The following is a 115,749-nucleotide window of genomic DNA, read 5'->3' as shown; positions in this document are numbered from 1 at the left end:
ATTGGATCCTGCAACATTATCCTGGGACACATATATTTGCCTTCATTTTTGACATAATTTGTCCAATTATTGTCAGGCTAAGGTTGAAGCTCCACTCATTTAAAGTCCTTTAAATACAGATCATAACTCTTGTCTTTTTTGGAATGGTGGAAATCATGTAACCAAAGAAATGGATGCTTAAAATTCACAAACGTCTTTTCCTTCAGAAAGCTGCACAGGGCCACAATCTTAAGGCTTATAAGGAACAAGTAAAATTGGTCTGGCTTCTAGGGTTTGTTTTGTTTTATTTGGAATGCAGACACATTTGGTTTTGCGGCCTTTCCCCTTTTTGGGCTGAAATGGTCAAATTTAATCAAGTAAAAATGTATTGTGTACTGTAGTATATCAAATAAATCAACTTTATATGTATTTATAGGTTCCATGGAAAAGGGTATTTCTCGGTTCCATGGAAAAGGATATTTCTTTGGAAATCTTCCTGAAACTCTCCCCCACGTACTAGATTGTTCAAGTATCAAGCTGTGCGTAAATTGCATTATAATTTACAACTTTTATGATTTCAAAAATTAAAATGCATTTTTGTTAAGAAATGATGGCAACCAGTCAACACACATGCTTACAAAAAAGGACCTTATTATACAACGACTTACGAACTATACTGCACACGGATATTTGTCTGAAGTGGTGCAACCATTTATCTAAAGTGGTGTAGAATTTCCTGCCTAAGAAGGGGTATGGACTAGAAGACCTCCTGGCTCCCTTCCAACCGTTATTCTGTTATTCTGAAGACTTATTACTTACCACTTTTAAAACTTATCACTTTTAAGCCTCATTCAGTTCTATTCCAAAATTTTGTTCTTTTTCCAATTTAATTTTCTATTAAATTCAGTTTTAACTTTAAACTTCGTCCTTACTATCTTACTCATCTTTCTTTACTTCAGTTTTCTGACCACTCATTTATTCACCTGTTAACCTTCTTTTATGGGAACCAAAATTCAAAGCATCTGGAATGTGTTTAGTTCACTTCTATTATTTTATCGTGTCAAACTCACGATGACAGGTGTCACAACTTTTTTCCTGTTTGATAAACCGGGGCTGGGGGTGGCCAGCGCCCGATGCATCCAGCCCACAGGCCATGATTTGACACCCCTGCTTTACTATTTCTTCTCTCCTCCACCCACTTTCCCCACAAAGTTATTTATTTTGCTTCTTCCTTCAAGGGAAGGAAGGTTGATTGAGGTTGGATGCTCTCAATGAAAACAGCGATCACTCATCTTCTATTGAAAGGGTCGGGTGCCATTCCTTTCTCTCAATTCTCACCTTTCTCCCAACAACCTATGTGGGAATTCTCCTTGGGTGATGTGAGAGTTCTTTTCCAGCCTCTTTTTCCTCCCTTCCTTTACAGGTTCCACTCATTTATTTTGTGGCACTTCCTTTCTCTGGCTTGAGCAGCTGCCACAACCCTTAATTCTGATGAACTAAGAGCTGGGCAGTAATGCAAGAGTGTCCTCACAGCCATCTTTTTTCCCCCTCCCAAGTCAACTTTGCCTGGAATTGCCGAGGCTACTCTCATCTTTGCCTTCAATCACACTCACACCTTCAATAGTGAACCCCTTCCAAAGTTCATCATTTGATTCTCTATCACCTTGGAATATCGTCTGGATCTAAAACTGATTATTTTCTATGGGTTTTGTGACTGTTGGTCTTCTCCTTTTTTCCCTTTTCTTCTCCAACCATGTGCCAAGAAGCATGAACAGCTGCTTCTTCTCCAACCAACAATTCTCTATTAATTCTCAACTTCCCTTAATGTTCCACCTTCCATAAATCTTCTTTTACATGCCCCTGAGCACACATCCCTGTGAGAAATGCTAACAAGTGGTTACTAGCCTTGAGGCAAGCAAGGCAAGCAGAAAACTGCCTTCTCACATACAGTTCCTTCCTTTTTATTATTTTTCTTTTGGGCTGGAAAGAAGGAGACTTATGAGACCAGTTTTCAGATCCCTGATTCAGTACAGCCAAACAGCCTAGAGCTGCCCAACCAGACCTCACCCTGAATGTTCCCCCTAATCATAATCCTTTTCTGAGGAGCCTCTGAGTAAAAAGAGGCTACAGCAAGAAGAAAGTATGGATTTGTACATTGTGGTACCCCAGAATGAGATTTGCTTTGGTTTCTATTTGTTTTAGTCAATAGACAAACCGAACATGACTTAGCACAAAGTACAATCTAAGTCACACTCGGCGTCATACTTGGTATGAAACAATTTCCTCTGCTTCATGCAGAACAATCATGGTGATTTGAGATTGCTCTACATTGGCTCAACATGCTAAATCCAGGTCAACAAAACAACTACTGTATGCCCATAGCTTGCTACATCATAGGATGACTTAACATGATAACCCGAGTCATGGTACATTAAAACAATGGCTGGTATCCACAGCGCACTGAACCACAAATTACTCAACTGTGTTTTAGCTGAGTCTACTGTATTGTGCAAACCTGATTTTATACAAAGTCAGGAGGTACCTGGTTTTGATTTTGTCCCTGGGATTAGGAAAATTTCTTGGTCAACTGCTGCTAAAGGGATAGAAACAAGCTGAACCATCTTCCTCCTTTCAGATGACGTCCACATCAGCAGTGCAGCTACTCTTCATTACTGTAGTCAGATCCAAAGATTTGTACTATACGCTAAACCAGAGGTATCTAAACCTGGTAACTATGCTGGCTGAAGAATTCTGGGTGTTGAAGTCCACAAGTCTTAAAGTTGTCAAGTTTGAGGACCTCGGTACTAAACACTTCACAGGCTTAATAAAGTATATTTGCTATCTTAACCTAAGGCTTAATTGATGGCTTGATGAATCACATATGTTAAACCTATGGCTGGAATCCCTACAACATGCTGAATCACAAACTTGTCTGGTCTAGTGTATTTGATATTTCCTCCGAAACAATAGGCTGCCCCAGATTCCACATTCTTCAATCAAACTCTAAAACATGGATAATGTTTTCCCTGAGGAGAGAACTAGTAGAGGTTTAATACAGCCAATTTTAACAAAAAACAAAAATAGAAAAAGTTTATCCCATAATGCAGGTTTTGCACAATCTTGGGAATCATGCAGTCTATATACTAAATGCACTGACTTTAAAGAAACTCAGCTGGCAAATATTCATTGACATTTTCTTTAAAATGATGTTTGCTTAAGGGAAAATTCTGTAACCTTTCACATTTAGGCTACCTTCTTCTCTTTGCATCATTCCTAGCTCTGCGAGCAGGGATGGCATATGGCATTAAAAGCACTGTCAGGCAAAAAGCAATCATAAGAAATCTGCTTCGTGATAACCTCCGGAGTTCTATGGAAATCCCCCAGAAAGAGTAAAAAAGAGGAAGGAACTCATCTAGACTAAACCAGGATGAGGGAGCCCGGATGTTTCATGAGGGATGGGTTCCACTTTCTTCATGTCCATGATGTGATACAATTGTCTTGCTTAAATTAGTTCCATTACCATTGCTTGTTGCACACACTTGCATCACAATGGAAAAAAAGAAAGCATTACTAGAGGTTTGCAGAACAGAGCAAAAGTTGACTGAATTGGGCATCCTGGTTCTTGCAGTGATCAACCAGTTATTCGGCAGAATTAAGACAAGAGCACAGCCTTCTGCTGGCACCCAACATTCAGAAACAGCAATCTTGTCCTCTGAAGATTGCATAGGGCAAACTTTTCTCCATGAATTTTAAAGCCATTTGGATCAGTAGCAAAGTCATCTTAGAAAAGCAAATTCTACAAATTGGTGCAGGTAGTCCTTGACTCACAATCATTCATTTGGTGAAGTTACAGCGGGACTGGACTGGATGGACTGGAGTAGAGTAGGAATAGGAATAGGAATAGGAATAGGAATAGGATAGGAATAGGAGTAGAGTAGAGTAGAGTAGAGTAGAGTAGAGTAGAGTAGAGTAGAATACTTCATTGGCCAAGTGTGATTGGACACACAAGGAATTTGTCTTGGTGCAAATGCTCTCAGTGTACATAAAAGAAAAGATACATTTGTCAAGAGTCAAGAATCACCAGGTACAACACTTAATAATAGTCATAGGGTACAATAAGCAATCAAATCATACTAGGAAACAGTCAATAAAAATCATAAGGATACAAGCAACAAAGTTACAGTCATAAAGACATAAGTGGGAGGAGATGGATGAAAGGAAGGATGGGAGGATTAATAGTAATAGTAATGCAGACTTAGTAAATAGTTTGACAGTGTTGAGGGAATTATTTGTTGAGCAGAGTGATGGCATTCGGGGAAAAACTGTTCTTGTGTCTAGTTGTTCTGGTGTGCAGTGCTCTATAGCATCATTTCGAGGGTAAGAATTGAAACAGTGAAACATGTCCAGGACATGAGGGGTCTGTAAATATTTTCACAGCCCTCTTTTTGACTCGTGCAATATACAGGTCCTTGATGGAAGGCAGGTTGGTAATAATTGTTTTTTCTGCAGTCCTAATTATCCTCTGAAGTCTATGTCTGTCCTGTTGGGTTGCAGAAGCAAACCAGATAGTTATAGAGATGCAGATGACAGACTCAATAATTCCTCTGTAGAACTGTATCAGCAGCTCCTTGGGCAGTTTGAGCTTTCTGAGTTGGTGCAGAAAGGACATTCTTTGCTGTGCTTTTTTTGATATTATGTGTCCATTTTAGGTCTTGAGATATGATAGAACATAGAAATTTGAAGGTCTCTATTGTTGATACTGTGTTGTCTAGTATTGTAAGAGGTGGTAGTATGGGAGGGTTTCTCCAAAAGTCTACTACCATTTCTATGGTTTTGTGTGTGTTCAATTTCAGATTGTTCCGGTTGCACCACAAGGCAAGTTGTACAACCTTCCGTATGTATGTGGATTCATCATTGTCTCGAATGAGACCAATCACTGTTGTATCATCTGAAAACTTCAATATTTTAACAGATGGATTGTTTGAGATGCAGTCATTGGTATATAGGGAAAAGAGAAGTGGAGAAAACACACAGCCTTGGGGTTTCACTTACAACCACAGAACTGGTTGTAAGTCACTAAAATATTAACCTACAACCAGTGGTGAGATTCAAAAACTTTTACTACCAGTTCTGTGGGCGTGGCTTGGTGGGCATGACCATGTGACTGGGTGGGTGTGGCTTTTTTGCAGCCCCCACCCATTTTTAGGAGCTTCCTAGCCACAGAGGAGCCTCTGGGGGGCATTTTTGCTCCCCTAAGGCTCCTCTGGGGCTCTGGAAGGCAAAAAATGGAGTGGGGGCTGAGCTCCTCCCTCCCTTTTTTCCCTTCCTGGGACTCTGCAAGGGGAATCCCGACACAGCTGATCTTATCTACAGCTGATTGTCGGGAGGGAAAAGAAAGAAAGAAATACCTTTGGCGAATGTCAGGTGGGAGGGCGACCAAGTGGGGGGGGGGGCGTGGCCAGCGAGAACTTACTACCGGTTCGGTGACCCACTCCAAATACTTGCTACCGGTTCACCTGATCTGATGCGAACCGGCTGAATACCACCACTGTTTACAGTCAATTCTGGCACTTACAACTGTCACATATTTACCATGTTTGCAGCATCCCAGGATCATGTATTCATCATTTCCAAACTCCCCAGCAAAAGTCTATGAGGGGAGCTGGATTTGCTTAATGGTCAAATGATTCACTTGACAATTGCAGTGATTCGTTTAAGAACCATGGCAAAAAAGAATATTAAAATCAGGCACAGTTCACTTAACAACAAGCTTCCTTAGCAAAAGAAAGTCTGGAGCCAATTGTGGTCATAAGACGAGGATTATCTGTATGAAGGCAGAAGAAGACAAATAGTTTTCTGCCTGCTTTCTCCAAACCATGCACAGCTACAGAAACAAATCTTGTTCTTTCCCTTATCTGAAAATGCAACAGCTGCATTCATACAATTTTAACTAGGTTGCTTATAAACCTAGCAGCTATTTTTACAAAACATGCTAAACTGTTTAAATTTAACCTTGGTTAACCCTGATGTGAGTTAATGGTACCTAGGTTACATTTTGAAGTATTGCACATGCCTCAAACTTGGACTGATTCAGTAACTGGGTTAAGCATATTGTATAAACACAAACTAAATCAGTACAATATATAAAAATGCAAGTAGGCTTGTACGTCAACAATAATATAATTGAATTTTTGCACCAAAGCAGGAAGTTTTTGTCAGATTTTCAGTCTGACAAAAGAGCAGTGTTCCAAATTCTGGCACCCAAATAGTTAATTTTAACTTTCAAAGTTGGAAATTCCAGACAAAAGTTTACCAATGACAGTTATTTCCAGACAATCTTGAGTTCTGAGGGTTGGAAACCAAGATTACAAAATCTCAGAATAATGAGATTCCTGGCATTTACTGCACTCCACCCAGCTGCATTCACTAATCCCATTTTTGGATTACTTTATATAAATTCATCTTCAAGGGATTCTTTTGGATGCATCAGTGCACCACAAGCCTTTTGGAATGCAACAGCAGGTCTGATGACTCACTGGAAGGCTTCCCCCTTTCACCTGTTTCCTCACAATCACCTCCAGTCAACCTCAACATCTGGAAGTGAGTCATTATCACCTAAGGTGTTCAGCTGACTGTTGTTTTCACACACCATGTTTAACTTGGTTATTCAGTGACCTCATTTTCTGCACTTACTTTCTTTGATACACTGAGCTCTAAAGGAAACGAACAGCCCTGGTGCATACATCATGTTGTTTAAAAAAGCTTAGCAGGTTATACAAATACGTAGTTTAAAACTTTCCTTGATTTGATTAAATTTGCTGTGAGAATGTAGCCAGTAACTAAGCAACCTGGATTTTCCTTTGTTTTTGAAGATGCGGTTTTCATTCCACTGGCATATTGTGTGAAAATAGCCTTTCTTTTGTTCTGGAGGTTGGGTTCATACAACACACTCACAAATTACAGTTCCTATACTCATAAGGGGTGCTATATCTCTCTAGTGGACTTGGTGATTCACACAGCACATTATGACAATACTGTAGCTGAATTCCTGCAATAACCTACCCAACTACAATCTCACTTTACTTGAGCATTCTGCATGAATCTAGCCAATATTAGATCTTCTGGAGAGAAGCAACAACAACAATAACAACAAAGGGTGGGCACAATCTCTGGTTGTTACTAGCAGGTTTCCAGGAGCTGAGTGATGTGTCTTTTGTTTTGCATTTTCTGGTTGTGTGTCTGGGTTCTGAGTAATAGATCTATAGCAAGCAAAACTCGGGCAGGTAGATACCTCGAAGAATAGCTTTATTGAAAATATCATATTGGCACAGATCTGGTGAAAACCGATTCTGAAGGTTCCTGCTGTTTTCACCTAATTAAAAGTAAAAGTTTGTCACTTTCTCAAAACAATCAGTCACATGGTCCAATCACAGCTCCATCTCGTTGCCTGGTGACATCACTACTCCTTCCTCTGACCAGGTGTGAGAAGGTCCTTGATTCCCAAGAGAAAATATTTTACTTTGACTAAAAGTCCCAGCTATCTCAAATTCCCCCTCCCTATCCCTCAGCTCCAGTGTGGCACCGTTGAAGCTCCAAGGTGGCTTTGGTCAGGTCAGCTTCAAGGTTGACCTTGTGCTTCTTCCTCCCCTGTCGGACACAGCACAGTCACCATTAGCACTCTTTTGCCATCAAAGAAGTAATGTATCCACTCATCCACCCTAATAAAGCACAGGGTCACATTGGCCAGTCAAGGCAGAGGGAAACTATAACATCTGGAGCAGCATGCAGCTGTAAATGGATGCCATGGCTATCTTGGACTAAGCTAAGTTAAGATGGGCATTAGGGTTTGGTGTGCTGTGGGATACCAGCCACTGTTTCCATGTATATCTACAGGCCAACATGTCTGCCTATAAATCTGATTGTTTGTAATATGTAGGACACCTAATATGAACACAAGCTCTTTTAATGTGAGCTCAATATATCCAGTAAACTCAGCTCCTGAATCAGACTGCCTTCCTTCCCTGGAAGTTTGCACTTTAGTTGAGGAAGATGATGAATGGATGTTAAATGGTGCAATCCAAGAAACGTTACCTGCGAAATTTACAGAAGGCAAAGGATTCATAAGGAATCAGATGGTGTTGGAATCCCACCAAGATACAACTTTCAAGGTCTCAGACAGATATCCAGATATTCGTATCTTTTGACTGAACTCCTGTACCTAGCCGAAATAGTTCTGCTGGCTTCCTATTACGCATGTGTGTTTTTTTTTTTTGTTATATTCGCACTCTCCAAGTTGCTCTCATATTGCCACTCTTAAATATCCTATCTTCCGATCCTGTTGAGAGATGGTAAATTGCGTTTTTCTCCCTCCCTGCCTCCGTTGCGGGGGTTCCCTTCCCAGTTCCTGAACAAAAGGAGAGAGGACGGGAAGGCTCAAGGCTTGCATTCATTTTCTGCACGGAAATAAAGACATCATTAATACTGCGCCTGATTATGAACGGGCGACATTTACGCAGCGTGCTTCATCCGCGAAGCAAGTTGCTAATTCGTAATGAACGGGCCCACAAAACAGACGCCCTTTGGGGAAAGGGCGAGGGGATCGCTGAGAAACGCTCCAGACTGGAAACAGCAACAGACCGGGGTGGTGGTGGAAGGGACCAGATAGAAAAGAAAAATCACCGTCTTCTTTTTTTTTTTTGAACAGAAGGTGTAATCGAGGAACAGGCAAACATTTTGGTCCCTACGATGTAAAAAAAAAGATGTTGAGACTCTACTATAGAAAGTGTGCAAAGAAGAGCAACCAAGATGATTAGGGGACTGGAGGCTAAAACACATGAAGAAAAGGTTGCAAGAACTGGGTATGTCTAGTCTGATGAAAAGAAAGACTAGGGGGTGACATAATGGCAGTATTCCGATATCTCAGGGGCTACCACAAAGAAGCCAAGCTACTCTCCAAAGCCCCTGAAGGACAAGAAGCCATGGATAAAAACGAATCAAGGAGAGAAGCAACCTAGAACCAAGGGAGAAATTTCGTGACAGAAGAATTAATCAGTGAGACAACTTGCCTCCAACACCGGAAGTTTTTAAAAAGACAACCATTTGTCTGAAGTGGTAGAAGATTTCCTGGACTAGAAGACCTCCAAGGTCCCTTCCAACTCTGCCCTTAAAGTCCCAGAAACAGCGCAAAATCCAGGGTTTTCTTTCTTTTTTTTTTCTCTGCTAGCAGCTAAGCCTTTCCCCGTTGGGGATTACAGACCACCAAGGTTCTCCAGTTTCTTTTCTTCCGCACTTCCCCAGCTCGCTTCCTTGGCCGCCTCTAGCCCGTGCCTTGCTGACTCACCCACGCTAATCGGCAGCGCTTCATGAGCAAGCAGAAAAGCGCCCGTGCCTGTGACGAGGGGTGACTCAGAGACCCGGCTTTCTGACCGCCCCGCCGTCCCAAGGGACGCGGAGCCCCATAATGAGGAATGGCATTCCTTCTACAACCCTTCTCTAGAAGTAGGGTCATGGTTAATTCCGGGAAATTAGAGGTCGCTTCTTCCTGGCACACCCACCAGCCTTCCTCCCAGTCTGCTCTCCTCCGCACACCCCCATAATTCTGTAGGCGAACGCTGGCGGGAATCCTGACAACTGTGATACCAGTACTCCAAACTGTAGGGCGTTAGTCAGAGTCTAGGAGGCCAACCTTAATGATGGCGGATCTATGTTTTAAAAGTTCTGTTGAACCTGTGTAATAAAATATAGAAGCATATTACATGATGTATAGAATGTGCTGGGCTCCCTGCTGGTTTGGGAGAAATTGTGGGGAAAAAAGAGGTTGGCTTCAACAGCTTTCCAGAATAACAGAGTTGGAAGGGAATTTGGAGGTCTTCTAGTCCAGAGGTCTCCTACCTTGGAAACTTTAAGCCTGGAGGACTTCAGCTCCCAGAATTTCCCAGGTCTCCAGCCTTTGCAACTTTACGCCTGGAGGACTTCAGCTCCCAGAATTCCCCAGGTCTCCAGCCTTTGCAACTTTACGCCTGGAGGACTTCAACTCCCAGAATTCCCCAGGTCTCCAACCTTGGCAACTTTAAGCCTGGAGGACTTCAGCTCCCAGAATTCCCCAGGTCTCCAACCTTGGCAACTTTAAGCCTGGAGGACTTCAGCTCCCAGAATTCCCCAGGTCTCCAACCTTGGCAACTTTATGCCTGGAGGACTTCAACTCCCAGAATTCCCCAGGATTCCAACCTTGGCAACTTTAAGCCTGGAGGACTTCAGCTCCCAGAATTCCCCAGGTCTCCAACCTTGGCAACTTTACGCCTGGAGGACTTCAACTCCCAGAATTCCCCAGGACTCCAACCGTGGCAACTTTACACCTGGAGGACTTCAACTCCCAGAATTCCCCAGCCAGCTGGGGAATTCTGGGAGTTGAAGTCCTCCAGGCTTAAAGTTGCCAAGGTTGGAGACCCCTGTTCTAGTTCAACCTCCTGCTCAGGCAGGAAACTCGACCATTTCAGACAAAACTTGATCATCAATTTGGTTTCGTTTTGTGTACCCCATGCCACCCCTGAGCATATACAGGTAGTCCTTGGTTTAGGACCACAGCTGAGCCCCAGATTATTGTTGCTAAGCAAGAGAGTTGTGAAGTGAGCTTTGCCCCATATTACGATATCACTTGCCACTATTGTTAAGAAATCACTGCAGTTATTAAATTAGTAACGCTGTTGTTAAGTGAAGCTGGCTTCCCCCTTTGACTTTGCTTGTTAGAAAATTGCAAAAAGGGATTACAATGATCCCAGGACACTGCCACTGTCATAAATATGAATCAGTTGCCAAGCGTTTGAATTTTGATCATATGACCCTGAGGATGCTGCAATGCAACGGTCGTATGTGTGAAAAATGGTCATAAGTCACCTTTTTCAGTGCTGTTGCGACTTTGAACAGTCACTAAACGTATGGTTGTACGTTGAGGACTACATGGAGTACATTTATATAAATACAGTTACTGAATCCAACTCATTTTCTGATTTGGTACAGTATGTAAATCATAACCTAACAAAATCCCAAATAGATTAGGTTCTGTTAGTAAATGAACTGTATCATTAACCAAACTTAATACTGGTATGTTGTGCCAGCAGTTAAGCATGGGGTGTAAATTACAGCTGAAAGAAACAAACAGTGGCAGCTGGCTGTGTCCCCCACACTCCCCAACCAGGAATTTTGGTCATATGTTCAAATCAGTTGCTACCAACGTTGGGTCAGGACAAGAGATGAACACCTGCTTGTCACCTTCCAGATTTTCAAAAGTATAGCACTAGGAGGAAATGTTTTTAAAAATCTTAGTTTGGCTCTATGTCTTCCTGATCTTTTAAAATAAGCACTTGGTGGGGGATCATTTTTGTTTCAGGATTTTCTGCTCTTAAGCAATTGTTCTCAACTTTTGTATTGTTGGATTGTCCAGTACCAAATTCAGGTATTCAGTTTCCTTTTCTTTCACACTTATTTTTAGAAGCATAGCAAGCCTAAAGGAGTTCAAATGTATTTCTGCTTCACTGGCAAAAATAATACCCAGATACAAATAGGTAAAATGATAGGGGTCTGTGTTTTCTCCCTTGCTGAAGGGATGGGAAATTCCCAAGGCAGCCACTAGAGATTTATTTGGTGGGCAGCCAGAATAAGTTTCAAGTACTAATCAATCAAAAACCATGTGTAAACAGTTTGTCTTTTCCTCTTTAATGCATAGAGTTAGATCAACAAAAACCAGGGTAAATCTAATCACTGTACAATTCCACAAAAGAATCAAGACTGTTTTGCAATAAAAGACTCATCTGGAATATGTTTTAAAAATCGTTCCAACGAGTGGAATTATACTAATGTAAACTGGGCAATGTGTAATCAGATATTAAACTTTTTCTACTCCTATGACATGCCAGACTTTTGTCTTTCTTCATATGGATGATTGCTAGACCCTTGATTGGAAATAGATCTAGGTCACCAAAACAATGAAGGGATTGTGATGCCCATAAGGTGATCTTCCTCTTGCTTCAACCTGATTCCACCACTATGTCTGTGACCTGCCCCCCAGACCTAAAGAGAAGACATCTAAGTTTAAACTCCATTTCCATCTACCTAAATTGAGAAATGCTGCAAGGAAATATTAATCCTGGCAATGAGAGGCCATAACTGGTTCAGCCTGAAAGTAGCCCTTGGAGGATGTTGCTGGAATAATAATCCAAATAACAGATAACAAATAATCAGCGTTGGAAGGGAGCTTGTAGGTCATCTAGTCCAACCCCCCACCCAAGCGGGAGACCCTACACCATTTTTGACAAATGGCAGTCTAATCTCTTCTTGAAGGTCTCAAGTGATGGCGCTCCCACAACTTCCGAGGACAAGCTGTTCCATGGGTTGATTGTTCTCACTGTCAGAAAGTTTCTCCTTATTTCCAGGTTAAATCTCTCCTTGTTCAATTTCCATCCATTATTCCTTGTCTGGCCTACAGAAGCTTTAGAAAACAGCTTGACCCCTTCCTCTCTGTGTCAGCCCCTCAAATATTGGAAGACCGCTATCATGTCTACCCTGGTCCTTCTCTTCACTAGACTAGCCAAGCCCAGTTCCTGTAATCGTTCTTCATATGTTTTAATCTCCAGTCCCCTAATCATCCTGGTTGCTCTTCTCTGTACTTTTTCTAGAGCCTCAACATCTTTTTTATAATGTGGTGAACAGAACCGGATGCAGTACTCTAGGTGTGGTCTTAGAGTGGTATTAGTACCTCCCTTGATCTTGATTGTATCAAATGGCAACATCATCATCAATGCAATAAAATTAGTAGGAACTACACACATACAAAAGCTTTTCTCATCAGAAAGAGCAAAAAAACCTATAGTGCATCCATTTAGGATATAACCTGCACAAATCTCTTCCCTATTTCTAATGAGCCAAGCTATCCCTTTCCTTACAGACAGGTCTTCATAGATGGAAGATGGTTCAACCAGCAAATACAAGGAGAAGATTGCCTCCACAAGCAAATGCTTCTGCCCTGACAATGGAGCAGCCAGCCTTGTTCCCCCACCCCATCCCCAAGTTATAAAGTCAGTATAAAAAGGGTCACATGGAATCTATTCTTGTGCAAAACAGTAGAAAACTTGTAATGGGACACATTCCTTCCCCATCCTTTTCTTTTCCAGACCACTCTTCCAATCTTTTGACAGACAGTTGGACTCATATTTAAGAACAGATTTGTCAGTCTTCCTCTAAATGTGTATGCCAGGGTGTATTTGTAGTCCACATGATGTCTTAACAGTGCTTTCTGAACTACAGGACAGGCATTGCATAGGTAGATGCCTTTATGGAAACGACTGTCTCTTCTCTTTTGAAATTCAAGTCAGAGCAGTGTCCACTGACTGGAGGGGAGGACCCATGCCATGGCAGCATATGGCCAATAGTTGGATAGATGCTAGCCTTGACCTTCCCCTCCCCCCACCCCCCATCCCCACAAGTCTCCCATTTAATTGTGAGAAACAGGCTACTAAAGCTACTTGGATATCCAGGCTGTATTCTGTGCAACCACTAGATAGCAGCAAACAAGAGGGAAAAAAAAATATGTCAAGAGTTTTTATGGTCCAGATCTAGTAATGCTAATTAAAAAAAGGCCAAGAATTCTCCACATGTGTACGACATATAGGGGAGACAATAGAAGGAGCTAGGTGTGTGTATAAGGAAAAATATAAATAAAACATGTCAGGGCAGAAAAAAATAAATAAAGTTGTGTATTCAAAAGAAAGGATGCTTTAGACCGGATGTAAAGGAAGAGGTCACTAAACATTTTGCCTGGGAATACAAGGACAACTTTTGCTGGACAGAACACAGATTAGCCACCAACATTTAGAATGGAATGTGAAACAACTATTGGGTTCAAAAATGGGAAAGGAGGGTGCCGATGCATATTGTCATCAATCTATTTAAATTATATATAGAATATATCACCAGATATGGTAGGGAGACAGAAGAAACAATTTCGGTAGATAGAAATGAGGAAGAAGTAAGATATTTCTTTCAGAAGAAAAGATAGATGTGGCAAAAGCCAACCTGTTGCTCAAAATCAAACATCCTAAAAATGTATTGGTTGCTAGTGCCACCATAATGCAAATAGAGCAAATAGCAGATTTGATAATATAGGGTCTATTTTCCTGGGTTCCAAAGTCCACAAGGATGCAGATATATCACACTACCATCAAGGCCATGGTCTTCCCTGTTACAACCTATGGCTGTGAAAGCTAAGCCATCAGAAAGACTGAGCAAAGAAAAAAATCAATCTCTTTACACTGGAGGAAATTGTTGACAATATCTTGGACAGCAAGAACAACGAAGTTTCATACAAGATGAATAAAAACAGATTCTCATTGGAATAACATGGAGAATGTGTTGTCTCTGGGGTGGGGTTTATTTTATTATTTTATATTTTATATTTTATAGTATATATTATATATTATATATTATATGGGTGGGGGCATTCAGCTTTGTTAGGGTATTTTCCCATGTCATTGTAGTTGTGCTTTTAAAGTTGTAGCAACGTTTCGGCAGATTCTCAACTGCCATCATCAGAAACCTGATGATGGCAGATGAGATTCTGCTGAAACGTTGCTACAACTTTAAAAGCACAACTACAATGACATGGGAAAATACCTGAACAAAGCTGAATGCCATCCATATATATATGTATATGTATATGTGTGTGTTTGTATGTATGTATATATATATATATATATATATATATATATATATATATATGTAATATTATTGTAAGCCACCTTGAATAGGCAAATAAGGCGGAAATATAAATTTCCAAATAAAATAAAATAAAAATAAAATAATAAAGTTAGATATTTTGGACACATAATGCATAATCTCTTATGACAGGCATGCTTTAACTGGATATCTTAACTAAGTGACATTGTACGAAGAGAGCCATATCAGTCCAAGATAGTCAAAAAATCAGCAAGACATTGGTAACACCTTTGAAAATTAAAACTGAAAGTGAGCTGTAGTTCACCAAAACTTAAAAAATGTGATACTTAAGAGGTGCTATATAGACTATTTCTGGTTCTAGGTAATTTGGAACTTGACTTGCTGACTTAAAGAATCTTTTGAATTGTATGACTGTATGAAGGCATGAGCTTCCGTTTTCCAAATGAGGTTGCAACATCTTGAGATAATTTTTCTGTAGAGTTCTGAAAAAGAATAGATTAGTCTCTTAGTAAAAAAAATAGGGGAAATTACTGCTTAGAGTAGCAAACCATAAGCATACACTGTAAGGACCGAAGTAGCATGCATTATCCAAAATTAACCAATTAAAGTGAAAATTTAGAAAAATATGGACCAGGAAACAAAGAAGCAGCCAATGCCAGATTGTTTATTAGCATTCTTACTGCCATGTTCTGTCTTAATTAACTATGCTGAATCTTCTTTATTAAAACAGATGCTGCACCTTTAACCAGAGAGCAACTAGATCTTGTGTAAAGGAAACAAGACACCAGCCATGTTGAAGTGCTGCCAATCTTTCCTTGAACTCACATCAAATTCCCATATTGCCACATCATTTGATTTACTCCAAGAAAGTTTAAGCATCTTACCTACCTTGAGGCAATGCTTAAACAATCACCCATTAACAAGGGGGAGTACCAGAATGACTGACTTAAACCTGCTATGTTCAGACCTCGGATCATGTGGCATATAGCGGAAAACAGGATATTCTGTTAAACATAGGGGTTTGGAATTATTTTATTGTTTGTTTGTTTGTCTGAGCACAGCAGGTTGTATCAGCACAATAACTGCATTTTGCTAATCAGCATTTAAGTCCGTGATGTGTGAACCAAAGAGACAAAGAGAAGCCAAAGAGCCAACGAGAAGCAGAGATTTGAAATTAGTAGAGTGGAGTAGGGTTGGGTAGGGTAGAATACAGAATAGAACAGAATAGAATATAGAATAGAATATAGAAGAGAATATAGAAGAGAATATAAAATAGAATATAAAAAAATAGAACAGAATATAGAAGAGAATAGAACAGAACAGAATATAGAATCGAATAGAATAGAATATAGAATCGAATAGAATATAGAATAGAATATAAAATAGAATAGAATAAAATATAGAACAGAATAAAATATAGAATAGAATAAAACATGAAATAGAACAGAATATAGAATAAAATAGAACAGAACAGAACAGAATATAGAATAGAATAGAATATAAAATAGAATAGAATATAGAATAGAATAGAACAGAATATAGAACAGAATAGAATATAGAATAGAATAAAACATGGAATAGAATAGAATATAGAATAGAATAGAGCAGCGGTAGTCAACCTTTTTATACCTACCACTCACTTTTGTATCTCTGTTAATAGTAAAATTTTCTCTAACCGCTCACGGGTTCCACAGTAATGGTGATTTATAAAGTAGGGGACAAAAACCCTACTGCCCACCATGAAAGCTGGAACACCCACTAGTGGGCAGTAGGGACCAGGTTGACTACCACTGGAATAGAATATAGAATAGAATAAAACATGGAATAGAATAGAATAGAATAGAATCTGGAAGGGACCTTGGAGGTCTTCTAGTCCAGCCTCTTGCTCAAGCAGGAAAGACCCAGAACCATTTCAGTGCGCGATCTCATCTGTTTGATAGCACACTTTTTCCATCCAAATTCGCCACTTTCCCCCCAGTCCCATCCCCCAAAAATCCCCTCCGAGAACGTGCACGGGATTGCTGAGCCTGGAATGCAAAACGAAGAGAAGCCGCGGCCTCCTTGGGGCGAAGGGGAGAGCGACGCTTTTCCAGGATTGCACAAGACTTGGCTCTCCGGCACGGCACGGAACCCCGCCCCTTTTGCTGAATGCGGTGGGGTTTTCGAAGTGAGCTCATTCTTGGAATTCCCGGCCCGCCGCTCTTCCCTCCTCCCTCTTCGAAACCACCATATATATATAAGCGGAGAGGGCCATGGAGACCGTCAGACGCTTTCCAGGATCTCTCACCGAGCCAACCTCGCCTCTCCTCGCCTCAACCCTCGCCAACTATGCGCGCTTCCGCTCAGACTGCCGGCGCTCTCGCGCTGCTGGCGCTGCTGGTTCTGATGCTGAGTTCTTCGATTCTAGGTCAGTCCGGGCAAGTCCGGGGGTGGGGGAAAGGGAGGGAGGAAGAAGGGGATGAGGGCGGGGAGTGGTTGTCCCCAAACCACTTTTCCTTCTCTTTAAAAATCACGGTTTCTCTCTGCCTCTAAGAAAAGGGAAGGTTGTTGGAGAACTTCTTGGTCGAAATAGGCCCGTTGTTTCCCTCCCACGAGGTGTAATGACCAAACGGCGCTTCATTGCAACCCTTTGGAACCGATTGGTCAAAGGCAGGAGCAGTTCAGGAAAACCCTTAGGGCAGGGGGTCTTCAAACTGGGCCACTTTAAGACATGCTGGCTGGGGAATTCTGGGAGTTGAAGTCCCCAAGTTTTAAAATGGCCAAGTTTGGAGATCCCTGCCTTAGGGTAACCTTGTCCTCAAGTAACTACTATTCATTCAATGACTGTTGGAAGTTACCATGGTGTTGAAGAAAAGGGTTTCTTCTAACCAGACCTCGAAGTTAAATAAGACTTTCTGATAAGCGTTTTTATGTAAAGAAAAGGAACAAAATCTTTCGGAAGCATTGGTGCAGAGTGTCTCTTCCGACATTGCTGCATAATTAGCCCTCTTCTTCCGGTTATTCTGGAGTCCCAGGACTCCAGAGAAAAACAAACAAATGAATTTTTGACAACCACAAAGTCTTATTGTCTTTTATTGCAGAAATCAACAATTGTTCTTCCACTCACTTGCGTTTTTCATTTCCTCCCATAGCATATGATTCCCCAACCTCCTGCTGCTTCAGCTACACAAAAAAGAAGATTCCACGTAATCTTGTGACTGATTTCTATGAAACAAACGGCAGATGCTCTCAGCCAGCTGTTGTGTAAGTGTCAATTCCACAGCAATTTCAGCAGTCGCGCATAGAGCAAGTATAGTGAGTCCGGACTTAAAGCATCCTCATAGATCTAACGCCACTACTTCTTCGTATATGTACCTGCTAGAGCAAGGATAGTTAACATAATCCGTGTGCTGCAGATGACTTCCAAATTCTCCTGAAATTTGATTACTGACATTTAGAGCCAAAGAGCTGATACATTGCTCACTAATATTTTATAATATGAAAAAGGAGAAAGAAAGGGAATAGCTTTATTATGGCCTTGCAACAAAAATAATGAAATATTATTTAATTATTATATGCATGTACTGCCATAATCAACCCCCATTTTTCTGCCCACAAGCCAGTAAAAGAGTTAAACATCTAAAACAAATTTAAAACAATTAAAAGCAATAATGAAACAAAGTGTTATTCACAGAAGCCAAAAATTTGGCTCAAGGGGAATGTTCTTGAACTTTTTTTCTGAAAGTGAAAAGAAAGTAAATTCCACAACTTAGGAACAATATTGAGAAATTAATTTTCACATAAGCTTTTCTAAATAACCATACATTTTACTGGATGTATGGAATATAGTTCCTACTATTTTGGTAAGGGCAGGAATAAAAAGATATGACATCATTGCCAATAAAAAAGCAAATATAACAAAACATTTCTTTCATTCATCTATATTAATATATTAACAGGGTTTGCACATCAGGGAAATCCATACAGTGTATGACATACAAATCCATACAGTGTTAGTTTATTTTGAAAAACCAATTAACTGGTTTATTTTAAACGTGGCTAAAATACATCTAGTTTAGTGCTTTATGTAAATTAAATGGTATGATAACAAACCTTGGTCTTTTTTTAATTGTGAGAAATGTTACGACGTTTTCTAATGCATCTTCAATAATGTGCTCTCCAGAAGTATGTACTTCAGCAATCTGAATGGCTAGAGTAACTACAGTATTATGGTGAAGCCTGGGGATTCTGGGAGGTCAAATCAGTCTAGCTGAGGATCCCAATTTGGGATGGTCATCCTAATGAAATTATGTAATTTCCGTATTTCAGGGAGGAGGCCAGTTTTCCAGATTAAAGTTTGATGATTAGGTCCTTGAAACCATATATGCTACCTTTCATGCTTAGCATAATTGCTATGTGGAATAATATAAAGGAAAACAGGAAGTGTTGGAAATTAGAGTTCAGGTGAAGCAGAATGTGTGATTTTTTTAAAAAAAACCAATAAAAGCAGTGCGATTGGTGCGAAAATAAAATTGGAAAGTAATTTTTGTTATTCTTATTATTCCCTCCAGGTTCATCACACGGAGAAAACTACTGTTGTGTTCCAATCCTGCTGAGAAGTGGGTCCAAGATTATATGAATTACTTGAAAGTGAACAGAACAGTGTCTACAACTCAGGCGTATTAGCAGAGATGAAAACCCAAGGATACAACACGATTGCATATATACTTGCTTAATCAAGCAATTCTCCCTGTGTAACTGCACTTTAATCTCAGGAATTTATTTTAAAATATTTAAAGTATTTTATTTGGGGAATGAATGTTCATTCCTGGTAATTATTTTATTTATGAAACAAGTACAAGATAAATAACTTTTTATAAGTTTGTGTATTTGCGTGTTATAATATATATCAAACTGAAAAAATACTTGTGTTAATAAATATTTTTCTACTAATATTGATCGCTAAAGACTTATTTCCTTCCACCACCCTCCACAAATTGTGGGAAAACTCTGCCTGAATATTTTCCAAATCTATAAGCCACCACACTCTTTATATGTTCACATTCTATTTTAAGTTAATAGCTATACTTAATAGCTATATTAGTTAATTAACTGGGTACTATTCTGTGTGTTCCTACCATACAACAGCAATAGCAATAGGTCTTAGACTTATATACTGCTTCATAGTGGTTTACAGCCCTCTCTAAGTGGTTTACAATGTTAGCATATTACCCACAACAGTCTGGGTCCTCATTTTACCGACCTCAGAAGGATGGAAGGCTGAGTCAACCTTGAACAGGTCAGGATCAAACTCCAGACAGTGGACAGAGTCAGCTTGCAATACTGCATTCTAACTGTGCCACCATGCTGGTTTTCTGAAGATATGTATTTTATTCAAATCAGTTAACTTTCCATATAGCCAAGGTAATTAAAGTTTGAAAATTACATGTAAAAACCTGCAAAATGTTTATATAGGTAGCCTGCAACTTAAAATCATTCACTTAGCGACTATTCAGAGTCACAGCATTGAAAAAAGTGACTTACAAACCAGGTTTTTCATTTGTAATCACCAGAGCATCCCCACAATCACATGATCAAAATTCAGATGCTCGGTAAATGTATTTTCGATGGTTATGATGTCCCAGAGTCATGTGTTGCCATTTGCAATCTTTCCAGCCAGCTTCTGACAAAGTCAATAGGGGATACCCAATTTGCTTAATTATATAATTCACTGAACAACTGCAGTGATTTGCTTAGCCTTTCTCTGTTCACTATGACAGGTTGTCAGATTGGCCGTGACTCACTTAACAACAATTTCTGCCTAGCAACAGAAATTCTGATCCTAACTGTAGTCACAAGACAAGGATTACCTGTATCGAAGTACTAAAACAAGAGCACTAGTATTTAACCAACCAGATGTTCTCAAGACCAATTCTCTTGTACAACAGATGATAACTGAATATGAGGGCTACTCCTTGCAATTTCTCCAACCCAGTGGGTATTTGTGGACTTTTTATGTCTAGAATCTCTAGCCAATTCTCTGACTTCACCACCAGAAAAAATATTACAAATGTTGACCTCACTAACTCATTTGTAATTATTTTAAATTACATTCCCTATTACAAGACTTTATCTCTCAGAACACTTCTCCAAAGAATTTTGATGCTTTCTCTTATAAAAGGGGAATCTTCAATCAATATTAAAGGCTGCTTTTTTCCCCATAGCTTCTTTTGATGTGAAGTTCTGCCTTTTGAGGTGAAGGACAAATAAACAGATTAACTGATTAACAGATAGTCAGAATTGGAAGGGACCTTATAGGTAATCTAGTCCAACCCCCCACCCAAGCCGGAGACCCTACACCATTTCTGACAAATGGCAGTCCAATCTCTTCTTGAAAGTCTCAAGTGATGGTGCTCCCACAACTTCTGAGGGCAAGCTGTTCCATTGGTTGATTGTTCTCACTGTCACAAAGTTTCTCCTTATTTCCAGGTTAAATATCTCCTTGTTCAGTTTCCATCCATTGTTCTTTGTCTGGCCTACAGGTGCTATAGAAAATAGTTTGACCCCTTCCTCCCTGTGGCAGCCCCTCAAATATTGGAAGACTGCTATCATGTCTCCCCTGGTCCTTCTCTTTACTAGACTAGCCAAGCCCAGTTCCTGCAACCGTTCCTTGTATGTTTTAGCCTCCAGTCCCCTAATCATCCTGGTTGCTTTTCTCTGTACTTTTTCTAGAGTCTCAACATCTTTTTTATAATGTGGTGAACAGAACTGGATGCAGTACTCTAAGTGTGGTCTTACTAAGGCTTTATGGAGTGGAAGAAGAAGAAGAAGAAGAAGAAGAAGGAGAAGGAGAAGGAGAAGGAGAAGGAGAAGAAGAAGAAGAAGAAGAAGAAGAAGAAGAAGAAGAAGAAGAAGAAGAAGAAGAAGAAGAAGAAGAAGAAGAAGAAGAAGAAGAAGAAGAAGTTGTTTATTGTCATTGTACAAGTACAACGAAACTATGGATGCACCCCAGCAACTGTTCGCAATACAATAAAACCAAAGCACTTAAAAATGAAGATAAGAAAAATAGAGTACCCACGTCTCCATTTGCAATTTGAGAGTACAATATCTATGAATATACACAAAATACACATCCAACACTGACTGTAATGCTTAGCCGAGTATAATACACAAGGGATGGATTGTAGTGTAATATGTTATTATACATCTGAATGGGGTATTGAGATTTCACATCTTTTCACATTTTAATAGGGTAGTGATTTTGTGTTTATTTGCGATTCGGATGGCCCAGGGAAAGAAACTGTTTGTTAGTCTAGTGGTGTGGGATTTTATTGACCTAAAACGCCATCCAGATGGCAGCAGGTCAAAAAGATAATTGCTAGGGTGTGAGGGGTCTTCTATGACAGCCTTGATTCTGCTTTGGCAGCGGGACCTGGCTAAGTCTTCCAGGGAGGGCAGAGGGCAACCAATGATGTTTTGAGCTGTGTTTATCACCCTCTATAGAGTGTACTTCCCTTGATCTGGATTGTATCCCTCTGTTAATACAATTTAGGATTGCATTAGCTTTTTTGATGCACACTGCTGGCTCATATTTAGTTGGTTGTCCACTAAGACTCCAAGATCCCTCTCATGGTTACTGCTATTGAGCCTAGTTTCACCCAGTCTATAAGTGTACTTTTGGTTTTTCTTGCCTAAGTGTAGGACTGTACTTTTCTCAACATTGAATTTCATTTTGTTAGATATGGCCCAGTGTTCTAGTCTGTCAAGATCCATCTGGATGTTAGCTATTCTTGGATGTTAGCTATTCCTGCCAGTTTAGTATCATCTGCAAATTTGGTAAATTCCCCTTCTATTCCCTCATCTAAGTAGTTAATGAAGATATTGAAGAGTACTGGGCCTAAGATGGAATCTTGTGGCACCCCACTGCTTACTTCCCTCCATGTAGACTTAGACCCATTAAGGACTACTCGTTGAGTACAGTTTGCCAGCTGGTTGCAAGTCTATCTAGTGGTTGGGCTATCTATTCCACTTTTTTCTAGCTTACTAAGAAGTAGGTTGTGGTCTACTTTGTCGAATGCCTTATTGAAATCTAAATATATTATGTCCACAGTATTTTGCTGGTCTACTAATTTAGTCACTGTGTTGAAGAATGAAATAAGATTGGTTTGGCATGATCTGTTCTTAACAAACCCCTGCTGACTGCTAGTTATTACTTTACTTGTTTCTAGATGTTGGCAGATCTGTTTTTTAATTATCTTTTCCAGTATCTTCCCGGGTATTGATGTTAGGCTGTTTGGTCCATAGTTTCCTGGGTCTGTTTTTTTTTCCTTTTTTGAAGATGGGAACCACATCAGCTCTTTTCCAGTCCTCTGGTAGTTCCCCGGTGCTCCAGGATTTTTGAAACATATGGTGCAGTGGTTCTGAGATGACCTCTGCCAGCTCCCTTAAAACTCTGGGATGTAATCCATCAGGCCTGGTGATTTGTTTTCATCAAGATCAGACAGGTATTCTCTTACTACAGAACTTAATATTATTCACTGCAGGGCAAATTCTTAAACTTGCTGACAGATTAAAAGCAAACCAGGTCCCAGTGATCTGTAAGAATAGTCTCAAAATGGCTTATTGGCTAACATCTTTGTTATATTAAATCATTTCAAATAACAAAAGTCATTGAAGAAACTTTCAGATTCTCCAGAGCACAACAGATTTAGGTATGTTAACTATTTCTATCAATTAATAAAAACATAATAACAAAATAAAAGAGTTGAAAGGAACCTTGGAGGTCTTTTAATCTAATCCTCTGCTCAAGCTGGAGTCTCTATACCACTTCAGATAAATGTCTGTCTAAGTCTTAAAAACCTCCAGTGATGGAGTACTCACAGTTTCTGAAGGAAGCCATTCCGCTGGTTAATTGTTCTCTCTGTCAGGAAATTTCTTCTTAGTTCTAGGTTGCTTCTCTCCTTGAGTAGTTTTCAATAATGCCACAAATAAGGGTAACTCTTACAAGAACAATGAAATTTTGAGTAGCCTACTACCAATAGGTTCAGAAGCAAAGCACACATATACACAGTTTTTGGTAAAGTGGCTAAAGATCTAAGGGGAAAGCTTATTACAGAATTGGTACAGCAACAGGGAGGTGTAGTTTCTGGGGCCTGCTGACACCCTGCTCCTAAACTGAGGCAATCTGGAACATCATCTCTTAGCAGTACAGACAAGTTAGCCAGAGTTGAAGGAGTTAGTCCCATAAAAACCTGTAGGTCTTCTAAGGAACAGTAGATTATTGACTTTAGAAGGCCATGACTTGCTGCTGGGATGGCATGCCTTTCTCTGGTATAAGGGAACTAAAACACAGGGGTATTTTAGAAGACATTATATTCGTGAGGCATTGTTTTGAGCTGGGAGAAGATTAAAAGACAATATTACTTAAAAATTCCAACACGGATATCAACTATTGAAGCTTTTTCTTATCCAATAATATATAAAAAGGAACAAACAGATATGGGAGTTATTGAATCAAAAGGGTGAACTTAAATCTATGCAAACGTTGCAAGAACAAGGTATAAAAATGAATTGGTTTTCTTATTTGCAAATACAATCTAGGTTTGATAAAGACTCCAAGGCAGAAGGTATTTATGATAAGTTGACTAACTTAGATAAAATTTTGATGGGTACTGATGAAAAGGTAATTAAAAAACTTTAGGGACATCTATTAGAATTTAAATTGGAGGAGGAGCAAGTTAAAGAAACAATGATTGCTTGGGGAAAATTTTTTGGATATGGGATTGATTTGGAAAAATGGCAAGAATTGTGGTCTCAAAATTATAAAATGACAATGTCAACTGCATATAAAGAAAATTTGTATAAGATGTTTTACAGGTGGCACCTACCCCTGATGAGACTTGCGAGAATGTTTAAGAATAAATCGGATAAATGCTGGAAATGCCATCAGATACCTGGTTCATATTACAATATGTGGTGGACATGTTTAGATGCAAAGAAATATTGGACTAAAATCCACACATGGTTGGAAAAAATGATAAAACAACATATAGACTTTAAACCAGAGATCTTTTTATTGGGAGTCATACCGGACATATACAATAAAGAATTGAAATATTTGATTGTAAATGCTTTAACAGCAGCTAGAATTGTATTTGCGAAGAACTGGAAAAATGACAAAATACCTACGCAGGAGGAAATTATCAAAAAATTATGGACTGTGCTGAAATGAGTAAACTGACATTTGAAATTAGAGAACAAGAAGATAAGCAATTTTATATGATATGGGATTTGTTTTATCAATGGTTGGATAAAAAGGCATGGTAATATAATAGATAATTTTGTGATAGAAATTTAATAGATTAATATAAAACATAATATAGATATACACTGCTCAAAAAAATAAAGGGAACACTTAAACAATACAATGTAACTCCAAGTCAATCACACTTCTGTGAAATTAAACTGTCCACTTAGGTATCAACACTGATTGACAATCAATTTCACATGCTGTTGTGCAAATGGAATAGACAACAGGTAGAAAGCATAGGCAGTTAGCAAGACATCCCCAATAAAGGAGTGGTTCTGCAGGTGGTGACCACAGACCACTTCTCAGTTCCTATGATCTCTGGCTGATGGTTTGGTCACTTTTGAATGCTAGCGGTGCTTTCACTCTAGTAGTAGCATGAGACGAAGTCTACAACCCATACGAGTGGCTCAGGTAGTGCAGCTCATCCAGGATGGCACATCAACGTGAGCTGTGGCAAGAAGGTTTGCTGTGTCTGTTAGCCTAGTGTCCAGAGCAGGTAGGCGCTACCAGGAGACAGGCCAGTACATCAGGAGATGTGGAGGAGGACATAGGAGGGCAACAATCCAGCATCAGGACTGCTACCTCCACCTTTGTGCAAGGAGGGACAGGAGGAGCACTGCTAGAGCCCTGAAAAATGACCTCCAGCGGGCCACAAATGTGCATGTGGCTGCTCAAATGGTCAGAAACAGATTCCATGAGGGTGGTATGAGGGCCCAACATCCACAGGTAGGGGTTGTGCTTACAGCCCAACACCGTGCAGGATGTTTGGCATTTGCCAGAGAACACCAAGACTGGCAAATTCACCACTGGTGCCCTGTGCTCTTCAAAGATGAAAGCAGGTTCACACTGAGCACATGTGACAGATGTAACAGGGTCTGGAGACGCCGTGGAGAATGTTCTGCTACCTGCAACATCATCCAGCATGACCGGTTTGGCAGTGGGTCAGTAATGGTGTGGGGTGGCATTTCTTTAGGGGGCCGCACAGTCCTCCATGTGCTCGCCAGAGGTAGCCTGACTGCCATTAGGTACTGAGATGAGATCCTCAGACCCCTTGTAAGACCATATGCTGGTGAGGTTGGCCCTGGGTTCCTCCTAATGCAAGACAATGCCAGACCTCATGTGGCTGGAGTGTGTCAGCAATTCCTGCAAGACGAAGGCATTGATGCTATGGACTGGCCTGCCCGTTCCCCAGACCTGAATCCAATTGAGCACATCTGGGACATCATGTCTCGCTCCATCCACCAATGCCACGTTGCACCACAGACTGTCCAGGAGTTGGGGGATGCTTTAGTCCAGGTGTGGGAAGAGATCCCTCAGGAGACCATCCGCCACCTCATCAGGAGCATGCCCAGGCATTGTAGGGAGGTCATGCAAGCATGTGGAGGCCACACACACTACTGAGCCTCATTTTGACTTGTTTTAAGGACATTACATCAAAGTTGGATCAGCCTGTAGTGTTTTTTTCCACTTTAATTTTGAGTGTAACTCCAAATCCAGACCTCCATGCGTTGCTAAATTTGATTTCCATTGATAATTTTTGTGTGATTTTGTTGTCAGCACATTCAACTATGTAATGAACAAAATATTTAATAAGAATATTTCATTCATTCAGATCTAGGATGTCTTATTTTTGTGTTCCCTTTATTTTTTTGAGCAGCGTATATAACCACTGGTTGAAAGTATAACATAAATTTTAAGATAAAATGTGAAACATCTCGTATAAAACGATGGAATAGTTTAGTCATGGATAATTAATAAATGATAAATATATAAACATATGTTAGTTTGACAATGTGAAGACTGATATAAATTGTGAGTAAACAACTACAAAAGTATAGCACAAAGATACGTAACCAACTGACACACTGTATGTATATAAAATGGAAGAGGATTTTATGTTTTTTTGTTTTTGTTTGTGTATGTTTGTATTTAAAAATAAAAAAAACTTTATTTAGAAAAAAGGTGTAGGTCTTTATATTGAACTACTTCAAATTGTATTTGGAAACTTACTGGAAGCCAATGCATCGTTCACAGAAAGTATGTTGTATTGTTGACTTGTATGTTGTATTGTTGACAATGTAAACCTTTTATATTTTGTACCAACTCCACTTTCTGGGCAGTATTCAAGAGCAGCCCAACAGAGAATGACTTGCAATAATGCAATTTTAAAGCAATGATGCACAAAAATGGACACAGCTGAGCATTAGCGCACCCCTGGGGGTAGCTTCCAACTGCTGATTTAAGTGGAGCTGCAGCTGCTCATTTAGGAGCAAACAAGTTGTAGATTGGCTCTTTGGAGAAAGTGGGTAACCCTCTCCAGAACCACCCACCTGTCAAGATTTCATCTTCTTGTCGACTCATAAAATATTTCTATTGTCTTTTTAGAGTTGCCAACAGAAAGGGAGGGGGGAACAGTGCGGCAGCTTGCAAACTGAAAGTGCATTCCATAAATAGTTTTCAAAGATAGTAAAAGATAGTAACTAGGTGACTGAAGTTTCTGCCATGCAAAATTCTAACTGGAGAGCATGATTGATGACTCTTGGCTATGGATGTGTCCCATTGGAGAATATGAATTACGATACATCCAGGCAGTGCTGGATATTTTAACTCCCAATAAATCCTTTTGAAATTTTGGAAGTTTGGCTCAACACCCATGATTTAAATGGGGGGAAATTGCCAGAATCCTGACACTTTTTATCTTTTAGCTTCACCTTCTTTGTCCCATCCCGATCTTTGCAGTTTCTAATTGATAAGGGCTTTTGCTGGATCTCCTGTTTGATTCTAGAAGGAAAATGATTCAAAGTTCTGAAATTTTCTTGGTTCATAGCATTCTTCCTGGTATCTCAGTTGTGTGCTGGGGTGCCCTGGGGCAGCACAGGAAACTCACAAACAGCTGAGATCTAGTTATTAAGTAGTAAAATAACCCATAGCATCCCTATGGCTTTGCCTGGGGCATTGCAGCACACAATTTGAAAACTATACATGCAACCTATCAGCACGTTGATGACACTTCACTCTGAACCAAGGATGAACTTCCTTAGGAGGTTCATATAGATGTTAAATAGGCGTGACGTATAATGAGAAAAGGAACAAGTATGTCACTGCTCAACTTCCACCACCGAAATTTGCATATCAAGGAAAGATGAGTTAAAGATGCTCAAGCAAAGTCTTAATTACTATAAAGCGGACATCATCTTTGATACTATATTTATTTATCTGAAAACAACTTGTAGCAAGTTGTAAAGAATTATTTCCAGAAATATTGGGGTTGCAATTCCTTAAATTCCAAGCTACTGTAGAATAGCTTTGAGTGAGTTTTTGGAAAGTCCAAGATACATGGAAGGCTAATAGGTTAAGAAGTATAGTTTAGATCGCTTAATGATGACACTAGTTACATCTAAGATTGATGTGACACAGAACATTTAATCTGGCAATTGAATTAATTCATTTTATTGGCTGAATAAAACATTGAACATAAATAAACAATTGAGATTTGCTGGTGAGTCTAAGATACACATATATACACACATTAAGAAGTTTAAAGCTAAGCTTTGCATTTTGTATACATCAGGATTTTTCAAACTTGATAACTTTAAGATCTGTGGAGCAAGGGAATTCTGGGAAGTGACATTCACACATCTTAAATGTGTGCCACATTTGGGGGAACAATGCATCTGCTTTATGATTCTAAACATGTCCAATAACTAATTACCCATTATATGGAAATCTAAAAGCTATGTGTGTTTCCAATAAAATAAGTAAAATACAAAGGTTCCTTATTAAACAGAAAACACAAATGGGATCCCACTTACTGGGATGAAGCAGGACTTCAAATGGGATACATTAAATAGGAAGTTTTTGGTAGGAGCTTTTTATTAGAAGTTTAATTGCCAATCTAGATGAACAAGATGGATTGGGAATGGAGATTCTCCGTCATCCAGGTCATGTTGGTCCCATGACAAGCATAAAAAAAGCCAAAGGTGCTTTTTCAAAAGGCAACTGGATTTTGTTTTTCCTTGAAGACGTTTCACTTCTCATCTAAGAAGCTTCTTCAGTTCTTAGATTTATATATTGTTTCATATTGCTAAAGAAGTTCTTGGATGAGAAACAAAAAGTCTTCAAGGAAAAACAAAGTCCAATTGCCTTTTGAAAAAGCACCTTTGGGATGAAAAGGTTAATTTTTTATCACAGTGAAAAGTGATGTGTGTGTGTGTGTGTTGGTGGTGATAGTGGTGGTGGAAAATTGTTTGCCTGGAACTGCAAAATAAAAATACTACCTAGTTTAGTTCCATGTTTTTTCTAAGACTTGCCAAAAATAAGGCAAAGAAGGCATGTTGATCCTTAGGAAATCATACATCTAACAAATTACAAGAGCGCCCCCTTGTGGCTATGTTTGCTGAGAAATCTTCAGGCTGGTTAGCCTAGTGTAAGTAACATTTGCCTTTAGCCAAGCAGAATTTATTACCAGAACATTTCCTATATCCTCATAATCGTCTTTAATCTTTTCATGTTTCAGAAATGGAATCATCTTTCCCAATGTCCTCACCATCAAATTTCCTTTTTCTCTCCATGAGAATTTAATTAACTTGAACAAAGCTAATAAATAGCCAAACAGATGTGAATTTATTATCAAATATATATGTCTGGATCTCCTTCATTAGCTAAATTATCTCCCCCAAAACCTGACCATGCATTAGAAATTCTTCCTTGCTTGACAGTTTAAAATACGTTAAGTATTAAGGACAAAATTCTAGGTTCATAAGATCAACACAGCTCAGTCTATTAATCTTCATCAAGCTAGGGAAACTAAAAACACAACTGATTCATGATTTGGTCGTGGATGAAAAAGCTTGTAAGTTCAAGTAGTCCTTGAGTTATGACCATAATTCAGCCTGGAATTACAGTCATAAATTGTGCCAGTTGTTAAATAGACCACTATATGATCACAACAAATTTTATGACCTTCCTTGCAGCAGTTGTTAAGCAAATGCTATTCTCCAAAGCACCTGAGAGCAGGACAAGAAGCAATGGTTGCAAACTAATCAGAGAGAAGCCACCTAGAACTAAGGAGACATTTCCTACCAGTTAGGACAATTAGCCAGTGGAACGGCTTGTCTCCAGAGATTGTGGATGCTCCAACACTGGAGGTTTTTAAGAAGAGATTGGACAACCATTTGTCTGAAATAGTGTAGTCTTTCCTGCCTCAGCAGAGGGTTGGACTAGAAGACCTCCAAGGTCCCTTCCAAATCGGTTATTCTATTTTGTTAATGCAGTGGTTGTTAAGTAAACACTGTGGTTAATAAATGGAAGTCACAGTCATTCAGTGAACCCATTGCACCTATTGGGTGTTTTTAACTGAAAGTAAATGCCAGTTTCCAGGGGGGAAATTTTGTAAATCTCCATCATGTGACCATGGGATGCTACCAATGGCCATGAATGAAGACCAGCTGCCAAGCACCCCATTGTGATAATGTGATGGGTGGGTGGGGGACAACCAGTAGATCTTTGAAGCCAGGTCCTAAGTAGTTCTAGGGGGGTCTGTTAGAACTTCAAACAGTTGCTGACTAGAATAGAATAGAATAGAATAGAATAGAATAGAATAGAATAGAATAGAATAGAATAGAATAGAACACTTTATTGGCCAAGTGTGATTGGACACACAAGGAATTTGTCTTGGTGCAAATGCTCTCAGTATACATAAAAGATACATTCATCAAGAGTCGAGAATTGTAAGATACTAGGAAACAGTCAATATAAATCGTAAGGATACAAGCGACAAAGTTACAGTCATACAGTCACAAGTGGGAGGGGAGGGTGATAAGGAGTGATGAGAAGATTAGTAGTAACAGTAGTGCAGAACTTTGTAATAGTCGGACAGTGTTGAGGGAATTATTTGTTGAGCAGAGTGATGGTTTTCGGGGGGAAACTGTTCTTGTGTGTAGTTGTTCTGGTGTGCAGTACTCTATAGCATCATTTTGAGGGAAGGGGTCAAAACAGTTTTATGTCCGAATGTGAGGGGGTCTGTAAATATTTTCACAGCCCTCTTTTTGACTTGTGCAGTATACAGGTCCTCGATGGAAGGCAGGTTGGTAGTAATTGTTTTTTCTGCAGTCCTAATTATCTTCTGAAGTCTGTGTCTGTCCTGTTGGGTTGCAGAACCAAACCAGACAGTTATAGAGGTGCAGATGATAGACTCAATAATTCCTCTGTAGAACTGGATCAGCAGCTCCTTGGGCAGTTTGAGCTTTCTGAGTTGGCGCAGAAAGAACATTTTTGATGACATTTTTGATGTTAGGTATCCATTTTAGGTTCATGACTACCTGTAATTACTATGTGCTTACCTGGTTTTTTAGTCTGAGCTGGGGAGGGCATCATTCTTGACCACTGGAGCAGCATCTTGTTCTCCAGAAACCGCTTCACACTGGGACAGTTTATAAGGCTCTATGCCTGGTGCTGGATCAATGAAACAGCCTGGGGATGCATGGTACTGTCTATTTTGTAATAGGTTTGTCCAACAACCTTCCTCACCAAATTGGCAGATGTGGTCTAAAGAGCTCTGTCCCCAAAGAGAGCCCAACATTCATCCCGAAGCTGCTTCAGCAGAGCTAGTTATTATGCTTTCTATGACAAATTATGGATCTGTCTCAAACTTTTACTGGAGCAATTGTTAGGACACCTCCTGAAAGAGGGGGTAGCTTTGGCACCAGGCAGTCTTGTCAGTGACATTTGGTTCATGATGTCACACTCTTGAAAAAGACCAGGCACATGATTATGTGTGTGTGTATGTGTGTGTGTGTTCCTATAGTAATAATTGTCATTGGAGACTCAAGTAACCATTCCATGGCTAGGAATATCTATTGGTCCCCAACTTTTTTTGTGCCACGGCCTGGTGCCGGCATCACAAAATGATCCGCGGCCCGGTACCGGCATCAGCACACATGACAAGGCAAGGCGAGCCGAGTGACCAGCCAGCCAGCCGTCCCCTGCTTCTCCCCGCCACCTTCAACTCCTTCTTTGTACCTTTGTCGATGGGCTTCACTTCAGGACAGCTTCAGGACGGTCGCTCGGCTCGCCTTGCCTTGGGTGCTGAAAGAATCCTCGCGCCTTAGTTTCGTTTGAAGCACGCCCCCCCTTCAATGAAACTAAGGTGCAAAGATTCCTTCAGGACCCAAATGCTGCTTTCCAACCGGAAAAGCTCACCCGGAAGCACTTTCTTGTCAAACAAGATGGCGGCCCCCAGCAAACCGGCAGCCCGGTAGGAAATGTTCCACGAACCGGGACCGATCCGTGGCCCGGTGGTTGGGGACCCCTGATCTATGATATGCCTATTCAGCTGGTATACCAACTCTGTCCTTTTCTAGATAGGGATAGCCTAACTAAAATTGTTCATATATTGGTAACTTCACATCTGGAGTACTAATACACTCCACCTAGGAGTAGAATATCCTTGTGTTTGGTTTGGAAATTGCCACTGGAGTAGAATGAGTTAGCAGCTTGCTACCTGTGGCACTTGACCAATGCTTTTGTTGAAACAACTACACTGTTTGCCAATTATTCAATTTGTGGTTGATGTAATGGGAAATGTGCATAACTGTCAAATTCAAAACACGCTTTTACTGTTGCAACCGTTATCGCTTCTCTGCTTGCCAATGAACCAGCAGGGAGGAAAGGGTGAGATGGAATATAGGCTCCAGACATCAAGATGTGAGAACCAGGGCACTTCAGCAGGTGTTTGCCAAAACCAAATACTTTTTCTCATAACAATACAATGACACTCAACTGGATAATGTAACCTGCACTAACAGGGGGAGGGAGAATCCTATACTTTAATTATGTGGGTTTGTACGGGAATTAGCTAGATCTGGTTTGCCCTCAAACCAGTTTCCCTTGTCGAAATGATATACTCAATAAAGTATTCAGAGATTGGATCATCTCAACTGTGCTCACTTTGGTTGGGTTTGTCAGTCAGAACGTTGACAATAACTTTGAGGATGAAGAGGGAGAGCCATAGCCAAGCCAATAGTCTGATCAGAGAAATCTGAGCCCAAAGGAAGAATGGAATTTGAAAAAGCATCTCAAACTTGACCATCCCTATTTCCCTTTAGGATAAAGGCAAGAAAGGAGTAGGCAGATTACCCAACTCTATTAATGTAATCCTCTAATAAAAGTAGCTTTAGTATTTGCTACTTTGGTATTTAAATCTGGTCTGTCTCACAGGGTTGACAATATGACATTCTATAAAAAGTCTTAAGCAACATGGGACCAGAATATTTGTCATCATCCATTATTATACACTTAGGAAGTTATTAAGAACATTGGAAAGGACTATGACATGTACCAAAAACCATCTGGTGGCTCTCCATGGATGGTCTGCCCTTCAGCTTTGTGGTGATTTGCCATTTCAGAATTTTATCTTCCTCCTTTTAATGCATAGATTTATTGAACATGTTTTTAATATATTCTTTTATTATGTATTTTTATTTTACTGTCAACTGATTCAAGAAGCTTCTACTGTAGTAGAAGCTTCTACTGTAGTTACTCAAGTTGCAAACAGCAGGAAATAATGATGTGCTAGTCTCAAGACTTGGGCAATGATTTTTGAAGCACACTCATTAGTCCATGTCCCTAGGAGAAGCACCCTTATTAGTCCATGTCCCTCTCCTCAACTTTACTCACATATCCTTAACCAAGTCCTTGTGAATCATCCAGAAAGGGAAGTTTGTTGCAAAGAATTAGCCCTCTTGATATCACATCCTGATGCCCTCTGCTGCTACTAAGTCATTTCAGGAGTAAACTTTTGCACAACTGATTAGTTGTTTTGTTGCATTCCATCACCATAACAACAGAAGAACATCAGAATAGCTCTGAGGGAGGAGTCCAAGGCCCATCTTAGTCAGCATTTTGTTTCTCCAAGTGACCAAATTTCTCCAAAGTACTTCTGAGCAAAAGGTGGAGACAAATGGCACTCCCACTAATATTCCACTGCAAGTTGGCATTTTGAGGTCTACTACCCTTCCAACAATTCACAATATGTCCAGTCTCACAATCTGCTAACTCTGAAGAGCAGGCCAAAGAGAAATTGTGTTTAACCAAAATCAGGCATTGCCTAGGAGGAAATTAAATTTCACATGATCAGTCTGCTGTAGTAATTGACTTGTTGTAGCTGAATCAAAGACCAATTACCAGGTAATTATTCCGTTTTATATACCTAGTCCTATAAGCTGGAGGAATGGAATGTCTGAAAAAGCAAGTTTTCCTGGAAGGTGTAGATTCTATTCACACCTAGGTTATTTTTAAAAATTTCATTCATTGCATTTCCATGCTCTCAGAAGCACCAGTAAGTAGATTTGAATCTATTAAGAAGCAGACTGAATTATGTTATAAGAAGTGAGCCAGAGTATGTCCATTTAACACTATTCTACCAGCAGGTAAAATAACATTTTGATCTCCATGTCCATTTCATTCTGTGACAGAGAGAATCCTTCCTAGAGAAGCATTTAAATGTAAGGCATACAGATCAATTTTCAGAGAAGTTAACAATGCAAGAGCAACTTGAGGGCATGAGATATAATCTTTTTTGTCCCAACCTGTCCCAGGCTGGAACCTTCTTTACAGAATTCATGTCAATTGACAATCATAATATCTCATTTCACTTTAAACTAACCTTCCGTGACCTGATGTCCATTTGCTTAGGCAAATAATTCTAGGCATTAGGTTCTCAATTCCTGTGGAAGAACCCAAGTTGAAAAGATCGCTCCAAGACCCAGAGTGCTATATCGTCAGAGTGTGACATCACATCAGATGTGAGAAAACATCCACCAAAGGGTTGGTTGGGAAAGCATCTTGTCGTATATCCTGGAGAGCTGCTGCGAGTCAGCGAGTAAACTCAAATCAAGTTTTCCTGGCATATAGACATGGCTCACTACCTATCCAGACATTGTTGGTAATATAAATTATATTCTCATTGCCACAGTGATTGTTGGGTGATGACTGTTGGATAGTCTAGTACAGTGTTGGTGAACCTTTTTGGCACTGAGTGCCGAAACGGGAGTGTGCTTGGGTGAGTGGGGAGCACCAGAAACCAGAAGAGTAGCTCCCTGGTGTGCATGCGCACGACAGGAATCTGAGCTTTTGGTTTCCAGCGGACACATGCACGCTGGCTACCTGGTCTTCCGGTTTCTGGTGTGTATGCATGCACTGGAACCCCGAAGATCAATAGGTGACAGCTGGCATACCTGGAGAGATGGCTCTGCATGCCATTTCTGGCACACGTGCCATAGGTTCGCCATCATGGGTCTAGTAGATGCTATAATCCAGGGGTGTCAAACTTGTGTCATCATGGCAGCGTCACGTGATGTATTGGGACTTCCCCCCCCCTTTGCTAAATCAGGCGGGGTGGGGCCAGCACATGACGCATTCGGCCCGCGCGCCCTGCTATAAGCTGTTCAAGGAAAAGATTTTATTTCTTGTCTTTCTCTATATCAAAAATATGCACAGAGAGACCTGTGTAAGTTGGTACCACAACTTTAAATCCCTGAAGCAGAATACAGGCATTGGCCAATAAAAGCAAGATCTCTTTCTTATAGTTGCTGCAAATATCTAGAGCTGGAGGTTTAGCTCAGTACTCAAATTCTCCAAGCATTATCACATTACCAGTGCTGGGCTGCATAGTCAACTAAGGGCATTTCCACTTCACTAATTTCTACACCCCAATCTGTCAAAAATGGTTTGAAGCTGACTTGCAACCTTCTTCACTGTCACTGACCTGGAAAAACCGAGGACAGAATGAATCAATCAATTTTTGCTTATAGCTGCTCCCAAATAGGAGAACGCAAAGAACAGCATTCAGTCTGTGTATACTCCCCTTCTATATTTTAAATTCATATTTAATCTACCAAGGCACTCTCATTTTGTTGTGTATGCCAACCAAACCTCTGTGGGGAAGGGAGAGAGGGAGAGGATTTGGGCTGATCCAAAGAGCTGTAGATGGGAGGATACGATACTCTAATGGCTTTATAAGCTCTGGAAATAGAAAGAATGTAGACATTTTTGTGGTTCTAAATTCAATGTATCTGAATTACAAATGAATAAATTGGCTTTGCTTGTGATAACTAAAACCCAGAAGGCAGAATTAAAATCAAAAATACACCATCATATGTGCATTACTTAGAAGTCAATTCACCAATAAATAGCAGCTGTGAAAACAAACATTCCACTATTAAAATTCAAAATGCTATTGATAGGCACAGAAAAAGGTAGAAGATAATAGTATGACCTATGACAGTGCAAAGTTCTCCATTTTAGGAAATGAAAAGTCAAATGTGTAGGATGCTAGATACCTCAGTTGATAATAGTACTTTTTAAAAAAGAATATAAAATAACAGTTGATTGCAACTGCATACAAGTCAGCAGTGTGATGAGACTGCAGCAAAGACAATTTTAGTTTGCATCGATCGAAGTATAATTTCCAAATCATAAAAAAGCTCTTGTTCTACTTTATTTTGCTTTTGTAGTCTCCATTTTGAATAATGTTTTCAGTTCTAGGCACCACATATTTTAAATAAAGATTCAGAAAAATTGGAACAATTTTGAAAAAGGCAATAAAGGTGATCTATGAACTAGAAACTAAGGGCCTGGCTATGTTTAGCACTGAGAAAAGACAATTGATAGAGGATGCAATAGCGCTCCTAAAATATGTGAAAAGATGTGACAGTCCGGACCTGTTCTTTGTTGTTCTAAAAGTGCAGGACACACACATATGCACATACAAATTTAAGAGACATGATAGCACAGTGGTTAGAATGCAGTACTACAAGTTAACTCACTGCTCACTCCAGGAGTTCGATTCTGAGCGGTTCAAGGTTGATTCAGCCTTCCATCCTTCCAAGATCAGTAAAATGAGGACCCAGGTTGTTAGGGTCAATATGCTGACTCTGTAAAACCACTTAGAGAGGGCCATAAAGCATTGTGAAGCAGTATATAAGTCTAAGTGCTATTGCTATTAAATTACTGGGAGGTGGGGGTTTGTCAGGAAATCCAGTTGAATGTCAGAAAAAAAGTCTTAAACGTAAGGACAGTTTGATACTGATACCACTTATCCAGGGAGTGCTGGGTTCCCCTTCTGTGAGATGTATTTACAGAGGAGAAAACCATCTGCTGGGGACGCTTTAATCTATATTCCTGGCCCAACAGGGGATTGACTTGACTTCATTCCACATCATTAAAGCCATTCAAATCTGTATACACCACTAAATGGCCCAGTTAGAACTAAACACACGGTATTCCAGTTGATCCTTATCAGTAACAATAAAATGGATATGTTCCTGAAAATGTAGACAGATCTACTGCTTACATTTTTTCTCCCGATATGATCCTGTTGATTTAAGTTTAGCTTGTGGTTAACTGCAATCCCAAGCAAGATGCTTTTCGTGTTTACCATTGAAAGATCAGATAATTGTTCTCATACCTATGTATTTCTTTTATCTCCAGTGCAAAACTTTGTATTGACCTCTCTTGCATTTCATTTTGATTATTTCATCCTTGATTTTCATTCTACTAAGACCATTTTGAATTATATTTTTTCCTCTGAAGCATATCTCCCCTGTATGAGATGTCAGAATAATATCTAGCATCTTTTTTTCTAGGTATAATTCTGTACCTCAGGACTGGACACTACATTAATTGCCAGTAGGAAATTGTAGAGTTTACTACAATGTTATATATGCTGTGAAGACTGAATTAGTGGGAAGAAACTTAGAATATACATTCAGAATTCAACTCTATATTGTATATTTGAGTACCACTGGAGACAATGAACCCCCTTTTAAGGGACTTATAATAAATGTAAAATACTATTATTTTCTTCTGGCATTATACAAACCTAATATAGGTGTTTGTGGCATTAAATCAATCTTTATAACACTCATACTTATCCTTCATGGTGCCAGGAAAGAATATACCAATTAATGTCCAAAATAAGTTTCTTCTCTGTGTAACTAGAGAGGCCATTTTACAGTAGTTAAATAATATTTATGCTGAGCAGGGAATCTCCATGAATTATTCACATGCACTAGCTTAAATAGTCATTTTCTGCACAACCTTTTGAAAAACCCTTGTGAAGGTCAGATGCCCTCATTAGATGGCAGTAGAAACTGCTGTTATATCTGGGTGCCACTCCTTCTGATCACCCATTTTGCTATTCATTTTCCCTCCTTCTAGAATGAGATAGTTTGTATTTTCAGAGAATGTGGAAACCTTTATGTTTCATATTTCTCCTGAAGTTGCCAAAGCAGCAATTTCTAAATTACAGAGCAACTAAATTGTTCTTTTGTCCTACAAATCACCTAAGGAATTGCCATTTATAAATTGCACATGTTGTTATGTGATGTTTTATTCATTATTCTATTTTAAATCACTCTGACTCTTGTTTTAATGAGGAGCAGGTTGCAAATAATTATTTTTCTCCGGTTCTGACACTAAATTGCTCTATATTTTATGTATCTTAAGACCACGTTCTAATGAGAAAACATATTTCAAGCTGTGAACAATTAAAATGAAAACAAAACCTTCCACTGCATTCAGAGGACTTTAAAATAATGAAACCGAAACCAATTTAAAACATTTTCATATTAAACCTGAATTAAAAAGCTATGGTGGAGGGAGAAAAAAACACATTTCAACAAAGGGGAATAATCATTATATGTTTCCTAAATATTAAGAGAGAAACCATTTCAAAACAGAGATGCCACTTGCAGGCAAGAATGAAGGTGAAACAAAGACCTCATAGACTTTGAGAGTCTGAAATGATAAAAAGGCAGAGCTGTTCTGGCTAAAAGGGGTATGGCAGCACAAGCCCCTGCTTTTGGGAAACTAAGATAGGATGTCATTAAGAGGCTCAGGCAGCTTCCTAGCCCTGTTTTCCATCATTTCTCTGGTACTTTCTATGATCTGAATTATTCAGCATCTACTTTTGTGCTATGCTAGAACATAGCATCTGTTGATACTATGGAACGAGAGCCAGTTTGGTGCAATGATTAAGGCACCAGGCTAGAAAATGGGAGACCGAGAGTTCTAGTCCTACCTTAGGCACAAACTGGGTATCTTTGGACCAGATGCTCCCTCTCAACCCTAGAAATCAGGCAATGGCAAACCACTTCTGAAACAATGGAAAATTTAGAAAATGTGTTGTTACCCATTTCAGACAAATGGTTGTCCACTCTCTTTTTAAAAATGTCCTGTGTTGGAGCATTCACAAGCTCTGGAGGCAAGTTGTTCCACTGATTAATTGTTCTGTCAGGAAATTTCTCCTTAGTTCTAGGTTGCTTCTCTCCTTGATTAGTTTCCATCCATGGCTTCTTGCCAAAGATTTGGCCAGGCGGTATCAGGAATCATCGCTGACTTGAAGGCACTAAAAAAACCCCTCTCTTCCCCACAACCTAAGGAATCTTTTTACTACAGCACCTCTATATTCCCCTAAACCAGTTCTCCTCAGTTTCAGCATGTTTAAGATGTTCAGTTGTGTGCACTTCAGCTCCAGTCTTAAACTTGCTGAGGTTGAGAAATGCTTCTCTCAATCAACAGGACTCTATTATTGTTCTAGTTATAGATACCGATACCCTGTGTCATAACAACAGCATATATACTGCCTCCCTTCACACCAAAGAAAAGATAACAGTCTGGTTTCAGTTATCTGCCCCTTTTTCCTCCAAGGTCACCTCACATGGCCAACTTGTTTCTACTCATCCTAATGCCACATACAAAATCACAGTACATGTTATTAAACCTCCACACATCAAAGAAGACTGACATAGCGATGTTTTTTTCTTTTTAAAAGTAGCTGCCTGTTCCGAATGTTGATTATGCAGAAAGATTCCAAAGAGTACTGCACAGAAATATATCAAATAGCCCAATAAAATCTAAACTCAAGTCAAAAATATATTTATTAGTCCTAGAGAATATAAATGAAAAGCAACAGGTAGTCCTTGACTTATTACCACACATGGCCAAAATTTGTGTTGAGACAATTGTTAAGTGAATTTTGCCCCATTTTACAACCTTTCTTGCCTCAAGTTGCTAAGTGAATCATTGCAGTTGATAAATTAGTAACCCGGTTGTTAAGCAAATATGGCTTCCACATTGACTTTGCTTATCAGAAGGTCGCAAAACCTGATCTTGAGACACAGCTACGGTCATAAATATGAACCAGTTGCCAAGCATCTGAATTTTGATCGTATGATCATGGAGATGCTAGAAAGTCATAAGTGTGGAAAATGTTTGTAAGGCTTTTTTTTCCAGTGCCATTGTAACTTTGAATGGTCACTAAATGAACTATTGTAAGCAGAGGATTAAGATATATGCTAACAGCAGCACCAATCGGTCTGGCACAATATTGGAAAAGAGAAACCTTGCTGTCAATACCAGATTGGGAGACTAAAATTAGATATTATGTGGCAGTGGAAAAATTTATTGGTTGAAGATGCTATCTTTCATACTTGGGGCTAGCCCTACCATAAAACACAGTGAAGTAGTTGCTTCAGATGCAAATTCCAGAAAGAAACAGAAGTGTGCTGGAGAAGAAAACCTATCTTGCTTGCTTATTTATTTATATCCTGCCCTTATTTTATTTTACAAATAACTCAAGGCAGCAAACATATTCAACACACATTCCTCCGATTTTCTCCACAACAGCCTTGTGAGGTAACTTGCGCTGAGAGACCACTATGGCCCAATGTCACCCAGCTAGTTTTCATGGCTAAAGCAGAACTTGAACTCCCAGTTTCCTACTTTCTAACTACATAGATGAAACTGGATCTCCAAGTCTGCTGCCTCCAGTTGCAGTGGGAAAACTGCAGCAGCACTATTATCCCAAAAATGCTTTTCAAGAGGAAACTGGTCTTTCTTGGGGTTTTTTCCCCCTGAAAATATTTCATTCTCATCCAAGAAGCTTCTTCAGAACAGTTCTTAAGAAACTTCTTAGAGGAGAAGTGAAACATTTTCAAGGAAAAACAAAACCAAGAAAGTGCAGTTGCCTTTTGAAAAGCACCTTTGGGACAACCATGACCTGGATGATTAAGAATCTTCACAGCAGCACCATTAATTACTTCAGGAAATCAAATCAAGATGATTTTCCTAAGAGGGAGCCTTTTCAGCCTCCCACCCCCTGTGCAGAGTATAATTTAATTAGTTGTTTAGCAATAGCATCGTTAGGAACTTTTAAAAAGATACTGCAATCTGATTTGCATGATCTGCAAAAAAAAGCCTGGGCTTTTACTTTTTTCTTCTCTTGCTTCTTAAGCATCACAGCTAATCCATTTTATTGGGGCTCATTGTTGTCCTCTTCCTCCTTTCCCATCTACTCTGGAGAAAAAGATCAAGACTTTTCCATATAATATAATTATATATAATAGTAATAGGTAGCATTGCTTCATGTTGTGGATATCTTCCCTTTTCTCAAAAGTGAAAACTGTCCCCAACTGAGATTTAATTCTGAAGACTCAGATTGTAATGATAGGCTATCATATTCAAAGCATACATCCATTATATTCTAACCCCATAAGAAAGAAAAGAGTTTTGTAATGGTGAAGATTGAGATACAGCCACCTCCACCTATTTATTATGCAACCGGCTTGCAAAATATGCCTTGGGGATAGTAATTTTTATAGATCTACTTTTCTAGCTGACAGTTTGAATGAGGGCCAACACCTAATCTTTAAGAAACAGCTCACAACAAAGGTCCTTTCCTGACATATTGAAGTACAAACAATTTAGTGTACATGTTATAGATCCAGTCTGCGTTGTTAGTCTGATTCTATTGTACTATATGTGCTGTATAAATTGGTCAGATTAACTATATTTACAGTAAGCATGTTGTGCAAATAAGACTTTGTGTGAATAAGGGCTGCAATGCTTCAGATGTAGATAAACTCCAGGTACCATCACTCCCAGACCAAAATTCAGAGAAAATAGTAATAAATTAGACAACCATGGTTTGTTGGGTCATTGTTTCAGAGATATTTCCTTACCTAAACTGATAAACAGAACGACCACAGGCAAGTAAAAATACAATGGGAGCAGGAGCAACTTTTAACTTCCTTTGGACTTCCTCCTTGCCTTTGCTGGTCAATGGGGGCAGGGGGTAAGGGAGTGTTGGAAATCACAATCAAGTAATACTGCAACAGCTACAAGTTTGTGGATAACAGTAATCTGAAGATCCTTGAAATTTCAATCCATGGGGTTTGCCTGACTGAAGGTTACATTGGTCGCCTCTCCCTTCTTTGGAAGAGCTTTATGGCTTCCACTGCCTTAAGAAGGTTCAAAACATTCTCAAAGATCCATCTAATCCTGGGAACCCCTTTTTTGAACTATTACCATATGGCAGATGGTACAGAATAATAAAAACAAGCACAAATAGGCTGAAAAACAGCTTCTATCTCAAGGCAGTAGCTCTGTTGAATTCCATTGTATAGTGCAGTGTTGGTGAGGTATTGGGGCTTTTCGGTTCAATGTGTGGAGTGTAAAGGATATGTGTTTGTGTTTATTTTCATGGTCATGGTCATGATGTGCACGGAAGATGGTGTTTGGTTTTGTTGTACGAGGTACAATGACAATAAACTAAATTAAACTAAACAGACAGGAAAGTGTTGGAAGAAATGTCCATCTGGGTTCAGTTCCAAGTGGGAAGAAAGACACTGGAAACATGGCAACTGCTTGGAAATATGGTTTTAATGGTGGACAGGATCACATGCCTTGGAGCTCCTGGGTGAAAAGGGAAGACATGCCGAGAGTCCCTTGTTTTTATGCCCTTCTCTGGGCTTTGAACTTGCTTCCTGTTCCTGTGGCAAGATAATGTATCCTGCTTAGTTATCAGACTCCCATGGGGCCATGCAGGGGTAGCTTGGTTGAATCTTGGTGGGTGATGCAATCTTCCCAGATGCCATATGGTGAGATGGGTAGAGGGCTAATCCTATCATGCCCTGATCCTATCACCCTGGTGCTGAAGGGGGAGGGGAGGGAGCTGCAGGGAGCTTTTGACTTTAAAGACATGTTTCTCCTTTTCTCATCTAGGGAAATGCAATACTCTGCCTTTTTAATATTTCCTAGAACAGGGGTTCCCAAACTTGGCAACTTTAAGACTTGTGGACTTCAACTCCTGGGAGATGAAGTCCACAAGTCTTAAAGTTGCCTAGTTTGGAGACCTCTGTCCTAGAATGTTTCATTTTTCTAGGAGAGGAGTGAGTGCTAACTTTCAACAAAAGTTTTAGCGGTATATGGATAACTCACCCAAAATAATCTGATCCCCATTTCCATCTCTGACTTACAGGTCTCCAAAACCATAAGACAATGATATCACAGTTCTCTTGTCTCTTAGAACGGTTGCAGGAACTGGGCTTGGCTAGTCTAGTGAAGAGAAGGACCAGTGGAGACATGATAGCAGTCTTCCAATATTTGAGGGGCTGCCATAGAGAGGTAGGGGTCAATCTATTTTCTAAAGCTCCTGTAGGAGAGACAAGGAACAATGGATGGAAACTGAACAAGGAGAGATTTAACCTGGAAATAAGGAGAAACTTTGTGACAGTGAGAACAATCAACCAATGGAACAGCTTGCTGTCAGAAGTTGTGGGAGTGCCATCACTTGAGACCTTCAAGAAGAGATTGGACTGCCATCTGTCAGAAATGGTGTAGGGTCTCCCGCTTGGGGGGTGGGTTGGACTAGATGACCTACAAGGTCCCTTCCAACTGATTATCTGTTAACTTCGGCATTTTTGAAACTACCTTGCATTACATCCTTTAACTTGGGAGATCATTTTAAATATGGAATTAAAAGAGGAAAGCAATTCGTTAGTAAAGTTACTCAGTCACAGATGTTTGATAGTATAGCTGCTATCTCCAATTCTTTAAAAAGACATCTATGCTTATGTGAGAACTCCAACTTTTTTGAATATGGAGATTCTCAATCATCCAGCTCATAGTTGTCCCAAAGTTGCTTTTCTGAAAGACACTTCTTTGAAAACATTTCGTTTCTCATCCAAGAAGCTGAAGAACAACAAACACTAGCTGTATTCTCAACATATTTAATCAGAGTTCTGAATCCAGTTTTGAATAAAAGTATTGAATACACTGAATCATCATTTGTCTGCCCACCGCATATTTCATAAATTAACCCTATATGGAATGAGGTTACACAAACACTAGATAAGTTTAGGTAGGCAAACGCAGCAGCTCCTAGAACTCAAAGAGCCACGATTAAAGATAAGTGGAAACAACACACCCACCGCGCAACATTTAAAGCGCTCCCTCAATGGGCGAAGTTGGCGAACGTGCAAAAACCAGGCAGATTCTGCAGGAATAGCCAATCCCATCCGAGCAGACGCTCCTCTACCATTGCCTTTCTCGCGACAGCATTCCTCCTTGGAGAGGAGGCATAGCGGGAAAGGGGGGGGGGGAATACAGGAGCGGGAAAACCTGGGGGGAGAAAAGAAGGCGTGTCCAGAAAGTTCGCCTCTTTGGACTTGAAGCTCAATTAGCGGCGTGGCCAAATGAATGGCAGCCTTTGAAAGCCAACCGGAGGAGCGGCATAGGCAGTCCTGTCAGAGCGCAAAGCGGGCCTTCTTACACGCCGACATGGAGCGCTCGAGTAGTTCCATCAGGCACGGCTCCAACCCTCTCGGCAAGAGTTTGCGGGGCCGCCGTCGGCTCTCGGCGCCGGCTTCGGCAACAGCCTTGAGCGGCGGGGGTGGCGCGGCCGCGCGGCCTGCTGCCGGAGGGGCCCTGGTGGATGTTGCCGAACGCGACGCCTTCGAGAGAGGGCAGGTACCCGGCTGCGGGAAAACAGTTGCCGGGTGGGGGGAAGCGGCGTGGAAGAGGAGGGAAAGTTGCCGGGAAAAGCGGATTGGGGTGTGTGTGTGTAGGTGGCACAAGGATCGGGGTGTGGTTGGAACTTTTTACCAACTTTTCAGCTACTTTTGCACACTTTCGGGTTTAATTGGCGCCTAACAAACTTACACGGATTTTTAAGTGGAAAGGGACTTAATTTGTCATAGGAATAAAGAAAAAGTTCCAGCTTGGATGGAAATAATTCAGTATCAACAACTTCGCTTTCAGTCCTTCCCTGCCTCTGAGGTGTTTTGCCAGTGTCATTTTGGAGTCTGGTTGTCACCGGTCAAAGACCTCGTCTCCTCCTAACTAAAGTGGGGGGAGGACATGGGTAAAAATATGGTATGGAGGGAGCTTTTTGGACAAAGAGTGTTTATTTTTTAATAAAAATTGCATGATTTTTTTCCTACTTAAACAAATAGCTGGGCAGAGAAAACTTGTACTGGTAGTCCTTGGCTTACGACCACAATCGTGCCCCAGATTTTTGTTGCTAAATGAGAAATTTAAGTGAATTTTGCTCCATTTTACAACCTCTTCCACAGCTGTTAAGTGAATCACTGCAATTGTTCAATTAGTAGCACGGTTGTTAAGTGAATCTTTCTTCCCTTTTGACTTTGCTTGTCAGAAGGTCACAAAATGTGATCACATGACCCCGGGACATTGCAACAGTCATAAATGCAAGTCAGTTGCCAAACATCTGAAAGTTGATCACGTGATTATGGGGCTGCTACAATAGTCCTAAGTTTGAAAAATGATCATAAGTCACCTTTTTTCAGTGCCTTTGTAACTTCAAACAATCCTTAAATGAACTGTTGTAAGTCGAGGACTACCTGTAACTCCTTAGTGCAGTGGATTCATTGCATGAGAAGGGGGCTGAAGAAATGGATATAACTAAGACCATTTTTAAAAATAATTTTAACCTACCTAAGAAGGTTAACAGTACAGCATTAACAAAATCACAATGTTTATTTATAGGCATTAATGGATGTGGCTAGAAATTATTGATTAGCAATAATACTTGTGTTGTTCAATTCTGAAACACTACTGTAACTTTATCTGTTGCTTCAAAAACTAAAAAAGAGGTCTATGATTTCTTGAAAATCAGTACTAGATACTGTTGTGATATGCAGTGAATATATACCACCAAGATAGGCAATGCACTAATAAACTTTCATATGCTATAGCTGATATTATTACTTATGAACAGTAGTTTCCAAAATGGTGAAATGTATGCTTTCCAAATTCAGAAAAAACTTTGGTGGGCAAGTTAGGCCAAGGCCAAACCACACAAGAGAGTTTTGTGGACCAGAGCACAAATGAATACAAGTCTGTATGTGAATGACCTACTTCTGGCTAGCAACAACTGGTAATAATAAAAATAAAAAGACAGATTGTTTATCATGAGACCGTTGCTCTAAGTCTTTTTTAGGTTGAGAGTGTCTTTGTCAAATTTTCCAGGTGGCTGGTAATGGGTTTTGACAGATCAGATTTGGAAAGACAGGGTGGGAGTAGAACATTTCATATAATTGATGTCCCCCCACCCCCATCCCCTTAATAAGAAACTCTTCAGAGTTTGTGTGTAAACAAAAAAAAATGAAACAAAATCCACCTTATACTTTCTATTCTCCTGGTACATAGGGTAGCATGCTAAAAATCCTGATGGCATTTATGCTAAATGGAGGAACCTCATTCAGAAGTGTTGTGCTATGGCTAAAAAATGGCTTTTCTTGTATTACATATCTTCACTTTTTGGCTCTTCAGACTTTGAGCAAAGGTAATAATTAGTGAGAGACCACAGAAAAACCATAGACGCGTGTTGCCTTCCTAGAGATTAATACGAAACCCAAAATTAGATATATTGTATAAACTACAAATAAAAGCTTTTCTGTAGGTGTACAACGGTTAGTTGCACTTTTTTTTTTCTGAAACTTTGTTTCTCTCAACTAAACAGGTATTCATTTACAGTGCTAACTGGTAAAGAGCTGGCAAGAATATTACTTATACCAGGAAAGCTGTTGTTCATGTCTCCTGTTAAATATTCTCATTTTCTTTTAGAATACTTAATTGTAAAGTTGCAGGATCAGGAATCCCAAACCAGGTGCTCTTTAGAGTTACTAGAATACAGTGTTTATCATCTGGCGCTTCCAGCATGGTGTTTGACTGTGCTGGTTGAATGTAATGATAATCCAACATGAATTAAAGCATCAAGTTAACAGACCATTGTAGTGGCTAAACACCAATTTCTATAACAGCCTTTCTCAATTTAGGAATGTTCTTTTGGAATTCTGGAAATTTTGTTCACAACATACAGAGATTAAATCTAGTTGTGGGAGCTCATATTATAGCCTACTGTGATATATGAAGTTAGCTGTTCTGTTGGCAGCACATCTAACTGCTGAAAAAAAGCTGATTTCCTTGGGCAATGATTATTAATCCCAAATAACAAATATGTGAGGAATTTGATATGTTTGCTGTGACATGTATTCTGTTTATATCTTGTGATATTGTTGTTCAGAGACTTCCACAGAAGTGAGCCAACTCTCTTCGGGCAATCTGGGAAGGTAAATTGAGTATTGCTGAGGACTGTCTTTATTAAATACATGTATGTGGCCTGGTCACCAGGTTTGTGAACCTTTATATAATTTTTTGAAGCTTATATTATAGAATTTCTTCCAAAATAAATGTTATATATGAGATTTTATCTTTCTCTCTATTTTTATATATTACAATTTATATAATTTATACATATATATATTTGCTTCTGAAGGAGCTCTAAAGTATAAAATGAAAGTTATAAGAGTGAATTTAAGCAAGGTTTAAGGATGAGCTGACTTTTTCATGCTATAGGTGCATTTATTCATGCTGGTCTTCATAAATATTGAATACACATGGATGGTCATGCATTAAAGGGGAGAGGTTACCTGAAAATGCACACAAATAGGTAGGATAATCTTATATGTAGAAGCCATTTCTAGGATAGATGAATCCTTTCACCTTCTCACAAGGGAAATTAAAATGTTTTAATTTATTTTACCAAGGACTTTTGAAGTTTTTTTTCCCCTGTTAGGAAGTCAATAGTTCTTTGCTCTAGATTTATCTAGACAGATGCACATTCTGTCTGGTAGATACCCAATGTGTTATATCCCTTGCTAATCCAGCATTAAAAGAACCATGATGGATTAAACTATTGTTAGTTTTGCTTAAATTTTAGTTTTGTAAATATTAAATTTTGAGGGCACCTGTTTCTTACTCCTAGCTATTTGTTAATAGAGCATTTCTTTTAAAATGCTCTAGCATTTAAACAGTTGTTTAAATGGATGATTTCCTGCATTTGGAGGGTTTTCATTTCATCCTCTACAATATTGTGAAGTCTTGATTGACATTATTGTCCCTAAGCATTTACTGCCCTCTTACAGAGTTCTGCCGGTCCCATTTACTAGAGAGCTAACCTCAGTGAAGAAGATAGAACATCAGCTATAGTATATGTGAATTGTCTCAGGATACGGCAGATTGAGCACACAGTCTCTTTGAATAGAGAAAGCAATGAACAAAATACGGTATTACTTCACTGCCTTCATTACGTCTGCACGGAACAATGTGGCATTGCTTTTTCATATTATGAATCACTTCCTTTACTAAGATTTTAGAGTGAAGGACTGAAACAATTTATGATTCATCATGGACAATAAATTAATAAATTAATTTCTGAATAAATTGGTCTTGGAGTCTAATGTTGGGGGAAGTCACAGGAATATAACTTGGCAACCACTAATGCTGTTATTTGGATTCTTTAGTGCTTGTAAATGTTAAGGATGTCAGCAAGGTGTATAAAGAAATTTGGACTGCCTTCCTACTCAATACTTGCTCTGCCTAAATGCTTAACTTGGCCAAGAGGAGACTGGCCCTTTGAGGAAGGAGACATTCTGTTCTCCTTGCAGATGGAGTGGATTACACTTACCCAAAAGATTTATGAGATTGTAGATCAGCTTCAAATATTCCATTTACTGGAAAGATCAATGAGAAGGCAGTGACCTCGCAACTTCAGACCCAATTGAATGATATTGATTGTCTGATTGCCAACTGAAAAGGGCAGTTCGAGAATGTTACTGTCACTTGTTTTATTGTATGGGTGAACGGGAGGACAGTCCTGCTAGTTCATTCTGGTGGCTTTCAGTATACAGTATCAATGTGAAATTGCTAGGAATTTCAGAGTTTTGCAAAATTCTGAAAGTTGGTGAAATTCAACTCAACTATGGTCTATTCCAGGAAGCAATCAGTATACAACGACCATAATCCAATCCTTAACTTTGGCAATTTCTTCGTCTTCTAATGTTTCGTCTTCATGAATTTCTGGGTTGGGTTGTGCTTGATCACCACCCAAATATGTGTTCGTGACCAGATTCAAAAATTTTGGGAATTTTTTTGGTTGGAACCCGATTTGGTGGTGATCAGAAGTGTTCATGACCAGAGATTCTACTCTACTAGTATTTTGTCTAAGTTTAGTAATTTGCCAGATGGGAAGAACAAAGTAGTATTACATTTGGACAAGATGGAGATATTGTTGGTAAATTGAGGTTTTGCCTGTTTGTGGGTGAGGTTTGTGAGTACATGGCTTCAGAAAGAGCAATTCCATAATCTGGAGGTTCTTCATCCTCCATTGTCACAGATTCTCAGGTCGGGTTCATAGTAAGGAACATATTTTCACCAGCTAATACCCTAACCCCAAGCTTTCCTAGGCTTGTTGGACTTGTTGGCAATTATCCATATCCTGGCTATATTATACATTAACTATTGCAACATATACCACATATTGCCTTACTGTCTAGAAGCGTCAATAAGTGAAAGATGCAGCAGCTATGCTACTAACAGTGCAAGGTACCAATTTTACCTGAAGCTTGTATTCCATTTGGTTTCAGACCGTACCTTGACAAATAGCATAAAGAAACAAACAAATCTACATTCCTTAGCTGCAAGTTACATTATTTAAGATGTTGATATTTCTTTAAGTTGATATGCCACCAATTATTAGAAGTTTACAATAAAGAAACGCTTTTAAATCAAGACAATAACAGTTAAACTAACAAAACATCAAAGCAAGTAAAAACCAACAGTTAACACTATAAGATTCTTTGACTCTGCAGGGAGTGCATTTCAGAGATTTGGTTATGGCAAGAGTGAAAGCTTGATCCAGAGTCGCCACCAGATGTGTCAGCTGCAACATTTGCAGATCTTTTCAACACAGTGTGTATAGAGAGGGCGTTGGTACTTACCTGATACGCCCATTCTCTGTGAGCTGTGAAGAGCATCCAGAAGGGGGAGGTGCTTCAGCCTCTTCTGGAAAGGCTGGGCTTAAAACTCCGGTACGCTCCTCCTCCTCCACGGGACACCTCCCCAGCGTCCCCCAGTTTTGCAAAGACTGAGGGCCAAAGTCCGGGACTCATCACCTAATCTAGATCCCTGACTGGAATGGAACCCCACCAGACGGAAAGAAATGGGCGGGGCTGGATGCTCTTTACAGCTCACAGAGAACGGGCATATCAGGTAAGTACCCACTCCCTTTCTCCCATGAGCCGTTTAGAGCATCCAGAAGTGGGACATACCAAAGCTTGGCCTGTCCTTAGGGAGGGACTCCGTCTGGATCGAAATCCACTCCTAAACTCTGTGGACCCTCTGCAGGACTCTTCTGCCAAATGAAGCGTCTGCTGAGGCATAGACATCAATTTTATAATTTCTGATAAGGGAGATGATGAAGCCCAAGTTGCCACTCTGCAAATTTCGCCTATGGAAGCCCGTGTGGCCCATGCCGCTGATGTTGCCGCACTCCTTGTTGAGTGGGCTGTAATGCCCTTAGGAACTGAGATGGACTGGCATTTGTAACTTTTAGCTATGGTGGCTCTCAACCATCTACCTATGGTCATCGACTACACTTTGCCCTAAAGTGGACGGGCTGAAGGATAGGAATAGAGCCTCAGATTTTCAAAATGCCGCCGTGTGTTCTAGATAGATGCTTAAGGCCCTTCGAACATCAAGTTGATGCCATTGATGCTCTAGTCTATGAGATGGTTTCGGACAAAAATTTGGAAGGACCAACTCCTGTGCTCTGTGGAAGGCTGAATTTACTTTAGGAGTGAACGATGGATCCAATCGGAGAATCACTCTATCCGCATGAAACATGCACAGGTCCTTTCTCATTGACAATGCTGCCAATTCGGAAATTCTCCTAGCTGATGTGATTGCAATTAGGAAGGCCACCTTATATGTCAGGAATTTAAGACTAGTGGTTCTTAAAGGCTCGAATGGGCCAGTTGTAAGTGCGGTTAACACCTTGTTGAGCTCCCAAGTGGGATAGCGGTGAATTACAAGAGATCGTAATTTTCCAGCACCCTTAAGAAAGCTGCGGACATGTGGATGGTGCGCTATGGAACGGAGGTCACCCCAGGCTATCACCGAGGCCAAAGCCGCCACCTGTCTGCGTAAAGTATTTGGAGATAGGCCCTTGGTCAACCCCTCCTGTAAAAAGTCCAATAATTGTCCTATTGATGGGGCAGTTGGGTCGATCTTAGACCCCTGGCACCAGCGACAGAAGGCGGACCACATGGCCTCGTATATACGATTTGTTGAGGACCGTCTGGATGCTTGAATGGTGACAATAGCATCCTCTGAAATCTGTTGGGCCCTTAAACGGCTCCGCTCAACCTCCGTACGGCTAGACTGAGCCATTGTGGGTTCGGGTAAAGTATCGGCCCTTGGGAGAGGGAAACCTTTGACGGTGGAATTTTCCAAGGTTGTTCTCTCGACAGGTCCTGTAAATCTGCGAACCACGTTCGCCTGGGCCAGTAAGGGACAACCAATATCAATTTCGCTCGTTTCTCCAATAACTTCTGGAACAACCTGCGTATTACCGGGAGTGGAGGAAACACATATAGAAGTCCGGGAGGCCACTGACATCGCAGGGCATTGACGGCCTCCGCCCCTGAGTCGGGTACCTTGAAATATACCGGGGCAATTGGGTGTTGTGAGGAGAGGCAAATAGATCGATCACCGGTTGCCCAAACCTCCGCACTGCTTCCTGAAAGACAGACTGGTGTATGCGCCACTCTGCCTGATCTATCATGGCCCTGCTGAGCCAGTCTGCTTGTGTGTTTAAGGCCCCTGCTATGTGTTCTGCCTTGAGCGAAAACAGATTGGCCTCGGCCCACTTGAACAACTTGGCCGTCTCCAGCATCAGAAGTTTGGAATGGGTACCCCCCTGTCTGTTTATGTGGGCCTTGGTTGTGATATTGTCTATCAAGACCAGAACGTGGCGTGATTGGAAAAGGGGTAGAAAACTGCGTAAGGCCAGGTGAACTGCTTGCAGCTCCAACAGGTTGATGCTTTGTGATTGTTCGGAAATTATCCAAATTCCCTGCGCAGTGTGGGATTGGAAGTGAGCTCCCCATCCTACCAGGCTGGCATCGGTTGTGATCGTTGCCCTGTAAGGTTCCTTGAAAGGACACCCTTTGTTTATCATTTTTTCAGACCACCAGCGGAGCAATCGGAGAACATTGTTTGGTACCTTTATCCGGACGTTGGAAGTGGCTCTTCCAAATTGCTGGAAAGGTAGCAGGAACCATTGCAGCTCTCTAGAATGGAATCGAGCCCAAGGTACAATGGAAATACAAGAAATCAGTTTCCCTAACAGTTGAGACAGCACTGCCAGGGAAACCATCTTTAAGGCTCTGATCTCTCTGGCCAAAGACTGGATACCGTTTAATCTGTCCTGAGAGAGAAAGACCTTGCCTTCCATGGTATCTATCACTGCCCCTAAATGAACTAACCTAGTTGAGGGGGTCAAATGAGATGTGCCTATGGGAGGTTGTCCAGAAACAGCCTGCCTGGGCTGGGTAGATAAGTCCAAGGGCCCCATCAATGGGCTTGGGTTCTGATCGGATTGTTGTGTCATAGCCATCTTGTCTGCCTCCCTGGCTCATTTCTGCAATTGCCTTTCCAAAGCTAGGTGCCGTCTATGGGCATCCTTATCCGCCGCCTTAGAGGCCTTTTTGGGGCCCACTGGCCTATCTCGGGACTTATTTGACTTGGAGCGGAAAGCGTTGTCACCTTCCATTGTGGGTGACTGATTGTCTTGCCTCTGACTTTAATTTTAAATTTTCTTTTTTTTTAAATTATGATGATGATGATGATTGTTGTTAATATTTGTACTTTGGGGTGATGCCTTCCCCTGCGGTTGAAAGTAGAATGCTCTTCCAGGAGAGTAAGACTATATATATATATCGATATATGCATGTCCATATACATAGACATATGCCTATATCTATATGTATAACTGTGTATATGGTAAACAGTATCTAAGGGCCCCCAACAAGGGAAACCCCCAAGTGCTCCAAGCGAGAAAAACTCTGGATCCCTGGTCCCCAACAAGGGAAACCAGCTATACAGGCTCTGAGGTGAATCCTTTCCTGTCAAAACCAAACGTCCCGCAATTTAAATGGCACTTGCAGTTTCAGTCCGAAGAAATGATCCAAAGGCAGTTGCAAAGAAATGCCTGTTTAATGACTAGCCTGCTTATCCAACGTTAGCCAGACAAGGGAGAGCTAAACCCAGGGAGAACAAAGTGGAAAGGTACTGCCTCGGTCCCCAGAAAGGGAAACCAGCGAGGAATGGCGCCTGTGATAATTAGGCGTGAAGTTGAGCCAGCCGTTGAAAAGGGCGGAAGCAGAATCACTGTTGCTAATGTCTGAGCCGTCTAATGAGCCGCTGCTGCTGAGGCTCTAACTTGCGAGTTAAATGCTGCTGTCAGACGAAACAGCAAGGCGAAGTGAGCCGCGGCTGCAAGTGCTCCACTCCGATCGCAGAGAAGAGGACTGGAAAGTTAGATACGGTAATTGCCTGAGGCGGTAGCCTCAAGCTGCCTGCGGAGTGGCCGGCTCCACTATTTACAAAGAAACTGTTTTTTTTTTTTTTTTTGAACTAATCGAGGTAACCTAATAGAGGGACAAGCCTGAAAAAGCCAAATTAAATGGGGAAGAATTTTAAAAGCCGAAATAACCCAAGAGCAAACCTGAATCAGAAAACCGTTCCAGTCAGGGAGTGCACACCTCTTACCACGAAGGCTGAACTAAAACGGGGATGCTGGGGAGGTGTCCCATGGAGGAGGAGGAGCGTCCCGGAGTTTTAAGCCCAACCTTTTGAGAAAAGACTGAAGCACCTCCCACTTCTGGATGCTCTGAACAGCTCATGGGAGAAAGAGATGCTATTTCAAGTCGTCTTAATCTAAGCCATACTGGGTGTTAATTGCAATAAGCAAGACTTTGTATTATGCTCAGAAAATAATTGGCAGCTAGTTCTGTTCTTTATGCCTAAGTAAAGTACTGCATGGGATTTTCTAGGACTAATCTGGTTGCTGAGTTTTATATCAATTGAAATTTCCACATGCTAAACACAAGCAGTCCTATTTAGAGCAGGGTACTATAGTCAAATCTAAAATTTAAACGACAAACTGACTAGCCTAGAGATTGCCTTTCCCATTGTGAACTTTCCTGGCTTTAGGTTCTCTAGACAGGTTACTTAGAAGATATCCCAATTGTTAGACAACCTTATTTTTGGTATGAAGGACTATATTCTTGGCTTTTCTTATATTGCTCCTGGATTATGGAATGTGCTGCATGGAAGTTGCATCTTTGACTCCAGGCTTTTAATTATAGATTAATGTTTGTACTTTAATTTATATTTTACTGTTTCAATATATTGTTACTGGTAATTGTCTTTGTTCATTAGAATAGAAAAATAGGATATGTAGTACATTGAATATGGAGTTAAAAATAAAAATAATCTACAAATAAATCACAAGGTACTTCATCCAAGATGGTGTCTCTACTTAAATAAGCAAATATTAGTTGACCAGCAAGGAAATCTACCAAAAGAGAAATGCCTTTAAAAATCAATTGATCAATTGATTAGATTGTGATTAACTAATTTGAATACCACCAAAAATCAATTATGAAACATGGCAGTGATCTGAATTGGGAATAGATATACAAATGGCACAGGCTTGCTAAGAGACAGTTAAGAGCAGTTTCATTAAGGAAAATGGTAATATTCTCATAGTAGTATTTTCATATTTTTTTTTAGTTTCACATGTGAATATGGTAAATCCATTGCATGTGAAGATAAGCTACTTCTTTTAAGGCTTATAGATTCTGAAAACTGAAGTTACAGCTTGTGATAAAAATAACTCCATTATTGTGGCCACTATTGACAGCCATCAATTTGTGTTCAGAAGATAATACATTAAATATTTATTATGGAGAAATAAAGCTGCTTTTAACAAACAACAGAGGGATGGGAGGGAAAAACATCTTAGTGTTTAGTGCTTTTTTTCAGCACAGATAGCTCTAAGTTTTCTAGAAAGTGCACGGGGTTTCTTTGACTTTTATCTACTTGAAAACAGACCAATAAAATGGTTTGGGAGAAGCTAATACTGTATCATAAGATGGGATTTATGTAGTACATGCGTTAAATATGAAGTATTTGTTATCTTTGATATGAAAGAGTGCATTGCTCACTGGTGATAGTGCAGAACTATTACAGGTACACTACCAAGCAGATTTGTAACAGGTCAAATTTTCAGCACAAGGAATACATAGAAAAGAATCAAACTGTGACTAAGGGCAGTTTTATATTGAAGTCCAAACTAAATGTTGGAGCATTTCATTTAATTAGAAGGCCTAGTGAGAGGAGTACTCTGTAATTCAAAATTTAGATTAAAAATTCAAAATTAGGTTCTCACATTATGCTAGAAGCCATAATATGATTAATTCAGCTTTAGCTTTATTATATACATATACATTTTTTTCTGAGAACTCAAGGTGGGCGTCCTTAGGGTCTCTCCACAATATTATTGTTCAGCGATTGGTTGGGCTACAAGAATATAACTGGTGCAGAATCACATAATGAGCTCTGTGGTCAACTGGTATCTTGAATTTAGGATACAAGTCTAACAACTATTACAATTATGATTTTCAGAGCATAATATATTGTTTAGTGTTAAGTGTCTTTATATTCAACAAGCTATATGTAAACAAATCATGGCTTAACATGATTAATGAACTTTAACCATTAAGCATCACAGTTACTCAAACAAATGTGCTGTTAACAGAGCCATTGAGCTGGATAGCATCTATCATTTTGGTCAGGTGCCTCACCCCAAATCCCAAAGCAGATGAAAAAGACCAATCAAAATTGAGACAGAAGCATCTCCAAGAATCAATTGATCAACACCTCATATGAAATAACCATTCACCAACCAACTCCTCTAAGATCATATCTGATGCAGACTACAAAAGCTACAAGACAACACCATCCCCCACCCCTGCCCTTTCTAAGGAAGCCTTACGGGGAAATAGAGTGAAACATCTGCCAGAAGCCTGCTTAGTATGTCAATATTAATTCCCTAAACTCTGGAGAATTTGACCACAAAGTATGCACAGTACAGCAAACCTGGACCATCTTTTGTTTCAAGAGTACATAATCTATTGTGTTAAATTGAGTTATGCTCAATTCATGGTTTTTACCAGATTTTTGAAGATGATCTTGAGAATCCCTTGGCTGAAATGAGAATACTGTAGTCATGAAAGAAAGCTACATTGCTATAATTAATGGAAGAGTGGTTATTGTAGAAAAAAATAAGAACAAGCCTGGAATTTCATGAATTTCTATATACTTCTCTACAGAATTGTGAATTGCAAAATTGGAGCTGCCTAGAATCACTTTATTGTGAGATTGGCGGCTATATAAATGCAAGAAATAAGTAAATAAATAACTTTTAAGCATGCTGTTGATTACTTATTTTTCAAAATTCAGGGTTATACTGTTTCTCATACAGGAAATCCAGAATGCAAGAAAATAAGAACAAATAACTTTCAGAATGGAGACAAGTATGCCAGCAATAGCATGATACATATGTTTCTTTGTTATACATTGAAGCTAGGCTGTATTAGCTGGAGCTTGTAGTATTCTGAAATCGGTCTTTATACTTCTGTATTTGATGTTAAATGTCAAAATTTAAGATGATCCCATTTTTGTAACCTGCTTTGTTCAAGCCAGGTGAGTGTTCGGTCCTGATCACACTGTTGAGTGTCTGGTGGTAAACATCTTTCAAATAGAAGACAGCAAATGCTTCAGAAAATTATTGAACATTGTTTTTTTCATAATATGATATAAGATTTCTCTCCTCTTTTCTTCTATTACTCTTTTTCCCTAGAATAATCATTACATGGGTTTTCACTTAACACCTATAAATTCTGCATATAGCCATTTGGAGTTGTGTAGTAGACTCCAAATATATTTTTCCTTCCTGATTCTGTTTTCATTATTAATGAAACATTAATGTCCATGGTTCTGATTGTCATAAATAAAAAGCAGTAAGTGAACGCTGCTGATTTATTGATTAAAGGTCAAATCCTCCTAATCGCTAGGATTTTCTGGGTTGGTAACTGAATAGACAGATTTGCTTCTCATTACATCCTTCATTGAGCAAGTATCCTACCTTGACATCTGTCATTTTTTCTTTCAGAGAAAGGCCATTGAAGAAAATATGGTGACTAGCACAATGCATTTTGATAAGTAGCATTAAGGAGGTTTTCATCTGGAACATTTCTTGTCATAAAACAAGCTAAAAGCCAATGGCAATCCTGAGCAACAGAAGCAATATTTGGGAGCTGTAGGCATCTCTGCTATAACTTTTTTCTTAAAGCTTGTTTTTCCCCTCAAATATAAATTATAACTTAATCACATTTTTAATGTTTTTATTTGATTTGTTTGATTTAAGCAGTGGAATTCACATACTGTTGGCATCTGTTCCCTGACAAGTTAATCCTAATGCTTTTGAAGGAAATTAAATATAATTCATGTTCATTTGTTACAGTCTTTTCTAATACCTTTGTTTTAGAAGTACATTAATCATCTGGAATATTTTTGGCAGGAGTTTGACTTTATGAAAAAATAGAAAAAGAAGAATTCAAATGGGAATATGGTAAAGAGAATATATCATTACTCTTTAAAAACAAATTTTGGTTGCTCGTGTATGCTCTATTTGCTGTATAGAGAAACAGTCTTCATGAGATCAGTGCTTTCTAATTATTTTGAAATGTCTCCCCCCCTGTAAACTCCATTTTTAGGATAGAGGTGTCTGAGGTATGTTCCCTAAAAAATGCAAGTAGCTAATCCTAAATAAGTGTAACATTAAAAATAAACTAATGGGATTCATTCATGTTTTTATATAATAAGGGTCCCATAAAGATAATATACGGTATTATCATATAAACAATACGTATATATAAATAAGCATTGTTTATATGACGAGACAGGATAACTGTTTTTAACACAGTATTATAATAGTGAAAAGACATTATAGAGAAAAAAAGGAAAGAAAAACAAGCCACTGCAATAGGCAAAAAACCATCCTGATTATGCAACCTTCACACAGATTAGTAGGGCCCCTTTGTTGCAAAGCATTGCCTTAGGAAGAGAATGAGTTTACTGGCAGTGGTTGAAATTATGGACTGAGATTGGGAAAGTCGAATTATGGGATCTCAATGGGCTATACTGGGCCTGAGAATATTTCTTAGCATAGTCTACCTTATAAGACAATTGTGATGGTAGAAGTGTTATGTATATTATTTGAAGTACTGGATGAAAGGAAGCAAATAAATAAAAGTACAACTTATCACTCATACCAGTTGTGTACTTGATGTTTGCTTAGATAACTTGCGCTGAAAGTTTGCAGGTAGCTGTTTAAGTTGTAAAATTGGTAGCCTATCAAAGCAATAATTAACTCGTAGCTTTAATAGGGTTAATTAATGGGAAAAGGTCTATTAGGAGATATAATCTTGAAAACTAAACTCTACCTCCATGTTGGGCACAGCATGCTTCTAAATTCAGGTGCAAGTGAACAGGTGCAGAAAAGTGACACATCTCTCTTTTCTTTACAAGTACGCCAGAGTTAGTGACTAGTGTGAGAAAATATTGGAGTAAACCTTGTGCAACAGAAGTTTTCTTATGTTCTTATTTAAGAGTTTATCAGGCATTTGTTCACATAGAAGACCAGTGGGATATTTACATTAACATTTGAAAAGCATGCATAATATTTTGAAAAATAAGCATTTTGATACTCATTTTGTAGTACATTATGTGCCTTAATATGTAGATGATGAGATAGTGCTGCATGATGGATCCGTCAAGTCCATAATGTCCTCATGAGTAAGACTCGAGAGTTCTATCTCAGGCCATATATTCACAAACATGCAGAGGATTTTGCACAGTTTACTAGGGAGTTTTCAACCAAATAAGTGGCAAAGGAAAGATACATACAAACATGCATGCACACACATGCACAAGAAATCAAGTCCCCCAAAGTCCAGTAAGCTTGCCTTGAGAAAGAGTCTAAATCCAAAACAGCAGGCACAAGAGTAGTCAGGCAAAATCCAAATATCGCAGCAGGGTCATCAGCCGATCTGTATCCAGAATCACAGTCACAAGATTAAAAGTCAAGACATCAGACAAATGGAGTCTAGGTTAACTAAGTCCATTGGTTGTTGCCAATGGACGATAACTCTTTAAAATAATGTTTATTAAGAAGGTAAATATATTTGAATTGCAGAGTTTAGGAACCTGAAAAAACGTAGGATTTATATCAATCCAAGAATGCCTTCAACCCTAACACAATCTTCCAACAAATAAAATGCCTATATGCATGGACATTACCAAGTGGAATAACAGAGCTTGGAATAGAACATAATAGAATAGTAAAGTTGGAAGAGACCTTGGAGTTCTTCTAGTCCAACCCCCTGCTTAGGTAGGAAACCTTACACCACTTCAGACATGGTTATCCAATCCCTTCTTAAAGAGAAGTGTTGGAGCATTTACAATTCTGGAGGCAAGTTGTTCCACTGATTAATTGTTCTGTCAGGAAATTTCTCCTTAGATCTAAGTTGCTTCTCTCCTTGATTAATTTCTATCATTGCTTCTTGTCCTGTTCTGCAAGCTCAAAAACGATCACAAATATTTAAAAAAAAAACATAAAAGCAAACAGAAAACTATAGTCCAATCTAATCTATTAATTTTGGAGTTGTGAATTCACTTTCAGTTCCAGACAAAATTAAATTTTCAGGTGTGCTTTTGCTACAAGTTCTAGCCTTAGGCAATATTCTGTGATTACATGTTCTTGATGCATAGTGTAGCCTTCAGTGTATTTAAGTGGCTGCTATTTTAGAATTTGGCAGTCAACTTGGAAAATCCCCGTGTGGATCATTTTCTCAAGAGTGAATTAATTTGTCCTATAAGATGACCATTTCTTGTTTTCCTTGCTGGTAAGCATAACAGTGTCCTTCTCATTTAAAGTTGTTGCCAAAGAAGAAAGATATTTTTTCCATAAATAAACATTGGGAAATAAATAAATCAGGATTCATTCAGAATGTAGTAACAGAAGTAATAGAAGCAAATTGAAGCTTTCTTTGTGGAAGAATATTTTAAATTCAGGGGAATTTGTATAGTTAGTATGGGACTTTGTAAAGGGGAGGCTCTTCGTGAAAGAGAAGGAGTTGCTAAATCCAAGGCTAAAAGGAGGGGGAATAAAATTGTAATTCACAATTTGCATGCTGTCAAGTAGACAGCAGGCACTAATAGAATAAAATTTTCTTTATGAGCCATACTTCACATCATTTGCTTTTTCCAATACCTAGTGGGCTTTCAATAAATTTTCATTCCTGGCTATTAGAAGACATTCCTTACTACTTGTGTTTTGTTGAGAGGAATGCAAAGTGATACTTAATGAAAAGAATGATCTGCTTTTAACATTTTGTTACTTCTGTGTGTTTATGTGCACGCACATAGATTGATAATGATTTGAGGACTACCTGTAATGGTCATCTCTCACATTTGCCTTTCTAGTTCTTCCTGAAAAATATTGAAGTATTTTGTAAACCTGATTTTCAGGAAAGTTACCCAAACGCATTATGCATTTGCAAGGAAAAATTACTCCTGGATCAGACTGCCCATTTAAAATGAAAATATTATAGTTTGTTTTATTTTTCCTTCTGTTGTGGTTTCAAATACTGCTAGACACTGGGGGAGGAGTATTTTTTTTAAAAGCAAAAAAAGTCATTTTTAGGAATTGTTTAGTAATTTTCCCTATTTTTTTATTGAGTAAGGTGAGCCACCAGAATTGTGAATTTGAAGCATTTTTGCAGACATTGGTCTTTGGGCCTTCCAAGGAAGAAGTTGTGTCAAGAATTTTATTTTTAGCTTTAGAGAAATAAACAATCGTGGTTCTATATATTTCATTAGACCATTTAATCCAATTTCTTGCCATATTCTTAGTTCTTCATTCATATGAGATGGTTCTTCCTTCTTAATTTTGACTGCAGGAAAGTTTCAACTAAAAAGAAATTTCATGCCTGTTTTTCATTTGAAATTGCCCATCTGTTAGACACAGAGTGTCTAAGTCCCAGTAGCCAAATCCATTAGCTGGGTTCATCCCTTGTGCCAATATGACCTGTATACGTCACAAGCAATGTGAATAAACTAGTTTGTACCTAAGTATGATATATTCTGCTCAGAGTTTAAATACTTTTCTGTTTCCTCTTAAAATAGGGTTCCGTTAATCCAAACTGATCCTAGTCTCCTAAATCAGTTGCTGTAAAGCCTTGATAAGAATGTGCCATATTAATTGTTCTCTTTGGTGTATGGTATGATGAGAAATGTGTATCTTAAAAATGATACTGCAAAGACTTTCAGCTACAGGTAGATACTTCTCTGTAGAGATTAACAACAGTTGTTTAGAACCGCAAAGAGGACAGGGAGAAAACTGGTACCTTTTTTTTGGTGCAGTTGATCTGCAACTGCTGCTTTTCTTTGTAAATTCAGCCATGGATGAAATTGCAGAAGGGTAGAGGACATGTCCCTTACGTTTGGTCTGAAATTATCTGTCTAATTTTACACAGCCAGTTCCATCAAGGTTAGTATAGGCAAATTTGTGAGGTAATAAGAGAAAGAGGATTCCTGTAACAATGGGCAAAAAGATGGTCCAGCTTTTTTTTTTCTTAGCATTTAAGAAAAAGGCTGTAAGGAAACAACAATTCTCTCTTCCTTTGCTTCATCCATTCCATAACCTTTATCATTCTTTAGATTGGAAAGAACCAGGCTGCTCAGTCCTCTTCCTCGAGGTAAAGAAAAAAACTTGACTCTTATTTCCATATCTCATAACTGACAAAGGCCAACATACTGGAATTGGAAGTGATTTGAAAGTTGTTCCTTTTTTTGTTTCCTCTTAAGAGATAGAGAGAAACAAGTTTCTCTTGTTTCTTCTTTATTGTTTGAGAAGAGGTTTTGCAGATTAGCAACTCTAGAACGATAAATAAATGAATTATTTGGGACTGTTTGCACATTATTATTGGGCCAGTTGCCAACAATAATAAATCTGCATGATATAGTGAATATTTGAGAGAAGAGATCAATGCATTAATGGCTTATAATTTCCAAAGTAACCTGGCACTTATGAATCATTCTTCGCCATTGTCAGTTTTTCAGAAGGCCATTTTTTGCCAGCAAAAAGTAAAAATGGAGAGGGAAAGCAGAAGAATTAAGTCAGTCAGGATTTTATAGTTCTATATTTTATCAGATAAATCAATTTCTGATTTCTCTTCTCTTCCAATTCTTCCACAAATCATATTGAGAAAAGGGCTCAGTATTATAATCATGGTAGAATAACTTGCATCTTACTTTCAGTTCTGAACTCATGACAGGAAGTAATTTCCAAGTTCCTAAGAACTGATTTATAATTTGTATTTTGCTGTTTCTCTAAGCAGTTTGAAGCATCTTATATGTCATTTACAGGCAACTATCAGTCCTGCTTATCTGCCAATCAATTTTCATTCAAATAATTGTGGCAGTGACTTAGAATCTGATAGTGTTCTCTGTCAGAATCTGACAGCCTGTTCTACAAGCTTGATTCCTAAAACCCTGGTGCTGTCTTACTCTAAGATGTAGTGGAGCTGTCTAGAGATGTGAAATACGCCTCTAACACATTTATTTAACCATGAACGCAAAGTTCCACCAGAAAATACAATAACTCAAGAATTAACTCAAGGCTTTACTTATTTGTCCAGTCCTTTTGGTAGTTTGTGCAAATTTGATAGTTTCTGTTGCTGAAATGGCACCATTATTTTTAACATCTGCTGTCCAATCTTAGCCTTTGTGATTTTTATTGTTTTTAATAATAGCTTTTTAATATGTTATCTGTTTTATAATCTTACTGTATGCTACCTGGAATAACTTTTGGGGAAGATAGGCTTTATAAATTTGATGGATAATTAATTAATTAAACATTGGGAAGTTTCTTCATAAAATAACCCTCCTATATAATGTTTTGGATCAGCCTGTACTGAGATGAGATTTTTTGCTTCTATTTCTGGAGGAGTTGGCTGTTGGCCAGTTGAGATTTAATTGTGAAGGAAATTGCATATCCACCCAAACCCCCATTCAACTCAGCTTGGCGTGGGCACTGTGGAAGCTTTCTGCTCTTGTTCAGTGTTATTTGGACAATTTGTTCCTGTTTGCTGCACATTGTAGCTTCCAGCTATGCTTTTTCAATAAAGAAAATTTGAGGTGGGGGACGTTGTTCAATACCCTAATACTTTAGTTAAATAATCAAGTTGAAGTTGGTAGTCTTTATGAATATATACTCTGTACTACTCTTTGTGTACATCTAGCTGGTTTCAAAGCTGTTGAAGCTTTTTCACTGTTTTAAGCTTATGGAATCATAGTGTGTTTCAACTCTCTTCTGAATAACAAGCACAAAATATATACTCTTGTCTTCCCTGTGATACAGATATTTTTGGTTGTGAGTTACAGATTCATACAATGTATATACATAACAGTCTAAATTTTTCAAAAGCTTTTCTTTTGGGTAAGGCATACCCCACTTAGCTTTTCATTAACTTGTTCTAGTTATGACTTGCTGACTTTCTGCTTGAAATAATTTTCAGATATTGATGTTGTGGATTGTGTTAATTTAGCTTTAAAGACTGATTAAAAAATAATATACTTATAGTCAGAATAAATGAAACCGTGTACTGTAAAAGCATCTAATAAACAGATATGTGCTCTGTAGAAGGTACCAAAAAACAGAAGCTCTTACATTCCTCTCTCTCTCTCTCTCTCTCTCTCTCTCTCTCTCTCTCTCTCTCTGTGTGTGTGTGTGTATGTATGTGAATTAACATATTGTACATATTACAAGTCACTCAAGATTTAAGCATCCTTTTTGTTACATTCACATTAAATTCAAGTAATTTCTGATTTGCAAGGTGGAAATTCTATTTCATTTATTGCTGTAGGGTGGAAATAATGGAAATATGTTTTTAAAGAAAGATTAAAAATAGGTTGTGCAATTTGTCTCATTGGCAAAGTCTTATTTACTAAATTGTGAGAATAAATAGAGATTATTACCTTTATTGTCAGAGTACAACATGTGTACAATGAGATTGGCTGAGCTTCCCTTCATGCAACCCCCGCCCCCAAACACAACTCACAGTTAGGACAGAAGTCCCTAACCCAGTCCCAATCTTATTACACTATGTGTGACCTTGTTGCAAAATGTGCCAGTCCTGCAAGACTATCATACTATGTTGACATGAAGTTATTTTCTGTTCAGAAGTCTGACAGCCCACAGGTAGAAACTGTTCTTCAGCCTGTTGGTGTGGCTGGCTATGCTTCTGTATCTCCTACCCGATGGTAGGAGAGTGAAGAAGTGCTGACCAGGATGTGAGTCGTCCCTGAGAATTTTCCTCACTCTTCTGTGAAAGCGAGCCCTAGCAATGTCATCTAGTGCAGGGGTTGCCAACCTTTTGAACCTCAGGGACCACCAAACTCATTTTAAATCCCAGGGACCACTAACTGGTGCTGTGGGTGTGGCCTAATTTGTGGGTGTGGCTTGGTGGTCATGTGACTAGCTTGTATGTCAATATTATAAATATTTATATAAATATTGAATTTTTTAATAAAAAAGAGCAACTTTTACCCAAAATTAGGCAAAGCAGGCAGGCAGATTGAGTTGCACACAGAATCACAAATTCATTCAGAGATCTATCTATCTGCCATCGGCTAGCTCAATCTGTCACATAAAATTTGCTTGCAAGCAAACCAGTGGTGGGATTCAAATATTGTTGCCACTGGTTCGGTGGGTGTGGCTTGGGTGCGCTTTACACGTGCACACACTTTGCGTATATGCACACGCCAAACGCACTTTGTGTAGGCGCAGAGGCATTTGTGCAGGCACAGAGGCGTTCTAACTCGCCTCCTGAAAGCCTGCACGATCCCAGTCGCTTCAGCAGTTGTCGCGCGGCACTATTACCCAAAGCAGGCAAGCAGATTGAGTTGCTCACAGAATCATTCAGTGATCTATCTGCCATCGGCTAGCTCAGTCTCTCAAATTTGCTTGCCTTGAGTCTGCACTGAATAATAGAACCTTTGGTCCTAAGGAAGGTTTGGCTGTGCTTAAAAGCAGAGCTGAAGATCTAAAGACTAGCTAGAAAGCAAGAAATCCAACCATTTCCTGCTTCTGAGCTAAATCTAAATCTCCTGGCACAGCAGAAGAGGTGATGGTTGGGGGGGGGGGGCAGGGAGGAGGAAAAATAGCAACTTAGCAGGCAAGTTTGCCGGGTAAGGAGTGAGTGGGCAGGGAGGGTTCCTGCGGGCCATATGGTTGGCGCAGCCTTGTGTTTCTGCACAGCCTGGATTAATTGCTTTGGGGGGTGTGTGTGCTCTGGGGGTGAGATTTCTCTGCGGCCCACCAAAATTTTCTCACGGCCCACCAGTGGGCCATGGCCCACTAGTAGGCGACTGCTGATCTAGTGGTATCAGGGAACAGCTCACAAAGTTTTGTGCTATGCTCACCACCCTCTGTAATGTCTTTTAGAGGAAGCAGGCTTCCCAATTTTTGGAGGGGAGGAGGAGGGCTAGTTCCTAGATCGAATTTGTTTTTGTTAGAAGTAAAATATTAATCTCAAATCTTCCAGTGGGAATTCCCAGGTATTAAAAATAGCACCCAAAACTTTTTAGTCAAAAATATTAAAACACATGGAATTGTACTGAATTTGCTTGACAAATACAAAAATCATGTTCTTTTTGGCCAGGGTGAGAGCCTGAATCTTTCCTATCATTTCTATTTTTTTTTTTGTGGGGGGGTGGTGGAATGACTTAGCATTTGATGAGGGAGCGGAAGTAGAAATAAGCAGCCATGTGCAAATTTTTGCAAGACTGCTTTTGCAATCAAGTGGGAAATTTGTACAGATGGGAACAGAAGAACAACATTAGGGCATTGACTCTACTCACTGCAGTGCAAAAGAATTGTATTCAGTAATTAGCAGGGCTGTAGGTCCAAATCATTATGTAAAATTCAGTGAGATAAGAGGAATTAGCCCCTGGGAGCTTTCTTAGTGTGAAGACAAGAGTCCTGCCTCTTAATTGCAAGTGCTTCCCCGCCCCCTCTACAATTCTGCTCTGTGCTGCTTCAAAATTCCAGCTGCCTATCTTTATTTCGATTTTCACCCAGTAACTTTGAAAAATCTTTCATGCATTTCTGTGTTTAGTCAAGCTCAGCTTCCAATGTGATTTACAAGTAAAATCCAATGAGCCTTTTTGGAAATTTGCAGCCGTGTTTGAAATCAGTATCGGCACTTACGAGTTAGCTGTTGCGGTTTGTTTTATTCAGATTACATGATCCACTTTCTGTTGTGAAGGCTTTCACTGGGGAAGTGAGGACAGCGCTATATTGGGAGTTAGGATGCTGATCCAAAACAATCATTAAAGCATTTAGACACAAGGCCTGATGCAGCTTTGCCCGAGGCTCCCTCCCTTAAGCTTCAGAGGCCGTGGAATTTGATGGGAGCGAGGAGGCGTGTTGAAAGAGGCGGGAATTACTACTTGACAAGTCAAACATTTCAGCGCCTTTCCTGACGGCGACCAAGACCGCTGGGCTAATTTACGCGGTTGTGAAAGAAGCGTGTTTGCTGTGACAGAGCATTGAACGGGGCGGGAGGGGGAGAGAAGGGGATTTACCCTTCGGCCCCTCTGAAACCCAGAAGAGTCACGAGCGCGGGTCTCTGAGGAGAGACTCAGTGCCCGCCGGCGGCACAAGCCCCTCCACCCCCTTCTCCTTTCCCGCCAGCCAGTGGCCATCCGTTTGCGTGCAAAGTGGTTGATGTGGCTAAGGCGGCGGCGCTAAACCGGGAGCCGCTCTGGCGATCCCTCCAGGCAGGAAAATCCTCCCTCTCCTGCGGGCGCAGCAAAGGAAAAAAAGAAAGAAAAACTCCTCCTCCCTCCTTCCGCCGGGTTTGTGACGGGCCTCGCCCGGCGGTGGCTTCTGCACGGTGCCTTTGTGCCGCCTGAGCATCTGCTCGGAGGAGCCCTCCCTTGTCCTTCGAGGGAGGAGGCTGAGGCTGGGCGGGAGCGCCCGCGCCTTTTGTCATTCCGAGCACACAGGCAGACTCGTCCTCGCTCGCTCCGGCGCTGCGCCTGGCGAGGCGTCGCAGTCCAGCCGGCGTGGAGGGTCGCTTCCTGGTCGCCCGCACACCCGCCACCTTCCTACTGCCTCTCTGCAAGCCCTGGTCCGGAGGGAAGCGCTTGGCGGAGGGACCGAACATGTCTATCTCTGCGCTGCGGTAGGAAGATTGCGAGAGAGACCCGCCCCGCCGGCCGGGGAGGCGCGGGGCGGCGGGGCCCGGGCGATAGCAGCCCTCCCACCATGGAGGTGGGCAAGATGGTAAGGCTAGGGCATGGCCCAGGAGAGAGGGGCATCCTCTCTAGAGGACCGGTGGCCATGGAGCGCAGAATATATGGCATTTGAACTCGCCCTGCCTGTGCAGGTGGGTGATCTTGGGATGCTTTCCCAAGTGGCCAGAAGGTCTGAAAAGGAGGCAGGTCAGCTAAGCTGCCTACACAGGATTCCCAGTTGAGCCTCCTTTTCATGGAAAGCCTGGTTATGACCAGTAAGCGGGTTTTCTCAGCCCCTCCGCGTCGGTTCCTTTGGGCCCTGGGACCAAATCCAGGAAACCCCGCTAGAGCGCTCTGCTTTCTGTTCGTTGGCACTGGAGAAGGGACTTTAAGAGCTTGTCGCTTCCCTTCCATTTCCCGGAGTGAGTTTGAGGGAGGTGCTTGAGCCGGGGTTGGGATCACTCACCGTTTTTAATTCTCCTTCCCTGTAACATTTTTCTCTCGCTAAACGGCAGTTTTCCCCCCTCTTTATAATAGAAGGATCATCTTGGTTGAATAACTTATCCACAATCATTCCTAGCTCATCCACTATCATCCTTTCTCACTTTTTTTTGCCAGTGGACTTTGGCTAGAGAGGGAAAAGCATAGATAGATAGATAGATAGATAGATAGATAGATAGATAGATAGATAGATAGATAGATAGATAGATAGACAGATAGACAGACAGACAGACAGACAGATATGGAAAGGCATGAAGTTTGTAAGAAGTTTGCAGTTTATTTCTACAGTGGAAGATTGCCAGATGCCTTCGTTTTGAGACACAAGGCTGCTGTGGAAAAACAGGGAGTATTTTCTTCTCTATATTCCCAAGAGAATATTTTCTTCCCTATGTCCCCAAGCTATAACCAAAGTCAGGCCAGTGCAGATTTTGGGACACAACATGCAAATACAGATCTTGAGATCTCCTTACCCTCTCTAAGAGGAATGGGAGGAGAGTCCTGCTGCAGCTTTCTGAAAGAATTGGAGCTGCTGTTTAAAAAGCTCCCAGAGACTTCTTGGGTTTGTGGGGGAAAGAGTGGGGGTGGGGCACAGGAATATTTTTCTCTCTTGCAATCATAGCACATAAACCGGAGGAATCAGAACTGCTCAAGCAACAAAAAGAAGGCAGGTTTTATAGCATTGGGGGCCATTCATGTTGTCCATCACAGTATACATGAATTGTAAACATTACTGATTGGTGGTTAATGACATCATACTGTTGTGGTAATTAAAACTATACTCCTAATTAATATTTTAAGGATGGCTGGATACTACAGCATGGTGTTGACTAGGCAGAGAGTGTCTTGGTTAAAGCTGAATGGTATGGTAGCTTCAATGGATTACCTTGGGCAAAAAAAACCTGATGCATGAAGAGGAAGTGGAGCTAATGGAAAAGCGTTGTGCCTCATATTCTACTTGCACATTCTGATATTTTCAAAAGGCAAAAATATTTATTAAATGTAGAAGATAGAACTTAATATCTGTTGCTTTCTGGATATTCTGCTGTAGTTCAGTAATGCTTCCTTCTAACTAGCTGTATAATAGTAGCATTATCAATATGATTCTCTTAAAGCAAATCATCTTTATTCGGAAGACAAACTCCAGCTTGTCCTGATACTCAATACAATTTTTTAGGTTTATAAAGTCTAGGTGCAAGCTGCAAATTTTTGGATTTTGGAATTCTGATTTAAAAAACAGGTGGATCCTATAAGCTGACATCACAATGTAACACAGGAACTTACCTTAGCAACAGAAAGTCACTTGACTAATAGGATGTTGCAGTGTGTGAGATCTTTGCAGTGAAGAAAACATATTTGGCAAAGGGATGCCACAGAGGTACTTCTCCGTTCCTATGTCTTGATTTAATATGTATATGGACATAAGGAGGAAGATATATTTTTGATTTAATAGCTGGATATTATTTGAAGTAGAGATAATACCTCATTTAGCTGCTCAGGATTTCGTAGTTAGCACCAATGCCTTAAAATCTAAGGAACAAAAATAGATGGCTGGCTTGTCAATGTAATTTCCTTAGAGTATCACAGCCTTAATCAGAGGGACCTATAGAGTTTAAAGGGGAACTGGAAATAACATCCTTTCAATGATCATAGCTACAATATTATCAGATTTAGACAAGGCATTTTATTTATATATGGCCACCCAATATGTGTCACTCCAGGCAGCATACCAGCCACAATTTAAAATCTAAAAAAAACCCCAGCAACCTCTCCCCTGCAGCTGTGACAGACAAAGAAACTTGATCTGCTTTATATCAGCTCAGGGCCCCCAAGCCCACTGACAGAATCATGTCTTCAGGGCTTTTCAGACAAGTAGAAAGGGAGAGGAGCAATCTTATCCCCTGGGGAGTGATGTTCTACAAAGAGGGAGCCAATACAGAGAAGGCCCTTTTTCTTGGTCCTACCAGAAGTACTTCCTTAACAGATGGAATCTGCAATATGCCCTACCTTTCCACCAGGTAGATGTAATGGGTAGAGGCGATCCTTCAGATAACCTGGTCCCAAGCCATATCGGGCTTTAAAGGTGATAACTAGCACCTTGAATTATATGTGGAAGCAAATTAGCAATCAATGCAGCTCCTGCAGAAGAGGTAATACATGCACAAATCTAGGCTTGTGCAAAACTGTGCAGATTGCTGCATTTTTGAGCTAACCAAAGCTTCCAAATACTCTTCAAGGGCAGCCCTGTGTAGAGCACATTACAATAATCCAAACAGGAGATAACCAGAGCATGAATGACTATGAGAAGGGCCCATTGATCCAGGAATGGATGTAAGTGTGCATAACATCTTAGTGCTGTCAATTGTAATCCTTCATTCTATGATAATTTTAATCATTCATTCTATGCTCAATAGCATCATTTAGTACCATTATTCAGAAGTTGATACTAAATCGTCAGATTAGGAGCCCTGAACCTCAAAGGTGGAAATAAATATGGGAGATGCTTTCTCTAATTGCATGTTTTTTCTTAAATTTACCATACTCTGGATGAAGCAGAACATCAACTGTTGGAGTTAGGGGGGGGAAACTGATATAAGGCTAGATTTTTTTTGCTTTAATATATAGTAATAGAAATGTAAAAGAAAGAACAAAAATAAAAAACAAAAAACAAAAATTTACATATTAAAAAAACAGCTCAGTTTTAAACACAGCATTGGACCTTAATCACATGGAGTAATATTGATTAGTCCTTCCATTAGATCAATAAAGGACTAATCTATAAATAGAAAGTGAATCCATATCATCAACCCAGCATTGTAAATATAAGGTAGTACTGTCCATCAGATACAGGATCAGACTTCATCCTGACAGCCTTCCTAAATCTGTCCATACTTGTCAAATAATCCTAATCTTCAATCCTTTTGAAGACTTTTGTTGACAGAATGTGGGGGAGGAGACAAGAGGAAATGAATTATCCAGGTTTCTTTCAATCAGAATTTAGGTCCAAGCATGAGATGGAGACTGTATTGACTTTTTAGTTACCTTCAGTACATTATTGCCTACCAGGATGGGGACAATGATAGTAATTCTACACCCTGGGCCACTGCAGTCAATAGTTATGGGGCAGGAGAAATTGGTGTGTATATGATGGAGTTATTTTTAATATTTATATTGTTATTAAGGGAGATCATTTTTTGGTTCGGAGTATTGTATCATCAATATGGTTATGATACCCAGTTGTATCTCGGTCAAGGCAATGATGCAACTGAAATTTTGTCCTGATGTCTGAATACTTTTGGGATCTGGATGGGATGAAACTTGCTGAAATTGAATTCAAGCAAGACAGAGTTGTTGTTTGTTTATCAATATGTTTTCTCTGATCCAAAGTTTATTGTTATATAAATCTCTTTAAAATAAGCTGGAAAAAAACTTCATTCAAAAAGCCATAATGATAAACCTTCAAAGCATATAGAAGCAAAAAAAAATTCAATATATATGTCTTATATTACTCAGGTCCAGGACCTTTTGCTGCTTTTATAGATTTAATAGTATCTATTATTTCCTCAAGAGAAAAAAGTACAGCCACATAAATAATTTAGTCTGGTATAATCTTTGGAATAGCTTTTTTTTTCAACCAATTTCTCCAGTAACCTTCAACTCAGTATTATAAAGTTAAAGGTACAATTGAAGAATTTTTTAGATAGTATCATTAGATGTTATGTTCTGAGGCTTGGTAATAATAGAGATGACATTACTTTGTTGCTGCTTAACTTAGGAGACTGATAATTTACTAGGGCTTTTCACTTCCTCCAAATATCTTTGGTTGCTCCAATTCAGTGAATATTCCACAGCATGTACCCAAAGGAATGAAGTTCTAGTACAGGAAACATAAAATTTCCAGTGTTCTAGTATGTCTTTCATATATGTCAAAAGTTTCTTAATTTCCTTCAGTTCATTTTCCTCAATAAATGGTTTGAGAAAATAATGAAGCATATGTTATTGAATTTATTAAGAAAAATAATCCCAGGTGAAAGTAACTAACCCAGGGAAACAAAAATAGTAATTAAAACATTTATGCTAGGTTTTGAACAAGCAACCTGCTGTTTATAAGATAAGCATTATAACTATTGTGTTGTGATAGCATTCCTGGTAAAAGTAGCTCTGGAATGGGGTCGCCAACCTTTTGGACCTCAGGGACCACCAAACTCATAATTTTAAATCCCAGGGACCACTAACCGGTTCTGTGGGCATGGCCTAATTTGTGGGTGTGGCTTGGTCATGTGACTAGTTTGTATGTCAATATTATAAATAGTTATATAAATATTGAATTTTTTAATAAAAAAGAGCAACTTTTACCCAAAATTAGGCAAAGCAGGCAGGCAGATTGAGTTGCACACAGAATCACAGATTCATTCAGAGATCTATCTATCTGCCATCGGCTAGCTCAGTGTGTCACATAAAATTTGCTTGTAAGCAGACCAGTGGTGGGATTCAAATATTGCTGCCACTGGTTCGGTGGGTATGGCTTGGGCGCGCTTTATGCGTGTGCGCACACTTTGTGTGTACGTGCATGCCAAACTCACACTTTGTGCAGGTGCCAGAGGTGTTTGTGCAGGCGCAGAGGCATTCTAACTCACTTCCTGCAAGCCTGCACGATCCTGGTCGCTTCAGCAGTTTTCACGCGGCACTATTCTGTGCCGCGCAAAGCAGCTGCGCTTCAAATTCAGCAGATAAAAGTGAGTATGGCAGCCTGTGCAGGTGGGTGGGCCCAACAGCAGAGCGGCGGAGAGAACCAGTTGGGTCTCCGCTGCTCATCACTCCTACTGGCTCGCCAGAACTGGGCAAAACCAGTCAAATACCACCACTGAAGCAAACTCATAAAATTAACTCACAACACACCATGTATGTAAATATTGAATTTTTTTTATAAAAAAAGAGCAACTTTTACCCAAAATCAGGCAGAGCAGGCAGGCAGATTGAGTTGCTCACAGAATCATTCAGTGATCTATCTATCTGCCATCAGCTACCTGAGTCTGTCACATAAAATTTGCTTGCTGTGAGCCTGCACTGAATAATAGAACCTTCAGTCCTAAGGGAGGTTCAGCTGTGCTTAAAAGCAGAGCCGAAGATTTAAGGACTAGCTAGAAAGCAAGAAATCCAACCATTTCCTGCTTCCTAGCTAATCTAAATCTCCTGGCACAGCAGAAGAGGTGAGGGTCAGGGGAGAAAAAAAAGATAAAATAGCAACTTAGCAGGCAAGTTTGCTGGGTAAGGAGTGAGTGGGCGGGGAGGGTTCCTGCAGGCCATATTTATTTATTTATTGATTTGATTTGATTTGATTTGTCAATTGTTTACAAGATAATAAGTATAAGTGTATACATAGTTTTGAATACATGAAATGGGTACATATAAGAAAAATAAAAAAAAAATAAAAGAAACAATAGGACAGGGACTGTAGGCACGTTGGTGCGCTTATGCACGCCCCCTACAGACCTCTTAGGAAAGGGGTGAGGTCGATAGTAGACAGTCTAAGGTTAAAGTTTTTGGGGTTTGGGGAAGAAACTACAGAGTCGGGTAGAGTATTCCAGACAATGACCACTCTGTTGCTGAAGTCGTATTTCCTGCAATCAAGCTTGGTGCGGTTAACCTTGAGTTTGTATCTGTTGTGTGCTCTTGTGTTGTTATGGTTGAAGCTGAAGTATTCATTGACAGGTAGGACATTGCAATGTATGATTTTATATACTATACATAGATCAGACCAAAGGCAGCATAGTTCTAGGTTTTCTAGGTCTAGAATTTCAAGTCTGGTGGCATAAGGTATTCTGCAACAAGTAGAGGAGTGGAGAACTCTTCTTGTGAAATATTTCTGGACTTTCTCAATTGTGCTAATATCAGATACGTGATGTGGGTTCCAGACTGATGAGCTGTATTCAAGTATTGGTCTAGCAAATGTTTTGTATGCTCTAGTTAGTAGTATGATATTACCAGAGAAAAAGCTACGTAGGATTAGGTTAACAACTCTTAATGCCTTTTTGGCTATGTAGTTGCAGTGGGCTCTAGCACTTAGGTCATTTGAGATGAATACTCCAAGATCCTTGACAGAGTTTGGATCATCAGCAGAGTTTGGATCATTGACTATTCAGCCTGTATTTTATTTTCTGATTTTTTTTGCCAATATGTAAGACAGAGCATTTATTTGTTGAGATTTGAAGTTGCCATTTGTTTGACCATTCTGATACATAGTCAAGATCTTTTTGAAGGGTAGCAGTATTGTCTGTGGTATTGAACAGCTTTACATCATCAGCGAAAAGAACGCAGTTGCTCTTAATATGGTTGGCGCAGCCTTGTGTTTTGGCGCAGCCTGGAGTAATTGCTTTGGGGGGGGTGCTCTGGGGGGTGAGATTTCTCTGCAGCCCACCAAAATTTACTCACGGCCCACTAGTAGGCGACCGCTGCTCTTGAAGATGCATGCACTGACTCAGTTGAGGATGCATTCCTGCTTCTGTATAGTAGGCAATGAACTGCTGAGTTTAGTCCAAAACGAAATAAAATGCATTGGCCAAAACAGACAGGAGTGCTTGAGGTAAGGTGGTAGTGGTGATGGGGGACACTTTAAAACTGCAGTGGGAAAACACAGAGATTGCATTTGTAATAGGAAGTTTAAGTACATAACAGTGTCCATTTCTGGTCTTCAAAAATCATTGCTGGCCCATCTTTTCAGTGGGGCAATTGGGCTTCAATTTTCTCTTTTCAGAGCTAAATATTTCCAGTTCTTTCAGCTTCATATCAATCATGTAAGAGCTACTTTGTGTATGGATAAATCACATTGGATTAAATAGCAATAGCACTTAGACTTATAGACCGCTTCACAGTGCTTCACAGCTTTCTCTAAGCGGTTTACAGAGTCAGCATATTGCCCCCAATAATCTGGGTCCTCATTTTACCCACCTGGAAGGATGAAAGGCTGAGCCAACCTTGAGCCTGGTAAGATTTGAACTGTCAAATTGCAGGCAGCCGGCAGGCAGCAGAAGTAGCCTGCAGAACTGCATTCTAACCACTGCACCACCAAGGCTCTTAATGGTCCATTTCTACTTAAAATAGGTGCTATTCACTTTCTGTGGTGCTGTAGCAGGACCAGGGGCATTTCTAAAGGGGAGAAGGTACTGTAAAAGATTGATGTCTAAAAATTATACTTAGGGAGTTGATGCATCTTTCAGATGATTTCAAAGCTAAACTCATCAATACTATCGGTGTTTGGTTTCTTTGTATTCTTTAAGTCTGCTTTTCTTCCTGCAGACATTTCATTATCAGGCTTGGTAATATCATTGGGGCATAAGAATGTAAAATTTGGTGGCTGTTTATCTGTGGTAAAATATCCCTCTGTGATGTGAGCTAAGCCTGAATGAAAGAGGAGATGAATGTGGGCCTCTTCCATCTGGCAAAGACTGGAGGTGCCCGGAAATGAAGGTGGATGGTGTACAAAGAGCTCCATACTTACCAACTTTACTGTATGGCACATTATGAATATTCATTCCATTACTCAAATTTAGTTTAAATGGTATTAATAAAATGTTCGGGTTTTCACGTCTGCTTTTATATTCAGTTTTTTAAAATGTCCCTTTTAGAATATTTCATGGAGATACAATGTCTGTCCTGAAAATATTGTTTTACAAAAAATAATTGCCAAAAAAATGCTTTTACTGTCTTTTATAATCAGATCTGGAACATAATAGACACTTTTCCAGATATTAATATCATAAAATCTGGATACATGCTGGCATTTGTTTTTTGTTTTACTTCTGTCAGATACATTGTAAGCTGGGCCAAAAATATTCAGCCTGGACGGTTGGACAAATACAGTATAGTCTATGTGTCTGAGCCCTAGATGAATTATTGTGTAGCAAGCATTATTATTTGAGAGTACAGTGACATGTAATCTAAGACTTCAGGGATACGTATGTCTTCTCATTTTTCAGGCTTCTTCTACCACACTCAAAAATCAGTAGTCGTTTCACATCAATTTGAGGCAGGAAACATAAAATACCATGCATATAAAAAAACCCTGACTTCATATGTATGTGTGAATGTCTACCTCTCATTATAGCTCTCAAGCACTCCCAATAATGTTAATATTGCCTCCAAAAGATTTCCTACATTACATTAGAAAGTTGTAAGACTAGAGACGCATCCAGTGCATTGCTCTTCAGCCCAGTTATTAACCAAGCTGTCCACTTGAAAGCTTGGGTTCCACTCATATTTGGCATTGGAGAGAAAAATTCTTCCTTTTGCAGGATTGGAATTTCCACCTGTTCTTTGATTAGGGCTATTTTATAATTTAAGTGTACCTTCTATCAGTTTGCTTGGACAGTTGGAAAGATGGCAGAAAGGACCTGGGTTATACTGAAATGAAACCTGGACATATAACCAAGCTAGAACTGAAGAACAGTCCTCTACAAATTGAGGTTCCACAGTCTCTATTCTTAATAGCTTAGGTACTCTGTGTTCTATGAAAGGAAGCAGTGTTTACTGTTTATTGTCTCTCAACTTAAATTTAATCTGCAGGTTCCCCCTTTCTATTTCTGAGTCTACAGACATCGTCAGAAGATGTAATTAGCTGACCAAGTTGCCTGCTTCTAAAGCAAGTCACTTATGAGTTTAATCTTTGTGTAGAGCAGGGGTGTCAAACTCGCAGCATCATGGCGGCGTCACGTGACGTATCGGGACTTTTTCCCTCTTCTCTAAACTGGGCGGGGGCAGGGCCAACACGTGATGCATCTGGCCCACGGGCCGCAAGTTTGACACCCCTGGTATAGAGCCAGTATTAAACGTATGCCTCTTTGACCCAACTAATTTTCAGCTTAGAGTTCATGAGCGTGGATTGGAAAGTCAGCCATACTGGCGTGGACAACTTTTTGGTGGCTGAGACACATTCCTTTTTCATTTGGCAGCCAAACTACTGTGGGTAGTAAATGGTTCGGTGATGCAGATGGTTGGGTTTAGCCTTCTCAATGCTATTTGTATCTGAAAATCAGCAGGAAATTGCACCTCGGTTAATTGCTGCTTTGCCACTGAATTTTCAGGGGTTTCAGAGCAGTAAAAAAAAAGGGGGGGGGGTTAGCTTTCCATGAGAGATACTTGGCTCCCCTCTACGATTCAAGAGAGACATCACATTTGGGTCCAGATTTGCATGTCAAATTACATACATAATATGGCTAGAAATCAAAAAGATTTAAAGGGCTTTTTTTGAAGATCTTATAATTAATAATAGCAACACTTCAAGATGTTTCTGTTAAGAGAAAGAGACAAAGTGCTGGCAATTTGACAGAGATTTCCATATTTATGTTATACTAGGATTTCTTATATGGCTTTACTCTGTTTAGGGGGATAATTTAAGAGAAGTAGGACTATCCAGTGCTTGGTTTTCTATTGCTATTATAGTTGGTGAAAGTTGGTGAACATGTCATCTAGCATGCAAGCTGATGTTGCAGCTGATAATTGCCTTTTTGGGAACCTGTTCCATACAGAGTTGTTGAAACAAGAAGTGTTAAAGAATGAAGTTCTTTTGGCTGAAGATTGACCGTTTCCCTCCTTTGTGAGTTATGGAAGCTTTCAACCCTGAGAAAGTCCAGTTCTGTATACAAATCTAGGAAAGAGAAGGCTGGTTCTTCAGCTGGTACAGCAGGAAGGAAATGAGGCTTCAAAATTCGGCCTTGCATCCCCAGTCCCTCCCCCAGTTGAGTCAGAGAAATCTCATTCACAATTCTGCAGCTGTGATTAGAATTCCTCCAAAGGAAAGCTTTTTCAAAGTTGCATTTACAGTATTGGCTGTTGACTTGGTTCGCCAATGCAACTTCCTTTTTCCTTCCTTCCCTCCCCCTCCAATTGATAATGTTTCTTTGTAAGATGTCAGGGGAGGTTTAAATAGTTCATAACAAGGCAAAGGATCAAGATCTCTGTGGTTTCAAAAAGAGAACTTGATGACTTTCCAAAGAATATTTTGTCTGAGTTTAAATCTAGACTCTACTTGGCAGAGCCAGGAAAAAAAACATTCTTAGCTTCCTAAGAGGCAGGATCCGGTTCTCAAACATTGCAAATGCCCAAGGGAACATTTCAGATTCCCTGCATAAGCACAGTGGCCCAGTATTAGGAGGGCTTTCGTTAAATGTTTTAGTTTTTCAGTTTTCCTTCTTGTGGGTTACATGTTAAAATAAGAAATATTTTATAATGTTCACTTTGGATTTCTGAGTCATGACTATTTTTTTCCTACAGTCAGAATCCTAGAAGTGTGTGAAAAAATGGGAAGTTACCTTCCATTCTACTTACTTGGTTGTAAATTAATTAGTTATTAATCTTTCCACTTCCTCCCCGATTTATAACCACCTATGCTGTCAGTCACAGGTTAAAATCATTTTTGAGTATGCCAAATCAAAAGACTGCATCTCCCAGTACCAGAATAGGACATGATGGTCCTGATACCCTATCTTAGTAATTTCCTGGTGCCTTTTATTTTGGACCCTTCAGAATAGATTCTCCATGTACTGTAGTTTATTGCACAGGAGGTAATGAGTAAAGACACTTTAAAGGCAAGTAAGTTTTGTAACAATAAAATGATGCAAATTGGGGAGAACCATGTTATCCACATGGATATGGTTAATGTTTTCTGCCTTTTTGTCTCCTGAGTTATATATACCTTAAGAGGGCATTTTCACTATGGAAATCTGATTTAGGATATATATTATCTTCCATTTTCCTTAAATGACAGGAAACCATGCCATTGTTTTAAAATCATTCTTGATTAGCAACTGCTTAGGATCTATAAAATAGATCTGGTTGTGATCTTGGTTCTTCTGCTCACCAACTATGACATAAATGGTTGAACAGTCTGTTTTGACCCAACTTAGTAGCAGCAGATATTGAGGCTTGGGAGTCCATTTTGACCCTAGACCAAACCCTACTGATCTGTGAACTGAAACAGTAGATATCCAATGTGACAATATGATGTTTAAAACAATGCAATTTTTTTAACAAAAGATGAAAGCAAGCATCAGTTCCTTTTATGATATCCAAATATGGAGCAACGTGATGTACAATGCTGAGTCATTTGGGGTGACAGTCTTAGTTCTCTTTGACAGGATACAAAGATGGCAAAACATATAATTATTCCTGTGTTTATCTCCATCGAGAGACAAATAGGAGAGTTGTTTTCTAATTGTTGAAATTGCTTGTTTTTTTCCAGGAGCTATATACACTAGTGAAAAATATTCCTTCATTCCATTTTTGTAAAATAATAAGCCACTTTAAAGTGAGGTGATTTTGAGATTTTCCAAGGTCTCTTGCAGGAGTATTCTTAATAGAACAGCTACTAAAAAATGCTATCAAAATAAGGCTACAGTATTTTATAAAGGCAGTTTTAATTTTTTTGAAACTGCTTTCACTTGTATTTACGCCCAAACCTGCTGGCTTACATATAAGCAAAATTTAGAGTCTTTCTCTCATATCTCGGCATAGTTCTCTTTTCACCCAATTCCTTGCTTTCTAGCGGCAGTTTTCAGCACATCGTTGGACTACCAGTAGGTAAACGGGTCTTCCTACATATTATGGTAGATAAAGAGGCCAGTGCAATCTACTATGTGGTTCTTCCACTTAAATATGCCATAAATTTGAAGTTAGTAGTGTCAATTGGTTGCCATGTTGCATCCCCAAAATATTAGTACTCATTCATCAGTTTATGAACCAAACACAGCTAACTTTATGTTTTTAACAAGTGGAAAATATGGGGATATAAATTAAAAAGTTGGAACAGTTAGAGCAATAATTACTATCACCCTGACAAATATTTGCCTCCTATGCTCTCGCACCAACCAAGATGGGTTGATTTTGCCTTCTTCCAGCCTAGGAATTCTTTTTTACTCTGACTGGAATCTTTGCATTGTTCTAAGCAAACATTTCTTGGCCGTTGCTATATATGGCAGCCCGCAGTTGCTTCCCAAATATGTGTCCAGGAATTTGCAGATTATGGAGGGCTTGGTGTGAGGATGGGTTTCTGTATGATCATATTCTTTCTTACTAACATTTGTCTCCCTTCCTTCTCTCTCTCTCTCTTTTAAAGACTGTCAGCATCAACAAGGCCATTAATGCTCAGGAAGTTGCTGTCAAAGAGAAACATGCCAGAAATATCCTTTTAAAATTAGAGCTCTGGAAAAAGGATTCTGAAGCTGGAAAGGTGGGATGTATCTGGCTGGAGTCAAATTCCATCACGATCTGTCTGTGATGAACTGGAATGAAATACCTGCATTATAATATGAAAAGGAGCTTGCTCCTAACTTTTCTTTGTAGAAAAGTACATGCTGGGACAATGCTGCGCCCCCCCCCCCCAAAAAAAAAAAAGTATGCAAGCTAGGTTTGAATTTTAAGACAAGTACACATTTAAGACAACTACAAATTTTTACTCCAAGATTCTTAGCTTGAGTATAGCAAATCTAGTCTATACCCTGAGAAGCCATCAGTTCCTGGAATAGCTGGAATATTTTCTCACATCTGGAAGGATAATAGACAACTGCTAATGAAAGAAACTCCAGCTTGGTATGGAAAACAATAACTACAATAGATCAGAGCTTTTCCCCATGCATCTTCAGGCTAGTTTCCCATCTGGAGTTCTGTAAATCTTATCATGTTGCTGGAGAATGAAAGAAAAAGATATATCTGTGAATTCAGCTAAGTGATATTAAGGTAGATCTGATAGAATTTTATTTTCCAGGCCTCCCTTCCATCCTGCTCATTGACACTCTTTCTTCACATTATTCTGTATCCTTTGTGCTGCTTTTCTCTCATTTTCCTTAGCTTATCTCTCACCATGCATCCTGGGAACACACCATGAAAAAGGAGCCCACACCTTCTGGTCTGTTGTAAACCGCCTACCCCTTTCCAGCAATGCTGTCCTGTGCTGGAAGTTTTGCCATGTCTTCCACAAGCTTCTCCGTGATGGACATCCAAATGTAAGGCCATACCCTTTTTTTCTCTTAAAATTTTTGGTAAGATGAAATAAATAACATATCTCAATATTATGCTACCATTAAAATCTTAAATAAACCTGATAAAATATAAAATGTGTAATAGAAATGTCTTTAAAAGATAGTAACGGCATCTTTAGAGCAACTAGGAGGAATATAATGATTAATTTTTGAACTTGTTGGTTATAGAATACCTTCAGATTTAATATCATTTCTTAATGTAATGAGCTATATTGTTTTAACAGTTTGTTTTGCTCCACACAAACCTCATTTTTCAATTCAATATGCAAATACTAATATAGTAAAGACATAATGTTTAACCATGATTAACACTAACTAATGTTGTCTTACTCCAGATTATAATTCTAAATTCCAATCCAAGAAAAAGAACATTATTGAACATATTGGACAAAACTATCCCTGATGACACCAGAAGACATCTGTACAATTTGATTTTTGTATGCAAGCACACAGGCTAGAAAAGTACAAAGCTGGTGCTCTGGTCATTTTCCTATATGCCAGTGAAATATTTAAACATACATATTATTGCAAGATCTAAAATCACTTTCCAGTTTATAGTTTACAAACAATCCTTAACAGTAGCTCAGATGTGGGTATATAATAAGCATATAAAATAAAGTAAAGCCAACCATTAGGTGCCTTGGTGGTGCAGTGGTTAGAGCTCAGTACTGCAAGCTACTCCTACTGCAATTTGGCAGATCAAATCCCACCAGGCTCAAAGTTGATTCAGTCTTCCATCCTTCCGAGGTGGGTAAAACGAGGACCCAGATTGTTGTGGGCAATAGGCGGACTCTGTAAACTGCTTTGAGAGGGCTGTAAAGCATTATAAAGCGGTATATAAGTCTAAGTGCTATTGCTCTTTTCACTACATGCCCTCTCCTTTTCTTTCACTTGACAATAATAGACGATTAACCTCTAATTTCATTTTTTTCTGGTGGTTCTGTTGACCTGGGGGGCACTCACTAGCTGCTCAAATAGCCTATTTCCCTTCTTGTTGCAGGTCTTGAAGGATTCTGTGAGATACAAGAGTGAGCTCAGTGACATGAGCCGCATGTGGGTGAGTACTAAGTATTATTTGGACCTACAAAGAGCTGCTTCTCTTAGTAATAAACATACCTTTCAAGTTCTTGTTCATTTTGAAATCAGGAGAGCAGAGAGTTGTTTTAGGCCATTTGGGTAATGTAATGTATTTTCTGAAAATTTAGGCTAGAGAAGGTCTGCAGAACAGTGAGATGAATGTAGACAAATGTGCCAAACCTTGGCCACATTGAGGATGGAAGAGGATGGAAGATATGGCATTTCTTGTTATCTTTTTGTTGAATTCATACTTAATGGGAAGCCGTATTTACATTGCGTATACTAGCTGCTATTAATTTCTTAGCTTTACTGAACTGTTTATCTTTTTCTTGCTGGCCAGTTTCTTGAGTGTTTAATAGCTTTGAAGAAAGGCTGACTCAGGTGAAGAAAGGGACTCCACATAAGGGTGTGTTGCTGCTTTTTTCCTTTAAGGGACACTGAAATCTTAGGATTGAATACAAATAGTGATTTTTTTTTTACATTTAGAAAGAAATTATTATTTTAAATTATTACAAATAAATTATTATTAACTGTAAAAATGAAATTAAAGTTCTTGGAAAGATGCACAAACTAGTACTCACAACCTCTCTTCCTATCCCTGCTAATAGCAGGTACGTAGAGGTCTTCTTTTGCCAAGCTGGCATACAGACTTTTCTCAAGCATTGGAACTGATAATTGTCTTCTGGATATTGGTTGCAGCACTATTTCACAGGTTTTTATTTTTATAACTAAATAGGATACTATAAAAATGTGTAGCTTTACTTTAAAATATACTGTTGTAGTTTTAACAGCTATTTGCACAAGAATTTGATGTGTGAAAAGTAGCTAAGTGGAGAATACATGTATCTTTTTCCCCTGAAAAGGAGGAAGGAATAAATGCTGAGGAAATTGAGCCATTCATGGCAGCAATAGACCCCTGCTTCTGAGTTTTGCCCCCAAATGCTGGCAGTTTGTAAGGTTCTTAAAAAACTATTTGTATATTGCTGATAAATCCCTATTAAAATAGAGTGCTTAGGCGGACATGGATATGGCCTAACCAGCACAACATTTGTCGAGATCAGTGACAGACACTGTCAATGGTGCAATTCCAGAGGGGATAAGAGAAGAAAAAGTAAAATATACCTTTAATATATGTGTCCTGAAAGGTGGTTATGATACATTTTTACACAAAGGGCTATGAACTATGTTTTCCCCAGGTAAAACATTTGCAAGTTAAACTATTAAGACAAAGTTCTCCAACCTTTCCAGCTTTGCGGATCAGTGGGGGGTGGGGAGAGGGGATGGTTCTACATGAGCAGCACACAAGCGCAGGCTGCTCTATTTGCGTGAGTGGCAGGCACGTGCGTCCACTGCTCATGTAAATAGAGCGCATGCATTCACCTGCTGCTTGTACAAGTGGGGATGCACAGGGGTTTGCCCAGTGGCCTGTTTTTGCATGGCTCATGGCCCAGTACTGAGGCTGGGGGTTGGGGACCCCTGTATAAAGAGATTAATCCAATCTTGTTATTTTATTTTTTTTCCCTTAGGGCCATTTGAGTGAGGGTTATGGACAATTATGTAGCATCTACCTCAAATTGCTGAGAACCAAGATGGAATTCCACACAAAAGTAAGTTTTTCTTTATTGCTTCTGCACATCTTGGAGAACAGGACATCTCGCCATTTTCGTTTTGTCTGCAAAGCACTTTGAGACCATGGGAGCCTGTAGAGACCATGGAATGAACAGTAGCCTGAACTTGATGTCCAAACTAGGTTAGAAGTAGGAGCAACTTCCCTGATGAAAACCATAGAATTAAACTAATTTATAAATAAGATTCCAGAGTTTTTAAGAGTATATGCAAATCATTCATTTTGAAGACAACAGAATATTCTGGAATATGTCTGTATAATTTGTAGCGCTGGTTGCTTTTATTGAAAGATATGGTAATTGGTACACTTTTGACTGCCCTGAAAATTTGTAGTATGGTACTAATTTATTGATCCCATAGATAATGTGCTAGAGAAAATGGCCAGTTGAAACTCTGCTACATTTCTAAATGTTGTTCTTTAATCTGATTGCTATCTTTACAGTATACTCCAGCATCTGATACAGGCTAGTCTTGCTAGCATTTTAATATCAGAATTATCAATATCTCCACCTGCTTGAGCAGGATTTCTTCTTTGACAGGCAGAGAAACTTTCCTCTAAATTTCTTACCATAGTATTGCCTATTCTTATGATTAACACAGCCAAATATATTTCCCCCATATATCTTAGAGGAAGATCTGGATCAGCCATTTCAAATTCTCTGATCTGTAAGTGTTGTGTCCCCAAGTATCTGAGTTTACGGTCAGAATGGTTGATTATATAAGGACTGTGATACATGCATATATGTATGTACATTCACTTGTAAAGCACATATAAGTGAGGTGCAAAACGGTGTGGGTGGACCTCCCCCCCCCCCCATTATCTGTCTTTTATTATTGGTATATAACCCTCTTAATGTTATTCTATAGGCTTTCCTCCACTTCTTAACTTGCATTGTAGTTTATATTATGATTAGCTCCAGGCCATCCCATTTGACTCAAGTCTGTATCACATTTGGGAGTGGATAGCAGGTATTTATAGAATGGAATGTGGCTAGTTGGAATAGGAAGCTTGGATTATATGAGCGTCTTCAAGAAGGCAGGCCTCTGATTTATAAGCAGTTTCATAGGCTAGCAAAGTGCAGCTTACATGTATGTGTGAGAGAAGGTAATTCCCTCTTGTGGTTGGAGGATGCCTATGAATAGAAGAACAGTAATGAATTACTGCTTTTGAATCTCTGGCAAAGCACCAACATATCCAGCTGCCTGGATTATTTAATTCTGATGAGATTCGGTTTTCTTAAAGCCCACATTGTAGGCAAGTCTTTGTTGTTATCGTTCTCTTGTTTCTTTTGAAGTTGCTGTTTTATGATTTCCTATAATTAAGAAATATGCTTTTTTGTCTCCTTTTCTGCTTTCAAAAATGAGATTCAAAGATGCACTCACTTCAGTTTAACAGTAGAGTGAGGGAAGGAAATACATACGCCTCTTCTATGTATAAAGCCTAACACTGTCCAAAGTGATTAATTTGCCAGGCAGAGTTACTCTCATCCCAATTATTGTCTTCGGTTTTTGGGCACCAAAACTCAGATGAATCTGAGAACAGTATCTGGCAGGAGCATATTATCCCGACCTGCCTTGATCCGGAGCCTTAGTACTGTTCTTAATCTTTGTGTCCTTTTGTGTAGAATCCCAGATTCCCTGGAAACCTCCAGATGTCAGACAGACAGCTTGATGAGACGGGCGAGAATGATGTGAATAACTTGTAAGTGCTACTTGATGGTGCAAATTATGGGGCAGTTGTGGATTTAAGGATGCATAATTAGTTTTGGGGGGGATTCTTTCTCAGGTAAACCAGAACAATTAAAAATCAGGTTGTGTGCAGCACCTGTGGGCTCTTCCAGAGTTTTCCTTCTCAATATTGTTGGATTGCTGTGTAGAATATTGTTAGTTTACTCTCTTGGAAAACAAAGCCACAAAGTGATTCTGCCAAGTTGAACCTTCATTTTATTTTGTAGGAATCTCTATTCAGTCTCTTCTTTCCATTTTAGTTTCCAGCTCACTGTGGAAATGTTTGACTATTTGGAATGTGAACTCAACCTATTTCAGACAGGTAACGTTTTACAGAGGACAACAATTTTAAATATTATAGCAAGATATTTTCCAGAAGTTGTTTGTTCACTCTTTGTAAGTTTCAACACACAAGCATTTTTATCTCTTTAATGGGGATCATGGCTCATAAGAAATTATCCTAAACTTTTCTTTTGTTCTAGTTTAGACAAATAGGCAATTTAGATGATGATTGAGAAAACCTAGGTTATGGAACTACTGCAGTAATGTTACATATGAACTCCAATTCCCAGCATCCACAATAAGATGATCAATTGTGGGGTATCGTGAGAAGTTTAGGGGCATTGTGAGGGTTGTGTGTTCATAATCCTGACCAATGTGGAAAAAAAAATATGTTTCTGCTCATTGGTTAAATAAAACCTAAACAATAAAATTCACATACTCTTGAGTCTAGGCAGTTGGATTATACAGGCATCTTCTCTGGCTTTTTTCCACATAGCCCAAAGCCTTTTTCAGCTGTAGATTTTCATGATGCTTCTGTGCAGATAAGCCTAACATCAAAAAAGAATATTTTAAGTTCATTAAACTGAAGGAAAAACTGTAACATCAGTATTTCATAATTTTATCCACTGCAGACTAAAAGGAGTAAATACACCCTTTCGAGACATCTTAAGACTATCAAGTAGGCTTCAGGCTGGGAAAAGGGCCCTTCCCTTGTCTCTCCTGCTACTAAGATGGGTACCTTGCATATCTTGGTTCATGACACAGAATTTGCCTACTTCTAAGTGTGGCCAATATCTGTCCCTTTTCTCTCTTTCTCCTGAGCAACAACTGTCGCTGCAAATTACTTAGCTCTCTGAATCTCATGAAACAGGCTTTTGTTCTCTGCTACTATAGGCAGTTGGTTCTGTAGAACTTTAGGTCTAATATGAAAGATGTTTTAATGAGGTATAATTCTTGTCTTTAATCATTTTAAGAATTAAATCAGTTCTTCGGTTTTTAGTGTCAGTAAATCCTTGCTCTTGGTTGACATTTTTAATGCTCCTCTGCTCATTGCTTGGACCCTCCTCATACTGCATAATTTCCAGGCCCTTGTGGGATTTTTTTTTTTTTGTATTCGTGTTCTTGTTTCTTGATTTCTTTCTCCTGTACATTCAGTTGTTCTAATGCAGGCTGGGTGGCCCAGGGTCTATGCTTTCCATTACCCTGTTTGGGCACACTAAGTGTAAAATTGATACCCAATGTAATTTGCTTTGGAGAACTTTTGATAGCTAAAACAAGTGTCTTTAACATTTGCAGAGATATAAAGCAGCCATAAGATCGCTAGCTCTTTCCCCCTCCCTGCAACCTCCTAAGTAATTTTTTTCCTCTGTTTTTTATTTCATCTTTTAACTTTTATTCTCTTTTATGGAACAATTTCCCTCAAATTTAATTTTGTTAACTTTTGTTATTACCACTTTTATAGATTATTGTTATTTATGGCATTTTTGGAGTTTTTTTTCCCCCTGTGATTAGAACATGAATTTATCCATCCTGCCAAGATAATTGAAATAATCCATGCTGCTGGTGTGGTTCCCCTTCAGTGTTCAGTTCCTTGGACATGTCTCGCTCTGTGTCGGTCACAGCTGCCGGGCAGTGCCGCTTGGCCCCTCTGATTCAGGTCATTCTAGACTGCAGCCACCTCTATGACTACACAGTAAAATTGCTGTTCAAGTTACACTCCTGTAAGTACAAATCTATCTATCCCTTTTTGGCCTGAATTCCATCACCACTTTCATTCTTTTTAGCTACAGTAATTAGGATGACCAAGACACTCTCCATCTGATCACTTATAAGGTTTATTACTATACAGTAAAAGTGTCCTGGGAATAATATATTAATTCATCATATTTTGCTTTTTTCCAAATCTTGGAATTGTTTCACAAACATAATTTAGAAATACAGTCTCACCTGATATAGGCCAGTATTATTGTTACCATATTGGATTTGTTTGTTTACTTTTAAAAAAAAATTAGGGAGGGCAGAGGAAAGGTTATAAAGTAAGATGTAATTAAATATGATGTGAATCATTCATTCAATCATTATATGAGTGTCTTGGAACATGGGGCATAATAGGAGACAGTGATAGTTTTTACCATATCACAGAGTAAACTACGAGTCCCTCAATCTGAGCTTAAGAGAAAGAGTTTTAAAGGCAAAGGATGTAAAGGTCCATTGTATCATCGTGCAACCTGAAAAGATAAGCATTATATATATTTTAGTAATTTATCCATCTTGTCAAGATAATTGAAGTAATCCATGCTGTTAGTGTTTAGTTCCTTTCAGTGTTCAGTTCCTTGGACGTGTCTTGCTCTGTGTCGGTCACAGCTGATGGGCAGTGCCACCTGGCCCCTCTGATTCTCTTGTTTGCATGTCCACACAGATATGGCTAGCTGAGGTATCCAAATATTCTGCGGTTCACTCTTTTTCTTGATATCTTTTCTCTAGGTCTCCCAGCTGATACACTCCAAGGCCACAGAGACCGTTTCCTGGAGCAGTTCAAAAAGTGAGTGTGTGTTTGGGTAGCGGGGGAGTTGTTTGTTGAGATGAGGGAATAGGAAATATATCTGTAGGAAAGTGGTCACTGTGCATTTATATTCAATAGGCTGTTTATCTTCAGCCCACTGAATATAAATAGTCAGATGTTCTATCTGACATAGTTCTCAACTTTGCAGGAGGCAAGGTGTTAGAATGAGTGAATTTGGGGGAAATATTATGTGAAACGTAGAATTAAACATAGAACCAGAATTAAAACACAGCATTATTCCATTTCAAGATGATTCTTGCTCTTGCTTCAGCAATCCGAAGAATTGGATAAATTGGATAAAGAATAAAGAATTATTTAGCATTCCATTACAAATACTCCTCGATTTATGACCACAATTGAGCCGAAAAATTATGATACAGTTATTAAATGAGTGTTGCCCCATTTTACAACCTTTGTTGCCAGAGCTGTTAAGTGAATCACCACAGTTGCTAAGATAATAACACAGTTCTTAAGTGCATCTGATTTCCCCGTTGACTTTGCTTGCCAGAAGGTTGCAAAAAGCGGTCACATGACCACAGGACACTGCAACCATTGTAAATATGTCAGTTGGTCACCTGAACTATGGGAATGCAGCAATGGTTGTAAGTGTGAAAAACAGTCATGTCACCTTTTTTTAGTGCTGTTGCAACTTTTAATGGTCACTACATGAACTGTTGTAAGTCGAAGACTACCTGTGTTTTATTTTTAACAGTGTTACACACACTCTGGCCTCTGCCACTAGATTTGAAGTTTCTAAAAATATTTCTACTTTCTGATAATATAAATCTTTGAGTATTAACAAATTGACGTTTTGAACCATTTGGGATCAGTACATGATCTGATTTATTCTCATGATTTTATCTATATTTGGTTATTGAGTTGAAAGTGGTATTGAGTTCAGGGTTTTTTTGAATCACAAAGTTTCCAAGAATCTCGTGCTGCAGTTATGTACTCTTGTTGGTAACACTCTCATTGGAGAGAATTTTCCCCCTACTCCTAGCTTCTGAGTCCAACTCAAACGTTATGCAGCAGCTGCAATAAAGCTACTCTTCCCCATAGAGGTTCGGCATCCTGTTCCTAAAACTGTTCTGATCTCTTTTCATATATGCATTATTTAATACTTACATCCCCTCCCTCCCCCAACTGGCAGAGTAGTGTGCAGCCTTGGTCATAGCCAAGTACTTGGATGAAAAATTGCTGCATGCTGTCCTGCCACCTTTGTAAATCACAAGGACGTTGATTTTCCCTCCACAGCAATTTCAGATTTATTGATTTATTTTGGCAGATATAAAAATGTTTATAAATAGACTTGTGAGATATTTTGCATACAAATGTCCCAAGTAAATAATATGTACAAAAGAAATGAAGGTCATAGAAAAGAAGTCTTATTTCTTTTGGGTGATATGGTAAGGAGATTTTTATTTTTCATAACCAGTGGTAATTCAGGGAGAGGACAGCAGTTAAAAATATTGTTTACTTTCTTCTATTTGTCAGCTAGAAGGAAAAAACGAAAAGTACTCATTGGATTATGTTCTCTGTGATCATTCAGTTTACAAGTACCACAAACATTGGTACAGTCTAGTTTGATGTTAGGATAATATTGACTATGCATCTAATTTCAATTTGTCTTGTGAGGGAAACGGTTGTGTACATTCTGATGGTGTGGATGTACTCTTTCATAGCACTATCTGATTAAGGAACCTCATTTGAATCTGTCTTCAGAAGGAACCAGATAGGCTGCATACTAGTTTCCAGATGAACAAGTCCCCTGATCAGCACTTTCTCCAGATGAGCTGTTCAGAGCATCCATTGTTTGGGATGATGCTTCTGTCACTCGTTTGATAGGCTGGGCTTTAATTGAGAGGACGCTCCTCCTCCTCCATGGGACTCCTCCCTAGCGTCCCCAGTTTTTGCTCAGCCTTCATGGATATAGGCAGCTTAATTTCCTTTCGCTTGGCCAGAATAGCAAAGGCTTCAAAAGGAGTCAACAAAAAGGTTTGCTTTTAAACTCTAAACAACTCCTTTAAGGCTTTTAGTTTCAATGAGTCAAGCAGCTCCCTACGATATATAACTCAAGCCAAGGGAGCTCACCATAGCTTCATATAATGATCTCTTGCCCCCCGGGTGATTGGAGGTGATAACACCTCAGCTGCATGGCTAACAACTCACATTACGATCTTTTCAAGATGAGCCGCTACGATCGCCGCCGCCGCTACGATCGCCGCCGCCCGCTCCCGACGGGAGAGGCTCCATTTTAAAAGGGTCCGAGGCTGTTTTCTCTCTCCTGGGAACACCGTCTGGGGTGGGGGCATCAGCGCCCATCTGCCCCACTGTGCCTTTTTATTCAAGGGGAAACTCTGCAGTATCAACTCCCCACAAGGCGTGGAAGTGCTGCAGAGCTGATTTACAGGATATGATAGCAAATTTTTAATTTGGTTTTCTCATTCTGCTAAATTTCTCATCACCATGATAGTAGATAAAACAATAATGGCAATTATCATCCTCCTCTGCAATTCCAACAGAAGCAGAAGAGGCTCTCAAGTCAAAGGATTGAGTTGTCCCCATGGGTCGAGTTGTCCCCATGTAGGGCATGTCGATCTGATGTGAGGGCCATAAGAGCGGAGTCGGCCTCATCCCCCACTTTTTTTTACTAGATCGTCTCTCAGGTTGCTTCGCCATCTGAGGGAGATTATCTCAAATTCCAATATCAGGGCACACAAGGACGCCGCAAAACTCTATTAAATTATCTGCTCAAGCCAGGGCATCTCAGGTTACTCCTCGCCTACTGCTATGGCTCAGACATTGGCAAGCAGATATCACACAACTAATGGAAGCTTGCTTCTTCCCCAATATAGGGAGATAATTTGGTTGATGGTGCCCCGACCTATCTCTGATAGAGACTAGAAGCAGAAAATAAGTTCCTCTCTTTTCATAGACCCCAAAATAGTCCTTTCCAGCTTTTTGGAGGGTTCCTTCGTTCCCTCTAGTGGGACTTTTTCTCTCCAGACTCCAGGGACCATCTGGACACATGAATCACCAACAGTCAGATAGTTTCCGATCTGGAGATAGATACTGAAGGGGAGGGCAGAGCAAAAGAATCTCTTGAGGAACATGAAATAGAGGTCTCCGAGGCACAACATAGGCCTCACGACTGTGCCCCTATTGGTGGAAGGCTCAAGGCTTTCACGGACAGATGGGATGCCTCTACCTCAGTTTCCTAGGTTAGAGGTATCAGAAAATTAGGCCTGGCTATAGAATTTCCATCCTCTCCCTGGAACCTTTGCATTACTTGCTTTTTCTCTGGGGATCCTGTTAAAGGGAGCATGATGGAGACAGCTATTGTTCATTTATTGGAGATCCAGGCAACCAACCTGTGGCACCAGATCAGCAGGGGCAATTTTAGTTTTAAAATGACTTAATTGATCCATAGTTCATAGGAGGCTTAAGATGAGTATACTGAACTCCATACTTCTGAGCTTCAGAAGGGGTGATTTTCTACCCTCCGTTGACTTAATGGAGGCCCATCCCCACATTCCAATTAGATCCTCACATAGCAAAACTCTTAGTTTTTGTTATAATACTCAATGTTTTGAATACATTGCACTGTCCTTTGGGTTGTCATCTGCCCAAGGTTCTTACGAAGGTTCTGATGGCTCTGTCTGTTCATCTCAGGGGAACACCTGTTAGATGGCAGTGTTATTTATATGACATTTCATTATTATCTTGTTCATATAAACAGGCAAAGGGGAGGCCTTAGCATCGGTCATCACTAGGAGAGACTTGCAGTCCATCTCTCATCACCCACGCATATGCCATTTTCTTGCACGGGGCTACAATCTTACAGCCTCCTGTAATGCATTGATATCACACGTGGGACCTCAACAAGGTCCTTACCGCGCTCAAGAAAACTCCCTTTGAGCCCATGTAGACCATGCGTCTCCATTCCTAACGTACAAGGTGGTTCTCTTGGTTGCCATTACATCAGCCAGTTACATCTTGGATCTAGTAGTCTTGTCAGTTAGACAGGAGCTCTGTATTTTTCACACAGACAAAGTGGTCCTTAGTCCAGGTCCATCTTTCACTCATAGATAATTTTGGGTTTCCACAGACCATAGGAACTGATACTCCCGTACATTTGTCTGAAACCAGCATAAAATCTGGCACGACAATGCCACAATCTAGATGTAAGGCGAGCTTTCTGCATATATTTCAACTGCACAATGTGTGTTAGGAAACAAAGGTTCTCTTCGTTTCTTCTCAACCACCCGCCATTGGGTGCAAGACCCCTTCCTCAATGACCAGTAAGTGGCTGAGAGCACAATTCCCAAGTCCTATGAGACACAATCTCTTCCTGTACCCAGGGGCATCACTGCTCATTCGACCTGGAACGCTGCGATGTTGACAACATGGGCCACAAGCGCCAATAGCGAAAATTTACAAGGCGTCAACATGCGCCTCACCATCGCCTTTTATTTAGAAACTATTAGAATGATGTCTTCGCCTCTACGGAGGCTGCCTTTGACAGGAAAGTGTTACAAAGGGTCCATAGGGACCAAGAAAAGGGGAATCCGAACCAGACGGAAGCCCTCCCGTAGGACACGCCAAGCTTTGGTATGTCCCAAACAATGGATGCTCTGAACAGCTCATCTGGAGAAGGGGCGTTGGTACTTACCTGACACACCCTTTCTCTGTGAGCTGTGAAGAGCATCCATCCCCACCTTTATTCGTCTGGTGGGATGCTATTCCGGCCAAGTATTAGAAAGGGTGAAGGAGAAGAAATATTTCATCACTTCGACTTCGCCAAAACTGGGGACGCTAGGGAGGAGTCCCGTGGAAGAGGAGGAGCGTCCTCTCAATTAAAGCCCAGCCTATCAAATGAGCGACAGAAGCATCATCCCAAACAATGGATGCTCTTCACAGCTCACAGAGAAAGGGCGTGTCAGGTAAGTACCAACGCCCCATTTCTCATTTTGACTATGTTTCTGTTTTCTCCTTATTCAGCTCCTTATAGCCATTAAATCAACAGTTAGGACTTTTTATCTTCTATTAACAACTGTGTGCCTTGAAGTTATAACTTTATTTCAGTCATTGACCAGCATAAGGAGAGTGGGATACAAACTGTAATTTTAAAAAAGTTATTTTAAAAAAGATTAAAATGTACACACATGCATGCACACACAAACACACACACATGAGATATAAGGAGGGTGGAGTACACAGGATTAAAAAGCATAAAAGATATATCAAAGTTTAATTTAAGAGAAAAAAGCCATAAAATATCAAATTGATTTATATTTTAAATATAAAAGTCTAAAAAAGAGTCTAAAGAAGGGTCTAAAAAATCTAAGGGAAGAGGTAGGAATGTTAGATGGATGTTGAAGAACATAAAAGTTAACATACAGCAAACTAAATCTATCACAATACAAAGCACTTTTACATAAATGATAATTAAGGACAGTTTATGGCACAGGCTTCATCTGACGGATTTTAAACATTGCTGTGTAAAACTTGGTAACATTATATGTTGTAGCAGGATTAGTACTGTATCTTCAAGCTGCAGGGAGCTTGCCTTGGATCCTCCCTCCCCTCACAGTGAGGGGAGATAGTACCAAATCAATTTTGTCTCCTGGTAATAGCCCTAAAGTACTCTCAGTTTTCTTGGCAAGATGTTTTTGAAGTGGTTGTTATTTCTTTCTTCCTAGAACTGAGTGAAAGTCACTGACCCAAGGTCACACTGATGGCTTTGTGCCTAAGTCAGGAGCTCATACCCTGATTTCTAGCCTAGTGCTTTTACCACTACATCAGACTGTCTTTTTTCTTTATTTTTATAGGATCTAATAAAATAAGAAATTGTATGCTTATTCTGTGATTTCACTTTCTTGACATCCACTTTATGATTCTAGGTTATCTGGATATTTCTTGGAGACTTGAGCTTTTCATTTCCAATATGTGTCCTTTTTTTGTTTCAATATTATTTTTAGCTGTTTCTTTCCTTATTTTTTCTGTTAATGATAGGACTATTTTCAGTTATGCTTCTAGTACGGTATGTTTAGAACCTCTCATACATCTTGAACTCTTTCATATTTAGTTTCTCTAATTCTACTTGTGACTGCTGTTTTTACTAAAGTCCACATTTTCCTATACTTTTTAGTTCTACTAAAAATCAAGAACTCCAGCATTACATGGTAACTTTCCTACAATATTTCTGTTACTTCCGTATTAGCATAAAGACAAATATAGCTGATTCTTCATTTTCCAAAATAGAAAATGATTAACAAGGCAACTCTGGAATTTCCTGGAGGGACAAATTTGGCAGAGTGTTTCCAAACTGGTCAAAATAATTAAAATCTTCTAGCACTACTACGTGATATCTTTTTGAAAGGTTTTCAAATATTTTATTGAAAGACTTCCTCCATATCTTTTTTTTTTAATAAAGTTTTATTTGGGTTTTCACACACAAAATGCAAATAAAACATCTTTTTTGAAAATAGCATGGTCCCGGGTTGAACTTCTTTATACAGACACAAAACTCAATTTCATGCTCCTTTTTGTGTTCTATTCCATATCTTATATTATTCTACATTTTCTACATAGTTTTTCCCCTCTTTTAATTTTCTCAATTTTATTTTGATTATCTCATCTCAATTCAAATCATTATATTTATACTTTTGTCTGTTCTGTTTCAATTTCATATTATCTTTTCTCATTAAACAGATTTTCTCCTGTAGTTACTAATTGGAGTATGACACCTTTATATCTTTTAATTACATCCATTCAACTCTTATTTAAACTTCAATATATACCTTAAGATTATGACCTTCAATATAATACATAATACATAACTTCCAGTCAAATTCTGCTTGGTACATTCTTATAATACAAACTATATTCCTTAAAAAAAAAGAAAAGGATTATAAATATATGTAATTATAAACCCTCATTCCATTCCAATTCAGTTCTATCATTAATAATCATTAAAATCTTAACATCTTTAACACTTCTTTTCAATTAAATATCATACTTCCTTAAAGACACCTATAATGTCCATAATTAATTTTTCCCTTATTTCTCTTCACATTTGTTTTGTAAATCATTAAATATTCATTTTGTTACATTTATTTATTGACAAGCATTCCAATGAATTACGATAGCTATTTTATCAAACATTTTAATCATACATTGTTTCATATTTTCTAAAATTATTTCTGTTTCTAATATAACAAGACTATCTTATGTACCTTTGCAGAATCCCTTTTTCCATTAAATTTTCACCCATTATCTCTAAATAGGCCCTGTTTCTCTATATTTTGTTTCTGTCCTTTATAACTTCTTTTCCTTTCTTTCTTCCCTCTCATCTTCTCCCTCCTCTTTTTACCCCCTTGTCTCTCTACATCTACTTCTCTCTTCTGCATTTCCCTCTTTTGTTGCTTTCTGATTTTATACTTATTTTTCACTCTATTTTTTTTGGGGGGGGGGGAGTTGTTTTTCCCAATCTTAAACTTTCCATTCTCTTTCCCCCCTTTCCTTTTTTCCCCCCACCTAAGATTACTTGTTCATTAAAGATGTCTTCTTCTTTGTCGCAATCTTCTTGTTCTGCAGGCATTTCATGTTGTTTCTCATAATTCCAAATCTCCATTTCTAAAAACTGAAATACGAAGCCAAAAGAGCCTCTCCCTTCTTGTGCATCTTCTTTGTACTTTTTAAGTTCCATTTTCAGTTCTTCTAAAAGTGGAGCCATTTTAAACAGTTTTAAACAACCACCAGATTGATTTTAGTCATTCAAAACAATAACCAAAAATCCAGAAATCATCAAGTAATCCAAATAGTCCCAAGTTATATCTTCTTATTTCTTTTTCCACTTTCTCTTCCTGGGGTTTTTGTTGCGATATTTCAGTTAGAATGTATCTTTTGGAATTTTTGTTGAGATTTTGCTATAAGTTCTTTTTAATTCCAGGCAGTCTCCTCCCTTCCAGATCCTGCCCTTTTATTCTTTTTCTCTCCTTTTCTGTTTTCAAAAACTTTTGGTTATCCAGAAATCTTTATTATCCCTTTGACTTTTTATTTTCAGCATTAAATGCCTATTAATGTCAAAGTGGATTTTTTTCCCAATTTCTTGCTTAAGTCTCTTAGCTGTCAGTATAGGAAAAGGAGAAAAAAAAAACTGAATCTTTTCCCTTTTCTCTCTCCTTCAGAGCTTAAAAATCTTCTTAGGGAACAATGTTATTGTTTCTTTTTTAAATAGTTTCAATTCCTTATTGGTACCTTATTTGTTGCTTTTGCTGTTTGACCCAGTCAACCAAAACTTTCTCTTCTTATCTTCCTCCTGCACATTCTTTTCCAGTCAAGTTCTTTGTGGTGGCCATTTCTGACCACCGCTACAACCACCTTCGGGAAAGGGAGTAATGACCAGCTGGGGAGGAGAGATGCAGCTCTCCTCAACCCTGCAGGCAGTCTCCCCCTTCTTCACCACCTCTACGGGATGGCTTAGCCCCGAAACCAGACGGCTCAGGGCACTCCAGTGGCGAGCACGGATCGAAGCCTCGCAGAGATGAGGTCTCGGTCTGTCACCGAAGAAGCTCAAACCAGAAGTCCCCAAAGGCTTCCTCCATATCTTATCCTTAACGGGGCATACTGTTTCAATAGCAATTGCTTGATTCATTTCCTACTTATTTTAATCTAGATACTTTGTCCAGTGCTGACATATTTGGATGTTTAAGCAGGACAGGTGAAGGGTTTATTTTTTATTATTTCTGTTCCTTTTGAAACAAATAGTGCCCTTTAATTGTATTTGAATTGTGGGCTCTTCCCTCTAGGATTAGTCAATGACAACTCTGCTTTAATTTCAAAACTATATTATTATATCAGTATGCTTTTGTTCCTTTATGGTTGAGTAAGACAACACTGAGGAATGTACTGGTTACCAAGAAATAGTGGTTCTTGCTCATATTTAGAAGCTTTCATTCCTACACTGAGCTTGGTAGGGCTTTCCCAACTGAGCAAGGCCTTGGGTTCAAGTTATGTTCAAAGAAGAACTCAAGAGAAATGCTATTGATGGATTTGTAAAAATCCATGTGGATTTGTAAAAAACTATAATCAGGATATATGGACAATGATCACCTACTGTTGTCAATTGCAATAGCTGATATTCAAGCTATAGTTCCTTTTAATTTACTTGAATCTCATTAGGTGATTTTAGTTATATTAAGAAAGAGGGACAGCAATATCTATTTATACTATATGCTATAGTATTTATGTTTATACCACATGAAAGTAAGAACAGTTAATCAATAGAACAGCTTACCTCCCAGAGTTGTGGGTGCTCCATCACTGGATGTCTTCAAGAAAAACCTGGACAGCTACTTGTCTAGCGTGTAATACATTATCCTGTCTAGGGCTTGGGGATGGACTAGAACAGGGGTCACCAACCTTTTGAACCTCAGGGACCACCAAACTCATACTTTTAAATCCCAAGTACCACTAATATGAATTTTTTAAAAATGATAATATATTTAATATATATTTTTTAATTTTTTATATTAGATATACATTTATATCTAATATATCGGGCGCTCCTTGAGAGAGATGAGAGAAGTAGCCAGAGTCACTCTCGTCTCTCGAGAGCCCAGCCAGTTTCTCACACCGCTTCAGCTACAGAGACAACAGTTTGCAGCGGGCCGATTTAACATATGCAGAGCTAGGATTGACTCCGGCTGCTTCTCTCTGCTGTACTACAGACATGGCACGACACGAGGGGCTGTCTTGGCGCCACCAGCTGCCGTAAATATACCATGGCGAAGGGAGATGCAAATGTGAATACTGCTTCTTCCAGCCACAACCGCTTCAGCCTGCACCCCACCCCCACAGTAGTACCATTACCGCATTCCAAGCACCATGGGCCAGTCCCATATTTCAGAGCTGTAGTCATCCCGATGGAGGAACTGCTCTGGGATGGCCAAACAGCCAGTCCTGTGACTACTACAGCTCTGGAATATGGGACCAACTTTCCCACCAACCTTTAGCAAGTCACCCCAGGGTGGATTTCCCTCCCCCGCCATTGGTCTTACCTTCCAGTTGCAGCTCACATGACTCTCTACTCAGTCTCAAGGTTTGCGCTTGGCTGAAGGGTGTAGGTCAGTGGGTGGGTGGGTCATGTGGGCAGAGCAGCCTTATTTTCCCACATGGCCCGGATTTATTGCTTTTGGGGACTATTTCTCTGCGGACCACCAAAATTTTGTCACAGACCACCAGTGGGCTGCAGCCCACCAGTTGGCGACCGCTGGACTAGAAGATCCCCAAAATCCCTTCCAGTCCTATTATTCTATGATTCTATATATTGATATATACATGCACATATTCAATTTATATGAGCGCAGACATTTCAAACAGGTGTTTTTGGAGGAGCTAACAATTTTTAAAAAGCAAAACAAAACAAAATGTGCAAAATAAATAGACAGGTGGAAACTGAAATAAGAATAACAGCCATAGATGCAAATATAACACCAAAAACTAAAAAACCCCACCAACCTAATGCACAGAGTCCAACACACATTGTTTTATATATTATGGATTTAATTCATTTTTCCATTGGCTGCATTCTAAACAATCTTGAATCTAGTAGCAAAAATCCCCAGAAATTTGGATTCAGTTTAAATAAATACAAAATTCTATCAGTGGGACAACATTGGGCCCCAGTGCGGTTATTTGCCGACTACAATGAGTTGTCTTGCGATTCTAAATATTACAGTGAGTGGTAGGATGGATCAATACGCCTCTATTGCAATTGCTTTGTATTATCATTTCTACATTGCTGCTATTGAATGTCTCTTCTCTGACCTTGAATGACCAGCCTGATTCTGGATTGCCATTTCATTTTGCTTCTCTCTGAGTCTGACAGACTGCCCAGATGATTGTTTAACATTTGCTAGACTTTAATATATCTTTCCTTAAATTTTGCAGGCTGAAGGATCTCTTCTATCGCTCCAGCAACCTGCAATATTTCAAAAGGCTGATTCAGATCCCACAGCTGCCTGAGGTGAGGATCCATGACTTTCTGTGAACGTCATCCATAGAATTGCTATTCTCACTTTTGTTCATACTATTTATGCTGAGGCTGCTTCAGCTAAAGCAGGGGTCCCCAACCACCGGTCCCCGGACCGGTCCCGGTCCGTGGAACAATTTCTACCGGGCCGCCGGTTTGCTGGGCGCCATCTTGTTTTGATGAAAAAGTGCTTCCGGTGAGCTTTTCCGGGTAGAAAGCGGCGTTTGGGTGCTGAAAGAATCCTCGCGCCTTAGTTTCATCGAGGGGGGGGGCGGCTTCAAACAAAACTAAGGTGCGAGGATTCTTTCAGCACGCATGACAAGGCGAGCCGAGCAACCGTCCCGAAGCCATCCCGAAGCCCATCGACACAGGTACAAAGGAGGAGTTGAAAGTGGCGGGGAGAAGTGGGGGACGGCTGGCTGGCCGGTCGCTCGGCTCGCCTTGCCATGTGTGCTGATGCCGGTACCGGGCCGCGGATGATTTTGTGATGCCGGTACCGGGCCGCGGCACAAAAAAGGTTGGGGACCACTGAGCTAAAGGAAACTGTATGTCATAATCAGTGGTGGGATTCAAAAGTTCCCACCACCGATTCTGTGGGCGTGACTTGGTGGGCGTGGCTACAGGGGTGGGATTGCATGATTCGCACATGCACGCACCAAACCTGCGGTTTGCGCACTCATTAAAACAGTAAAAACTAAGCTACTGCGCCTCTGTTTAGCAGAGCAATCCGCTATGCTGTGACAAACAGCTGAGAGTTGAAAAGGACCTAGGAGCAAGGGCTGGCAGGTGGGCCCAACTTCAGAGACTTGAAGAGACTCGGAGGTTCTCTGCTAACTGATCTTCATTGCTAGCGCTACGCCAGAACTGGCCGAACCAGTAGAATACCCCCATCACTGGTCATACTGAACTATGACATTTGGATCTATAAATAACAGAATAAAAAGGACCTTGGAGGTTTTCTAGTCCAATCCCTTGCTTAAGCAGGAGACCCTATATCATTCTAGACAAATGGCTGTCTATTTTCTTCTTATAAACTTCCAGTAACCGAGTTCCCATAATTGCCAAAAGCAAGCCATTCCACTGGTTAATTGTTCTCACTGTCAGGAAATTTCTCCTTAATTCAAGGAGTTCTTAGTTTTCCTTTTGGTCCCTCCTATGGATAAAGTTGCAGTAGAATTTAAATGCAACTGAAATTCTTTTCTAGATATAATTTGTAACCCACAGATAATAAAAGATGAAGAGTAAAATCTTACCTGAAAAGAAATGAACAGTGTCAATTGAGAGTAAAAAATGAAACACTAGCTTGTATTTAATAAACAGTATCAACTGAGAGTAAAAAATGAAACACTAGCTTGTATTTAGTGTAAAAGATTATAGAAAATTAGTAATTTTGTAATAATACTGAAGAGGTTCTTTCCTGTTGCAGTCTTTATAGTTTGAAGAAAGTTGGAGTGATAATTGCAGATAAATAGAATCTGTAGTATCTTATTGCAGTTTGATGCACAGTTTTACAATCCTCGTAAATCAGTTTATAATCTCATAAATATGCAGTCTTGCTTTGTGGTTTGTGTAAACAGCCTTTCTTTGTAATAACCAGAGAGTCTATAATTTAAGCAGAGCCTTGTAGTATAAACAAAGTTTTGAATAAATTAACTGGTATGGTTAATGAATTAAGAGGCAAATCTGAGTTAGATGAATTGGAGGCAAATCTGTTTGCAAAGGTGTTCTTTTTTTCTCCAACCACAAATAGTTTTGGAATGCCAAAATCGGCAATGAGCAATGATCTTGGGCACTACAGTATTGACTTTGTATATGCGATAAGCTGCTTCAGTGCAACAGTTCTGTATCGTTCTTTGTTCCATGCACTAGAATCCCCCCAACTTTCTGCGGGCCTCAGCACTCTCTGAACACATCAGCCCTGTTGTTGTCATCCCATTGGAAGCTTCATCCCCAGACAGTGAACCCATCATGGATCTTGTTGAAATGGAAACTTCCTCACAGAAGGTGAGCGGAAGGGCAGAGCTTCTTTGAAGAATAGAAAATGTAAGCGTATCCCAAGAAAAACATGTTTGTTCTGGTTATGATGATGTGAAATGGTATTTCAGTTTAGCAAACTTCGTCACTATTAAGCTTTTGCCTGTCTTCTTGTGACAGAGATTTTCAAGAGTTGGAAAATCAGTGCTAAGATATTTTTTTCTAGGCTTTCCTGCTTTGCGTTATAGATGGAGAGTTGTTTTCTATGAAATAGAAAGATCTGATTACTCTCTGTCTCAAAAAAAAAAGTGGGGGAGTGAAGCAAGAGTGGAGAAATCAAGTGGATTTGAATGGTTTTCCTGGTGACAAAATAATGAGGAGATTATCTTCCATGTCGCTGATTTAGAAACAATGCCTGCTCTCCACTATCTGTAAATTGAGCTCCTACATATACTTCAGTAATCAATAATTGTTGTTCCCATCCTCTCTTTCTGATTAGCCACTCTACTGAAAATTCCCTGAGATTTAAGTCAAGTCCCTCTTTCCTTGAGTTGGGAGGGCGTGCAAGGCAAGTTTATCTTTTCATGAAGCTGACTGCTTCCATCTTATCTTCCAGAGTCTCTTTGACAATAAGTTTGATGACATCTTTGGCAGTTCTTTCAGCAATGATCCCTTTAACTTTAACAGCCAGAATGGGATGACCAAGGATGACAAGTGAGTAATTATTCATTTCTTACTATGCCCTTTATTAATTTAGAATGAAACTTGACTTCCGTTATGGCTGAACAGATGCTTTTTTCATGTACAGAGTACAATGAAAACACAAAAAGTAGCTTACCAGGAAGCGTCCTCATAATCTCTGCTTTATGTATGGGATAGTGACAATTGCAAGTCCTCTTTTTGGGATAGGAGTAGAGTAATTTCTAGATATAAGTACACAAATAAGTACCTTGTTCCTCTCTACAGCCTGCAAAAGTGGGATATTTCTCTAATACAAACTAGTAACAGAAATGGTTTCATTTTTGGGTTTATGTTTTTCTTGCTTCAGAATGTGGATTTTTTTCCTTCTGCACAGTATTCCTGGCACTGGCCATGCTCTAAATCCCCCACACAAATAGCATTGTGGCAGAAATAATAGCATGACAGCCAAGCATCTGTAAACATTATTGCCTGTGACAGAGGATTTAATGTGTTTACTTTAAGCATCAAGAACCCCTTCTTAAAATATATTAATTTGGCTTCTTTCTTCATCTGCATGTGGTCATGAGATCTGACTTTGCTTTCCTCCCATCCAGTTTAAAAATATTTATATCCAAATTGCAGAAGTGTTTTTCCCTCCTTTCAGGGACAGGTTAATTGAACAGCTGCACAGAGAAATGGACACCCTTAAGGATGAGCTCAAGAATTTCAAAGCTGAGGTAAATTTAAACAGAGATATTTTTCTTAGCCCAAATACAGAAACTCACATTTGCTTTGGACGCTAGTCAGGAGATAAAAGTATGTAGGAAAACCAGAAAAATACAAAATCCTAGGAGATACAGAAAAGACGGAACTGCTATCCTTTGCTTTAATATCCAGAAAGAAGTCATAAAGCATTCCAGAAATGCAAAATGCTACTTAAACTAGAATTGAAGATAGGCTTTCATTTTTGCTGTCATAATAGCAATCTGAGGCAAGGGCCAGATATTTCCTTTTAGCCTTCTCTGCTCTGAATTACATTAGATCAGGATGAATTGATCCATAGCTATGCAGGTTAAGAATATGTTTTTTTGCATTTGTTATCAGTAAATATCACGTAAAGCACCATTGATAGCCCGCGTGTAGGCAGCTAGGATGTTGAGACTTCCCTCACAGACCATTGTTCCAAAGCAGTAACCAGAAACATTGATGGCATTTACCTTTTTCTGTTTGTTTATGCTGTCTACCTTTCTGCAATAAAGTTTTGGAGTGACACTTTTTTAAACCTAATGGTGGCAAAGTCCCAAAGTCAAGGATCAAGCTTCATCTTGACACGTAGTTCTTGATTTATTTGTTGTGGTGTGTGCTTAACTGTTCACAGCCAGAATAATGTAATTGCTTCAGTACCATGAGGTTTCCCAGTGATCTTTCAGATTCACCTTCTGTTTAAACATGGTACCTGCAGAGTCACCGACTGGTGATGCAGCTGAAGGGCCGTATCAGTGAGCTGGAAGCTGAGCTGGAAGAGCAGAAGCACCTAAAGCAGCAGGCACTAGATGAGAGTGACTTCTTGCGCACGGAACTGGATGAATGGAGAAAGAGGCATGAGGATACAGAGAAAGCCCAGCGAAGCCTGACAGAGATTGAGAGTAAGCAGTGAAAACAATTTGACAACTGGGCCTTTTGTTCATCAGAGATAAAAAGACTGCAGTTTAGACGTCATTCACATATGTGGCCCATTCACCTGAATAGTCATTTTACTAGAAAGCAATTAAAATTAATTTCTTATAGAAGTCACACAGACCATAATAACAAACTAATTGATGCATATTTTGGCCCTAATTTTTAAGGAACATTTCAGAATGTACTAGAGTAGGCAAATAATCTGCCAGCCTCCTTAACAAATACTGTAATAAACTGATTCACTATGGCTGCCTGGCCTCAGTTTATAGAAGCAGGGCTTATATTTGGATTGAAAATGCCATAATAACCATCCCAGAGAAGAGTTTAATCAGTCCCCAGTGAGCTTTCTTTGGGCTTTCAAAATGTGGCATTGAAACTGTTCTGAAGCCAGGCTAGTTTTACAATTGATCTTCCAGTTTAGAATTGCAGTATGTGAGACAGGAGGATTATTCAGATATTCCTTTGGCAGAGGGTCTGCCTTGTGAAGTGGAAAAAGGATCAGTCCTCCCTGGTTTTGGGCTGAAGTGAGAGCTGCACTGGAGGGAGGTCATTGGCTCAGCCTGTTTTATGATGTGATCCTCCCGCCCTCCTTCCTCTGTCACAGGCCAGGTCCTCTCTGTTTCTGTTATAGGGAAAGCACAAACCACAGAGCAGCGCTATGTGAAGCTAAAGGAAAAGTACAGTGAACTGGTGCAGAATCACGCAGACCTCCTGCGCAAGGTAATGCTGTCTTAGTTCCCTCCATTGTTCAATACTAAGAGAAAACTAGGGGTCATTTTGCCTGGCTGTACATGTTGAAATAGGATTATTCACTGATTGCAAAGCAAAAAGCCTGTGAAATGAGTTAAGGTTAAACCCTTATTAACAGTTGACATATTGGCAGAAGAGATTTGAGACTGTCTGGGTCAGCTGTGTGCTTCTTTGCCATCCTCTGTAGAAATATAATACTAAATAATATATTTTTCATTCACTTAGACAACCAGATAGCTTTAGTTAAATATATTCAGGATAGTCTAAAAAAGTAACAGTCAGACAAAGATGGAAAGAGGGAGGAATGTATTTTTGAACTAGGCTAAGTAAAATTATTTGCTGTGCCTGACATTTGGGAGAGATCTGCAAAATGTTCCAAGTTTTAATCAGAAATTAAAAGGACTCAAGAAAAAGCTCTGTTGAATACTAGGCTTCTACAGGAATTTTCAGTATAGCACAGGTGCTCCAGCCAGAAGAGTTGCTTGAATTCCCCAAAAAACTTTTGCAAGGTGAGGAGGCAAGGAGAAATTTGTTTGTTTTCTGCCTCTATTATTTTTATAAATAACTCAGGCAATGAACATACATACATCGTTTCTCCTCCTATTTTTTTCATAATCCTGTGAAGTGGATTGAATTAAGAGAGAATTATGGGGTCAAAGTCATCCAGCTGCCTATAACCAATTGTCTCCCAGTTTCTAACCTGATGCCTTAACTACTATGGTAGACCAAACTGGACACTCCCTCAGAGTGCTCCTTAAGGTAGGAGGACTCCACTTTATTAAGGACAACGATAGCCAGTGGCTAAAACCTCCCTTTCTTTCTTTCCTTGCCTTCCTGTTCGGTCCTTTAGAATGCTGAAGTCACCAAGCAGATGACTATGGCAAGACAGGTCCAAAGTGACACAGAGCGTGACAAGAAAGAGCTTGAGGACTCCTTTCAGCGGTTGAGTGAGCAAGCCCAGCGAAAGGTAAGGAGATGTCAAGAGAAGTAGAAGGATCATCATTTTTATTGGAAGAGAAATGGAATTCAGGATGACAGTGGTACGAATATCAGAAAATGGTAGAGGGAGCTGTTTGGGAAGAGCGCATAATCCTTTTTTGATGCTCCTATCATTTTCTCTGTAGACACAGGAACAGGCAGAGATCTTGGAAACATTGAAGAGAGAGCTAATTGCCAGCAAACAGGAGCTTCAATGTCTCCAGAGCACTGTTGATTCCACTGCACAGGTGGGTCTTCTTTCCTTACCCTTCTGTCATAAGTATAACCATAAAAGAGCAGGACCCCAGCAACCATTCAAAGAGTAGAAATGAGCAGAAAGAAAAAACAGAGGCATGTGGAATAAAATAGGAAATTAGATGACTCAGTTGGAGAGAGGACCAAACGCAAATAGCCAGGGCATCCCTGGAGATGAATAGGGTTATGACTGCCATTTTGGATGCTTTCTTTGGAACTGGTATACTCAAAGGGAAAAGAAGATTCCACTTCTCCTCCACTCTTCTCCCTTGCCTCTCTAGTTTGAAGCAGAGCACACCACTCATCTGGCTGCCCTGAAGCAAGAGAAAGACATTCTCACAGAAACCATGGCTCAGCGTGATCAGCAGATGACAGCTTTGGAAGCTGAAGTGCAACAGTTAAAGGCTGCACTTGAAAAGGAAAAGGAATACAGCAGTAAGACAATCCAGGAATTGCAGAACCGCTTGGGGGAAATAGTAAGTTGGCTGAGATTATAAGGATAGTATGTTACTGAGAGAGTCCAGAACCAGCTTTCCTTAAAACCATGGAAGATCTAAAATGTTCTCAGCCTCTTCTCAGTTGGGATTTTAGTTTCTTTCCAGACCCAGGAGAGAAGATGATCAAGGACATTGATTTATTTATTCCAATGTTGTCTTCAACATTCTATCCTTTTAGTGATTTTTCTGACTACCATATTTTCGGAGTATAAGACACACTTTTCCCCCCCCAAAAGTGGATGGAAATGTCTGTGTGTCTTATACAGCGAATGTTGCCAAAGCATTGCTCACCTGCCAGCCCCATCCATCGGCCTCTGCCTTCCAGCAATTTGCCTCCTTGCAGCAAACAGCAAAGAGCATGGTCAGCTTCAACACAACCTGATTAGCACAAGCAGCTGATTGTGGGTAGGATCGGCCTGCAACAATCAGCTGTTTCAGGCTGCAGGGATTGCCATCGCCTATTGTTGTCTCTGCGTGGCCCATTATCGGCCTCCGCATCCCATTTTCAGCCTCTGTGCACCCTGTTTTTGGCCTCCACGCACCCCATTTTCCCTGTTTCAATCCCCGCCGCCTAGAACGGGGAGAAAATGGGGCACGCGGAGGATGAAATGAGATGCGGAGGCCGAAAATGGGGCGTGTGGAGGCAGCAACGGGTGATGGCAATCCCTACAGCCTGAAACAGCTGATTGTTGGGAGGCTGATCTTTCTGACAATCAGCTGCTTGTATTAATCAGGCAGTTCTGAAGCTGACCAGGCTGTTTGCTGTTTGCTAAAAGGAGACAAATTTCTGGGAGACAAGAGGCAGGTTTTTTTCCCCACTGTTTTCCTCCCCAAAAGCTGGGTGTGTCTTATACTTCAGAGCATATTATACTCTGAAAAATATGGTAATTGAGTCTTAGTCTTGAAATGCACCAATATGCAATTATATAATTTTATCTCTTCTATGAGCCTCACCAATCACAATCTATTTAATTTGCAAAGCTATCGCAACAGAAGATATTACGTGGTTCACTGAAACTTTGCATCACTGTGTCTCTTCATTTGCTCTTAGGAAGGCAACACACAGGCTCTTCAGCAGGAGCTTCTGGACAAACAGTTTGTGCTCCTTCAGTGTGCCGTGAAAGAGGCTGAACAAATGGTCCAGGATGCTCTCAATCAACTCGAAGACCCCACTCATATCAGTAGTACAAGTTCTGCAGGTTAGCAGGCAGGGTTAAAATGACATGTAGAGCCAGTTGCTGTTTCCTTCATTACTAAAATATCTAATTTTTAATTTAAAAATGGACATAGTTGTGTATATCACATCAAATTGTGCTTCAAGTTGTACTTCTTAAAAGAGCTTATGTAATGTATAGTTTTGTTTTGCATAGATTACCTTTTATCAAGGACCCATGCAGCTTCTGAATGCGTGGAGCGGCTACAGGAAGCACGTGGCCAATACCTTTCTGACCAATCAGGTGAGACATTCATAACTACACCAGTTGAACAGCCAGTGTACATATGAAGCATGCAGATAGAAAACCCTGGCAACATACACAATTAATGCATTCCTGAATTTCTGGACTCTTTTGTCTGTAACATTTTGAAAACGGAAAAAAACATACGTCACTGTGTCTTTCATGTGGCGTTAAAAACCTTGGTGAGCCTAAGCGGACTTCATGTGTTTCACCCTTGTCCATTTTGGTTCAAAAAGTTTAGGATTTTGTTAACATTCCCTTAATTTGTGTGCTCTCTTTTTTGCATCTAGATGTGAGCAGTTTGTTATCATGTGTGCCTCTTTTTGCTCATCTGATTGGTGATGCCATTCTGCAGGCTAGTGCCACATCGCACATGGCTCCCATGGAATCTGCTGATTGTGAGTATTCATGGCAAAGAGCCTGGTTATTTAAAGGCCCATCTGTCTTCCATTGTTTCTTCCAGGCCTGTAAAACTGGGTAGAATTGGCATTCTTCAGGTTTTTTCATTGCCTGATAGAACCTGCAAAACATGCCTTCTCTGTCACAGTACCTACCTTCTGGAACATCTCTTTTGAGAAACATCTGGCCCTCACCCTGGCCATGTTCAAAAGAACTCTGAAAACATGGCTTCTTTCTTGAGTGTTGGGTCCTGTGTGTTCTATTGTTTTTGAATGGTTGTTCTTCCAGATGTTGTGTTTTAAATTGTATATCAGAAATGATTTACAGTATGCTAGCCAGAGTTGTTATAGACTGGGGAGATAAACACATACTTGCTGATTGCATGCTTATATGCGTGCATGCACATGGTAAGAATCTTCTAGGTCATACCAGTGAGAATGATCCTTTCTTTTCATGCTTACAGTGCTATTGGAGACCAGCAAGCAATGTGGGAACGAGACCTTGCACTACTTGGGAATGCTGAAAGATAAAGCTACTTTGGAAAGTGCTGATTGCGCTGCTGTCAGGAATTGTCTCAACCAGATCACTTCAATTGGACAGGTGGGATACCCCATGGCATAAGAAAGAATGAGAAGCAGGATTCCTTGTCTGATTCATGGGCAGCTATCCTGATCAGTGAGCTTACCATATGATCCACTGAAGAGAAATCTCTCTTTGGGGAGTTTTGAGCTCCTCTTTTGCTACAGAGGAAGATTCGTTCATGTGAAGACAGGAGGAGCAGGAGAAAACGCGGATCACTTTGTGCATTATCTTTCAATCTGCAGGATCTGCGGCCCAAAGGCCTGGATGTTGAGGAAGAGAAACTGGGGGATCTGGTTGATGAGGAGATGGCAGCAACGGCGGCAGCCGTTGAGATAGCTGCTGCCAGGATTGAGGTGAGATGCAGAAATGTTAGAAAGAGAGTTTTCAGATTGACATATTAAAACTTATTTGCAGTTCCATGTCCTGGAAGAATGGGTGCTAGGGTTAGGGTTGAAGTGGAAATGGTTTTCTATTGCTGTTTGCGATATTGGGTGTGTTAATCTGAACTCTGATCCACCCCACCTCTTTGTTAAAACAGGAGATGCTGAACAAATCACGAGCAGGGGACAGAGGAGTCAAGTTTGAGGTCAACGAGAGGTTGGTATTAAAGGCTGGCACTGATGTCTTCAGATGCCAGGTACCTCCTGCAGCTTATAAAGAAGCTTGAACCTGGTGAATTTAAATGTTGGGGAAATTATGGGGGAGAGGGAGAATGGCAACATCTGCCATGCATTTCCCCCCACATGGCATCGACCGTGTTTGAAAACTGGGCTGAATTGCTTTGTCCATTTAGCATTGCTTATTTCTGCGCTTGTCTAGTGGATTGCAGACCCACATGTGCCCTTGCAACCTCCTCCTTACATTAGCATTGGGACAGCAAGGAAAAGACAAACAAATGACAGCTGTGTGTGTGAGTGTCCACACTCTAGCAGTTTTGAATCTCTATCAGAATGGAAGAGAAGGACTAGTACAGACTTCCCGTAGGTTAAATCAGATACTTTTTAAAAACATCACTAGCTCATTTCCTATTCACACATACACAGCTTTACCAATTGCATTTTTAGCATACAAAGTTCTAGAAGGGAAAGATGCTGTCACTCTAGCTGAAGTATCGAAACTGTGTTAATTGCATTACTAAAGTGATTAAGCTCTGCACAAAAACATCAGAAAAATGCTTTTGGGGATCCCTCAACGGGATTACTCTGTTTGAACTGAAGTCTGTCTTTTGCCACCATTGGTTTTGTATCTTGCAGGATTTTGGGGTCCTGCACAGACTTAATGCAGGCCATTCAAGTTTTGGTGTTGGCTTCCAAGGACCTCCAACAAGAGATTGTGGAGAGTGGAAGGGTGAGTCTGTACCAGTCTTGTAACAGGATACCTTTCACTTCCCACCTGCTGTACTCTATTGTTACCACAACATATTTGTATGAAAAAATATACCAGCAATTATGGTAGCGCTGATTAAAGGTAAGACAGGCAAACATACTAATTCTCGCTGAATGACAGAGCTAATGAAGACTCCTGCTGTTCGTTCATTTACTGAATCATGTAGTAAGATTGGGTGGCAGATTTAAGTATTTATTAATATTTTAATTTATATTAGATTTCTATCCCATCTGTATTTGGTCAACACAAGGTGGCATACATACCAAATACTTCTATTTTCCCCAGAACATCATCCCTATGAGGTGGGTGGGGCTGAGAGAAAGTGACTGGCCCAAAGTACTTGTCTAAGGGAGGACCAGCTCCGTAGGCACTAAACAGGTTGCCTCTCAATATTTCACTTATAACACCTAGATGTAATTCCTTTTCTTCTGCAGGGAGCAGCATCCCCCAAAGAATTCTATGCCAGAAATTCCCGTTGGACAGAGGGCCTGATTTCTGCTTCCAAGGCTGTAGGCTGGGGAGCAACGGTGATGGTGTAAGTTTCTGCAGCATGGCCACAGCCAATTGCGGAATTATCACATTGCTGTTCAAGTTATGTACAAACACCTGTGCAATGTTGCTTTGAGTCATGGCTAGAAGAGTGGAACAAAAGGATTAACTGTTCATTTGTATTTGTCTCCATAGAGATGCTGCTGACCTTGTAGTTCAAGGGAATGGGAAATTTGAAGAACTCATGGTTTGTTCGCATGAAATTGCAGCAAGCACAGCTCAGCTTGTTGCTGCTTCAAAGGTAGGCTTTATCACAGAGATAACCTTTGAAATTTGGTGCTGGAGGATATAATTAATGACTATTCATGGTAATTGAGTTTTTGATAGGTGAAGGAATCATTTCTTGAACATCAAAGGACTGGGAGCAAGCTTTTTTTTTTTTAATCTTTTGTCAGAAACAAATTGAAGAAATTTGGTTCTGGTGGTTTCTTGGCTTATGGTTTTATAACTCCATGTCAGTCTTTGGAAGGATTCCCTGCTATTACTTTTTTCTTCCCTTACTAGGCATACTCTAGTTATGCAGACCAACCTCCAGAACTTCCATTCATGGTTATAACGACTGAGACATTCTGGGAGTGGAAATCCACATGTTCTAGATGGTGCCAAAATTGAAGAAGATTGTTGAATAAAAATTGTATTAGAGTTTTCTGGAAACACAATTTAGATATCTTGAAAACATGGAATTGGAGATAGATAGATGAAAAATGAGAAAAATTGGGATGGACAAAAGCATTTTTGGTCATTTTGTTTTAGATAATGGTTTTGCCATAATATCACCCCATATGCTTGTGATTAGTTATTGAATATTATTTTCAGTACCTCCCTGTCTCACATCTTTATCTGCAAGAGCTTTCTTCTTCTTTGAATAGGTTTTGAAGTTTCTGCAAAGGCACATATTGTGTAGTGTCTATTTTTTTTTATCCCATTTGTGCCATATAAATTGTTTTTTTCTCACCTGGAAAGAATTATCTGAACCTCCCATTTGATTTCACAGGTAAAAGCAGACAAAGACAGTGTAAATCTCAGCAAGCTTCAGATTGCCTCTCGAGGAGTCAATCAGGCAACAGCCAAAGTCGTGGCTTCCACTAAGTCAGGAAAATCACAAATACAGGAGAAAGGTAATGTTCTTCACTGCACAAGTGGATGACAAAAGTCCCTTCCTTTTCTTGAGAAGTAATTTTATAAGGGTGAGTGGTAAAAGATCTCTGGCTCTCTCTAAATATAATTACTTTTTAAATTCACCCAGTGGCTTATGGACCATTGGCGCAATTATGCTTGCCAGCTATGTGGCAAGAAATCTCAGCCAATTGAGGGAAGGGCTGGGGAATGGCACCTTTTAATGAGAATAATAGTGAGATATTCCCCTACAGATAGCATGGACTTCTCTGACATGACACTAACACAGATCAAACGCCAAGAAATGGACTCTCAGGTAAAGTGAGCAAGTAACAGAAAAGGCAGAATACTTGGCCAATTGGAGAAGAGACAAGATGACAGTATAGGAAGGGGTCCAAAAAGGGGCTGGTGCTATGGAAAGTAATATCTTTCCTGCTAGGTTCGAGTCTTGGAACTGGAGAGCCAACTGCAGAAGGAACGCCAGCGCCTGGGTGAGCTCCGTAAGAAGCACTATGAGCTGGGAGGCGTAGCTGAGGGTTGGGATGAGAATGGTAAGTAAGATCTGATAATTGTCTCTCTGACTGGGTGATTTACAAGCTCACGTATTGAATTTTGGGCTCCAGAAACACGGGTTCATTTATTGCTTCAACCACAAGTTTTCTTCTTCAATGCTCTAGCTGTGCTTGCAATTCTTATTTCCTCTGCTAATGTGAAAATTAAGAGAAAAAGGAACATTTTCCCCTTTACTCTTTGAACAAGAACAATTTGAGATGACACAAGGCAGTGATCCAGAAATAATTCATTCCAATCTGAAACATCTCCAATTCCAAGACGCTAACAAGGAGCAAGTTAACAGGCATTGGGACTGAGACCTTGAACTTGGCCTATAAAAATGGGATGAACTAAATTCAGGCTGTTATTTATGTAAGCTAAAGCTGGGGATAAATGAAGTAGATTGTGACTTGAATGCTAGGATTCTTTGCCTACGTAAACAAAGACAATGATTTCAGGACTACAGTTCTGAATAAGGACTTTCATGGGAAACTGTACAAATCGCGTCTTTCTAACTGCACATTTCAGGTTTGTAATCCTTCCATAAACATTTCAATTGCCTTAGCCACAAAGAAAGTTGAAACCTATGTGAAGACCTCCCCACTTTCTGACAGACCTGAAATGATAACTGTTCCTCTTGTTCTTCAGGAGCAGATTAGGATCTCTGTGAAAGCAGACAGAGAAGAAGACCCTTCAGTTGGTGTGACTACTTCTGAATATGAATGATAAACTCATTTGAATATACCACAAAGCCTGTGCTCATCAACAATGCATTCATACTTGGGGCTGGCCCTGCAGGGTCCTCTGTGACTAAGAAGAGAGCAGCAAAGATGTGGGGGAGAAAAATAGTTTCCTAGCCGCAACAGTATCCATAGCATTGCCCTGCCATAGCCATAAAACACAAATCCTGCATCCATACGTGTGTTACAGCATTTCTGCAGAGTTGGATTTCCTCTTGCCTCTTCCCAGGTCACTTCCTTATTTTGCACAGCCTCTGATTTGTTAACTTTGGCTCTATACCAGACCAGGGATAGTACTGCTTATTCTCTTTGCTTGCTTTTTCTCAGAGCCAGGATGGTGGCAGGATGTTGGTTAAAAGTCTTGAGTTTATCCATACACGTAAAGGTACCAGTCTCTCTGGGGGCCACTTCAGTCCTTTCAGAAAAGGGGTTGATGTAACCTGGTCTGCCACATCTCAGGAACTGCAGCCTTCTCAGTTTCTCATTTTGCTGCCCCATCCTGCCTTGCTCCAACAAAGTGGGACAGATGTCCACTGCCTCAGAGTAGTTCACTGTGCTTTGAGCAGCAATAAACAACTGAGAATCCAGAAGTAGGAATTGCTAGTGGGGAAGGGAGGCTGAAGGGGCCCAAGGAACTGACTTTATATTTGACAATTGTTAGGGGCACCAGCTGTTAGTCCACATACCAGCCAGTTGACCTTTTGACCACCTATACTCCATGAGCAAAGCAGAAGCTGCCTAGAGCCAGATGACCTCAGCACAGCTTGTTAGTTTTTCTTTAACCATCTAAGAAATGACCAGTAGTACTAGGCCGCTGTGCCACCTGGAAGGTGAACTGGATTCTTTTATAGATGATGTGGTTACTCTTCCCCCTGCCTTCTCTACCACTGCCTTCCATGACAGCTGTCTCAGGCACCTCATGATCACTGTGAGCCTCTAAGGAAAGAAAAAGCAGAAGAAAGAAGAATGAAGATGCTGTTGCCTATAAATTGGATATTTCAATCTTGCTTTTGCTGTCTAGGGAAGGGCCTGAGGACTAAGCTCTTCCATCAGCATCAGACAAAATGTTATACCAAAGGAAGTCCTGAGTGAAGAACATCTGTAGTCTGGCATTAGATTAGTAAAAGCTGTCGTAGTGGTTTTCAGATACGGAACATTTTATTTACTCCCATCATACTTGTGTGGACTAGTATCATTGTCAGACAGACAACAGAAAAACAAGTAGCAAAACCTATACTGTCTCCTAAGTGAAGCAAGTCTGCTGAGGGAAAAATCTAACCAAGCCTGTTCCATATCTCAGATGGGGCGATTAGTCTGAAGCCATGTATCTTTCTGGTGTTTTGGGTAGGGCTGCCCTACACCTGATTTCTGCAAGCTAGCTGATGTATGTCAGACATACGGTTGGGGGCCTTCATGATGTGATCCAAGTAGAATAATTTGGCTAACTTGTGTTGCCTAAAATGTCTCCGAAGTGGTGCTTATGTTTAGCAGGTGCTGCCAAGGGATCTGGGGTTTTTGAAAGTTCAACATTAGAAGAAGCCATGAGAAGGCTACTGAGCCTGGTATCAGCTATTTTATGGAGACTAGAGGCCATTTTGGCTTTGCCTTCAATTAGAGAAGCTCATAAATCTGGTTCCTGAATGAGCTGCCATGGCCTTTGGCATACCTAACTCCTTGCCAACCTCTTAACTCTGTCTCCCAACTCAGATAAGCTTATCTATTGCACACTGCCATTTGGGGAGGGAGCAAAAGACCTAGGGCTTCTTCTCTTCTTTCTCAAAGGGTCTGTCCACCTATCTTCTCTTCTCCCCCCCAAGTTCTTTTCCTAAAAGCACTGCATAGGCCTACCAGCCTATCAAATACTGGTGCCTGTTATGCCCCAGGTCGCCTTGCCATATGGCTGGCAGCCCAAATACCAAATAGCACTTCTCCCACCGCCAGCTTGAATGAGGCCAATCAGCTGCCTGTCTGCCTCGCTCCAAAACATCAGGTACTATCCTGTTGCCACAGCACATGAGGCATTTCCTATGGCACTGAAATGCCCTTGCTCAGCCTTTCCAGGGACATCCCTTCAATGTCTGGTGCCCTCCCCAACTACCTCAGGTTTTCAGGCTGACTGGCCATGCATGTGGAGGACAAAAAGGAAGAAAACTAAGAGGGATTTAATGTGAGACTTGGATAAGAACAATTTTGTTGTGCTAGAAAAATTATTTCCTCAGTGCTTGCTCTTCTTTTTTTTTTTTTTTACTTTTCCTAAATTGAGCAGGTGGTAGTGAACAAACTTCCATTAGAACAGTTTTCCTTAAAATGACAAATATGCTACCTAGGGCCCAATCTCCAACAACTGACCCAGGCAGCCAGCTCTTTTCTTTCCAAGAAAACTTTTAATTATTGTATTAAATACATTTTTCTTTGTATAATATGTTATATGTGTGTGTTCAATTTTTAAATAAATATTTCAACCCACTTGTATTGGGTTTTGACTTATGGAAGTTTTAAGAATTGTAGTTCTGCCTTTAGTATACTTTTTACCTAGATATGAATCCTGCAAAATGCCAAAAGCATCCAAATTTAAATTGGCTGAACAGGATATTATATAGATCAGAAAGGCACAAGTTGAGGGTCACTCATTGCCCTGTAAAATCTTAGCCATAGATTTTTCAGTTTATTATCCAATTGC

The 115,749-nt window shown here is 39.8% G+C and overlaps 2 protein-coding genes across 7 annotated transcripts; both read left to right on the top strand.

The window, feature by feature from the left end:
• The first annotated feature begins 16,979 nt into the window (after positions 1-16,979).
• LOC113441513 (C-C motif chemokine 4-like) lies at positions 16,980-19,638 on the top strand. The gene is made up of 3 exons (XM_026708554.2): positions 16,980-17,113; positions 17,838-17,949; positions 19,257-19,638. Exons 1-3 carry the CDS (start codon positions 17,035-17,037, stop codon positions 19,369-19,371), a joined length of 306 nt encoding a protein of 101 aa, XP_026564339.1. The 5' UTR covers positions 16,980-17,034; the 3' UTR covers positions 19,372-19,638.
• Positions 19,639-44,471: 24,833 nt separating this feature from the next.
• On the top strand, positions 44,472-115,535 carry HIP1 (huntingtin interacting protein 1). 6 transcript variants are annotated; one of them, XM_087928424.1, is made up of 32 exons: positions 44,478-44,803; positions 80,238-80,301; positions 80,981-81,123; positions 81,495-81,596; positions 82,160-82,216; positions 83,763-83,843; positions 85,488-85,564; positions 85,851-85,912; positions 87,453-87,593; positions 88,357-88,414; positions 99,392-99,467; positions 101,343-101,477; positions 102,064-102,161; positions 102,793-102,865; positions 103,591-103,774; positions 104,440-104,528; positions 105,409-105,525; positions 105,683-105,784; positions 106,073-106,267; positions 107,340-107,487; positions 107,659-107,745; positions 108,036-108,143; positions 108,608-108,744; positions 108,969-109,079; positions 109,265-109,323; positions 109,980-110,073; positions 110,547-110,647; positions 110,797-110,902; positions 111,656-111,779; positions 112,032-112,093; positions 112,217-112,328; positions 112,978-115,535. In XM_087928424.1, the coding sequence occupies exons 1-32, from the start codon at positions 44,534-44,536 to the stop codon at positions 112,986-112,988; spliced, it is 3,384 nt and encodes a 1,127-aa protein (XP_087784550.1). In that variant the 5' UTR covers positions 44,478-44,533; the 3' UTR covers positions 112,989-115,535. The 6 variants fall into 6 exon arrangements, with proteins under 6 accessions (XP_026564290.1, XP_087784550.1, XP_087784565.1 ...); XM_087928439.1 differs by lacking the exon at positions 44,478-44,803 and adding an exon at positions 67,254-67,679; XM_087928449.1 differs by lacking the exon at positions 44,478-44,803 and adding an exon at positions 67,289-67,578.
• The last annotated feature ends 214 nt before the right edge of the window (positions 115,536-115,749 follow it).

This window comes from Pseudonaja textilis, chromosome 1 (genome assembly GCF_049901715.1).
Source record: "Pseudonaja textilis isolate UNSWEBS1 chromosome 1, rPseTex1.2, whole genome shotgun sequence".
NCBI lineage: Eukaryota > Metazoa > Chordata > Lepidosauria > Squamata > Elapidae > Pseudonaja > Pseudonaja textilis.
The sequence above is the reverse complement of the archived record's forward strand: the minus strand, read 5'-3'. Positions and strand labels throughout refer to the sequence as shown.

What these genes read in the sequence shown, in the direction of transcription:
- LOC113441513 (XM_026708554.2), top strand. Translation starts at nt 17,035, where the DNA reads ATGCGCGCTTCCGCTCAGACTGCCGGCGCTCTCGCGCTGCTGGCGCTG. An exon ending in GCTGAGTTCTTCGATTCTAG is followed by an intron (nt 17,114 to 17,837) that starts GTCAGTCCGGGC and finishes TTCCTCCCATAG; the next exon opens with CATATGATTCCCCAACCTCC. An exon ending in TGCTCTCAGCCAGCTGTTGT is followed by an intron (nt 17,950 to 19,256) that starts GTAAGTGTCAAT and finishes TATTCCCTCCAG; the next exon opens with GTTCATCACACGGAGAAAAC.
- HIP1 (XM_087928424.1), top strand. Translation starts at nt 44,534, where the DNA reads ATGGCAGCCTTTGAAAGCCAACCGGAGGAGCGGCATAGGCAGTCCTGT. An exon ending in GTGACATGAGCCGCATGTGG is followed by an intron (nt 82,217 to 83,762) that starts GTGAGTACTAAG and finishes TTTTTCCCTTAG; the next exon opens with GGCCATTTGAGTGAGGGTTA. An exon ending in AGATGGAATTCCACACAAAA is followed by an intron (nt 83,844 to 85,487) that starts GTAAGTTTTTCT and finishes CCTTTTGTGTAG; the next exon opens with AATCCCAGATTCCCTGGAAA.